This window comes from Cuculus canorus, chromosome 1 (assembly GCF_017976375.1).
Source record: "Cuculus canorus isolate bCucCan1 chromosome 1, bCucCan1.pri, whole genome shotgun sequence".
Taxonomy (NCBI): Eukaryota; Metazoa; Chordata; class Aves; order Cuculiformes; family Cuculidae; genus Cuculus; species Cuculus canorus.
The window spans coordinates 92,164,132-92,275,802 of record NC_071401.1 but is presented as its reverse complement, the minus strand read 5'-3'; the positions used below and the strand labels follow the sequence as shown (position 1 = coordinate 92,275,802).

Sequence of the window (111,671 nt, the reverse complement as noted above, 5' to 3'; positions counted from 1 at the left end):
GCTTCAAGATATAACATGCTAAAAGGGGGCTTATGTTAATTTTCCTAATTTTTAGTGTGGAATCTGCCATAGTGAATGGGAAGGGACCTGGGAGACTCCTGTTCCTCAAGACACTACACAGGGCAGGCTCAGGTCCTTACTGTCTCCTTACTGCAAAAACACAAAAAAGTTTTGGGCTCATTCTTGGCCTAAGTATTTGCTGTCTGCCTGTGATTCACAACCCTCTTCTGCCATTCTGTATTGTATGCTCTTGTTTGCACACAGAGTTAGACAAAAGGTACCAATACCTTTCTAGATCGTGCAGGGAAAAAATCAGGAGGGCTAAGGCCCAACTAGAAATCAAACTGGCTAAGTCTGTGAAAGATAATAAAAAAAATCTTTCTACAAATACATTAACAAGAAAAGGAGGACTAGGGAGAATATTCAGTCCCTACTGGATGCAGAAGGAAAAACAGTGACAAGGGATGAGGACAAGGCTGAGGTACTTAATGCCTTCTTTGCCTCAGCCTTTACTAGTAAGGCAAGTTCTTCCCCCTGTGTACAAACCCAGGAGTTAGAGGTGCAGAATGAGGCTCCCATGATCCAAGAGGAGTCGGTTAGAGACTTGATTGCCCAGCTAGACACCCACAAGTCTGTGGGGCTGGATGGGATCCACCCAAGAGTATTAAAGGAGCTGGCAGATGTCCTTTCCAAACCCCTTTCCAATCATCTTCCAGTGGTCCTGGCTGACTGGGGAAGTTCCACTGGACTGGAGGCTGGCTAATGTTGTGTTTATCTACAAGAAGGGTTGCAGGGAGGATCCAGGGAACTACAGGCCTGTCAGTCTGACCTCAGTGCTGGGGAAAGTCATGGAACAGGTGATCTTGAGTGCTATCATGAAGCACATGCAAGAGAACTGGGTGATCAGGCCCAGTCAACACGGGTTCATGAAAGGCAGGTCTTGCCAAACTAACCTGATCGCCTTCTATGACAAAATGACTCGACTACTGGATGGGGGAAAGGCTGTGGATGTAGTCTTCTTGGACTTCAGTAAAGCCTTTGACACAGTTTCTCACAGCATTCTGCTTCAGAAACTGTCAGCCTCTGGCCTGGACAGGCGCACACTCTCCTGGGTTGAAAACTGGTTGGATGGCCGGGCCCAGAGAGTGGCGGTCAATGGAGTTAACTCCAGCTGGAGGCCAGTTACAAGTGGGGTTCCCCAGGGCTCAGTACTGGGTCCAGCCCTGTTCAATGTCTTTCTCAATGACCTGGATGAAGGCATTGAGTGCACCCTTAGCAAGTTTGCAGATGACACTAAGCTGGGAGGAAGTGTCGATCTGCTGGCGGGTAGGGAGGCTCTGCAAAGGGATCTGAACAGGCTGGACTGCTGGGCTGAGACCAATGGTATGAGTTTTAACAAGGCCAAATGCCGGGTCCTGCACTTGGGGCACAACAACCCTATGCAGTGCTACAGACTGGGGGAAGTCTGGCTAGAAAGCTGCCTGGAGGAGAAGGACCTGGGGGTAATGGTTGACAGCCGACTGAACATGAGCCAGCAGTGTGCCCAGGTGGCCAAGAAGGCCAGTGGCATCTTGGCTTGTATCAGAAACGGCACGACCAGCAGGTCCAGGGAGGTTATTTTCACTCTGTACTCAGCACTGGTGAGACCGCACCTTGAGTACTGTGTTCAGTTCTGGGCCCCTCACAAGAAGGATGTTGAGGCTCTGGACCATGTCCAGAGAAGAGCAATGAAGCTGGTCAGGGGGCTGGAGAACAAGTCTTACGAGAAGCGGCTGAGAGAGCTGGGGTTGTTTAGCCTGGAGAAGCGGAGGCTGAGGGGAGACCTTATCGCTCTCTACAACTATCTGAAACGAGGTTGTAGAGAGGAGGATGCTGGCCTCTTCACCCAAGTGACAGGGGACAGGACAAGAGGGAATGGCCTCAAGCTCCACCAGGGGAGGTTCAGGCTGGACATCAGGAAAAAAATTTTCATGGAAAGGGTCATTGGGCACTGGAACAGGCTGCCCAGGGAGATGGCTGAGTCACCTTCCCTGGAGGTGTTTAAGGGATGAGTGGATGAGGTGCTGAGGGGCATGGTTTAGGGAGTGTTAGGAATGGTTGGACTTGATGATCCAAGAGGTCCTTTCCAACCTAGTGATTCTATGATTCTATAACAGAATGAGGGTAATATGGGCACTATAGTACAAGTCCTTTGAATGTTTGACTGACTTTAAAATCATGATGTTCTTGTACTGTGGCTTGCTTTGTCTATTTTTTTTTTAGTTTTGTACTAGGAGAGGAAATCCTGTAAACTCCGTGTGATTTTCATTAAACTCTTAGAACTCTAAACAAAATATTCCAACAAGTTCCCTTCTTACGTGTTTCTATTTCATGGAATTATAAATGCTTATTTATCTTTCCTATGATTCTATGTTTTTGTTGCTTATATATTATCAGTGTTCATGTCAGGATAATACCATTAGAAATACAATCTGTGCATATTTTTGAGGTCCCTTCTTTTTTCCCTACACACATTCAATTACATTTAGAAATTGATTCCCACTTCTGAAAGTCTTGAGATGTGTGGCAGCTTTAGGATAGAAAAGACTGTGTTCATGCATAGTTTGGGACATGGGTTTAAGCATGTGTGTTTATGGTAATAAAGTATCCCACAAAGTCTGGGTCAGTGTATGGGGCGAGTGGGTCAGTTCTCAGAATTTATTTTGGTCTCCCATGCACTCTCAACAAACTTTTAACTGTAAAATTGATTAACGGGAACGTGGTTCTGTAAATCTGCAGATCACAGAATACAGCCGATCTGCATGTTAACTTCTAATACTCAGAGGAGCCATGCCATGTTTCTTAGTTAAAATTAATGCCTAAAATTCTTGGCAGTAGTCATCTTGTTTCTCCATCCTGACATGTGGTTCAAATGACAGTACCCCTTTCAAATCTGAGTGTTTTTTCAAGTCTCGATAGATAGTTCCTAAAGCAGTTAATATCCAGTAATGTGAAAAATGAGCCAATAAAGATTATTTATGCTTTCTTTTGTTTTGTTGCTTGAGCTTTTCATTCATTTTCTGTTTCTTTCTTACCTCTCTCCATGGTTATGAGGTGCTCTTGGTATTCCATTTGGCTGTTTGCATAGTGGAGATATACTTGGTTTCTAAAATCTGTGACAGCATCTGTCTAGCACCAAAGAGGGAACATGCAAGCCACGACACAACTTGTACTAAGCAAATGCTAATGTCTTGTGTCAAAGAAGGGAACAATAGTTACTTTTCCCTGCAGGCTTGGAAAGGGACTTGAAAGAACCATCCCTTCATGCGTTCATTTCTCATTTTCATATGCTCCTTTTCCAAAAAGCATCTCCTGTGCTTAATTTGGTTTAAAATCATGCCAGACTAGGCCATTCTAAATGTATTGATGTTTCCCAAATTCTCCTGGGGTACCCCTAAATGAGAGCTATAGTCTCTTGTTTGAGGACCGGGAGAAATGTGAGGAAAGCTGGAAAGAAATTCAGAATATAAGAAAACAGAAGGATTATGTAGAAACTGAGACCAAGGATGGTCCTTAAGACTCAGGTGCTGGACTGGCTCTGGATCATTTGTGAGACCCCTGGCTGCCTGCGTAACTGTTGGCAAGTTGCATAATTTATTAGGTTCTCATTCTCACTTTATAGATGCGGAGTTAGTGGTCCCAACTTTCTCTTTGTACATCATGTCTGTTTAGTGAGCAACTCTCAGTAAAAACTAGTGAAAAAAAAAAAATGAAAGATGTTTTTCTTACATCTTCTGTGTTGAACGTGCACATTATTTAGAAACTCTGAGCTAGCTGAAGTTCTCCCAGGAGACACAACGCTTATTAACAGCATGACAAAAATATACTTCAGATAGTCTGTGCAGAAATGCCAGCAATTTTGAAATTGCGTTCAGGCAATGGCAAGGCCATTTAGATACAAAAAAAGCTTTACAACTGTTCCAAATACTGACTAGTGGAAGACTGTTAGCAGACGGGAAAAAATGGGGAGGTGTCCAAAACCAGCAATCCACCCTGGTGAGAAATCCAGCTGCTGGGAAGTGGAATGGTGCTGGAATTCATACCAGGTTGTTGTCTCTGGACACCAGTCAATGGACTCTTATATCACACTCCCATTAGCCATAAGGATTCGGTGTTTTTCAACTCTTTTCTCTTGGCGGTTGGGTATGGAGAAGGAGCTTTTTCTCTTCTTTCTTGCTAAAGAACCATTTCAAAGCTGTTGTCCGAAGCAGGAACTACTCTACCCAACTTCTGCCTCCTGAAAGTCTCGTTTGGGCAGAGAAAAATCGACAAGTCTACCCTTCTCCAGCTGCTTATCTCCTGTTGTTTACAGGGCCCTGAGCTGCTTATCTTCGTAGTCTTCCTCCCCTCTGAATAACTTTAGGATTTACCTCTAGAATCAAAGAAGGCTTTCTTTGGTGCAGTCTTGGGAAACCAGCATGTTTGAAAATCTGGAGAAAGACACCCCATTCCCCCCTCTCCACCCCCGCAAATTTGAGATGACTATAAAATAAGAGAACTAAAGAAAGAAATAATTGGAAGTTGTTTTCCTTGATGTTAGTTGTACTTTTATGATTGTGTTTTTTGAGATTTTCCACACAGCCTTGAGGAATGGGGAAGCTATTTTTTTGGACGTTAAGATTTCAGGTAACAGCTACAAGATTCCAGCTGCTCAGGCCTCAGGCTTCATGATACTCACCGATTTATGTGTGCTAATGTTAAGAGATTTGGCAGCACTTCAAGCAACCGAGTGAAAACAACGTGTTTATTCTAAACTTCACTCTTGCCCTTTGACTCGATAGCGGCTGTGCAACTGGCCTGGCTGCTCAGCTCCACTCTGCCGGAGCATGGGAAAAGTAAGAGCAGCAGCAAAGAGACAGCTGGCTGGCTGCTGACTTAGAAAGACATCATTGCGTCATGTCATGCTTGGTAAGTTATCTTTGCAATCAGAAGGGCCATGATTTTCCTCTCTGCTTAAGCGGAAGGTAGGTGCTGCATAAATTGACCACAGGGATTCGGCTGCGTCAAGTAAAGCATCCTGTTCATCAGTGGCAAAGTGGTTTTCCAGCCCTAAAATGTAACGCTTTTCTGACCCTTAAAAACAAGATCTCTGCTGGGCGCCTTTCGAATCCCCTTTAAATGAACTGGGTTTAACCTTATTAGGATTTTCTTTTTCATTTTTAGTATGTGGATTGTTTAAGTGGAAACATTAAGGCCAGCACAAGCAATAAAGATGGATTGCCAGTAATATAAACAGTTTGGGCTCTGGCTGCACAGAGGGAGCAGATCAATTCAAGAAAACATTTCCTAGAAGTCTCTTCTCTAACTGTAAGACTATTCTAATAGCTGTTTCTTATTTAAAACATGCATAATTTTGTAGCTTACTAACCCACACCTTTAACTCAGTGTGGAAATGCAAGTTGACGTTCTGCTTCCGAAGTGATACTGATAATATGACAGGTATTGAAATGATACATGAAATGCAAAGTAAAAGTGAATGGGAAGCAATAGAGATCTATTTCTGAGACTCCAAAGAGAGTTTTCAAATCACAGATAATGAACAAATGTGAAATAGTATTTAGATGAGTTTGGGATGCGAGTAAAATTCTGGCTCTGGATGAATCTCATGGAAAAATCTGTCACGCCAGACTTTCGCCTTGTCTCTTTAAAACTCTTATGGTGAAACTTATAGGGAGCTATGTCTTGCCCAGTTTGCATTTACTGTTGTAAAAGTATACATATGTAGAAAACTTACTGGTAGGGAATCACGTATGGGACTCTATCCTTGAAGTCACTAAGCCGGTGAGTGTATTTTACACCTATTCATGTTGAGCGGGCTCAGCAACTTGCATGAGGAATGTAATGTCCTGAAGGGCTGACTTCATAATTTGTGGCTATGTATATATTTCCGTCATAAAACCACATTTATGTTTCTTTATTATCATTATTATTTTAAAGGTTTTTCACTCCTCACGACTCCCGTTTCTTTTTCCGTAAGCCTTGTCTTCAGCATTCTGACTTTTTAGATTTCAAATCTTGGCTATGGTGTCGAGGATCAGGTTGCTGGCTGGGGACACCTGGATGCATTTGGGATCTGTGCATATCACAATCAAATCTCTTAACTATATGTTTTGAGCCCATGTTTTCATTCTTCCTCTGTATTTCTCATTGTTTTGTATTCCCTATTTGTATGAATGTATGCAGTCTTATGAAATTATATAAAAATTTCCTTATGCGTGGTATGAATTTTTATAGCTTTGCATTCACTTTCTTTCTTTCTTTCCATCATCCTATTTTGTGTTTAAATTGGTAGAATAAGTTAGGTAATATGTATACAGGGACAGCTTCACCATGGACTGGAGCTCTAAGTATCTCTGTTAACACATGCTGTAGCCAAAGAAGTTTACAGCATGCAGAGGGAAAAGGTTATTGTTAGTGTAACTGAATAAGTATTAGGGTTAATATATAATGTATAGGTCTATGTAATGGATAGTTTTTATTCATCATAAAATGTTCAAATGACTTGCAGATGTATGACTGTTGCAGCTGTTGCAGACCTTGTAATGGCATTAGGCTCTGACTCAGAAAGCAGCTCGTTTGCCAAGAGATTCTGGCAGTGGCTATGGCTGTGATATTCCCATTGAAAAAAGTATTGTCAGCAGTGGAGGTGGTGATACAAAACTGAACTGGAGTATGAGAAAGGGGCAAGGCTGGGTTGAGGTATAACAGGAAAATGAACGTTCTGAAAGCTTTCATTTTTTTGATTTTTATTATATTGGTTGCATCCTACCACAATGTGGTTTACTAGGACATCACTTGGAATTTATAGTCACCACAGATTCTGGCTACAAGAGCTGATATACTAATTGGAGGAAAAAACACAAAACACCAAACCTTCAATAATGTAAAACTTTGCTCCCAAGTTTTTTAAAAAAAACAAGCTACATTCCCTACAAGCAAACAGAACTGAATCTCATTGTGCAAACCCAGTCTGTTGCACAAACAGTGCAGCATAGGAGCTCAGCTACTTGCTGCCTTTGGAGACTGTACAGTCAGGGAGTATGCTTACTTAGCAGTCAAAGGAATGCCGTCGTCCTATGGATGCATACAGTACTCTGACAACTGTACTGAGGAAGGAAAAAAAATATCCCCTGCATGTTTTCCAATTGTTTTCCTTGGGCTGATTGAAGTACAGAAAATAATAAAGATTGATATCCAAAACAGGCACACATTTTATACGTGGGATGTCATCCTGAGATAAACATGCTGGGTTTGATACAGATTTTGATTCCTAGAAAAGCAGAAACAAGACCATTTTTAGAAAAGAATTGGAAAAGGCAGCGCAGCGCAAGAGCACAGTTTTGACAGGGTTCAGTGATAACACTTAGCAGAATAGAGGGAAGCAAGCCTTACAGACAGCGGAACCATAAGTCTCTGAAACAGTGAGGGAACATAACAAGAGTCACCTCTCGATGAAGAGTGATTTTCGTTGCTGCCTTTTCTGACACTTTAAACTACTTATGGAGTGTATGGGTTAGTTATGAAATGGACTGCAATGCTGACTCTTGCTTTCTATGAACAGTTGCTGAGCCATAAGAGTATTGTCACTGGCACTTCTTGAAAGGCCTCTGCTGATTCTTTCTGACCCCGTTCAATGCCATATTTATGACACTAAAGCTACTAACATATATAGATTATTAGAAAACAGATGCAATCTACATGAACTTCACTTATTACATTTAAAAAACAAAACCTCCAACCCCTACTGATGTGACTTATGCCTGACATGAGTAAAAGGGAATAAGTTGTTAACAGCTCTCTTCTATGGGGCTCAAAATTCCCTAGATAAGAGGAAAAAAAGCCAGCCAGCGTGACTGTGTTGGCTGTGAGCTGGGACCTAGGTCTCCCCTCTCCCTGGTAAGTGTGCTGCTCATTAGACCAGGATTATGTGCTCCTGGACAAGCCTGGACAAAGGCTTGGTCAGCAGACCAAGGTCTGCTGGAGAACTTTGCTAAGGTCTCGTTATAGTCAGGCAGCATATGACATCAGTGGGCTGTTGAGCACATCAAGCAATTCACCCTCTCTCAGGGGCTGCACTTCAGCTCCTTCCCAAGAACATAATGTGAAGTATGGGCCTTTCTGATGGATGCAGGATGTGACTTGGTTTGGACATAGAGCATGAGAGCAATCAGATCATGGTACTTATATTTTACTTCTGGTCTGGTTCTGGATCAGATGTGGTTAAATAATTCTACAGAGCATTGTTCCACCATTGTCTGTGCTGGTCAATAACTATTGCATGCAATGAGGAGGAATCTCAGTAATGATGGGTGCAGCTCCTGTCCCAAGAGGCCCTATAGCAATGGTATGAAGCATATAGTCTGCAGATCTGTGGAATTCAGGCACTCCTTCTATGGGAGAAGGCTTAAGTCTCTCCCTAGGAATCCACACTCTCTCTGGGAAATAAACAGGATGTTGCAAACTGAGAAGAGCTGAAAAGTCACTGCTCTGCAGCTTCCAGCTTTGGTTGTCCATTGGGGAGGAGGGTCTGTAAATGCAGGCATTGCAAAGCTATGGCAGCATGCCTTGTGGGGTGTGCCAGTGTGGCACACTGCAGCTCTGTGCTGCAGATCCCCAACGCAGATCAAATGGGCCAGTCTTTCTTGGAGGAAGGAGCAGAGATTGGCAGGGATACATGCTTGGATCCCAGAAGCAGTATTGCCTTGCTTGCACAGCACTTAGTCTCAAGGTAATTCACTTTGTCTCTCAGCCCACCAACTAACCTGGGCACAGCATGAGATTGCTTTGCTTCTACTGCTTCCAGATCCAAAGCTATTTTGTACAGAGACAGGGTAGGGATCTCTGTACCTTACTGCTCTGCAAGCTGTTGACATCTCCTTCTTTCCTAGAATGTTTTCTCACTAAAAAATCTCAGAAAAAATATCCAGAGAGTCTCCTGTATCTTTCTTTCTTGTAAGGAATGGCTGACTTAGGTAGTCTTAACTCCACGAGAGACTCACTGGCGAAAGGACATTATAGAATTGCAATCCGTAAATGGGTTCAAAGAAGGCAATAGAGGAATTAATACAGGAGAAATCTTCCAGTGGCCATTGAATATTGCAGTCTGATTGCAACTTCTGATTCAGAAAAGTGCTAAACTATCAACCCCAGGGGCTCTTAATTACCAGAGAAAGGCTGACCACATTGTTTTCACATTTCTTACACTCTTTCACTAATTACTCACTGCTAGCCACTGTTGGACTCAAGGTAGTTTGACTCACATGTACACGTGGAAGGAAGGTTTGCCCCGCAATTAAGAGTTGAATGCCAGCTAGGTCCATGCAGGCTGTCAAGCATGAACGTATTAGTCTTGTACTCAGATGACAACAGCCCTTTATGTTGAGGAAGAGCCTGAAAGCATTCATGGCAATGCTGTCCCCATTAGCCATTGGCTGGTCCAGAGCCTGGTCCAGATGTACGACTGCTTCAAAGAGGATGGGCTTCAGCTAGATGCGGTTATAGGAAAGTATGTCACATCTGGAATGACAGCGTAGGTGTGGGCCTGGTGTAAATAGATATGGTGTAAAAGATATGGTGTAAATACCACAGTGTAGACCATCAGACAAGCCTGTGGGTGGGTGTACAGGGCAGTTTCCACAAATCCCAACTTGGCAGAGACAAGAAGGGGAATTGTTTGTGGAACACTTCTGTCCTTGGCATTTCCCATTTGCTTTTAACTCACAGCAGACATCTGTGTGGAGCTCAGCTTCTCTTTTGCTTTGTACTAGGAGCTCAGGTGTCTGGCTAGACAGTTGCATTAGGCAGCAAAGCACCTAATCCTTGCTGAAGCCTACCTAATCCTCTCAGCTTAATGACCTTCTACTCCTTCAGATACAACTTTCTTTATTTTTTTCTATTTTTGATCAGCAATTGAATTCTCTCCTCTCCCATTTGCCAAACAGTGTTGGAAGCAGGATGGCTGGCCAGCCATTCTCATTCCCTGTTACCAACGCCTTTTGGTTCTTCTAGGCTCCGGCATGCAGAAACCCATAAAAGCAGCTGGAAGTAAATGAGTAATGGAGAGGAAAGACAGGTCTCTATGGACTGAAGAAAGTGCTCTATAGACTACCATTTGAGAACTTCTCATTAATGCTTCCTGGTTGGTTTTTGTGCATTTCACTTTGCTGAATCCAAATCCTGCTCAAACCAGTGGGAATTGTTCCAATGACTTCTATAAGAGTTGGATCTGGCCCCTGGTCTGGAAGGTAAAACTAGTCTCACTGGTTTTCTTTTATTTCAGTTGGTTTCACTTTCTGCTTCTGAACTCCCAGAATAACGTGAATGCATTCATAGTCCTCCATGGTGAGATTCATAAAAAATATACTCTTTTTATGGTTTTTTTTTTTTTGTAAAATAAAAGTCAAGATGTGTATTACTAATTCCACCTCTGTCCTATTTCTGCTCTTCTGCCCCTCTGGCCTGTTTTTTGCCTCCCCTACCCCCTTCCATAATGAGGTAAATGAAAATGTCTTTTTAAGAATTAACACATTTTTGAAGAAACTTTGCAGTCAAACAACAAAATAGTCTCAACTTCTGGCATCATTAGAAGTAGACAGTTTACCCTTAAACAGTAATCTGTTTACAGTATCTGAAGTGGAAAAAAGATATGCTGGGTTGTGAAAGATGTTTGTTCCATCACCATGGAACTCTTTGTGCAGTCCTCAGGGCAAGGCATTGCACGTGGGGAGGTGACAAAGGATTTCTACATCACAGCTCAGTCTTCAGCTTCTAGGTGGAAGCTGTAGTTTTATGACAAGCTCTTTTTTCTAAAATAGCAGTTTGTTCAAATTAACTTCTCTAACAGCGGAAAGCAAGCAATGTAGATGTGGTACTAGGGAAGATACAGAAGAGAACATTATCTTATACAGCTCTGGGGTTTTATCCTCCAGATCGCCTAAAATTCCTTCCAAGTAACGTGTTAAGATATTGGTAATGCAGTGACTCAACCATATAAACAGATGGAGTGAGTAGTATGCAGCCAGTGATTCAGCTAATGTACAGCTCTGGAAATTCAAATTTGATTTAACAAGAGGAAAAATATTGAATAGACATTTATAATTTTTTCTTTTCTGAAAGAGGACATTTTCTTCCTACTGAAAGAGAGGGTGGAAAAACACAGAGGACAACAATAGCTTATCAAAAGGATGGCATCTTGATTGCCACACAGAAACTCCTTGTAGTAGTACTGCACTGCGGTGCCAGCTCTTGGTCCGAGCCCAAGTCCTGCTGTGGGACATGAGTTCTTAATTTCTCCAGAGGGAGTGTTCCCAGCCGAGTTACACAGATCTCCATGATCTAGTTCAAGCAAAGCTTGACATTTATTTAGACTGAGTTAACTCATTAATTTCACCTTTAAAATCTTAAAAGCTATATCCTTTATAAAATAAGTCACACATTTTTCCCAGGCTCCTCCTATACCATGCAAAGTTGTGGCTGCAGATGTGAATGTGCTGTGCCTGCAAACAAGGCACGCAGAGGTTGCTTTTTGGAATGCTTTCCAAACAGCCAGAGGACATCTAAGCCGTTGGCATGTCTTATTACATACTTTTTTTCCCTTGGAGTGATGAAAGAAGAAACTGGTTTGCTGCTGAGGCCTCACATTGTTAAGAGATCAGGACTTAAAAACTCACCTGATTTTAATGGAAAATTGGGGAAAACCCTGCTCTGTTTAGATTATTCCAGTCTTATTACTGCAATTACAGTATTTATTCGATAAATTATGAGTACAGATTACTGCCACCTGCATAGAAGCCCATCCCTTCAACTCTATGTAAATGTTTCCTTTGAAAGCCTCATTAGGGAAGAGTTGCAAAGTACAAAATCTAGAGCCTTGAGAAGTCTCCTTTTTCTGAATAGGTTAAATGCATATGAATGTTGTACTATGCACACAGCTGTAATATTTAGAACTTGGAAATTATTCAAGGAAGCCAGAGTAAGCCTAATTCATCTAGCAACTGTACGTAGGATCCAGTTTTTCCCTCCAATACATTTATACAATCTTAATATCACTAAATTGCAACTGAAAGTACGTTTCAGAGAATAGATCTGGGAGAGTGCTTTGCTCATTTGGTGAGATGGGACCTTCATAGCTTAGTGTTTGCAAATATTTGGACCAACTGTGAGGAATGCTCCTATACATCCAGGACTATTCTCAGTAACCAAGTAAGGTCCTGAACCTACAAACATATCTGTGCATGCTTTATGTAATGAGCTGTGTTTAAGGAGCTTATTAAAGATGTGCAATGTGAAAAAAATAACAGAAGTTTGAGAATCTGAGTATTCTGTTATTTGCAGTTGTAAGCCTACATATTATAGAACCTCATTTTTATTACCTGTAATTTCCAATTACAAAATATTAAAATAGAATTTCATTTGCCCTCGCATGTAGCTTTTGCTTTACCAGGGAAAAAAAGGCAGCACTCTCCCCGTTGGATTTAAGTAAGTACACCCATACCAGTGGAAGTTCATAGCATAAAACGACATCAGTTGTGTAATAATCCTTATAAAATGTGTAGGATAGAGAATTTCCTCATGACTGTTGTCTTCTATGTTATGTATTGGACCCTTGTCATTTTGTGGAACAGATGAGCGACAACTCAGTTTACCTGGCCAGGAAGGAAGGAAGGGAGGGAGGGAGGGAGTACCTCTTTTCCCCTATTTTGTTTAATTTTGGTTTTTCATTTTTTTGTTTGCCTTTGAATCACTTGTCTTAGTTACTTCTTCATTCTTTTCCCCTGCTGCTCCTTCCCACCAAGTTTCTTCTGTTTTCTAAATGTTGCAGCATTCCCTTAAAAGCTGTGTAATTTTTAATGCTTTTCTTAAATCTTCATCTCCTGGAGTCACTTCAGCTATGATATTTTAACAATTAAGCTTAGCTTTCAAGCCTGCAGAGGCTGTAGCAGGGAGAACTGAAGATAAGATAAAAAGCAGTACTGGGGAATGGTGCATTCAGTGAGCTTAGAGATGAGCACCTGGAAGGCACAAGTTAGATCAAGGGTGATTTTTAGGTTACTTTCTTATGGGGACATGGTTTATATGGTCATATCGTGAAGGTACAGGTATATCTGGGGGTGTATCCATGTCATTTAATAACATCTGAATGTTGCGACTTACTCCAGTACCATAGGAGATAGGATTAAAGCTGTCAGAGTAGTTTAGTTCCCATAACTGTCATGAAAATAAGTTGTGGAGCAAGGAAGATGCATTGTGTCTTCTCTGAATTATGGAAATTCTGCAGTGGGAGCTTTTAGGCAACAGCATCCATTGACTGAAGAGGGACCTTATGTACACCATGACTTTAGAAGAGATTTCAGTCAAAGCTTGCACCTACCTATATTCTAAAGTTAACAAACCATGAGGCACAAATGTGTGGGGAACCAGGCTTTCTTACTTCAGGTGCTTTGGGAGCCATGTGCTTTAAGATCAAGGGAGCTGGACCATTTGTTGATGTTATGAAAATTGTAAGAGGCTGAGGAAAGTAAAGGTTGGAGTAACTTTAATTACAAAGGAGGACAATAGATGGGATTACTGGGGTGAGGGGAAAACTGCAGACAAGGAATTTCTATACCTGTTTTTTTGTGAGGGAGAGCTGGAGAAGAGCAAGTGGCAGTCAGGAAAGGAAGGAAAAGCAAAGGGAAGCAGGAGGAGAAAGGAAAATTCAAGTTGGGAAAGGCATCAAGAAAGGCTTTGAAGATCACTGGGAGAAGGGATTATACAGATACCAAATTAGTTTTAATTTAATCTGCACTTTCTCAGAAGAAATTGGTGAACTTCTATCCAAAGAAGTGCAGGCAAGGCAGAAGGAGAACAAAGGTTTTGCAGGGAGAATCAAACTTGAAGAAGAGGCAGGTCTAGGCATGGGAAGCAGTTAATTTGAAGCACTATTTAGTGAATGTGTCACTAATGAATGTGTCAGGGATAATGAGAAAAGAAACCTGTGGTAGAAGAAGTCAGCCTGGGCGCATTAGAGGTGTTGTTACACAGTGCAAGAGAAGAAATAAAGAAAGAGGCTGTTGTGAGTAAAACAAACCAAGAGTTGTATTTTTTAAAAAAATCTGGTTTCTATAAGGCATTTATATGAACTTTGAGACTCGATTCACACATCTGAGCACTGTGGATTAGCATAGTTCATTTTCTTTCCCCCTCTCTCTGCTCGGTGTACAAGTTCTTTCTCTGTTCACAAGCCCAACATCCGTGTGGTTCTGACCGTACAGTGTAAAATGGCTCGAAACCAGACTCCTGTAAAGGCTCCAAGCGGTCTAGGGAAAGGATGAAACAACGTTTTTTTTTAGTGGACAAATGGTGGCACTGTGCACAGGGTGACTAGATTCCTGAAGAATGACAGCAGCTGTGTTGGCTGAGCAAGGTCTTGACAAAGCCATTACCCTCGAGGACTGAAGGCAAACCTGGCTTGCAGTAACATTTAAGTGGCCATTCCTATTGCCAGTCAATTAGTCAGGTCTTCTTTAAGTGGCCTGCCCCAGGAAAGTGTTCTAGAAAGCAAACTAGGCAGCTTGATACTGTTAAATCAATAGGAAGAGTGACATGGACCCTGAAAAAATGTAGAGCATTTACAGGGTTACAGACTAATCAAGTGAATTTCCAGCTGTTATTCTGCAGAGGGGCTACAAAACCTGAAACCAAACCTACTTTGGTTCTGAGCTGAGCTTCCTAAGATGAGACTTGTTCACTATATATCAGCTTCTTCCCCTACAAAGAGAGACGGAGATGTTGTTAAGAGGGTCTTTCAGGCAGTGTAAGAATGAGAGATGAGAGATCACCTCAGCGAGCCGATTGAAAGGTGTACATTCAAAGCCCTTTTGTACAGCAGAGAATCTACAGGAGAGAAACCTTTTAAATATCCCAACAGCAAAGTGGAGATGCCACAAAGCACGCGTCTGTCAGAAACCACATTCCCCTGATTCTCCTGCTCCTTACTTAAGAACAGTTCAGGGAAACAAGGCATGCTCAACAGTGTAAAAACAGGAGGGAAGAGCTGTCATAGCACTATTTTCTTCCAAGTGAAGAAAGGAAGTAGAGTTTCAGTAAAAGAAAGACATGCACCCAGCACCTTTATTTCAGATCACAGCAGGACCTCAGAGCAGGACACCAAGGTCCCGGGAACATAATGGTTGCGGTGCAGGATCCCATCACTCAAGGGCTGGAGAAAAGCCTTGTGACAGGAGTGGCTGACGGATCTGGGGTTGTTTAGTCTGGAGAAGACGAGGCTGAGAGGAGACCTTATTGCTCTCTACAACTTTTTAGGCAGGTTATTCTGCCCCTGTACTTGGCACTGGTGAGACCACACCTCGAATACTGTGTTCAGTTCTGAGCCCTTTGCTACAAGAAGGATGTTGAGTTTCTGGAGCGTGTCCAGAGAAGAGCAATGAAGCTGGTGAGGGGGCTGGAGAAAGAGTCTTACGAGGAGCGGCTGAGGGAACTGGCGTTGTTTAGCCTGGAGAAGAGGAGGCTGAGGGGAGACCTTATTGCTCTCCACAACTACCTGAAAGGAGGTTGTAGAGAGGAGGGAGCTGGCCTCTTCTCCCAAGTGACAGGGGACAGGACAAGGGGGAATGGCCTCAAGCTGTGCCAGGGGAGGTTCAGACTGGATATCAGGAAAAAAAACTTCACAGAAAGGGTCATTGGGCACTGGAATAGGCTGCCCAGGGAGGTGGTTGAGTCACCATCCCTAGAGGTGTTTAAAAGATGGGCAGATGAGGTGCTCAGGGACATGGTTTAGTGGCAGATAGGAATGGTTGGACCCGATGATCCAAGAGGTCTTTTCCAAGCTGGTGATTCTATGATTCTATGATTCTAATTGCCTGAAAGGAGGTTGTAGAGGTGGGTGTTGGTCTCTTCTCTCGAGTCATAGGACAAGAGGGAATGGCCTGAAGCTGCACCAGAGGACGTTTAGATTGGACATTAGGAAAAAATTAATTCCTGAAAGAGTGGTGAAGCACTGGTAGACGCTGCCCAGGGAGGGGATTGAGTCACCCCTGCAGGCGTTTAAAAGATGGGTAGATGAGGTGCTTGGGGATGTGGTGTAGCAGTGGGCAGAGATGGTTGGACTCGATGATCTCAAGGTCTTTTCCCACCAAGCGATTCTATGACTCTATGCTTGGTGGGAGCAGGTTTGGGGTCACAGTGTGGCCAAGGACCCGCCAAGCAGCCACGCCAAGCAATTACAGCACACACAGGGAGGAGAAGTCCCTCGCCCTCCTTCTGGGACATGGCTCTGCGTGATCCCCAAGGCAGCCTCCACCACGGTGGGGACCCCGCCACGTCCTCAGCCCTGGGGCGGGGAGACGCACCCCTGGGAGCAGCCACTTGGTATCTCCCTAACCCCCCCGCCCTTATCCTGGAGGTGGTTTCACCTTCCCACCCTCCCATCCGGGATGGGGGCGTGCCTCCCTGACATCCCCGCCCCCTTATCTGCATATTCATGAGCGCGAGCCGGGAGGCGGCCGGCCGTAGGGGGCGGTGCGGCGCGCGCCGGCCCCGCCCCCGGCGGTGCATATTGATGAGGCGTGGCCGCGCGGCGCGGTGTCGTGTCGGGCGGCGCGGGCGCCGATTGGCCCGGCGCGCGTGTGCGCGGTGACGCGCGCCGCGGCGGTGCGGGTCCCGATTGCTGCAGCCGCTTGTCAGTGTGACGAAGATTGGCACCCAAGGTAAGCGCTGTCACTCAAACCCCGCTCCCAGCCAGCCAAGCCAAGCCAGCCATCCATCACGGCGCGCCCGCCGCCGCCGGGGCCCAGCCGCACCAGCGAGACGGAGCGGGGGGGGGAGGATGGCTTGTGGGGAAGCGGCGGGGGGGGGAAGCCCTGCAGGCGGAACAGCGCGGGGGGGGAGGGCGGCAGCCGCACTCCACCAGACCCGGGGGGCGGGGGGGGGGAAATAGGGGCGGTGGCGCGCGGAGCGGAGGAGGCGCGGGGCGGGGGGGGGCAGAAGCGAGGAAGCTTCTGGAACAGCCGCGCGCCGTGTGTGTGTGTGTCTATGTGTTTAACCGTTGACTCGCGCGCGCGCGTGGGGGCGCGCCGTCGGGAGGGCGCGCGCGCGCGCCGCGTCGCGGGCTCGGGGAAGGAGGGAGAGAGAGAGAGAGAGAGAGAAAGGGGAGCGTCGGTGCTCGGCGCCGCGCGGAGGGGGACGCGGCGGCGGAGGGGAGGGAAAAGGAGGAGGAGGAGAGAGAGGGGGGAGACGAGAAGGGTGGGGAGGGCGACGTGACGCTTAAAGGGCCCGTGCCGCTTTGGGCAGGCGGGAGAAGCCGCCAAGGGCCAGGCAGGCGGGAGGGAGGGGTCTCTCCTGGCCTCTCCTCTCGCCGCCGCCGGGATCCGTCGCAGCTGCCCCGGCCCGGGGGAGAGGGGTGTGTGCGCCCTCCCCCTCGAGGCTAAGGGGACACCCCCGCCCCCCTCAGAGGCTAGGGAGACACCCCCGTCACCCTCCTTCTCATCGCTGGCGAGGCTTGGACTGCGCTTCCCCCCATCCCAGCCTCCCCTTGTGTTCATAGAAAGCGGGTTTCTGTTCGCGGCTGGCGCTCGGGGCGGCGTGTGCGCGGTTTTTGGCGTAGAGGTGGATTCTTCCTCCTTTTTTATCCATTTATTTATTTATTTTTGGTGTGACCTCGTTGTCTCTCGGCTCGGTTGAGACTTCTTGACACCTAGAACGAGGCTTCCCGAGTGTTTACACAGCCGCAATTAGGAGCTGAAACTTGACGTTGCCCAAAGGCTGCGCTTACGATGTGTGTAAACAATAATAAATCCAGTGTTGGTTTTATACTGAAATATTGCCTCAACTAACCACGTGTCCCGACTCTCCGTGGGGTAGTCGATAGCTTTCCCTCATTCCCACAACACCAGTTGTCGATCGTAGAGTTCCTCAGATAAAAATATAAGTAGTTAACACATCTGTGTGATGGTTATCTGTTTAGCTTATTACTACCTTTTTATTAGTTCTTAAATATTTTCTGTTGACCTAAATGGGAACATATAATGTCATTTTAGAGAGTCACAATCATAATTTTTTTTTTTTAAATCTGTTGCTGCAGTCTGTGACCCCTTTTGGCCAGTTATGTCTACATGATTTACTACTATGGTTTTGGAGAATGAGACTAGATTTGGAACAATACCCTCATAAGTGAATTTTTATGCAGTACAATGAGTTACCACTTTTATTTTGTCACGTTGCTGTTAGAGGCTATCCTGACAAGATTCATTTTTTTCCTTGTCCCTGTTTGGAATACGATGTGTGCATTCCATTAAGCAGGTGACTGAAATAGGGAGAATAGGTGGTACATTCTGGTCTGTGGGTATTGGAAAATAGTTGAGCTAGCATCCTGTAGAGGGTAGCAAGAGGGTGTAGATAATTTTCAGTGTATGCTAAATGTCACATCTAATTGTGGGGTTTTTTGAAGACTGAAGAATTCTTTCTTAGTCTTTACAAAAGCACATGCATATAGTTAGCTCATAATTTTATTCTAGAGCATGCTTTGCACAAAGTTTCAACGGTGTAGGTTGTTTTGATTAGGAGAATAGTAAGAACTATAGCTTAAGAAATTTGTGCCTCACTATTCTCTGTACTGTGAATGCACTTGGGGGTTGTTCCGTGTCCTCTGTCAGATATGAACTGTTTACAGTCTGCTTATGCTATGGGTTTATATCCCTTTATATGTGTCATTAAAGTGATGTAGCTTCTGCAGCTGAGTGAGTGCTAGGATCTTGTTTAAGAATGAGTCCTAGTTAGTCCCCATTAGCTGTGTGTACAAATTTTATGGATTATACTGAACCAGGAAACAAATTGTTGTGGTTGTACAAAGAATCATTCTATGTATTTCCAGATCTTACGATCACTAGGGTCTCAAGCAACATTAATGCATTTTAAGTGCATTTTCTAAATAGCTCTGTAAAATAAAATTGCTGATTTATCCTTTTGTGTGTCTGTGTGTAGCCATGTAAAATAATTACATTCAAGTATTCAAAACCTTGAGAGGAAAAAAACCCAAAATATGTCACATTTATTCAGTCTGAAGAAATGGTTTCATGCTTTTTGGTATGTCATTTTTTTTAAATCTATCTAAGTAATTCTGGCGCTGTTTGGTTTTTTTTATGTACGTTCTATTTTCCGTTTATTTAATGAAGTGCATGGTGTGTTTTTACTGTTGACTGTTAACACTTTATGTATTTTCTTGTCATCTTATGATTAAAATAGCCAGAGGAAAACTTCAGTGTAGGTTTCCCTGTTTTCTTACAACATAAGCTTCACTTAGATGGTGAAAGGCATAGCTCCATCTACTTCATTCATGGGGTGAAGATAGATAGTGGAGGGGCTGTTGCACTGCACTGAGACTTGGAAGACTGACTGAATTGTTCATTCTCATGGTCTCCCGAGTGGTTTTGGGGAATGCATTTTTTTTTTTTCATCTGTGCCTGTGTATCCTTTACATAAACTGAACACTAATACCTGTCTCACGTCTGAAGTGGATCGTCTTATCCTGTAGTTAACTGCTTTGCTGGACTGCAGTTCATCTTGTTATTGTTTCCTTTGTGCTAATAGGAAGGTAGCACATGAGAATTTTTCAAATTTTGTGTATGTTGTTGTTACAGTTGGTTGGGGTTTATTTCCTATTTTGAAATTTCACTTTGACATATAAAAAATTAGTTTACTATTAAGTAACTTATAACTTTGATTGGTGCTTTTTCTTAGTTTGGGACAATTCTAAAGATTTGGTTTATCTTTTGAATATGAAACTCACATTTTTAAACTAAGTCCTTGGAGTGTTCTATTAATGCAACTGTAAGGAGTTTAGAGTGAATGAAATATGTGTTTTTCCTAAATACTTCAGTCTTATGAAATGGATATGCCTCCTAGAAGTTGTACTTTCTTCTTCAGAATTTTGCTTTCTGACTGTTATTTTTCTCATATTTTTCCCTGTACTGTAAATTCAGTGCTGTAATAAAGTCATAATAATTCTGGTTGCTACCACAGCGAGTTTAGAAGTGTTTAGGAGCAATTCTATTTCCTGGAAATGAATGTCTTCTGCTGTTATTGAGCCCTGTGCTAATGGACAACGGTGAATGATCCACAGAACCACTGCTGTGATAGTGGAACTGCTTGTTCTAATGGCTCTGTTAATGTCCTGAATGAAGAGAGATGTAGTCCAAATTGTATTTCAGAGTATTATGTAGTGGTCTGGGAGCCAAATATTACCTCTGCAAAGCTGGCACATGTGTGAAAGCTTACAACACAGCAGATTAATATTTTTATTTTGGTGTAAGTAAGATTGAGTTATTTCTTGTGTGAAATTTAGAATTCCACAAATGTTAATTCCCTCTTGCAGAAACTGGTTGCTTCAGTATAACTTGAAAGAGTCTGTAGGTTTACAAATGTTAAGTCTCAGGGGGCAGAGGGGAATATTTTACCACAGCTCAATGCTGTACAAAATGTAAACCAACTTATTGCTTTTCTAAGCAAGAGGATTTCAAGAGCAAGGAAAACTGCTGGTGGAGCTCTTTCTGACATCTGATTACTTGATGTCAGATGTTACCAAAGCATTTTACCCAGACCATTGTAGCTCTCTCCAAGATAACTGAATGGTGAAATACTTGTGTTTGTTAGCACGTTCTTCACTTTGTTCAATAGGATTGCTTCATGTCATAACTGTAGAACATGTATATCGCCAAATGGAACTGGAGTGGAGTAGAAAATGACACCAAGAATCTGGAAATACCAATCTTTGCCGTTAAAAGAGCATGGGCATGCTTTGGTTAAGTATATAGAGGACAGTAACTTTGTTCCCTTGCCAGTAGCATAAGGCTACGAAGTCGTGAATGTTCCTGAAGGGCAAAAATGATGTTGGTGCTAGAAGTGGAAATAAAACTTAGGTCTGCTTGTCATTGTGTGCTTCCTTGTCATCCTTCATATGAAAATGCTTGTTTGCTTTTAGTACAGCAACTACTCCAGGCCATGTTCTTCTCATTTTTTTTCTACATATGTGTATAGAAGAGCTATTTGCTGTTAAACAGCAGGGCCATTAAATACTTGGACAGCCAAAAGGTGATTTTTGAAAATGGGAGCTGACTGACTGCAATAATGATGTACTGTCCCCGAGCCTGCTGCACCTGTGGGTTTGTAACTGTCATCTTCTGCAACTGACAGTCACTTCGGGCAAAAAGGTGGAATATGGTAGCTTACTGCAGGTGTACTAAAAGAGGGATCTGGTTTTGCTTTTTTTTTTTTTTTTTTAAAATGACCAATTCCAATTTATGTTATTTGTGAGCTTTTCGAATTGCCCAGGTTTTCTCTTGAGGACAGAGGAGGCTAGGAAATGTCGCTATAATTCACATCCTGCTTAGCTCTTTTCAAACTACATAGCAAACAAAACAAAGGCGGGACGATATTATAATGCTTATTACTGGAAAATGAAGTCCAAGTCTTTTATATTCAGACGAAACAGGCAATCATAAAACAGAAATAGGAGCATTATACATGTTTAACATGCCTAGAGAATATGAGAACGGAAACGTGTATGCTGTGTTTTATAACTGAAGAACACCCAGGTCAGTCGATGATCGCTTGATTTATGTGTTCTAGCCTGCTTGTATGTGTTCTTGGCCATGATAGTAGCGATGCCATGGGTAAGGTTACCTGTTTTTTTTTTAATTATTTATTTTTAGGTGTTGTTTTCAGTGGCTTATCTCTTAGTCATACTGAAATTTGCCATGATAAATATGTTTGAGCAGGTTTATTTTGGAAACTTTGAGCTACAGTGACTCAGCATTTTGAAAATTAAGAGAAAGTAAATATGTTGATTTGGGGAGATTTTTGGCTTATTTTAGAGGATATCAACACTTCAGTTCTGGAATTTAGTGTTGCAGAGGAGAGAGGGGAAGAGAGTGTAAACATTCACACAGATCGTATGGCTATTCCTCTGGAAACTTCAACAGTTCATAAGTTCTTGAAAAATTAGTTCATGCTTGTTACTCAGCAAATATTTATTAACTAAACTATCAGAATATTCCATCTAACATAAGTATCTTCCTGTCTGTTGGTCCTTGCATGTCACCTGACTGTGCGGTCTTCATCTGGACCAAGTAGTTAAGCATGATGCATCCCACAGCAGTAGGTGATGGGTAAGTTTGATCCTAAATAGTTTTTACATGTGCTTCTTCAACCCCGGAATGCTGAGATAGCAGTTGTACTTGTGGAGAGGTGAAGACTAGTATTTGACAAGGGGAGGGGAACAGAGATCGAGGGTTGGTGGAAATGTAATAGGCGCAGGAACCTGAAAAGGATGGTACTAGCAAAGTTACTACTGGTCAGAAGTGGGGGAACAAGAGAGGGCAAGAGGTGAGAGTGTGGATAGGCTGTACAGTGGTGTGGAAGGGTAGTATGAGGCTGAAAAGCAGAGCATAGACATGGATGTTGTAATGGAACATGAAGAGCAATGGCAGCAGGAACGGAAGAGAACAGAAGGAACAACACATCTTCCTCGCAAGAACTAGTTAGAGTAATTGTTTCTGGTTCACCATTACTAAAGAGCTGTGGACGAAGTAGAGCAGGAAAATAAGAATTTTTATTTAATCGCCATTTCAAAAAGAGAATAATACTTCATTTTAGGGCCTAAACTTGGTAGCAAAGCAAAGTTGTTTGCATTGAGCCAGACATAAGAGTCAAAAGAGGAAAGATTCTGGAAAAGTTTCTGACTGGCTGGAACCTGATTTGACAGAAAGTTGCAGTTTATTCATCTAGTCCAAGTTAATGCTTGGCTCACTGACAGGCTCATTAATTATAAAATCAGAAAGGACATACAAATGAAATAATTGACAATGGGATATCTTAATCTTGGTGGTAGTGATTTAGTGCCAAAAACGTGTAAAGGGGATTTTCTTATGCGTTCAAAATCTTAAGTCCATTTTAAATGCAGTTATTAGTTAAATAAAACTCTTTATCCTTTAGCTGTAGTTCAGTAGCATTGGGAGTTCAGTCTTTCATAGAAAGAATCATTAGAAACTTTTATCGTTTTATAACAAAAATGTTGGGAAAATGACATATGCTTACATAAACTGCTAACATTGTAAAGTGTTGAATAGCAATAAAGGCATAGTGAGACTGGTGGTTATTCTGTGTCTTCTTTATGAAACCACAAAGTATAAACACAAAGCAAAGTTATTTTCAGTCATACTTTATTGGGTGCTGATACAAATCATCATTAAAATAGAATTTCCTGTTGCTTTGGTTTAATTCGCTTGGAAAGATATGGTAAAATGAGTGTCTCCAAAAGCAAGAGATATGCTACACACTTGTGTGGATATTCCAGAGGCTTCAGTGGCGAAGGAATGGAATTGTCTCACACATATGCAAACCTTTTGTTTTTCCATGTGGGGAATGCTGGGAAATTGTGGGGAGTTCTCTTTTTTTTTTTTTTTAATGAAATTCTGTTTGAAAAAGTAATTAAATATCATTAAGTAGGAAGGTTGTACCAGAATCGGTTCCAGCTGTGGAACTGCTCATACGTGTCCCCTGGTATTTACAGGGTTTTGGTAGTCTCTCTAGTGCAATGTTCTTACCACAATGGGAGCAAGGCAGGTGCTGTGCTATCTTCTTGATTTTTTTTTTTTTTTTTTTTTGAGGTCTAAGATGTTATCATGACAGCGCATTTGGCAAATACTGAGGGGTGGGGGAATGATTCTCTGTGTTGTGACAAATAGATATGTGTGAGGATTCAGGATGTTTGCTAGGATTCCCAAGCAGGAACCTATATAGTCCTTCAGTTTGCAGTGTTAAGAATACAGAAAAAAAACGCAAAGGAATCTTCATTTACGCTGTGAATATTGGGGATGGTTGAGGGAGTGATGGGAAATATTTTTGCTCCCTCATACCTTAATCACTCAGGAGTCCTGCAGCAATTAAATAAGGGGACTAAAGAGGTTTACTTTCTCCTAGGTTTTGCTTTCCTTTTTTCCAAGATTTCTGTTTAGTCCCATTAATTCCTTACTATTACTTTATGGAGCTAATAAAGCAGGGTCACATTGCAGCATGAAATGGGTAGGAGAAACTGAGATGCTGCAGGAAGTTTCTTGAATTAGAGAATCTTTCAATAGAAGAATGAAGTTTTCATTTTGCAGAAGGTTAGAAGAGCAATCTGAGGTTTTCTTCTGCAACGTCAGAAGCTACCTGGAGGCAGGACACGTAGCATACTGAGGTGACACGATTTTATGACTAGATTGGTAGGATTTCTCATCTTTATCTTCCTTGTTGTTAAGAAGCAGTGTGGTAAATTGTTGATTACATAAACCATGAACATGACCCATGATTGTGCTTGCTTCCCAAGAAATATGCTGGTGTAAACACAAGGGATTTATACACAATTAAGGAGCTGAAGTTCTTTAAAAGACCCTTATGCCTTAATTCTGCTTTTGTTGTTAAGTCTTGTGAAATTGGTGGATTTTAATTAATTTTCAGTTTCTTAAAGTGTAACGTGTTTAGTTTTTAATGCAGTCTTGTGTTCCTCAAGATTAATAAATACATGACTTTGTTGCACCACCAAATAATAAAGGGGGGGAAAAGTGACACAAAGTAAATCTCATTTCACTGCAGCCTGGAGCTGGCTTCTCTCCCAGGGACATTGACAGCATTGCTGCTGTATATTAACTGTTTAGCAAAATCTGTGTAGTGCAACTTCATGAGGCTGCTGTTATATTCCTGAACAGGAGCATCATCTTTCTAGAAGTATATTCTAAATAATGACCTTACTTTATGAGTACATAAGACTGAGGAAATGAAAGCCACCTTGCTGCTGAATGAGGAATACGTTCTCATTGAGCACGGTTTTAATAAACTTGTAAGCATTGACTTCATATTGATTTGTTTGTTTTAATTTTACTGACTAGCTCTTGTTGGCAAATTGACGAAAGTAAATAACCACCGCAGCAAAGATATTATAGACTGAATCCCTGATGGTGTGTTGTCATGTACACTCTATGTATTGCTTCATTATTAATATTTGTATCTATAAAAACATAGATGTCTCTTGATCTTAATGTCTGCTAATATTTGTGTATGAGAGTGTATGCACAGGTCTGTTTCTTACTGGCTGACGTGCAAAATGAGAGAATGACTGAGAAGAGATTTCTATGCCTGAATGAACAAGGTCATGTTTTACTGTGTAGTTAAATCTTAAAGTGTGATATGCTTTTTGAGTGACAAAGCAAGTTGCCCTTGGTTTTAGTTTCATAGTTCAGTATCTTCTTTGTTACAATAACATGACTTTAAAGCTTATCTGCAAGAGGAATAAAAGAAAAGCAAACAAATTTGCAATAGCAAGTCCAAGTTTAGGCTCCAAAGTGTCTTGATGTTGTTTCCATCCTTTAATAGGTGCCTCTCCTCCCTGTTCTTTCCCTTTCCAAGATGTACAAGACGACATAATGTGCAAGGTCAAAGTTTTCTTGGTTTTTTCTGTGTTTTAGGGTAGACTGTAGTCTTAATTGCTGTCTAGTGTCTCTTGGAAGAAGGCAATATGACTGCAGTGTCCTCTGGCTCCTTCTCAGCCAAACTGTTTCCTCTGCAGCATCTTTCAGCTGGGCCTATATTTCTTCTGACCTCTATCTCACATGCTGTCTGGAAAGTTGCTCATTTCCAGAGTTTCAGCTGAATGCTTTGGTGGCAAGGGCTACTTCTTCATAGGTGAGAGGTTTTTGACTGGCCATATCTGGCAGCAGTGGCTCAATTGGTTCTCACCTGCAGTTGTTTCTGAGTGAAGGGAGCAGATTTTTTCAGATTTGCAATGGTGAAATAGTCCTTTACGTCTGAGCAGAGATGAGGAATAGATAATCCTTATTTGTCTGGTGGTGATCTAAATTCAGAAGATGCTATGAATAGTGTGAGAAGTCCTCTACTTGAAAATAGCCTAGTAAGTTGAGGTGGGTAAAAGTGAGTACCAAAATTATAAAAGATAAATAGCGTGTGAAGACCGGATTCAGTGGGTATACACTGTCTTCTCACAACACAATTAAGAAGTTGCAGATATGAGAGCAGCTCATTCTTTGGGGACATAGGTCTTTGACAGTTTAAGAGAAAGTGGTAATTAATTCTAATGTGTCATCTGCCCCTTGAGACTTCAAGACTAAGTGTATCAGTTTGGACTGAAACTCTTTCTAGCTCAGTATTTCATCTCCAACCACTGACTGGAGCTTGTATTGCCTTATAACTCCGCAGAGCATCTTCACTGCTCTTTTAGAGCTAGATTTCATGAACCAGAGATGGCATCTATATTGAGTGGCCCTTAACATTCTAGTTTTCTGTGAACTCGTCTGAAAAACATTACCTCTACACTACACATGGATAAATTTTGGTTCTCAAATCTGAATACCAGCTTCATCTGACTTTCAGAAGTGTTTGAGTTGTTCACATTGAAGTTCTTATGCAGTTGGCAAAGCTGAGAATACAGGAACTTTTGTCTGTGTGAGAAATGGAGATAATCTGGCTCAAGATCTCAGCTGTGTGTTTTAGCCATCATATAACTTCAGATGGCCTTTGTGCAGCGTCAATGTCTAGAACTCCCCCTAAGGTAGTTCTACAGGCTTTTTAAAATGCTTTTAAGCAATTTTGTTTTCTAAATACATTTTCACAATCTTTCCTGCATTGCTTTCACAATCATTACTACTTTTTAAAAGTAGTTCCAATATATCAAACAGGTGCTATGAAATATAATTATAAGTAATTTTGTTGGCAGTTTTTGAAAGCTTTTTAAAACTGCTGAATAATCCTGTAGCAGAACCTGTCTTCACAGAACACATGATCCTAACAATGGCTCACACCACTTGCTGTATTTTGTTAGCTTTTATCATGTAGTAGATTACTTGATCATGGCCATCATTAAAATACATTCCATGGTAAATCAAAGCGTGATTATAAAGGAGACATAAATCTAAAAAATAAAAAAAAAAGGCTTTCACCTTTCCTGGTCTCATGCTTAATCTTTACAACACTGCCTTATTCCTATTTGCATTTCATAGTTTTATTTTTGGGATGTGTCTTGTCTAGTCTAAGCAGACAGACACTGAGCCACAGAGAAAAATATGAAGGCTGAACAGCAAGTGAGTAAGCTGTCCAAATGTAGTCTTCTGTTAGAGGTGTCAGCAAAGACAAAGATAAATACACAGAATGAGTGGAATAAGATGAGGAAAAGTTCAGCTCGTAGCATGGAATAGCATAGCAGGTTTAATTAGAGAGTATTAAAAAGGAAAAACAAAAACCCTGTCAGTTTAAATAAACTTAGAGAGGGAACTACATAACAAATCAAAATATTTTCTTCAATTGTATTCAGTCTCAAAGTATGTTCTGTGTTCTCTCCTTCTGAATGTTTTTCTGTTGTTTTTTAGGTTTCTGTCCTTTACATTGTACGTCATTTGGATCACTCTGCTGGAACAAGATAATGTGGTCTTCAGCCCATTGAAGGAAAGGGGTGAGCAGCTTTCTTATGGCCAGTATTTTATCTCCTTTAGAAGGCAGCGTGCCCTGGAATCAAACATCATTATGTATTTTGATGAAAAGTGAAGCCAGTTCTAAGTACTATTCATGTGTCAAACAGGCTTGCTGTTTTAATTTTTCTTTATTTTTAACTTTATTTGTGAATATATAAAGGTCTTTCTTATAGAGCAAGTGCCAGGACTAAAGTTAAGTAAGAATGAACAAATAGCCATACTAAATCTGCCAGTTGTCCATTTCTCTCTGAAGGACTTCAAAGGAACATGTATAGGGAAAAATTAGAAGGAACGATTACTTGTTAACAAGTCTGTTGGGTAGTTTCTTCACAACCAGTGACAGTTGTGGTTAGTTTATACCCTGAGGCATAACTATTTATATCTCTTGCAAACATCTGTTGTGGCTTGTATATGTTAAAAATGATATTACTGAACTCCAACAGCTTGCTTACACCTTATGTTAACATTACTGGGTGGTCCCTTTGCTCTTTATTCTCAAGGAGTAAGTAGAGCAAGTGAGGAGTGATGTATATTAAGTGATCGCTTTGTGTATGTTTTTCAGCTCACCTTTAATCACTTTGCTTACATACTCCTGAACTTGTGCAGTGTCTACATTTCTAATTATGAAATTAGCTTAATTTAGCTTCCTCTCTGTTTTACTGTCATACTTATTTTTATTAAAGGCTTGGTTTTTTTTCCTTTTGATTGGTTTTGCAGAACACAATGCTTTTATAAGTTCCCTTTTGTAGCAGATATCAGTGGAGTTTCTCATTACCGTTCATGCATCAGCTTCCAGTTTACATGACCATAAACATTTCCTTGGGTTTCCCTCACTTTTTTTGCAAAATAAATAGAATGAGAGTTAATTCTGTTCTACAAGAAGCAGACTGACTGACTCTCTCCGCCTCGGGTTATTTTGTTTTATTTGTAACTCTTTGAATATAACACAAACTCATATTTTTCCTTCTACTCATGATTAATTTAACGAAGAATAATTGACATTTTTAAAGCTAAGTTGCCCAGAAGTCATGTGTTCTTAGGCTCACTTAAGATACCTTAGGCTGTAGTATTTGGTATAGCTGTGCTGGTTAAAGATGGTCCTGCTGTGAGCTGATGATCACCACGCATGAGCCAGAAATTACCACACTAATAGGTCAGCCAAGAGCAGGGGTTGTATGAGTGCACAGCAATGTGCCTCAGACAAAGTCGGCTGTTTTACATCATAGCCACCTTTAACAGCGGGTTGAACTAGCCTAGCTGACTTTATGTAAAAGGAATCAGAAATCATTCACGTGTTCTGTGAGCTCAGTAGTAGAGCTGTGGAAGTAATTAGCTCTGGCAGGGTGGCAGATATAGACATCTGGGAGCAAAACCAGCTTCATCTAGTGTCATTGTTTGCGGAATGAGCATCTGCTTAGGCTGTGTAACTGCTAACTAGAACTGAGTGATCTATCCTAAATTAGGTTATAAAAGCCAAATGTGTAAATACCTTTTCAGTTATTTTTCTTAAAGTTCAACATACTTTGTTTCTTGCAACTACTGGGTAATGAGGAGGTGTTTCTCTTTAGTGAACCAAAGTAATTCCTCAGTTAATTGCCTCGATCTAAGTATGTGATTAGCTCAATTTGTTCTTCTTGATTTGCAGTAGTTGTCTTCACTAAATCTCATCAGTTGCTATCTTGCCTAATAGCTTAATCTTCTTCTACTGTAATTATAAGTCAGAGGGGAAGCTCTCATGGGAAATAAAGGATATACCCACGTAGCATTCTTTCCAGCCATTCCCTGGGAGAGAAGGCAGAAGTCCTTCTTGATGAAATAATCTATGGATCTGGCTCAAAGCTGTGAACCCCTTTCTTCCTTTGTGTGACCTAGGAGATTTCTGTATGTGGAATGTTTCTTTCTTACAGAAATCTGGAAGGAAGGGTCTGTCCAGGAACTTTGTCTGATTCTCCAGTAATGCTTGCCATTTCCTATTGTCTTCACAGATTTACATGTGTTATCTTCATTGCTTCCTTTTCCATGTTGTTCTTTGTGTTGCTACTATAATCTCACATCCTTACTAACTCTTTAGACATTCTTCCTCTTCTATGACTATTTTACTTATTTCCTTGTTTCTAAGAACTTCATCTTTCTCCCACAGCTAAACAATTTATCTAACAATGTTTTGTGATGAACTTTTTCAGCTTCTAAAACAAATGCTAAATAGTGCTTACCCTTTTTTTGTTGATCTATTCAACTTACTTTTATTTCGGCGGTAGTCTAGTCTGTGCTTTGGATATTGCAGTCAGAAATGAAATGTGTGCGTTTTGAGCAGGAAGAATGTGTCCTCTTAAAGTATTTTGAAAGATATCTTAATTTTTCTATTGTGGCAAATGGTGATTTAAATTTAACCTAAAATTTTTCTTAACTATTAAAAAAAATCAAATCTGAAGTACTCCTATAAGTGAGTGCATTTATGGTGCTCCCTCTTTTATTTTATTCTGGTAGGGAAATCAGTAATATTTTTTGAGTTTTAAAGAGGTGTTCTATAGAGACAGATAGACAAACCATTAGACAAGCTATTAGGAGAACTCGAAACACAGTCTTTATTATTTTCTTCTGTAAATTGTGTTTTTAAGGAAAACCTTAGCACGGAAGTTCCTAATCTGTAGCATGCCTTTCAGCTAGTATTCCACAAGCTACTTAAGATGATATGAGCATGTTGTCTACAAATAGAAACTTGTTCAGCTTTGTAAGCACATGACCTGATGCCAGAACCAAGATCTGTTCTGTCTGCTCATATTTGTGGTTCCCATAGTGCTTTTGTGTGTGTAAAATGGCTTAGATTCTCAGCTCCATTTAAGCATGAGTGAGTGAAAGTCAAGAACCTATTTGTAAAGGAAGTCATGCTTATGTCATCCTGGTGAACTTCTCTAGTGAAATTGCAGTCATGCTTGGGAGTTGCACTTGGAGTAGAACTGATGCAAAGTAAGGCTTGAGAAATGTCCTGAGGAGTTACGTTTGTCTTTGTGCCTGAAACTCAGTAAACAAAGAAAGGAATCTAGAAATTTGTTCCATGTTTCCTAAATGAAACATTTTCTTGAGACTGTAATAATCTGTAGAAGAAAATATCTAGAAATGTAAAAATTGTTCTTCAAAATGGTCATGCGTTCTAGCGACATGCAGTGGTGAAGGATTTATGAAATAGTTGAAAATTTTGTAGTGATTACAAGGAAAATAGATTTTATTTCACATCTTAAATTGATGAAAACGCTAAAACTTAGTTCTTCAATACTGACATAAGGGGAAGAAAGCAGAAAACCTGGAATTAAACCTGGATGTAATCTTTTTCAAGGCATGAGCTTTGTCTGTTTTAATATGAATATTTTTTATATTAGCTGAACACTAGGACTCCTACGTGTCATGGAAAATTGAGTTCTATGGTAGTATTTAATGGTTATAGCTCAATGAATTATGTGATTTCAGTTGTAATGGCTGCTAATCTGACAAGAAAATGACATGTAAATTAGTAATCTGATGGATAAACTATCTGGTGGTGATGCTATGCTATTTTTTTAAATTACAAGATGTCTGACGTTAAAAAAAATGTTTAACTCACCAGGCACCAAACTCCATCTAATGCGTAGAGGGAATAGCACACATAAATTTACTTCTGTTATACGTCCTACTAAAATTAATACCTCCCAAAGTACCAAATGTCTATGAAAATGATACTTATTAATTTCTAGATCACTTTAGAAGCTAGATAATCACACAGACCCAATTGTTTAAAAGTTGTTACATTCTTTGTTTCGTTCTTTGTTGAGCCTTAAGTGATTTGGACAGTAGATTCCTTATGTCAGAAGTGATTTCGATCTTTGGTTTCTAAAAGTGGTTTCAGACCTGAACTCTAGAAAATGGGTTTCTTACTCACAAATAAATAGGGTATTCTTTAACACGTTTTACTTTTGAGTCATTCAGTGTAGACAATTATTATTTCAGTTACAGTAATGCTTAATGTGTTGTAAGCCTTTTCAAAACGCAGGAATATAAATCTTTCCTTGTTTCCAATTTTTTGTATTACCTTAGAAGAAATTGGTAAAGTAGTATAAAAATAAATGCTAAAGTTTACTTGAAGGTGGTGTGTGTGAAAGTCCTAGGTTAAAATATAAAATATATAAATAAAATATAAAAGGTATAAAATATAAAAGTCCTAGGTTAAAATATAAAATGATACAGTGAACTTTTTGCCAATGAAACTGGTTGCATTTTCCAAATTTTTGTTTTTTGAGAAAATGCACGTAACTGTCAATAAACTTCCAGATTTTGGGGGAGGAGGTGTGCATAAATCCTTATTAATAATAATATTTTTCCATCTTTTAGAACTGAATTCTACATGGTCACTTTTATAACTTTTCTTTTTTTTTTTTTTAAGAATACTTCTTCATACTTATGATGATTTGACATAATTAACATTTTATTAACCATGATGGCAACACAGACATTAAGTATAGACAACTATCCAGATGGACAACAGGTAAGTGTGTTTTTCTTTCTCTATGGACTAAATACAGTTAGCAAGAGAAAAAAGGTAGTCACTTTAATGCCTACTTTGGCATTGTTTAAGTATCTGTTCCTGTTTAACAAACAAGATTTTTAAAGTGATAAACCACTCTCTTTTTAATACTCAGATGCTTATTAAAGGCTTAGCTAATTTTTGCTTGACACTGCTTAACTTTTGGAAGAATCATTAGATAAGAGGCTTAGTGCTGAACGTACTCTAGATGATTTGTGTACTGTAATGCTTCTACTTTTAGGAAAGTCATAATATTTTTTGTGTATGATGTTTTGGTGGTTTTGGGTGTGGGCAGTTACAATACATAGATTACGTTTATGCAGTCATAGACTTGGTCTTCAGCAAGTAATTGTCTTGAGTTATATGCTACTTTGACTACATTTATGTTGATGGCATTATGCTGCAGGCTGAAAACTGGTAAAATATTTTAATTAGGTTATTGATAAGAGTTGCTAGTTAGAAAACTGGTCGGTGGATTTCCAGTTTCTCATTTCTCTTAACAAACAGCTGGAATAATGAAACATACTCAGAAATGTCTGATGCTTCTTTTTTTGTACAACAGGCTGTATATTGCAACAATTTGAATTGCTAAATTAAAATACTGTTAAGTGGAGACAAGTCATGCCCCGGCCTGTGCTCTGAAGACCCATTTTTACTTTACTGTGTGTCAGCCCTAATCAGTGAATTCAAGTACTTCTATCAGCAGATGGTAACAGTGGTGAACAGTCAGAAGAAAAACAGCAACTTTTCCCATCTCTTATGAAAAGATGTTTATCTGAATGCATTCTGGGGTTACTGGTTTTTGTTGTTTGCTTCTTTTATTGCAATTTTAATTTCTCTCTCTGCTGTCTCCTCCCTTACATCTTTTACTTTATTCCCCCCCCCAGCAAATACATGCCTTCCTGTGACACATCAGTGAAAACACTACATATTTTTGTAAGGAATTAGTTTGGAGAGAGGATTTTCTTTGTTTTTTTGTTTGGGTTTTTTTGTTGGTTTTTTATTTATTTTTTTATGTTAAGCTCTCGGTGACCAAGATAGGCAGGTAATTCAGGTGCCTGCTGCTGTCATTGTTTGGAAATGGTCCACAGAAAATAGTTGACAGTGAGATATTTCCTCCTTCTGGTGAGATAACTGAACATTTTCTTTCTCTGCACAGCCTGCAGATGTATGGCTCAAAATTTATAGTCACTTAAGTCATCCCCTTTTATTTTTCCCTTCCTTCTTGTCATTAGCCAGGAAATGTATCCATTAATCTTATAGGTTTTTTGCAACCATTCTGTCTTTACAATCATCTATGCTTGCTGAGGAAGCTTTTTGCAAGGCAGGCTGCTGTCTTGGGTAGGATATTCTGGCATTTTCTCTGTTTCTGATTTTACTAGGAGATGCCTTGGCCCTGACAGGTAATAAAGCACAAACCCTTTGATTCTCCCAGACATGTTGAGGATAGTAAAAAACTCCTTTTGTTTATCTTGTGTGGAAGTAAATTAAATTTGTCAGTCAGGTTCTCTAGTACTTTCTGAAGGTCAGCTCCCGTCTTGGAGGGCTCCTGTGAGCGATGTGATACATATGTCTCATGGGAAAAGAGTGAGGCGCATTGCATTCTTTGCAGTTGTCTTCTACAGGTGTGAGTTCTGGCTACCTGGTGGTACCTAGAACAGTGTCTGTCCTTTACTTGAGATAAAACTTCTTAGTGTTAAAGTAGGGGAAAAAAAATTGCAGTGATTTTTGTGTCATTGTACAGATGTTCTCAGTGCACAAAGGGGAGAAAACTAAGGAATTTGTGTTGCAGGGTGGAAACCATGACGTTCAGAGGTTGGGTTCCTTTAAGACCTTTTAGTCTGAACGATATTTATATGAATGTGGTGGGAAAATCACTTTGGACACCTTCAAAGCATCTCAAAGGCAGTATCGGCCACCTAGTGCAATTTAGGAGGTGCTCAGTAGAACTAGCCTTGGCTCTATGTTGTTTTCTCCAGTAGTGGCAGATTGTGTAGCTATGTGTTAAATGGATTTGTAGAAACCATTACTGCTGTTTTCTCCAGTAGCTTGATACTCCTGAAATAGTTTTTTATTACTATATGTAAATTTGAGCAGTAAAAGTCAGGGGAGGTTATGCTTTGGGTAACTGAAAGATTGGAAGGACACAGAACATTTCAGTTCTTTTTAAGAAAGTGTGCATTTTGATGGCAGGAAAAGCTTCAGGATCTCTTTTCTTCAGTATCTTGATATAAATTATAGTAAGAAATAAGAAAGAAACGTAAGAATAGAAAATTTCTTTACTGTTGTTTTCATCCTAAAGGATTCTTATGCAAACATCTTCGTAAATTTTTTTGTGCAATGTATTTTAGCCTATTCCAAAAGTATCTCTTCAGGACAGCTTTAACAATATACTAATATCTGTCATTCCCATTTTAAAGCTGAGGACTGAAATTTGAAGTGACCTTTAAGATACCCATCAAAAAGTGTCAAGGATTAAAAGGGGGGTTTTGTTCCTGCTAAGGCTTTTTGAGTAACTGCCAAGTCATACCAACCTTCTGGCAATTTAGTAGCCCTTTATGCTGCTATTTCCTTAGCAAACAGTAAACTTATTTTACGTCAAGCATACAGATTTACTTATAACTTACTCTTTTTCTGCAGATGCAAGTAGTAACAGAGTTAAAAACTGAGCAAGATCCCAACTGCTCTGAAACTGATGCAGAAGGGGTGAGTCCTGCCCCTGTAGAATCTCAGACTCCAATGGATGCAGACAAGCAGGCCATTTACAGGTAGTAATGGACTCGTGTTCTGTCTTTTGAAGGGTAAAGGATAAAGGATTACTTTTTTTTTAATTAATAATTAGCTTAAAATCAGATGATATCTTGGCTAACTGTCTCAATAGCTTGCAGAGAAAGAATGAGATCAAATTAGCTTCACTGTCACTCTTCAGCCAAGAAGAAAACTTCCCTTTATTTTGGGATTCTTCAGTTTCACCATAGTTTTAAAGAATATGTAAGGGTGGCTGCCTTTAAAGCGTAAGTGAAATGTAGCAAGCTACTTAGACTGTTGAACTATGGTCGCTATTTGTTGTACTGTAGTTTTTATCTTTAATGTGAGCTTTTTGTTGTTATTGTTTTAGTTAGGTCAATATTTACTCCCTTTTCTTTACTGATAACGATCTTTTGCCCAAATTAGCTCAAACTGAATTAAGTATTGATGTTTAAGCACTCTGATTTGAGGTTTTTCCAGTGTTAAGTGGTGTGCTAAGCAGTTTGCTCATTTTTGATGAGGTGAAGTGTTTGTTCACTTTAAGTACTTTAGAAAAATGTAATTATTACCAGTTTGCAGGTTAAAAAAAAAAGTACAAACAAAAAAAATTGAAGCAGAAAGATGTGTCCACTCATTTACAGATTTGTGCTAACAAAATCATCTGCTCTGAGCATGATCTCATAGGAGGCCTCTGAGTACAGCCTGGATAGTATTCTCAGTTCTGTAAAGTTATCTGTGATATGTAAATAAGGTCCACATTGAAGAACAGATCAATTTTATCAGTTTTTGTCTTAATTTAAATCTGCATTCATCCTATTTGTACATCCCAATCCTCGTTTCTAAGGCACTGTACTGGTGTGTCTCTTACTACTCAATTAGAGTGAACTAAGTAACACACCATAGCTTTTTAGCTTGTGATTGTTCTCTTTATTTAAATATACATATTTTACTGCTTTTCTTACCTCTAGAGTATGCAGTAAATCAAAATGAAAGAAAATCAAACCAGTCTTTCATCGTGTTTTTCTCTGCCTGGTGGCTTTCTATGCAGTCTTTTCCAAGACATGTCTTTCTGCTTCTTACATGAGCGTTACCTTATGTGAGATAGATGTCTGTCTTTTTCAGTAGGTAACTTATAAGTAAAAATACTTATTAATATATTTTAACTTTTATTGCAGGCACCCGTTGTTTCCCTTGTTAGCACTATTATTTGAAAAATGTGAACAATCTACACAAGGCTCAGAAGGCACAACTTCTGCTAGCTTTGATGTAGATATTGAAAATTTTGTAAGGAAGCAGGAGAAAGAAGGAAAACCTTTTTTCTGTGAAGATCCAGAAACTGATAATTTGGTAAGCATGAACTGCTGCTTTTACTTCTGAGACAATCATCACATTTGCTTATTCTTCCTAATTTCTGATCTTAACTGCTGCTTACAGTTCCTTCTCAAGTTTTCTTCCTACAAGAGATTCTTCTTTATGTTAATGCTAAAAAATATTTTTTAAAAATGTCTTCTGACCCCTTTTTTCCCTTTTATCTGTAAACTTACAGTGAGCCCTCCACAGTTGTTTCCCATTCTAGAAATGACCAGAGACATGTGCTTGCCATAGCCAAGTTGACATGTTTATCAAAAACTTGTTGATGTAAGTTTTTTTCTGACTTTTTTTTTAATCAGGGTTCATCTAGAAGAGCTGCAATAAGATGAGATTAGAGTCTCTTTAACATACATAGTTTGCTTTCTTGTGTGTCCCTGTCTCCTATACACTTTCTGAAAGTCTTTCCTGCAGTGAAACTGTGATTTCCCCAGTCCCTTGATCTCCCTCATGAATTGCATCTCGAGTTAACATCTCTCTTGGCATGCTAGTTTGTAAACTATCTACTTGCCTTTGTCTCTTTAGAGTCCTGTTGCAACTAGATTTTAATAGTATTCAAGAGTGTTAGAATTACAAAGGTCAAATGTTTTGTTTCATTTAAAACCTGTTACTGTAAGGGAAGTGTATAATTAAAGAAGTCTTCATCCTTGAGTCTACCTCATAGGAGAAAAGGCTACTTAAAATATTGCAGTTCACAGATGGAACTAAATTGATGAGAGGTTGTAAACAACAGAAGTGGTAATGATTTGAAACTGATATCTAGAAGGAATTATGTGAGCACATAAAATCTGGTGTGGGAGGCTAAGGTAATGTACCTGGAGAAAGCTCTTAAAGCTAAGACTTAAACAAGAAACAAATCTAAGATGCTTTTTGAATTGGCAGTGAACAATATGTTAGGATGGGCACATATTGTAGCAAAAGAGGGGTCAGTTTTGGTTGCTTTTTTTGCAAACAGCCTAGTCATTTTGCATAACGGTTTATTTCCAAGCACTTTATGACCAAACATTAGAGTACTTATATTCTGAGAAGGTAGTATTTAAATAGTGTCTTGGAAAATAACGCTACAATAATAAGACCAGTATGAGACTAAAGAAGGGAGAAGACGTTATATTCTAGAATAAGGCAAAGTTTTACAGCTCTAGCTAAGAGAGACATAAAAATTACCATCTCAGCTACTTGTTCTATCCTTTTAACTGTAGGTTACAGTGCCCGGGCTTTAAATATGTTAATACTTTGCATCAATGATATTACTCTATGTAAATATGAAGTCGCCTTAGATTAAATCTTCTTCAAGGATGGATCAAGTTAACACAATTCAGTTTGCACTGACCCACATGCAGGAATGCTTTCAAAAAGTTCTTTTACAGCTTTGGCTGTGGAGCTGTTTGTCTTACAGAAGCTTTTATTTTAATTTTGGAAACATTTTGAGGCTCAAATGAGGTTTTTGTGTTAGAAGGTGACCCAAAACAATGCCCTTGAGAATGATAAGAAAGCAGCTAGAGGAGGATTTGTAATATGATATGTAATGCTGCAATACATACTTGGTATTAGTGTAAAGATTCTCAGCTTATAAATTAAGGACTGAAGAACACAAATTGGCTACTTTGACCAAAGTTACAACTAGAACAGAATCAAACCCTCAAAATCTCAATATCTTAATTATTGCATCTTTGTGGGCAAATTCTGATGCAGCTCACATGAGAATTTTAGCAATGCAGACGGGGACTTAGTTTTCTAATTAGAAAGATACATCGACATACCTACCAAAACAGTTCCATGAATAAACCCTGTGGAATGACTGTTGTCACTGTAGGAATTAAAAACAGACTAAGAAAGAAGAAAAATAATGGCAAAGGGAAATAAACTGTAATTCTTTTCTGTAGTTACTGCCCTAACGTGAGCAGCAGTCATGTGGGGTACTTTGGTTTTGTTTTTTTTTTTAATTTGAAATGTGATTGCTGTTGTATTACGTTTATGAAATACTTGTAGCACAATGTAATGATTGTCTAAATTTGTTAGCAGAAATAACTACTTCAGAATGTTTATAATGAGGTGTTCTCTCTGTGAAGAGTGTAGTTATTCCATTGGAGTTGCTGATATCCTTGGATATTGAGGGCCTCTGGTACCATCATTTTAGATCTTCCTTGAGCGAGACAGCACTCGAGCAAATTCTGGGGAGGGAAAAAAAAAGTTATTGAAGGAAAAGGAGTTAAATACTTTAAAAAGACATTAGTTTCTGAGGAAGACTAAATCAGGCTAAAAATGGCAGTTCATCACAAATACTAATTTTGCCCGTGTATAAAGTCTTGTGGGACTTTTGGTTGTTGAAAGAATTAGTTGTGCACAGAATTCCACGAATAACATAACCAGTTTCAGGATCTTGTGGTTTCACCCAGGTATCTGTAAAGTTGACTACCAGGAATGCATATAATTTTTGAATTGGTTCTTTATCTTTTTCACTCCCTAATATGTTTGGGTTTTTGTTACTGCTATCAGTGACACCTCCGGAGTGCCTCTTGCACATCAGGTGTCCATTTGAAGACACCAATAAAATTTTCTATGGCTGTTAAGACTTTTTTCAAATATACTTTCCTTCAATACATGATTTAAATGAGAGTTAATTCTCTTCTGCATAAAGCAGATCTGCTGACTTGCTAAGCCTCAGGTTATTTTCTTCATTTGTAACTCTCTGAATTCAATGCAGATGTACTGTCTTGTCTTATCTCTGTAATCCAAAATTCTTTTCAGAAGCACATCTGAAATCTAATAGTTGGAATGCAGTAGTTCTGGCTCAGTGCATGAGGAAAAAGCAGTGGATGTGGCTTATCTTGACTAGTAAGGCTTCTGACATTGTCTTGTGTAATGTTCTCATAGACACACTGATAAAATATGGGTTAGATAAATCAGCAGTGAGATGGGCTAAAGACTAGGTGAACAACTGGGCTCAAAGGATAGCGATCAGCAGCGTCAAGTCTAGTTGAGGACAAGTCATTAGCAGTGTACTCCAGGAAGTGAACCTGCACTGTTTAACAACTTCATTAATGATATGGACGATGAGACAGAGCGCACCCTTGACAAGTTTGCTGAGGTTGCAAAACTGGGAGGAGTGGCTGTTGTGCCACCATTCGGAGGTACTTTGTCACTTTTGGAGAAACAGGCAAACGGGAGTCTTATGGAGTTCAACAAAGCAAAATGCCAAGTCCTGTACATAGGGAAGAATAATCCCATGTACTGATACACTCGGGAGATGGGGTGGGGGACAATGACACAGATGGGATGGGACGACCTGACAGTCCTGGTGGACGTGAAGCCAAATATGAGATAGCAGTGCATCCTTGAGGCAAAGAAACTCAATATACTTGGGCTGTATTAGGAAGAGCATTGTCAGCAGATCAAGGGACTTGATCATTTCCCTCTACTTGGCATTGGTGAAATATCTGGAGGACTGAGTACAGTTCTGCCCCCACCCCACTAGACATAGATATACTGGATTGAGTCCAGCAAAGGACCACAAAGATGATTAGGGGACTGGCGCATCTCTTGCATAATGAGGAGCTCAGAAAGCTGGGGCTGCAGCAGCGAAGGCTTGGCGTGATATTATCAACATATCCAAATACGTAATGGGGAATAAAGAAGATAAACTCTCTGACTGTTTTCAGTAGTGCCCAGTGAAAGAGCAAGAGGAAATGGACATAAGTTGAAACACAGGAGGTTCTGTTTCCAGGAGAAAACACTCTTTTACTGTAAAGGTGATTGAGTACTGGAGCAGGTTGCCCAGAGAGGTTGTGGAGTCTCCATCCTCGGAGATAGTCAAAACCCAACTGGACACGGCCCTGAGGAACCTGCCCTAGTTGACCTTCAGACCTCAACTATTCTTCGGATTTTGCGAGCCTTCAAAGATTGGTTTACTGAAGATCCTGCATGTCTTGGCCTGCTTCACATGCTTTTGCTTGTGTGCAGTCTCTCAGGTTTAGCTTGTTTTGATTGTAGATGGGTTCACTGTATTCAAGCAGCTCTTCCTGCTGATTGACCTGTTTGTGATTTTAGCGGTGATAGTCTCTCCATTTATGTGATATTTGCCTTTGTTGATGGGCTGTACAAATCTGGCTGATTTTGCTTGAGATGCATGAGGAATTATTTATATCTTGTGTTCAGTGGCTGCTGAGGTCCATACTGTCTTAACCTGAACCACATTATAAAATCAAATCTTTGGCATTGAACTCCTGTTCTGTAGTTATGTGGTTAGCCATGATTTTCTGTTACCAGATGCAAAATGAAATCTGAGTGCAACTTGTCCTCTGCCAGTCCTGAAGGCTGGAGATTCTGAATAGCTGATGTTCTGGTAGGCTGTTCATTTTGTCAGGGGCAATGAGCAAGAGTTTTCTGTCCAGTTGTGAAATAGCTAGTAGAGTTTTCAGTCTCTTCAGCTTGAAATATTGCTGTTTGCACAGAGAATGCTGTAGCTGGGCAGTTTTTTCAATGTGTCATACAAATACATACTATTTTCTGTAGAATAAAAATGTCTTTCTAGAGGAGACAGTTTCTAATACTGTGCATCTTTGTTGCATCTTCTGTTCTTGCTGTACTTCCCTTTTTAACTTCAATGTCAAATCAACCATTCCCTTGAAAGGAGAAGCTAATGAAGACTTCTAGTTACAACAAGCCATAAGGGTGGAGCAGGTAGGTCAGAGAACTACTTGCTTTCCACCTGTGCTTTTATCTCACCCCAGTAAAGTCAAACAAGTAAGCTGTAAATGCTTGCTTATAAGGAATTGTTCAGCTTGGAGCTAGAGCTAAACTGAGCTGAATTGAATTCACGTCCTATCTGAAGAGAGTCACAGGCCTGCCTACAGTAAGAAAATTGACCACTAATTCAGCTGTTTCAGTTTTCTTACTTCTTTTGGAAGTGGCATGTAGACCTCAACTACGCTCTATTTGTGATGAAGGTTAAACTAATGGCTCCAAAACAACAGACTATCATTTCATGTTCTAAACTGTCTATTGGCTAGTTGACTAGATAACAGAAATTGTAAAGGGTCACAGATACTGATGGTAGGGCCTTTTACAATCCTGGTAGTGTGTCACATTGCACACTCACTTGAAATGCCTTGAATATTCTGTGGGAAAAGTTTGGTTTTCATCCAGAGGACCACAGAACATTAAACTGAATAGAATAGGCATTATATCAGTTTGACTAGAAAGGAAGTTCATGAAAAGCAATGTAAGGTGGTTCTAACTTCAGTAGCTCTTAGTAAGCTACAGTCTGGATTACCTTGTTACTTTGCTATTATGGTTCCCGTTTTGTATTAACTGGTGGATTCTGCATTACTAGTATAAAGGATTTCAGTACTGGGAAATACAGGCAGCATCCACTTGAAACTTAGTTTAAGGGTATCCATATATTGCTGAGCCTGACCTGTAGGCCAAGTTTCAATCCTTTTTATTACCTAGATGGAGAGATTCTGTTTTTTTCTAATTAACTGCTCCAACAGTGTCAGTTGGTGGTCTTGAAGCACATGGCAAAGCATTATGGTCAACACAGAAATAATTCTGTTAGACCTCTGATTTTTGCAGTGTCTTTGCCAAGTCTTGACTTGTTAGACCCCTTGTAAAAATAGGATTTTTTTGCAGTGAAGTGGACGGGAACATTTTATCAATATTGGTGGCTTCTGGATCAGGTCAGAACTTTGGTTTTAGGCTTCAGCCTATTTAAAAGAGTGAGAATTTCTCAGAATAGATCATAAGAATTTGGGAAAGAGATGGAAAAAAAGGCAGTTACTTGTGAAAGGGTGGGTTTTTTTTTCCTTAAATGAAATTCTAGGGTACTCTGTGAAATGATGCAGATTAAGCATATTTTTAATTTGATTTATTGCTATATTCCTATTAATTTTCTGTATGTGCATTCATGTGGTAGAGTCAGCAATGGTTTATGTTCAAAATCTGCAGCACTTAAACCCAAAATTGTGTTATGGCTTCCCTGAAGCATTAAGTTTCAGTTGTCTGTTCCCCTGTGATGTGTATAAGATGCCTCTTTCCTTTCCAAGGAAGAGCATGTTGCAGTTCAGTTCTAAGACTCATTGAAAGAAAACTGAGAAGCTTCAGTGCTAGCTCCTGGACAAATTTTATTATCCTGCTCTGAGATTGTAGATGTCTTGACATTCTATGTATATCTTTACTTTTAACACAGATGCATCTTCCAGTCAGAAGAGGTAGTTGTCTTTGGACTGAAACTCTCTCAGAAGTTCCAGTTCATCCCTAATAAATGCACAAAGGAAGTGGCTTTTCTGTGGTAGATACATGTTTGCTTTTCGAAAACTGTTGTCCACAAACAGAACCTTGTAGCTTTTGCCTTCAAACTTCACTGACTTAGACTCTTAAGGGAGATAAGAGAGAAAGAGTACAAGCTTATGATTTTTTTTTTGTTTCAGTATTTAGCTCTTGTAGATATACATGGCACAACATGTTATTGGAGCTGCAATTACCCTCTGTCTTGGAATGTCTTCTACAGATTTCTTCTGGTTTTCAACAGTTTCTGATTTTTGGTCACTCATGCTATCTATGTCTCCATTGATCATCTTTGACTTTGATATAACTGCTGATTAGCTGTGAGAACTGCTTTTAAGTTGTAGTGGGAAAGGAAGGAAATGGAAGCTGAATGTTGTGCTCTTGTTTTACTTACTAGACTGGAAGTGTGTTTTCCCAGAACGCTAACTTCCTCCATATCTTTTTGTATTGTTACTTTACATTCACCTTAGTCCTTATATCAAGCATCGGTCCGAAGAGAGATGTTTGCTTTTAAGAATCAGATCTTGGTGGTCTGTATTGCTAGCCAGAGGCTTCTTTCTGGAAATGTGATCACCTGTATCCCCATAACATCAAGTATCATCTGTTCGAGTTCCTTAGCCTTTCATCTCTCTCATTTTCACAGATGAAACAGATCTCGGAATGAACCAACTTCTCTTTGTTCTCCATTAGTATCCTTTTGTGGTTCGGGCTTACATGGACAGGTTCTTCATGTCTAAGAAGTTATTTAGCATGAGTATTTGCAGATAATTTTTAGAGCTTTTGCAGATTACATTATGTCTGGAGACATTCCATACTTAACTTTTTGTTGCTTACTATAAACCCAGCTGCTGCAGAAAGAGCACGTTACCTCAGGATGGTTTCTACTTCTTGTACAGCTTCTGTTCAGAGTAAACTCTTCTCATATATAGGTGGCTTTCTTGATTTCTCCACATTCATATGACCATAGGATGATTCAGGTCGAATTACAAGCCTAAGAGGTCTGTAGTCAAACCTCCTGCACAAAGTAGGGTCAGCTGTGAAGTCAGAGTAGGTTGCTCATGGCTTTCTCAAGTCTAGAAATGATACAAAACAAGGAGTGTTAAATAAACTCTCACTTTTGTATTTGAACAGGACACTGCCTTTTTTGAAGACCCCATTTTTGGTTCAGTATCCTCTTCTCAAAGCCTATCCTATTGAATTTTTAGTTGTGTCAGGAAAAGTTGTAGTGGTAGTGAAGGAACCTGATGTCATTTCTATATTCTAGACTGAACAAGCTATCCTTTTGCTCTTCTGAAAAGTGTTCTTATTATTGTAATGTGCAGTCTCATAAGCCTCTAGTCATACCTTTATTAGCTGTGTCCTGTAGCTGAGGACTCAGGAGGGTCCTCAAATCAAATCAAAACAAATATCAAATCAAAACAAATGAAAATAAGATACCCCTTCTCCCAGAGTTTGTGTTCTTCCCCTGATGACCTAAATTGTCCCAGAAGGATTTTCTCAGGAAGGTAGCTGAGCTGTGAATGTACACATTTCTGTGGGCTCTTTGGCAAATGAGAAATCATTTGAGTGAGATTACTTGTCACTATGTGGAGATTCTTTCATAGACGTTGTCCCCACATGTATGTTCTATATGCTTATGTTCTGTGCGGTGAAATCCATAAAAAATTGTGAGTATATGTTTTAGATAAACAAAGGTGAGCTGGGGGTTATGGCTAAGGCATTGCATAGTGTGCTCCGTGCCCTTTGTACCACATGCTTGAGACACTGAAAAGATCGGATGCAGGCATAATCAAAAGCATTTTCAGGGCTAAAGATGTCTTCAACTGTAATATGTGAGATATATGTATATGTGTGTGTGTGAATATGTTCTGAATAGCAGTTTTAGCAAGAACTGGAAGTAATCTTTCTTTCTCTGCTTAATAGCTCACTTTATTTAAAACTGTTTCAACAATATACATGTATCTCATGGTTACTTCCATCTGTGCGTTTCTCTGGAGTGATGCTCTAGGTTTATTTCAGCAGCTGAATCAGTTGGGTTATAAAAATGCATTGTTCTGTGGCACATCCTTCTCAGTAGCACTAAATAACAAAAACACTACGGTTGTAAATTTTTAAGGTGTGTCTTTCAAGCACATAGGAATGAAACACTACTGCTGCTGTGATCTGTCTGGAAACATTTCATATTACCTTTGTTCAATATGGGTGATTTTATCAGTTTATTTATTTATTTTTTGCTTAGAGAAAAAGTGGACTTCTGCCTCCAAATTTAAGTTCGGTCCACCCATGCTGCAAGAAAGCAGGAGCCCTATGGGCACAATTAGTATAGCTGTAAATGAATAAATAAGTCCTGGTGACGGGCATGGTGTATTTACAAAGTTTTGTTTGCCTTCCTAACCACAGTAGCACAGCTTCCTGTATGAGTAGTGTGACTCCGTGTGGCTCTGCAGAAACCTGGATAGTATTACTGATTCTTCGTTTATAGTTAACTTTTAGTTTAATTCCATTTTCACTTCAGGTATCAACCATCAATTTGAAACTAAATCTAAGCTGAAAAAAGGACTTTTATTTTTTCCCCTGAACAAATATTGATTAATAAATAATATAAATGTGGGTAACTGTTTAAGAAAAAAGCCCTCTTGACTGAGTAAAACTAATCACTGTCACCTATTATGTGCCCAGTTGTGTATTTTTGTTACATCAGTTTTAGCTGATATTTCAGGCGTTCTGTAATACATGTGCTCTGCGTTGGTCTTCCATGTGTGAAGAAATTTACAGTTCAAGGTTTTAATCTCTGAGACACTTTGGCTATTGTAGTATTACAGAACAGTCCTTGATAATTCTGAGAGGAGCAGAATATCTTTAAATACAGATGACCTCTGTTTTGTGTTAAATCTAGTTAAATTTGCATACTTTAACTTGGTTATGTTTAAAGGTACATAGGCACAGTTTAAATAGCAACCACTGCTGAGGGCTCTTTTAGAAGATTGCTGTTCTACATACCTCCGTGCTGGGCTACTACATTCATTATTTCAAAGGCTTTTGGTGTCATAGGTCATAAGGGTTAGCAGATTTTAATTTGGATCAACTGTCTCAAGTCTGCAGCTCAGATTTTCCTGCCAGCTGTGCTCTTAAAAGATATCTTTTCGTTTTCTTCTTAGCCCTGAGAAGGGATAAGATTTCTTTTCTTGTCACCACTTTTTTTTTCCTTGTTTAATTTAAGACAAAATTCTCTGCACTGGGGTGAATGTCGTACAGCTGGAATTCCTTCTACTGAAAAAAATAGGGAAAAGATCTGCCACAGTGAAAGCTAAAGCCCTCATGGTGGAGAGGGAAGCACACCCAGAAGTTTGGCTACCTTGATGTCCTTCAGGTGCTTTGAACAAAGGCAACTTCAGCTCCCAGTTGGCCTCTTTAGTTAGAAGTGAAAAACGGATTACTTAATAAGCTATCATTTCTGGTCATTGAATTCAGTGCTCTGGCCAGGTGAATGATCCTTCATATAGCAGATTTTTTTTCGAAATAATACTAAAATCAAACTCTGCTCTGGATTTCAAAATTATAATCTATTCAGTTTCATAAATCTGAAGGATATTTTTCCTGGAGATCTAGAATATCAAGTAAATTTTGGGTATGGCATGCTGTATAAAAAATAATTACTTTGTCAATGCGTTACATACATATTTGAATGTCGTGGATTTCCTGTTGCTTCATGAAAATTTATCCCATCTGGATTTGGTTTTAACTTTTGATCTTCTGCCATGACCCTTACAATCACCCAAGCTATTTTTATGCAGTATGTAATGCCATTAGCTATCCAGGCTTACAAATCTCTTTCTTGCAGTAAGCATAAGTATTCTCATCACGTATATATCTCCTGTACTTCCATTTTTGTTTAAACATGAATTTATTATTGGGTTTAGTGCTTTGTACTTAATGGTTCATATTTCCGGAAGACTCCGCACTCTTCTTTCTCTTCTTTTGAGATTTTACCCCAGAGTTCTTAATCTCTTGCATACAATTGCAGAGGAACTTAAAAGGTCTAGAACTGAAGGACTGTTTGATTACTTTAAGCTTTGTTGAACTATGTGACAAACTTTGGGCGTTTTTAATTCTAATTTTATAGGAAAATAAGTGCTATTCTGTTCTTGTTGTAGGCAAGATGGCATGCCATTTCCTGTGCCTTTTACCCTTCCTAGCAATCTGTGTGATCATGCTGAGTTTGGCTGGCACAGAGTTAATTTTCTTTACAGTAGGTGGTATGAGGCTTTGTTTTGGATTTGTGCTGGAAACAGTGGTAGTGATAAAGGGGTGTTTTAGTTACTGCTTAGCAGTGCTTACACAGTCAAGGCCTTTGCTGCTTCTCACCCCACTCCACCAACACTCAGGGTGGGGGTACACAAGAAGTTGGGAGGGGACTCGGCTGACCCCGACTGACCAAATGGATATCCCATGCCATATGCCATTTTGCCTAGCATATAAAGCTAGGGAAAGAGGAAAGTACATTCAGAGTGATGGCATTTGTCTTCACAAGTAACAAGCATGATGGAGCCCTGCTTTCTTGAAGATGCCCGAACACCTGCCTGCGAATGAGAAGCAGTGAAGGAATTTCTTGTTTTGCTTTGCTTGCGTGTGGGGCTTATGCTTTACCTATGAAACTGTCTCAACCCACAAGTTTCCTCACTTTTCCTTGCCGATTCTCTCCCACATACCACCTGGGGGGTGGCGAACGAGCAGCTGTGTGGTGCATTGTTGCCAGCTGGGGTAAAAACACGACAGTCCTTTTTTTGAGCCAAAAGCACTGAGCCCCACAGAGCCCCTCGTTCATTCCCGCCCTACAGTGAAGCAGCAAAGGCCTTGACTCTGTAAGTGCTGCTTAGCAGTAGCTAAAGCATCCTGGCATTACCAGCACTGTTTCTAGCATAAATTCAAAACATGACCCCTATTAGCTACTGTGGAGAAAATTAACTCCGTCCCAGCCAAATCCAGCACACAAATTTATGCAAAGTGTGTCTGCTCAGTGTATCTCAAATTCATCTGTATGTTTCTAGGGGTTTTGCATCAGGGTGAAACTGATGCAGTCAGTAATGTGGAACTGAACTAGATCTTTCTGATACGCAGCTCAGGTTCGTTATTGCTTACCAAGCCTGTTCCAACCATACTTTTAAAATAATATGTGTTGATGGGATTACATTCTTTCACTTTTGATCTTGTGTGGTGTATGATGTAGAGTTGTGTGATGGGGATAAACATCATGTAGGCATGCAGGCTCATTCTGTGTTCCATGTACACCTTAACTGCGCTCGGTCTTCCTGATGTGTCATGTGTAACAGAGACAAAGACTGTATTGTTGTGTTTTGTTTCTCTGGTACGGTAGTTTACTTTTGCAGTGGAAGGATACAAATTTTATATGTAAACATGTTCCTCTCACATTTCAAGACCATGATGGTCAGACCTGGAGAACTCCAGTCAACATTTAGCAATTTAATTGGATGGTCTTTGTTACTGGAGAATAGTGTTTGCTTAATTCTTGTTTAAATATTTTTTAAATCAACAGTTATTTCTTTCTAATTTTTTTCCAATTCTCTTCCTAGATGGTAAAAGCAATCCAAGTTCTTCGTATCCATCTGCTTGAGCTAGAAAAGGTTAATGAACTCTGCAAGGATTTCTGTAGTCGTTATATTGCCTGCCTGAAGACAAAAATGAACAGTGAAACTCTATTAAGTGGAGAGCCTGGAAGTCCTTATTCACCTGTGCAATCTCAGGTATGTTTCAAATACAGTTAAGTGTATTTTTGCTTAGATTTCCTTTGCAAGTTATAACTACACTTCTGTTGCTATTAGTTTGCAAATAGGGTTTCTGCAGTTTCTTTAACTTCCTCAAAACTCGTTATTAAGAGTAGAAAGAGCTGTATTTTTTCACACCTGTGTGCCACTGCCTGATGGTTGAATTTGTTGAAATGTGCCAGAACATAGTCCATTTTTTTTGTTTGTCTTTCTTTTATGATTATCCCTCAGTTTAGCAAGTGGAAATATTCAGAATAGCCTGGATTTGCTGTTTTGTTGGAAGGAGGCTAGGAAACGGAATAGAGAAAGGAGAAGAAAAAAAATTCCTAGATGAGAAGATGGCCTTAGACTAGTCTGCTTCATTAAAATTTTGAGATCACAGACACCTTTTATACACAGTCTCTAGCCTGGAACAAATAAACTATTTCTGATGGATTTTAGTTGCAATATTTGAGATTCATGCTGTTGCATGTCACCTGAGGTGACTGTATAGTTAGGAACAGTACCTGTTTCCATACATGTGAACCTCAGTTTATATATTGTTCCCTAAATTCAATAACCGTTTGTCTTTTTTTTTTTTTTTTTTTTGGTTAAGTAAATTGACAGCAGTTAATTATCAACAGTTAGTATGTTATGGTTGATACTTCTGCTATTAGATGCTGGAAAATGAGCCCTGCCACCCAAGTACCTACTAGATATCTGTTCTTAGTGGGATGGTCCTTCTCTGACTTACTAATATGTCTGATGCTATGTATTCTAAAAAACCTCAGTGACTTTTAAACTTCACTGTCTGGACTCTACTTAGGCTTTGGAAGTGTGGAAAGGAGATTCTAAAATCAGATGAAAAGATATTTTTTTTTTTTCGTATTTCTCTAGCAGACATGCATGATTAAGGTTGAGTAAGAATTATACTTAGCAGAACAAAACATATTGGGCATCTTTCATACTTAAGATGTTATTTTGAAATTGAAGGAATTAAGGTCATAACTAAAATCCTACAGCTTTGATGCTTGTAATAAAAAAAATCAAGGGTCCATTTAATTTGTCCATTTTCCCTTGTGCCTTTGGAAACTTTCTCTTAGTTTTTATATACTTGGAGTCATTTCTCTCCTAAAATTTCCCAAGATAGTTTTATGTATTTTCTAACAATTGCTTTCATGAGAGTTTTCAAATTAATGATTGGTGATAATGAGAAAGTTAAAGTAGGTAATGGTGAACTTCTAATGAAGTATCTTTTCTCTGTTGAAGTTAATCTGCTGGTTAAACTCTGAAGTGTATTTTTAGAGCCAAAATAACACAAGCATACTCTATCTCCGTGGGGAAAAAAAAATAAAAAAATGCAAGCAACTAATTGTTTTATTTTTTCTAGCAAATTCCAAGTGCCATTGCAGGCACACTCAGTCCCCAAGGGATTATGGTGCCAGCATCAGCATTGCAGCAGGGAAATGTAACTATGGCAACAGTAGCAGGTACGACACAGTAAAGAAAAATTGGCACCTTGCTTTCCATGTTGGTTTCTTTCATAGTTGTTACAGAAATACACATGTGCTTATAAAAATGTGTTTGAACTCTAGTAGCTGAAAAGTTTTTGTAATAGAGTTGACTGCCTTACTGGCTTCTGAATGTTGTATTTTTGTGTGTACCACATATGCATATGTGAGTGGAGGTTACGTACGTGTAATATTAACAGATCTTTCTGTGCGATGCTACTTTTGTTCAAAGAAATTTCAGAGAGTGTAGTGTGTTACTCTTACTTTTTTTTCTTCTTTTTTCCAAAAAGAATTCTATTTGACCAAACCATGCATTAGCTAAAATACTGCACTTGCTAGCTGTCGTATTCTCTATGGAGTTTGAAGACACACCTACAAGTCTGTGAAATCCTTGATGTCCAAATTTCTGCTGTTGTATGGAGATGACATTTGAACTGAAATATTTTATCTTGCCTCTAAGGAAGGTTTTAAAACAAACAAACAGGGAAAATAAACGCCCAAACTTGACTACAAATACAACAAAGCAATGTAGTGCTTCTACAGTACAACATGTGCTTTGTGTGGCTTTGATGCCCAGGAGCCCCTGTGCATTCACCAAGGTTCTGTCATCTTAGTTGACCCAAACCAGCTGTGTCACTCAGCTGGCTGCATTAAGCAGTTGATACACATAGGTGTGGTTTTGGTGTTGTGACACTTGTTGGCTGAAGAGTTAGCTCAGTTAAAATGAAATGAAGAACTGTTTTACAACCTGATAGTTGTGGCACTTTCCTTTGAAAATAGATTTAGAATGCCTAAAATACAGGGGGACATAATCAAATTTCATACAGATTTTGTGAATAGAAAAAATTTTGGTGTAGCAAAGAGCACATCTAATGTGCTTACTAGGAACTTATAGTTGATATATCATCAAAACTGTTGTATTGTCTGCAGTGCTGATGTATTTGTGTGTTTAAAGAGTATAATATTTGAAGGGATTCATCTTGCCTATAATCTTTGCTGTTTTGTTTTAAGGGGGGACAGTGTATCAGCCAGTCACTGTGGTCACCCCACAAGGTCAAGTGGTGACACAAGCACTGTCACCTGGGACTATTCGGATCCAGAACTCTCAGGTTTGTTTAATGGGCTTCACAGAATAGTATTTTTGTTTCAAATAAATCACTGGGTTTAAGAGTTTTGGTTTAAATTTGACACGCTGTCAAAATGAGCTCTGTGTGCACATGCATAGTAATTAATGTAAAATTAACGCAAGTACTGCTATAGGAGTTAAAAGTTGTATAAATACATGTCATAAGGTCTCAGACAGATCTCCCTTGCCATGACAGGTCATCACAGTACCTACCTGTTCCGTATTGGTTTTTGCTGATGACAAACAGGTATAGGTACATGGATTTCAGGGGAAAGAAGCCCACAACCAACAACAGAAAGCAACCACAACTCAACAGACAAAAAACCCACTAAACCAAACCAAAAAAACCCTCTGAATTAGATGGACACTTTTTCAATTATTAAAATTCCTGTAATTGTTGAACTGGGTTGAAAGCAGGATAGATTACTATATTGTGTTACGGTGCCACACTGCTGTTTGTCAGAAATTTGACTTTACATCATGGTGGCAAACACTAGTACTGTGAAACTGTATGTGTCTCAGAATGTATGTGTGTTGAGAAGCATTATGCCATAAAACTTTCAAAATACTCTGTCAAGACTATGGGAGATCCTCATATTGGGCTCATTTTATCATACTCTAAAAGATATGGGGCCAGTACTCTTTTTTTGGGGAGTTTCTTAAGAGTTGGATCTGGAGAGCTCAAAGAAACAACTGAGGAAAATGAAACATGAAACATCTTTGGTTATGGAAAATTTTGCTAGCTTTATCTTAGAGCAGGAAGAGGTAAATCAAATCTTCCAGGAATCTGGAGTCAATTAAAAATGTGAATGAGGAGATAACCATCTCTGCGGCATAAAATCTGTTGGTAATCACTGATTCGCTGTCTTCCCTTCTTCCCTCTTCTGACCTTCCAACTGAAAAAGTATGCTTAGAGTACTCTCGTCTTGTTTTTATTGGCAGTAGCATGTATATACTTGCCCATACTCTTCCCTAGAATGCATGCAGGTCTGTCTTCAGATATCTTTCAGAAAGAAATGTGTAAAATTACTCTCCTAGACTAACGTGCTTTTGAAGAAAAATGCCTTTTATACCTCTGATGGAAAAAAAAAAAAACCTACACAGAGTGGAAAATAATGCCTTTAGACTATAAACAAAAAAAAGAACTTGACCTTCTTTATATATCTGTGGCTCCTCTTGATCTTAGTAGGAATGTCAAATCCCACCAACCTATAAAGGGGTTTGGGCCTGTATTCCTTGTCATCTGTAGGAAGTCCTTCTTCAAATGCTTCTTTTTCAGTGTTTCAGCATTATGTGGAGGTAAACGGAAAAATACTGGGAGAGAGCTATTGAAAGTTCATTATGAAGTCTCCATATACAAGCAGATTATTTTAAATGTAAAACATTATTTTGGAAATAAAAGTATCTTCTAAGTATATATTTGTTGTAATTTGATAGCTTTGACCTTATATAATAGTGATTTAATACTGGATGTAGATATAATGACTATTGTGAAGAAATTGCTCCAAATTGTCTTAAAAACCTAATTTCAGTTATAGTTGTCTGTAATGTGATCTCATATGTAATTGTTGTGCTGTTTCTTATCCCTGCATAAGCATTTAAGAACGCGTTCCCTAATGTTCAGATAACCGATGTGCAAATGATTTGATGTATCCATAGGAAGTGAAAAGAAAGCAAAAGTGAGGAAGAAATATGAGCCTTTAGGAAAATAGTAAGACTGTTGTAAAGTGAGTTAAGACTTCTACCATATATATCTTCTTGCCCTTTGAGAGTTTAGATGCATTTATTTAGCAGGACATTTACCATCTTTCTTTGTAACTCTAGCATAATAATTAGTTTTATTTGAAGTCCTTCATTAAATCTTTAATCAGTACTGTTTTACAGATTCTGTAGGTGTTTGTTTGCCAACAGTGAGTATATTCAGCATTGTGTTTTTCAGTTACTCTTTGCATATGCAAATGACTACATATGCATAGTGACAAGGCAGCTGGATCCCTAGGGTAGTGTAGATTAGTACAGAGAATCATTAACCTGACACGTACTACATAGGGTGGATTTTATGTGAAATTACAGTAAATCAGCATTTGGCTGTTGTCATAAGATCTCATATACAGCCTGATAACAGCTGTAAATTCTTAAAACAGAAGATACATGAAATGTGAAAACTATAGAAATCTGATACGGCATTTTCCCTGGGTAAAGTCACTTTGGAATGCTCTTGTAGGAGAGCTGCTGCTGTAAGTTTTCCCTAGCAAATAAAGTAGCAGTTTATACTCAGCATGCCTCACAGCCCAGTTTCTTTTCATTCCTTCTACGATTTAGTTACTCATATATTGATACAGAATACTGCTATTACTATGTTAACTGCCTTATTTCTTCTGAAATTACATGTGCAGCTTCAGTTGCAATTAAACCAAGATCTAGGCATCTTGCATCAAGATGACGGCTCATCAAAAAATAAAAGAGGAGTTCTTCCCAAGCATGCTACGAATGTGATGAGATCTTGGCTTTTTCAGCACATAGGGGTAAGGACTGAATGTGATCAGGAGTCACAGGTTATGTAACACTTAGGTGGTATTTTATTGTTTTGCTTCATAAAGAAGGTGGATGTATTCTGTTGTCATTTACATAATCTCAGTTTGGTTTTCCCTGAAGTCATTTGGAGTAGTTCCACGGTCTAATAATAAAATCAAGTGACATTATTTTAATAAGTACGTTAACATCTGTATCTCATGATCTCAATAAATATTGTTAAAAGGGTTCTTTCTTCATTTCATTATATTAAGAACTTAAGACTCTCTGCATCCTGGTTCATTGCAAAAGGTAAAATACTTCCATCTGTGTTTTGTGAATTTTGTTTGTAGAGGAAAATTTAAAATTTTCTGGCTTTATCTCCTTTCCATCAGTCCTTCTAATGTGTATCATGTGGGTTACTCTCTACTTGTGCTTCCAGTAGAATGTCTTTCCTTTGCATAAATACTTATTGTGAAAGGATAAATGGTTCTCAAGTTATAACACAATGTTTAGTTGATGGATGTTTTCTCTTTTACAACTATTTTACAACAGAGAAATGATACAGGGTAACTGTGTGTATGTTTCTTATTTTACCTACATTTTCTTCATCTGTTTAGTTCAGAGTAGCTTTATTTAAGTAGAAAATGCTTGTCAGTACTCTCATATGACATTGCCTTTAGCCAGCATAACTAATCAGATCTTATCACATGCTGTATTGCCCAGTGGTCACGCTGCTTAATAAAGACTGTCAGCCATGAGAAGCTTTTTCTTCTGAATTACACATCACCAATTTGATGGTATCATATACATTTTCAAGGATAAAATCAGTTTTGTGTATTAAAGCACTCTTTGTTATGTTATTTTTATCTAAAAAGTTTGTGGGTTTCTAAAGTTTGTTTTTTATCAAGTCAGATGCTCTTAATCTGGCAGCTTTAGTCAGTTCTAATAAAGAAGTTTGGTTTTGTTGAGAAGATGAAACAAGCTTCTTATGGGGTTTTTTATTTGCTTTTTTGTCCTGTTTAGCATCCATATCCAACAGAGGATGAGAAGAAACAGATTGCAGCACAAACAAATCTGACACTACTCCAGGTTAACAACTGGTAAGGGAAAAAACTCTTAATATTTAAGTCTGTCTCCATGTGGTTACAACTGAGAGAAATAGTTAAGAGTACAATTTGGACAACTGGAGTTGAACTTACTGTTTTACGTGTGTTACAAAATACCTATAAAAATACAAGAATTATACACTGATACACAAACATTATCTTTATAGTAAGATATAGTAATACTTAGGCCATTTAAATTATACAAGGACTCCAGAAAACTTTGCAATGTTAAGGAATTACATTCTGTTCTATTGCTGAAAGAGATTGAAGTACTCTCATGTCTCTTCTGCCAGTAAACAAATTGAAATTTAAAGACATATAGTGACGTGATGCTCTGGAAAGTGTTCTCTGGTGATCATGGTTGCAAATCTTTAAGAAGTTACTGTCAGCTCATTCATTCTGCTCTTGTATCAAAGGGTACTGTCCTCTGAGCAGTGATGTCCAAAGGGAGCATGTCAGTTCTTGAGCTATTCCACTTCATTGTTCAACATGTTTCAGCATCTCACGTCTTCACTGGAGGTTTAAGATAATACACCTGCCCTTGCAGAAGAGAGGTGTGAGGATGCCAACATGCATCCTATTCTGATTGTGGTATTGGTTCTTAAAATTATTGCAGCTAAGTCCAACAGAGATCTTCCTCAGATTTCAAAGATGGAATGCGTGGCTGCAGAAGGGTCCAGTGGGGAAATGCTCAAGATAGTGGCTGTATGCTGTTTCCAAAAGTGGAACAGTGTAGCTATGCCTATGGTATCATGGAGCTCTGTGGCGCTACAAAGCATTGCATTACACCATGTGTAAGGAAAAAAAAAAGCTGAGGTGTGCTTAAAGTATTGTCTTGTTCACTAGCAGAAGAGTCAAGGGCAGCGATTAGCATGCTAAAGTAAACAAGTGAAATTCAGGGAATAGAAGAGAATTGGGGAAGATCTGAAAAATGCATTTCCTATTGTTTCCTAGATCAGGAACCAGACTCTGGAAAGCTAGAGAGCCTGTAAAATAAGTAACACGGGAGCTTAAGGCAATAAATAAAATCAGACCAAACAAAGTAGGTTAGGTAGGGGCTAGATTTTAGGTGAATCCTAATGAGAGGAATATCAGCTTTCTGAGCTGTGCTGTCAGCAAGTTTTCTGGTGCTTAGTTTTTAATAAGATCTTGAAATGTATGTCTGTCATGTTGTCTGGAGAATTTCCTCCTCTGAGGGGGGTGGAAATTGCTGCCAGCAGCAAAATGGTAGAAGTATTTTCTTAGGTAGTTTGGCAAATCAAAGGATGCCAGTGTTCTAGGAGCAGTTTCACATGTTGAAAAGAATGTCAAACCAGGCTGGTATGGAGAAGATTTTATATTTCTAACTTTTTTTTCTTTTTCCCTGCTGCATACTTTGTGAATCAGAGAGAGAAAATTTACAACCAACTGGTCATAAGCACTTCTTGCCTTTGATTTTGCTTAGGTTTATCAATGCTAGAAGGCGAATTCTTCAGCCCATGCTGGATTCCAGTTGTTCTGAAACTCCAAAAACAAAGAAGAAAACGGCTCAGAACCGACCAGTTCAAAGGTTCTGGCCTGACTCCATTGCTTCAGGAGTTGCCCAGCAGCAATCTAATGAGCTCACAATGTCAGATGGTAAGGAAGATGGGCTAAACCAGACATAATAAAGTTATTTTCCCTGTTACAGAGGGATTAAGAGTTTGATGCTGTTGGGGGAGGGGAACTTCTTGATATTTCAGTGTATATGTGTTTCTAATTTGGAAAAATAGAACAGAAGGGTGTCAATTTTTCCCTCTTAAAATAAACTATCTGTGTTTTCGAGAGGGCGATACTCTATTGAAATTGATGTTGAGAGACTGTTTCTTTTGTTTCAATAGTTATAAAACAACAGAACAAAGGTTAGATGTGCAACTAAGTTCTCTTAATATGTGTATGCATGTCAGTAGCATTCTATTTGATTAACAGTATTGGACTGCAATTTCAGTTTCATGACTCCCCATCCTCTTTGCATTCCTTTCACTATTACTAGAGGGTCTGAGCTTCTACAATTCCATGTATGCCTAATGTTTCAAGTTGAACATTGAGAAACAGACAAATATAATAGAGACTCCAAAGACTTTAATTGAAGTAACTTCCTTGGCATCGGATCACTCACTTTAAGAAAGATAAATAACTGCTTTAGCTCAGAATCATCCTTTCTGTCCTGCTGCCTGCTACTTTATTCCTTTACAGTTTGTACAGCTCTTCCCTCAGCCTCTGCTGGATCTAACAATAGCTTTATCCATTTAAGTTACCTTGAATCTCCATGAACACTCTCATTTTTCTGCAATGAATTAAGCTGGAATACTTTGCAGAAATGGCCTTGTGGTGACTTGATTGGAGAATTGCTGTAAAGCGTGTTCATAACACAGCGCAGTTTGAGATTCCTGGCCAACTTAATTCTGGCATTTCCTGATATTTGAGGATTTGACAACCTGTGTAGCTTTTGTCTTAATTCACTTCTGTAGATTTTCTTCCTGTTGTATGTATGAATATCTGTTACTTAAAATTGGAAACCAAGAAAGATGCTAAAGTACTATGATTGTGCTTCTCCAGGTGCTGTTGTAACAATTACAGCTCCAGTCAACATGAATGTAGACAGTCTCCAGTCTTTGTCATCCGATGGTGCTACTTTGGCTGTTCAGCAAGTTATGATGGCAGGGCAAAGTGAGGATGAGTCTGTAGACAGCGGTGAAGATGACGGAGGAGATCTCTCAACAACAAATATCAGTGGGCTGGTCTTGGATAACAGTGATTCTCTGCAGTAGGAAGCAAGAGAGTGTGACAAAACGTTTAGGAAAAAGAATGGACTGACTGACTGTTTTTATAGTTTGCACAGCAAACATTTTACACAAGTTTTGTTTCTAATATGTTTTATATGTAGATATAGAAGGGTGCACTTTTTTGTATTTCATAGTAAGCTTAAAGAGTGTTTTTGCAGGTGCAGCAACTTCTTTCAAATGTGTTTTTTCATTTCTTTTCTTATTTCAGAAAATTATATCGAGTAATATAAAGAACCACATAAGCACCCCTTTGTTCTATGAATTTGAAGTGCTGCAATTTCTAAAGAATTACGCAGTTTCAACTAGTGCTGTTATTTAACACATCTCTTGATGGGCAGGCGATGTAAATTTAAAGCATGTTACACTAGTGTGTGCAACTTGATCATTAAGTTAGATGCATATATTTGAAAGATGCTTCTGCACCTTAAAAACTGCTAGTCTGAGGTGGACAGCAACACACATAAAAAGAAAATGTTGATGTGTGATTCAGTAGCGAATGTATGGCAATTTAAATAAGTTTAGTTTCTCTCATAGTCCGTGAGCCTGTTTATCATTTGCTATAAAAACTCCTATTTTTACCTTACTGGGGTTATTGGATAAAAAAAATATTTTTATAAATTCACTAGGAATTGGGATGATGGCTGTATTAAGCAGGAGGAGAAAAAAAAAAAAAGAATTTCCAGAGGGGAAAAATAAATGTTTAGTATTCCTATTTGGAAAGTCTGAAAACTGACCCAATTTAATAAACGAGCCTACGCTAGCGTTCTACGATTCTCAGCTATCACACAGTGATATACTATATTTGATAATAGCATAAGAAGGGCCCACTGTTTGATGGGATTTTTGATATTGTCAAACATTGATTTATATTATGTGTAAACTAATATTCAGATTACGTTAACTCTCTATCTAGACTTGTATCTGAAGATATTTGCTAAATGAGTATTCAGGTAAGTAAATTCAAATACCCACAGCTTTTCCAGTTATTAGAGAAATTTAAAAGTTTATAGTTTATACAACTGAATCTGAAAAACGAAAATTTGCCTACTATACAGTCATGAATTCTGCTATCGATATTTTATTGCATTGGAAATATTTTCCCCTAATGCAAGAAGAAATATAACTTCTGGATTTATATAAAATTTCTTCAAATCTGAAAGTTCCTACCAGGTTATACAGCAGGCTTTATTAGAGTAGAAAAATCCTTGTGTGTCCTTCAAAAACTAAGAGCTAGTAATGTAAACACTTTTTTGTGTTAACGGTTCCCTTCTGTCTTTCTCAAAATATGGAGTCTGTGTCTGTCTATCCATGAACACTTACTTTTGGAACTTTGTATTTCCCACTGTTAAGGACAAATAACAGACTCCAAGAGTCTTGTTGGTATGAACAACATTCTCTCTTCCCCCTGTCCACTTATCACAATATTGAGTTAGATGAAAGCCAGAATTTCCTTCTCATTTAGACCAAATCTAGTTGTGTTTCTAGCGTGACAGGGAAGAACGTGTTAGCTTTTAGAATGTTTAAACATTGTCTTTGAACAAAGCCCTTTGACAGATGCAAATATTTAATTGAAAACTTAACTTTTGCTTCACAAAACACTCAGGCATGTGCTTACGTCCCGCACATGTAGTAGGATTAACGCATGTACTTTTTGACATGCTTAAATGATTGGAAGCTGATCTTTAAAGATTGTCTTCCATGGCAAGTATAAGTTGGTATGAAGAAAGACTTCAGAAGGAAATGTCAATAGCTTCGGCCTACATACATGGAGAATAATACTAGTTTTCAACTACTAGTAGCTGTTTTGAAAAACTGGTGTTGGGTTTTACTCAACATGAGTGAATTTTCCTCTGTGGCTTTCGCTTATTCCTGGCTGAGAAACTTGCAGCTTTGTTCAAATGCTGTAATGATCTACTCCAGCTGGATTCATAATTTTTAAAGAATTTGCTTTCTTCTAAACTCTCTGCTTCACCACTATTGTGCCATGTTTTTTAAAGAGCACGGTAAATGAATAGTGAAAGATTTAATCAAGAAGATTTTGACATGGTGTAAGTATCTCAGAGGCTACTGTCAAATCTGGTTTGACCCCACAACATTTAAAAAGACAGAGACCATCTACAAATCATGCTCCTTTGGAAACATACAACCTACTGCTCTGACAAAGGATACCTGAGATGACTAGAACCAAGAGACAGATTCTTTTTTACTTCTTTTTATTTGTTTTTTTTAATGTGACTCCAGAAGTGCTTCATCACCCCCACAGTTTCCATTATATAGTAGGTTATATTTGTTGTTTTTTGGGGTGATTTTATTCAGCTACCCTTTTTCATATTTGATAGTGCATTGATCTTTCTACTTGTAGACAGATTAATAGTCTACTTCTTCGTGTATACAGGCCTATGGACAAAGACGTGCTTTTCCAAATCAGCCTATGCTGGAGGGACAGACCATTTCTCACCCTGAGCATTTCCCTCCCTGTCTCATTTCCCTCTCTGAGCAGTTGTTGCTTCCTTAGATGTAATACCAGAGCATTCCCTGGCCTGCTTTGAGGTAGTCTAGGAAACAGCTCTGCCATTAAATCTGCTGGGGTAGCAAGTAGCCATCAGTGAAGGAAAGGGTAAACCAAAAGGGGAAAAACTTCTGTGGTTTGGGGATAATGTGGCAATGGGCATTTGCCCACACTTCAAAACTAGGAGAACTGAAATCTTAAAACAATTTATTATCTATACAGCTGGCTGAAAGAGACTTGAGGAATATGTTGTTTATGTGCCACGTGGAACTCATTTCAAAACAGCCAGGCATCAGGGTTTGCAAGCTTCTGAAAGTTTTAATTTTTCAGAAAGAAACCATTATCTGGTTAGATTTTATTATTCCTCCCACTTGACGTGCAGCCGAAGCTTCATTCTTCTGAAGCATTTGCGGCCTTGTCTTCAGGTAGTTGATCAATACCTGGGAAGTGAAGTTGGCAGAATTTACTGTGAGAGGGGCAGTATGGAGTAGTTTTACTGTCAAATTAGAAACATAAAAACATAAAGATATGAATTCCTACAGCTGAAAAGGCTTTTCAGATGTTATTAAAGGTTATTGCTTAACAAATGGAACTCAAACCTTGTCTTTTAATTCAGTGAAAATTCTGTAGTGGGTATGAACTGTACAGAAGTGCTTGTTCTTTTCACGTGTTTAAAAAAAATATGTAGTGTCCTTCATTTTTTGCTGTGTTAAGAAATATTGCTGATTTAAGCAAAGCATCACTATTCAGGAAAGGTACATGTTTACATTAGCTCAAAAGTCTTTATCAGGGGACATAATTTTAAACCTATGTGTAATTCCTCCCTGCCCTGAATTAAAGACCTATTCATATGCAATAGACTTCATTTGTTTTTAAAAATCAATGTAATTCTGCAATTATGATTATTGAAACTTTAAAGGTTTTTTTCAATGTAATCTAGATCATTAACCCAAAACAGGGTTCCTTGTCTAATTTTTCTGAGATTTCTGTAATGGGCAAGGCAATTTCCTGTTATTCTTTTAACTTTAGAAACATTGTCTTTTAGTGAATCAGTTCCAAATTGATCAGGATATGTTTTTACATTTCTGTTTCAAAGAAATGCTCATGTTGGAAGACATTTAGAATCAACAACCCTGGCTCTGGCTCTGCAGAGTTTCCTAGATCTGGATATTGGGTCAAAGTGAAGTCCTGCTGACCTCCATTGAAACTCTGTAAAGCTACGTGTCGGGCTGCATTTACCTCCAAGAGAGTTGTTTTCTTATTCCGGTCCCTGATCACTACTAGGAACTTTTTGGAGAGCCCTGCAACTTTATCTTGCTTGCATAACTAGGTTTCCTTCCAGTGGAAACCAGAGTATGGACAAAGGAGTTAGAAGGACAGAAATTTGTGTTGACTTGGTGTGACATCATTTTCATGTTCAAAATATGGCCATAAGGCAGACCTGTGCTGAGGAATTGAGAGTTCCCAGTTCTTGTGCTTTAAGAGTAGCTTCAGGTTTATGGATATTCTAGTGGAGTAGGGCCACAAAGACTTAATGCATGAATAATTTATCTGTTTGTTTCTCTAATCATGTGGAAAAAGAATTAGAAGGCAGTTCAGCTTCCTGACTTTATGAATGTGACAGTCCAAAGGATGAAACAAAGTCTTTCCAAGGGATGATAGTTCCATGAAACCATTAGACTTGTGGCACTTCAAACAGACAAACAAAACCCCAAAACATCCTTGTGTTTTGAAGAATTGGAACACATTCATTTAATTGTAATTGAAGTTGATTTAAAATTTATTTTCTGAAGCTGAGTCGTCTTGGGAGAAAAAAAAAAGAATAAGTATTTGTTCTATGCAAGACATAAATGTCAAAACTGTGTGAATTACCAGTTTTTAGGTGCTGTTATTGTTATTGTCTTTCTGACTTCTGTTACTTTGATTAGTCTTTTAAACCTAACAGCCTTATATTCAGCTTAGTTTTTAGAGCTGAATAGGCAAAACGTAGTTTTGAAATCCTGTTGGCAATGTAACTAGCCTTCATTCCTTCATGAAAATCTTGCATGTTAAACAATTAAGTGGAATGTTTTGGTTTCCTAATATATTTAAACTCTCACCACCTTCTAAAAACGGAGCACATCTGTGAAAATGCACGTTTAATTGTAGTGTGCAGATGATCAAATCATCAGCCTTGTGCTGAATACACTTTGCTCCTTACTGTTCAGTGTAGCTGAATAGTAAAGCAGGTTGGTTTTGCCAGACTCAAAACCCGATGTGGATTCCTTCCCTCCCACTCCCCTCCCTCTGGCCCTTGGCTTGCTAAGCTCCTTCAGATAGAATTGTAGAATCGCATGGTTGGAAAAGACCTTTGATATCATCAAGTGCAACCGTACCTGTCTGCTACTAAATCATATCCCTGAGCACTTCATCTACTCATCTTTTAAACACCTCCAGGGATGGGGACTCAACCACCTCCTTGGGCAGCCTCTTCTAGTGCTTGAGGACGTTTTTGGTGAAGAAGTTTTTCCTGATGTCCAATCTGAACCTTCTGTGGTGCAACTTGAGGCCATTTTCTCTTGTCCTATTGTCTATTGCTTAAGAGAAGATACCAACACCCACCTTGTTACAACCTTCTTTCAGGTAGTTGTAGACAGCGATAAGGTCTTCCTTCAGCTTCCTTTTCCCCAGACTAAACAACCCCAGTTCCTGCAGCTGGGTTTTGAGTTGTTTAATTTTTAAGTCCTGAAGTAACTTGATGATACATCATGAAGTGTAGTGGAGTTGGCACTAATCTGCTTTTTAAGTGATTGCCTAAATCATGTTATTTGTTTATTCTTGTCACCTGGAAAAAGAAAATCTGTTCCTTTTCTGTCACTTGAGTTCTTTAGGACCTGCTGAGTGCTCACAGCTGGTTTTGCCAGAGAAAAGTGCAAGAAAGCAGCGAAATGCCTTACCAACCTTGTAGACTACTGTAGAGGTACTGACTTCTTGTTAATAGAATCCAGTATTTTCAGGCCATGAAAGAAGTCGCCCCTATGTCTTTCTATGGGTTTATGGGTTAGCAATATTTAGTCTAAACAATTGATGATCTTTAAAATGTGAATCCTGGAATTTTTTTTCCCTTGGTTATTAAGGGATTTTTAAGCAACTGATCTATCAAGGGATACAATTAAAATGAGAATATGCTTCATGGATGATTTATTTTTACACTGCTGCTGTGTGTGAACTGAAGAAGCACATTTTTAAAGCAAAACATTTGTATTACTTCAACAGTATTGTTTGGCTGAAAGACAAATATGTTTTCAAGAAATCTTGAGTGCAGTTTCAAACTAGTTAACCAGTTCTTGACCAGGGATAATCCTCAGCCTTTTTATTTGTTTGAGTTTTCTTGTTTATGCAAATGAAGAAAAAATGTTTACTAGTTCTTACCAGTATTGGGATTTTTATTATGCTTTTGTAATGCAGGAGTAGTTTCAATGGAAGAAGAAATTAGCATATAAGTAGTCCATAATGTGTGTGACTTCGGGTTTTTTTTGTTGTTGTTCCAATATTGTTAATTAAAATGGCATGGACATCAATCTTTCAGTAATGATTCCAAGCATAAACGGTAGTAACTTCTTTGAAAAGAATTCCCTTGTGCAAGTTCCATCTGTTAACTTGCTTAGCCAGTTACTGTAATGCGTTTCTAAAGTTACCGTGTTCTACTAGCCCTTTTGTTACAAGATGGTGCTTCTTCTGTATCAAGAAATTCAAACTCATTTCATCCCATGTGTATGAGTCTTAACTCAGTAAAGATGAAGACAGACATGGGTACTCTGAAGCGAAGGTGTGCTTCTGCTTAGTCTTGAGGCAGTACTTATTCTTGCTCTTGCTTCCCCAGCATCTGGCATGGTGACATCCAAGTGTGATCCCCAAACAGCGTAGCCCTAAGCCTGGTAGAGCTGGCTGAAGGGGTGGGATGTGACTGCTGGCTAGAGCTGGTACAGCTTCATGATGTCCTGCCCAATTTTTACAACTTTTTAATTAATCCAGAACCATGTCACTGAGGATTTTGAATCATATTTTGTTTTTAAAGGGTTAATCTGTGATTAACTGAGTAGTATGTGTTCTAGGCACAGGAGAATTTCATCATTTCTTTATCACCCCTGGTGATATCATTGGAAATAGTTTTAACTCCCCTGCTGCCAGAGAACAATTTTTTTTCCTTAATCTGAAGAGAATAAAAAAAACCAGCTAACCAAAAAAACCCTGTAAAGCAGATTATTCACCCAAATTGTGTCCGGTATAGTGTATTCCCAGTCTGTTGGCTTCAAAAGCCCCTGAAAAATGAATCCACTTCTTCGAGAAGGCATTATAGGGATTAGAAAAACTAACTGATGAGCCTGTCTCCTTTGTGGAGCATCCGTTTACGAAACAGTAATCCTTCAGTATGTATTTTAGGGTTGTTTCTAAATACTCCTCTTTGTAGAAAACCAGAGCAATATCCTCCATGCTAAAACAAGGTGAAATTAACTCCATGCACAGTGTAAAACGAGGATTCTCAAAAAGTAATAGATAAGACCGGGAGGCATACCATGTACTGCATTCTTTATTCAAAATCCACATGGAATCATAGAATGTCCTGAGTTGGAAGGGACCCATAAGGATCATTGATATTTAAATTCATTTGAGTTCAGAGTGTGCAAGGTATGCAGGATTAAGCTGATGGTGTATTGAAAGAAAAAAACAAAATTACCAACCCTCATACCTTACTAAAATCTGAAAACAAAGTGACCTTTGTAGGTCAGATTTGGTTTGTCTTTCTCATGCAGAAAAAGATATGATCTATAGCTTATGAAGTAATTGGGGGAAATGGATATTTAGTTTCTCTGTCTTTGGACTTGGTGGCACTACTATCACAACTCAGAAGATGAGGCTCTTGAACCGACTCCTGACCATTATTCCTAGCATACTTTTTGTTAAGTCTAAACACAAACTGATCCATATACTAAATATGCATGTGATAATAAAATTTTTAGATGCATTTTAAGATCCAAGCATTTTTAAACTTAGTTTTTTAATAGCTGTGAAAAATATGCAGATCATACTTAAAAAAACTTAAAAAATTGATTGACTTATGGCCAAATTTTTGCTGTTTCTTCCCCTCAATATTTCATTATGAGCTACAAATTTCTAAGGCTCTTTTTAAACTCTTAATGTTCATCAAATTATGTTTGCTGTGCATTTCTGCATAGCTCATTTTTTAGCCTTATTTTGGTCTTTAGAATTTAGACTGCTTACTTTAGGCAGAGACTCGCACACTGAAAAGACAAAGGGTGTGATTGTATGTGTGATGACATACGCAAAATCAATTATTGTGCAGGTACTGATCTTTCAAAGATACTTTGAGTATAAATGGTTCCTTGGCTGAGATCCAAATTAAGGCTAGGAAGGAGAGAGACAATAGTTCTCTAACTGTTGTTTCACTGTATTTTTATATTGGAACAAGGCAGTAATTTTTTTTTTTTCTTTTGGATACACACAAAGACTTTTGCACAGCTGATTCTGATTAACTTTCTTAACTCAGAACTGTAGCTGCATTGAGACCTGAAAGCTCTTGGCAATTTGAAGAAACATCATCAAATGAAGCTCAGAATTGCAAAACTCCAGAGATTCTGAGGGACTGGCTTGGCATTTGGTAGATAATACCTGTGCTGCCTTTCCAGCTTTTCAGATGCTGGCGGAAGCAACAGTCCTGACTTCTTGTAAATGCAGTGATACTTTAAGCAGCTACAGCAATAGTATTTTTCCTCTAAGATCCTCAGTTCTGCTTTCAGACAACTGTTTATGTATTCCCGTTGTCCTCCCTCCCCCTGACTTTGAAAGCTGGCAACAATTAGTCCTTGATTACATACCCTGGACTTTTTTTCTGTCTCCCCTGAGCTTTTGAACTGTGGATAGTATTGAATAATGACTCCAAGATTCAAATCACTCCAAGATTCAAAGCCAGCTTTGCTGGTAAAAGCCCAACAGCTTTACAGAACTGAATTGTGGATGCTGCAATGAATGCAGTATTAGAATGAAAAATGAGCTGTCCTTAGTGTAGATGCACAACTCTAAAGCTAAGTCACTTTAGGCCTAAAACAATTAATATGTTATTTTCCCAAATGAACGTGTGTCATTTTTGTTATGTACATGCTCTTTCATAATGTCTGTTTGCCCCTGTACAAGGTCTTAGGCATAGAAATATACATATTTTAATACTCTGCATCACAAAATATGCATGTCTTAGGGTAACGTGAAAATCCTTAATTTAAGGAAATTACAATTAATAATTGTCACAAAAATCTGTTTCTGTTTTAAATCTCAGAAGCAAAATACATACTGCATCAAGCGTGCATATTCTGCAGTTTGCCCTGAAACTCCTGACCAGTTTGTCCTTCTGCTGCAAGCACCCTGCTTGCTGTTCTGCAATTCTGACCACGATAATCCAGTGTCAGCTCCTCTGCTCTTCCCAGAGGGCATCTGTTTTAAATGCCAGATCTACATTTTTGGGCCTCCCTGCCCACCCACATGGAAGAAGCAAAGGCTGTTATTTTTAATGCAGAGAACATCTAACAATTGGCAGTTCTCATTACCAAACAGTTTCTTCTAAAATATCTCCATTATTTTTCACTGTGATATTGAACTAAAGGCATAGGGGAAGAAGTCTCATTTAAAAAAATCTGCTTCAACTCAGTATCCTGGTATAAGTCAACTTTTACTTCATAATGTATTTCTTTTTACGTTGACCCCATCGCATTTGTGTGTGCAAGTTTTGTTCTCATCCTTGTGCCATTTGCTGTTTGGTGTGTTGCATTGTTGCCATACCAGCAGGCATGTCAAGGCAACTGTGTATGCTTAAAATTTAATCTAAGGAGCACATTCCAAAGCTAGTGTCAAGTTTTACCTCTCTCCCTGCCCCCAAATTTTAAGGAAAAAGTATTTCTAGGGTGATGTTGCCAGTCCATTACCAACACCGAGTGGGTATGATTTAGTTAAATTAGGAGATCCTCTAGGAAACTTCTGTCACATTGTTCTCATCCTGATCAGAAATCACAAGTGCAGAACCTGCCCCGGGGTCAGGATTTCTGATAATTTCATACCTGATTTCTCGTAATTTCTTTCTAGTAATACTTGGACAAAATGACAGTCTGCCATCCCCCTAAAGCTGGCCTGTACGGATGCAGGCTGGGGACTTGGAGCAGCAAGGGTATTCAAACTGCTTGGTAACCACCCAGAAAGAATTAACTTGTGGCAGGGTGTTGGGAAAGACAGAAGGACTAACTTCTTGGCACTGGCTATAGTGGTGTCGTAAGGACACCTCCTAACGGGCTTTCATTCATGGATATTTTACCCTGATGTTTTACAGCCTCAGAGGCAGGAACTGGGAGGGCGTGTTAAAAGGACTGATGCCCAAAGCAGTGGTTCTGTTTAAATCAATGATTGAATCATTAATGCAGTAAAGAAGGGCCCTGTCAGCTCCACAAATAACTAAGTAATAATCTTTACAAAGTTATGGGACACTGAAGAATACAAACAACCCCCTGCCCCAATTTGATTGCGCTATGTGTGTAAAATGATTTCTTTTTATAGGAGTTATAAATTCCAGCTTTTGACTCAATTTGCAGAGCTAGTTTAAGGATGCACAAGAGTGTTAATACACTGCTTTGCACTTAAGAAGTATGTACAGCTCCTTACCTGCAAACACGTGCAGAGCTGTGATGCAAAATTCTAATAACCATGGAAATGGGTAGCCATAAAACTATGACAGTGTCCAGACAATGGGGAAAATCTGAGCTGGAAAAATATAAATAACAATAGCAGCAATACTGTGTCCAAAATGTAGACAAGCACATGGGTGATTAATGTTGGCGAATCCAGGAAAACATCCATTCAAATAAAGCATGCTACAAACCAAGACATGAAACTTAAGTGAATAAATTCTGGCAACTGAATGGTGTGTTGTCTTTGAACAGGTTTTTTTCTTTTCTCCTTGTGCTGGTGCAGCTGTTCATGGGAAAAGTAACAGCACGTGGCTACTTATTTCAGCGGCATGAAATGTAGGCAGAGATGCTGTGAGACTTCCTGGCAGAAGCTAGAGATGCACGCTGTCCTCAAATCAAGAGATAGTGGCAGAGTGAAGAAACTGTTCATCACCTCCAAACAAGAGCTTGCAAAGGAGCCTGTGGGGACTTGTTGCACAGATGTTTGAGGAACAGCTTCTCATTGTTCCCATGCTGACCCTGGGTAAAGAGAATTCACACAAACACAATATTATTCAGGGATTGCCATCTTTTTGGTCATTCTCTCCTGTTTAAAGGTTATCAGTCATGCGAGATGAGGAAGCAGTGCAACAGATAAGATGGGTGACAAAGAATAAACAAGCCCCAGCTGACCACCACCTTCCCTAGGCGACCAGGAGTCTGCCCAAACCACTCGTGACTCCCTCTGAACAATCACCACACTTGCAAAACCAATCACTGTGCTTGCAAATCCATCCTGATTTCCTGAAATCCTTGGCGAACACAAAGGGAGCTAACCCCAGGGACTAGAATGCACCTTGCAAACATGTATAGGATGTGAATTCATTCAGCTATTTGGAAATACTTGGAGAGCATGTAGTTAAAACCTGTAAAGGGGAGAAATTTCTTGTGCTGCTGGCTTCCACAGCAGCATGGGATGATGCTTAGATGCCAGATTTGGTGTGAGGTGGGAGGCCAAGGGGTTGCTTTTTCCCCTCTTTCATTCACAGTGACAGTGAACTTTAACCCTATTATAAACTTACATTTTTTTCAACAAGAAGAGGAAGAGCGGAGGGGGAAGGGATGTTGGGTAAAAACCCTTTCCCTGTGACAGAAACATATCCTCTGGAAACATGCATGAGACTGGGAACTCACACAGCTCAGCTTGGGCTAGAGCTGGGGAGCTCTGGCAGCCAGCTGGACCTGGAGCACAGGGAGGCATGGGCACCCTCACTGCTCAGGGGGGGCGATTTCTGACTCCCTCCATGTGTCTCAGCTGCAGAAAAATCTGTGGTGAAAGAGCTGAATGTTCACCATTGCAGGCTCAATGTTAGTTTACATCCAGAGTTGCCGTCTACCTTCTCTAACACCTACTTTAGGAAACCAGGGGAAAGTAAGAGGTGGTGTTTCCTAACCTTGTTGCTTATAACAAACGGCAACTTTCTCAGCTCCAAAATGCAAAGCAAGTGCTGCAGAAATTGCTGACTGCCTGAAGATGACGAGACTTGTTGCCTTCTGTGGTTTTCCATGTCGAGCAGGAGTGCGTGGTGGCTTTTGAGAGGTTGTGTCACATCTCAGTTTGCAGTGAGTGCACATCCTCAGCCAAAGCAGCCCTCAGGTTCTTTGAAGTTTTCTGCAAATCACAGAAGGCAAAACTGTCAAGCAGATTGGCTCTGCAGAGTGGGTGGATGGCCACCAGCAGCTGGGACAGGACAGGAAGCTTGCCGAGTGCAGGTTAGGTGCCTGAGGAGGGAAGTTTTCCCCATTAAAGGCGTCGTTCTCTCCTGTTCCCTTCCTTTTCCATCCCCGCAGCAGCCACTGTGTGACTCAGGCGAGGAGGTACCCTGGCTGCCCCAGCTCTGCATAAAATACCTCTCCAGCGCATCCCCTTCATGTGCTCTCAAACTGCCCGGTGCAAGGCTCCAAACCAGTGCAGCCCAGTGTGTCCTTGGGAGCCTCTGGAGAAGTCTGTATTCAGGGTCCCAGCCGAGGGCCATTAGTGAGGTGGCCATGTGGAGGGGGAGAGTGCAGCCACCCAAATCTCTTATTCCTCATGCCCAGCTTTGAGATGTAGTGTTTTTTTCAGACGTGCTGAGCTCTTGCTTCTCTGACCAAGGCTCATCAGAGCCCAGAGCAGAGTCAGCCCCAGACAGCCCTAGTTGATGGGGACTTTAGTTTTGTCTTGAAAAGCAAATTTGCCTTTTTCCTCCAACTTTTTTCTAGTCCTTCATCTGAATCTCATCCACTTATTGGGGTTTTTTTTTGCAGTCAGCCAGCATCAGGCAGAGCATTAGAGAGGATATATGAAAGCAATCCAGCGGTATGTTTGATATTTCCAGGTATACCTGGAGCCAAGGTGGCTGGAGAGAGGCTTGCGTGGCCCAGGTAACACCAGCTAATAGAGGAGGGAAAAATATGTGTGCTTGTCAGTAAAGTTCTCAAAAGTTTATTGTTAATATTGATTTTATTCAACACCTTGAAGGAGCACATTTAACACTTGTTAACAGCCTGATGAAGCTGTGTTTTTTATTACAGTCTCCCTGTACATAAGTACATCCTTGTGTATGTGTGTATTTATTATATATGTCAAAGCATTCAGAAGATGCAGTTCTGCCGTATGCTATGTCCAGCAGCAGTAAGGGCAGAGCAAGAGTGAGGACACAGTCACCGACATGTAATTTGGGGTGACATGAACCAGGATACAGCAGGGACTGACAACAGGGTCAGCCCTGGGTAACTGCTTCATCGAGGTGGCTGTGAAGGATTGACCCTCGTCTGCCAACATACTTAGTGGTTTAGCTCCAACGGGTGGAAGCATGAGAGGTGTTTGCCTCCTCCTAAGGACACAGCCATGTGCTGACTCGCCTACTCCTCTTACCTTCAGAAAAAGCATGGAGAGGGGGATGTCAGCTAATCTTCTGGTTTTGATCCCACCACTTTGAATTTGATGGAATTACAGGAAGTGAAACCTGGATCCTAGGAAGAGGTTTTATCTGGTGAGGTGACTAAAGGCTATGCTATCTACACAGTATATAAACATAAACATGTACAAAAGCACAATCATCTTACAAATAAATAAGTGACCACATTCCAGTTACATCCTAGCAGCAATCTAAGCTCTCATAGACCACTGCCGCAGAACAAACCTTACAACAAAAAAAGCTCACCCGCTAGACATGCTTTGCCCTGGTTTATAAATCACATAGAATGCGCATCTCTCTAGCGCTCTGCAGCACAGCCGTATGCATCGCCAAGTCCTCTGGAACAGTTTGAAGCATTTACCAGTTTTCAGTGAGGACGCCCCAAGGTGCAGAAAGCCTTCACCTGCCAGAGAGACTCCCTTGTCCTCCGGCCTTTGGCTGGCAGAGGGGTGAGCTTCACTCCATGCTCTTGCTCTCACTGCACTGCAGCTGCCCCCCCTCAGCGGGGCAGGTGCAAATCTGGCTGCCCCGGGCAGTGACGGTGCCAGCAGGCACTGCCATCTCCTCTTCATCGTAGCAGATGCACTGGGGACAACCATCAGCCACAGAGCTGCCCACAGCCCGGCAGGTGGGGGGCACGGTAGGGCACAGAGAGGCGCAGGTGATGTCCCCACTGGGGTGGCAGGTGCATAGCTTGCGGGCAAAGTCAATGTAGAAGGAGTGGCCAGTAGGGATGTGGCCACTTGCGAAGCCTTGCATCTCGCAGTCGCTCTCCAAGTAGGGTGGGCAGGCACAAGTTGAAGGACAGGGTGGGCAGCAGGCCCCGGCAGTGGTGGTGGTTGGCCCCTCCACATCCCTCACAGGGCACGGGGTGCAGGCGCTGGGGTCACATGTGGGTTTCGGGGCCACACCAGAGAGCAGGAGACAGATGAACAACAAGCAAAGGGCACCAGCAACAGCCATGTTTCTGGGGAGAAAAAGGGGGAGACAGACGCAGGCATGACATTGGGCATGGACACAACAAACACCCATGGTCCGGACTGCCTCCAAGGTTTAAAGCCAGTGGGACACAGCTCCCCCTCCCTGACATGCCCATTAGTCGTAGTTCTGGTCACCTACAGCTTGCTGGGACAAGGATGGCTTGCTCTAAAACAAAGCCCTGTGCCAGAAAGATCATCCTAGTGATGATGTCCTCCACCCACTAGATGTTCAGACAGCTGCAACATGGGCACTGGGTTAGCAAAGTCCACATTGCTGCACACACGGAGCTTTGGTACGGTTCCTCTGGCCAGCAAATGGCACTTGTTCACCGCTATAATGATGCTAATAATTTATGTTTCCGTGACTGTTCCTGGGAGGCATTTGGACATGGACATATTAAGAGTTCAAAGAAGCACTGATTACTTGGATGGCTTATCCTATGGCCAGTCCTGTGATTTGGGCCCTGCTTCTCCATGGACTCGGGCTGCGTGTCAGCTCCTAGCACTTCACGCTGTGCCACTCACCACCTGGCAGCTGCCTGCCTGTCTTTCCCAGCCACCTCAGTCCCTCTTGGGAAGCCAAGGGAGGTCACCTTGTTTCAGTTTGGGAAGCCTTAACTTTGTTATTACAGGTATCAGGCACACCTGTGTGACTCTGCTCTTTGCCTTTGTCAGTTTTTGACCAGTCTGTTTTCAACCAGAGAGTCATTCACAGGTATGAAATCCCCTCCCTGTGCCAGCTCCTCCTCCTCCACTTATCCATCCTAGGGTGCACAGCGCCACCAGGCAGCTCATGCTGTCTCCCTTCTCTGTCTTAAGGTCAAGGATTCTTTGTTTGGACTGCCAGCTTTTCAAGACACAACAGTTCTTTAAATGCATCCTTTCAGATCCCTTTCCCCTGCTTAAGCCAACTTACATCCTGCTGTATTAAATACTCTTGCCTCTCTCTTACACTGGGTCCTTCCAGTCTGTGTCTCTTCTCCAGCTGCCCCAAGGCCAACTTTGATTACAATTACATCATTGCCATCACACTGCATTTGATAGCCCCAATGTCCTACTTCTGCAGACATGCAAATACTTGCAATTACTTCTTGAACAAAACCCAATTCCGAACTGCCTAACTGTATGGGAAAAAAAAATGGAAATCATGAACTCCGTTTGTCTTCGATTTGAAAAAGAGAGAGACCACACCAAGATATTCATAGAATTGTGGAATAGTTAGGGTTGGAATGGACCTTAAAGATTATTTAGCTGCAACCCCTCTGCCAGGGACAGGGTCATCCCACTAGATCAGGCTGCCTAAGGCCCCATCCAACCTGGCCTTGAACACCTCCAGGGATGGGGCATCCACAGCTTCCCTGGGAACCTGTGCCAGTGCCTCACCACTCTCGTAGTGAAGAAATTCCTCCTTACGTCTAGTCTAAATCTGCCCCTCTCCAGTTTATGCCCGTTCTCCCTCATCTTATCACTACAAGCCTGTGTGAACAGTTCCTCCCCAGCTTTCTTGTAGCCTCCCTTCAGGTACTGGAAGGTCGTTGTAAGGTCTTCTCAGCTGTAAAGCCTTCCTGTTTTTAAAGCAAACTCTGACTTTTTGAAGTTACTGTTAACTCTGCTTCATCCTTGCTGTAAATTACTGTTCTGCCTCTTCCTTTCATTCACATACTTTAATCTACTGGTTACTTTTCCATCTTACCCAGGGGACTGCTGAGCAGCACACAGTGCAATCCCGCTCCCCGTGGAAAGGCTGCCATTCGGCAAGGATCTCCCTTTTGCAGCCCCATGCCAAAGGTTCCCTCCCAGCTTCTGCCACCCAGTTCCTCTGGGCTTCATGCTCAGACAGAGCCGGGCACCGCTGTCAGACACTATTAATTCAAAGTTTGTGCACACTCGAATCTCTGCCCAGTCCCAGCAGTCCCATCCACCACTGAAATGTCTGATCCCACCTAGCAATGAAATCGGGTTTCTTCCACAGGGCCAATTTCCGCCCAAACCACATCAACTTTGTCATTCGGTGGCTGAAGCAGGAACAGCCTCCTGCTCACCCTGGGATAGTTTTCCTGGTGACAATATTTGACCTCTCCCTTAGTTTTGGAAAACCAGGCTATGGGCTGGATAAGATGTTCCCCTCCTACCCCACGTCAGGGCCCCGTGAGCCCCAGCCATGGTCTCTGGTTACCTGCAGGGTGGCCGGCCAGGTGGGACGGGTGCTGGAGTGCGGTGCAGGACCCTGAGTGGTGTCTTTGGTCCTCCAGCCCACCCGAGCCTTCTATTTATGTGCTGCTGGTGGTGGCTCCATGATGAAACCCTGGTGGGGGGAGGCGGGGAAGCCGCCGTGACACATAAGGTGGCTGGGCAGGGCCAACAAGATGCTTATCTTGCTAGTCGTGTTGGTTTAGTCTGTCTGACCGCAGACTAAACCAGCACCTCCCAGCCATCTGCCGATCTGCCATCTCCCCTCAAGCCCCTCTTGGCAGACTTGAACCAGAGATTCTGGGGGAGCAGACACCGGTGTCCAGGGGGGGAAGAAAAATTGTTTAAAAGCTCTAGAGAGGCAGCACAGGTGGTGTGCAGCCAGCTCCAGGGCTGTGATGCTCCCTCTCAGGAGCCAGAGGTGAGCAGGGACCTTCTTGGGGTACACATTTTATCCCTGTCTCCCTGCAACTTCTGGAGGCAGGGCAGCCCTTCCACCACACCGCATGCCAAACACCAATTAAAGCACTTTTTGCCCTGCGTGGCTGTTTTCCACTGGACTGGGCTCCAGAGAGCCAAGGCCACGTGTCCCAGCGGAGGAGGTTTGTATGAGTTTTTCATGTGCGGGCATCACGCCTGTGTCCCGACTGGTGCAGGCAGCCCCAGCTCTCCTGGGGCCATTTGCTCCCTGGAGTGGAAAATATCTTAGCCTGATGTACTAATGAGCTCGTTGAAAACGTGGTCCCACTTTGCAGGGCAATGGGATGAGGAGAAGGCATGCCTTTACAGCAGATGAGACTAAGGAGAGCAGCAAAAGTTTCAGGAGCACAATTCCATGCACTCATCTATGTGCCCCTCGGAGTAGGAGGTGTTGGAAAAAGAGCATGGACTGGTGCTGCAGGATTAGGGTCCATCTCCCGCTCTGGAGCTGGACACTGTGCTCAGGGTAGGGTGACAGGGTGTTACTCAGCTCTCACCCTCCTCCTGCTGCCCTCTCACGTCTCCTTAAGCCTGAAAATCCTCTGGTAGATAGGCGGGAGCCTGAGAGCAATGAGCCATGGTGAGTGCCATTGGGCAGCTCCCTCTCACCACACAGGAAAATACTGATAGGACCTCAGTGACCAGGAAAGGGAAACAAACTCAAAAGACCAGCTATCTCAAAGTGGTTGTTGCTGCTGGGGGGCAGTCCTGGGGTTGCAGGGAGTAGAGACCGTGGGCAGTGGGTGCAAACACTCAGCTCCTGCCACCGGCGCTCAATGTAGTTGTGTCTTTGCAGAACCTGCAGAGGTTTCTACTAGCAAGGCAAATGAACTTCCTCCCCTGCTTTCTGAGGCCTTTTCCATCCTAGAGGCACAGCAGGCAGGATGACAGCAGCCGGTTCTTTTCACCACCTTGTATACCCAAGCCAGCACCTCAAGGTGCCAGCAGGGCAGTGCTCTGCACTGGTGCGTGATGTAGGGCATATTTGCTTCCATAGGGACACAGTCTGTGGCAAACTACAACAAAGGCAACATTGACATCCCTGGCCAGGGCACCTCCACCATCAGATGAGCCTGCTGGGGGCAGCCCCTGGGTGCAGGGGCTGAAGGTCCCGGGAACAACTTGAGGGAGCTCCATTCAGCCTAGGTAGAGCAATCCTCAAATATGCACCCAACTTTATGAGTTTCCACACTCATAGTTAATATACAGAAGCCACTGTAAATAGTCACGGTTGCTATTCAGCAGTTACTTCACCTCTGCTGAAGTGCAGCTGCCTGTTCTGTAGCCTGCCTGCCACTGGCAGCCACCACCCCACAGCACTGCTGCTGGGAACACTGCGGTTTGGACTGAGCCGCAGGGGCCATGGGAACTGAAAGGACCTTCAGGGCAACAGAAGTCTGAGCAGTCATTACATGCTGTTAGACTGTCATCTGATTGTTTTTTTCAGAACTGGCATCTCTGGACGTGTTCAAGGCCAGGTTGAATGAGGCTTTGAGCAGCCTGATCTAGTGGGAGGTGTCCCTGCCCACGTCAGGGGGTTGGAACTGGATGACTTTTAGGGTCCCTTCCAACCCAAACCATGCTATGATTCTATGATTTTGCACACCCAGGTGAGCGTGAAGCCCGACACGCTGCATGCACAGGGTGCTGGGCAGCAGCCTGCTATGCAAGCAACTATTCATCTCAAACATATAAAATATTGCATTTGTTTCTGTTTAAACTCACAGCAATGGAACGTCTTTTGCATAAAGCTATGCAGTTTCTGAGATAACAGCCCATTAGCATGGCTTGTCCCCCACAGTCTTCCAGACCTAAAGCAGAGCTGTCTTAAGCTCTTGTTTGCACACACATAGCAGCAGCCTGGAGCTCTAATTCCTGCTGCAAAGGTGTCAGATGTGACCCAGGGACCCTAAAGCTTCCCTCACCACCTGGCTGAGATCTGCCTAGCATGCAAGGACTTATTTCTATTACGTGCCTGGAGGGCCGGGTGGTCTCCAGAGCCCAGAAGGTCACCTTCTCGAAGGTGTCCACGTCTCTGGAGCAACCCAAGTAGTCATCTCGTACCTGACCCTAAAACTCATGAGCTGCCTTGGCAACAAGAGCTGTCCATTGGGTTACTCACGTAGGAGGTGGGGGATCTCAGGGCTGGAGAAGAGAGTCCCAAGCCCTGATGAAGGGTGGCTTCCTGCAAAGAGACCTGTGCCCCTGGCTGTCATGTGGAGGCAAATCTCCTCTCCTCCTCTTGCAGCCAGGTCAGCTGCACAAGAGGACATATTACAATGAGGGGCATCAGGAAGGGTCTGGCATGTCCAAGTGGTCCAGATTCAGACTCATTTCTGAGCTTCATGGAGTTATGGGGCACTTCAAGGCTTCTTCACATGAGTTTGGAATACACACAGGGACTAATATCCTTCAGTTTGCAACAGAGCTGCTAAAATAAATCCAATACAATGAGGTTTAGCTAATCAGTTTTTACTTTTTCTGAACAAATATGTTTATCACTCAAGCAAAACTCGAGGAAGATCTGATATAGCTTGTGTCACTCAGGAAACAAAAGACAGCAGAAATATTCTTCCTAAATATAAATACTTCAGCATTCTATTATTTAATAAAAGTCTTTTACAAACTAGATTAGATTGAAAGTATGGAACAGCCACTTAGCAGCAAGCCAAAACCAGAACTGGTTATTGTCCCCTTGGAGCAGTTCTCAAGACATATGGAAAGAATGCAAAGCTCTTAGAGTCTTTTGAGAACAACTGCCCCAAACCAGATTTCAACAGTGCTTAGTTTGATCTCACAGGTCTCCTTTCTATTTGATTTGGTTCACTGCCTCCTCTCCCAGGATACTGCATGAGACAGCCAGTGCCACCAGCTTCCTCAAAGGCCAGTGGCCACTACAGGAGCCATCATTCCCCACCTGCCCATCACCTCATCCCCCCTGTCCACCACAACCCTCTGCTGCCTCTTCCCGTCCCTCCTGCCCATGCTGCCCAGCTCCTCACCTTTTGCATACCAGGATGTTGTGTCTTACCTGCTCCTCTCATTGCTCCTCCAGGACTCTACCTCTCTACTCACCCCTGGGGAATGGAGGAAGAAGCTGCCTCCTTGGCTTCCAAATGGAATCAGGGGTGAGAAGGAAGGTCTCTGAGGGGTGCCTGCCACCCTCCCTGTGAGGGGTGGAGAGGGGCAGGAGGATGCAGCCATGACATGGCTTCACCCCAGTCCTCAAGAGGGCTGGAGCTTCTCATGGTGGAGACAGGCTCCAGCACTGATGAGACCAGACAACCTGTGATATCTACAACACCCACGGCGCATAGGTAGCTACTGCTAGCAAACACACCCAACCTCATTAACTGTTAAAATCTGGGAATTAGTAACCATCTACTTCCCATTCCTCCCCCCGCATTACCTCTTCAGCCCTGGGTAGCTCCATGTAGCCAAACACAGCTATTAAAAATGGAATTTCTTTAGTTATCTTCTCTTTAGTGATATTCTGGGTGGCATTTGGTGGACAAATGGTTATTACATTACAATTTTCACCTAGTCATTTTGAGAAACTATCAGGTGGATAAGAAAGCACCCGTAGCCAGGTGTTTCAGGCTCTCGGGGAGACGCTGGCCCTGCCAGAGGAGTTGAGGTGGGTACAGCCAAGCTGCTGGGCTACTTCTTCTCATTTCTGCTGACAAAGGCGAGTAGGTCCATCGCTGTGACCACACCAAACACTGTCTGCTTCATGAAGGAACTGCCATTTCCATTGACTGTAAGCACAAAAAATGCCAGTTTAGTGAGGGAATTAAAAAAAAAAAAAAAAAAGAAAATGGAAGAAGAAAAACCCCCACAGCTGTGCAGAGGCTGCTATTCATTTATTGTGAGGAAACCTTAACAGGGGCAGCAGCTGTCTCTGCTCTGCTCTGACTCTACAAGAATGACTGATGCAGCCTTGGTTGCGTTGCTGGGACCACATTAGGGAGGTTTTAGCTGCAGACGCAGCTAAACACACTCCTTACCAGAGCAGGAAACTTAATTTCCCAGTTGTTTTTACCCAACCTCGGTTCCAGTCCTGCTTCTGTCACCACAAAACTTTTCAGGCCAAACTAATGAGGCCCTTTACAAGCACTAGTGAGACACTTTCTGCTCTGTTCTCATAAGGTCCTACACCACCATTAATAAAACAGCATCTCAACAATTGCTTTAACCATTTGAAAAATGTTTTCTTAAATAAAAATAAAACTAGCCACCAGAGCCCAAACACGAGATAAAATGCAAGCTCCAAAGGTGTGGGAAGCAAGTAATAAATAAGGTGGTAACTGTAACAGCATTAAAACAGCAGCTCTGGAAAAGAAAATGAATGTTGCTTGAAAACCAGAGCAAGAGGTACTGTGTACAGCTGGCTGATATTTTTGGTAGGCGCCGCTTAATTTGTGGATACCATTTAATTTATATTAAAATGTGACACAAAATAGATTTTTGTTATGTTATGACAACATAGCTGAGAAAGGCCTAGTATTACTTTTGGTGAGAGAATTGGAAATGTGCATCAAACACAGTTTTGAACGACATACTTTTGTTTGCAATGTTTTGTGGAAACACAGCTGGACTCGCACGCCAGTTTTAGAGCTGACGGGGCTTTGGGCAGCAGGACATGGATATAGAAGCAAAGGGGTTAGGATGTTTGTGCATGATGGGTTTCGGAGGCCCCAGGTTCACAAGGCAGCCCTTTGCTGTCAGTCGATACAGCACAATATCGCATGCTGCTCACTGTAGGAATGTTCTGCACGTTCAACATATAATGTCATAAAATCTGTATAATTACACCCTTCAGCTCTAATTTAGAAGATTTAAACATGGGTCTTCAGACTGCTTTTTCACATTGCTAACATTTTAAACAAAGCAACCCCCTCCAGATAAGGCCAAATTTGTACTTCTAGAAGTTTTACAATATAATTATATTGAAAAGGTGTGTTAGGTCAGATTTGCAGACCAGCACCTGCCACCATACCTGTTTTGGTTAGAGGAGCAACAAAGTATGATCCCTGCTGGTGCTGATGTGCCAACAACCCTTGTGCTGACATGGTCCTACTGCACGTGACTGAGCCAGTTTGCTTCCCTAGGGAGTAGGTGGCTGTACAGTGGTTTGAGAATAAACCAAAGCTGCAGGTACAGCTGCATTATTGGACTAACCTAATTGCGCTCCTGAATTGACAGAACATCTCTATTCCTAGCCATGGTCCAGGTAAGGCTCATACATGGATTCCCCTCACTCCTAATTCATGTGTCCCTGCCACAGGGCTTAGTTGTGGTCCAACATATACATTCTCAACTTACCCTGCACCTCTGGAATAGGTGTGTCATAGCACCCAGGGTGCAAGGCGCCTTAGCATATCAATTTACCCAGACACCTTAAGTCACACAGACGTAAGAACATCCCTCGGTTGCATCTCACAGGGTGGCAAGTGCGAACAGGGGTGTTCAGAGAAAATGGCACAGCCTCTGGGCATGCACAGCAGGCAGCCTGTAAGCAGTGGGATGCAGACTGTGTAATTCATTCCCGTGCACTTACATGCCTGAATTCTACCTAAGCTTTATCTAATGTGCCCAAATGCTCCTTTTGACCTTGCCCTTGGGATACTAAGTCTACTGAGATTCCTAACATGCTTCTTGTTTATTTTGTTGCCCACAACCGGCGAGACAGTGATTTTAATTCAAGGTCAAAAGGCTAAACGAGTACTAGAGGGCTGAGCCTCCAGGTATGCAGCAAAGTCACTGTGCCCCAACCTGCTGTCTACAGTCCACCTCAGCTGTCATTGGAGAGGGTCAAATGAATCCTGTAATGAATATCTTCCCAACCCCAGAAGTAGGTTTCATTGGGAAACCGTAAGATAAGGAGATGGGATAGAGCTGATTAGTGCTTTGGCATCACCCCTGCATGGGAGATGCAATGCAACTGTTATGGCCAGGATCTGGGACTTGTTCCTGCAGGACATACATCCAGTAATGTGGTGGTCCCGGGTTCCTGTGGTTAAGGCTTCCCACCCTCTCCCCTTGTCTCTGTGCTGTCAGGAAAGGAAACAGGTGAATAGCCGATAATTCCAAGGTTTTGCAGAGTCATGAGGCAGAAATCCTTCCGACAGAGGCTCAGGGACTGCACATGTAGAGCAGCTGTGCTGATACCTACCAAGCTCAATTTGAGAGTTTTCCTCTCCCTCTCAAACATTTGTGCAAAGCCCATACAGTGCTTCTGCAGATACCTACACTGCATTTGCTCATGTACAACGATAGCAAAATGGTCATTCTCCAGGATGCAGGAAAGCTTCCCAAGGCTGTCCTCTAGGCCAATCTAAACAGAACAAAAAGAGATATTTTACCTTTCACTTCACGTTTAAAGGACAGTGGTGTGGAGCCTGACTCTTTCTTCTGACTGTAGCAGCAAATGAACAAGCAGGGTGGCACTCAGCTGCACTTGGATCAGGTACGCCTCACTCACCCACACTCTTCTGGGAGATAGAAAGAGATGAAGGCAACCTGCAAACCTATCTTTGCTGTAGCTGAAATACCATGCTGTCTCCTCAAAACTCAGAGAGGCTTCATGGGCCAGCATGAGGTGATGGCACCAGTTTCCCTAAAATATCATCTATTTACCTCACCCCATCTCTGGACTACTGATAGCCATCTGGCCCAGGAATTCCCCCCTGCACAGCCACAGGACCTGACCTGTGTCCCATCAGAGCCCATGCCTGAGTTGCCCCAACCTGCTGAGCCTTCGCAATGTCTGGGCTCCAATTTCAGAGGATGATGACTCTTCAGCTGGACAAAATCGTCTAATAATGTAACATCAAGGGTAGATATACACACCCTCTGCTCCTGGTGTGTAAGGTCCCATGTCTGAACGCGACAGGCTCAGCATCATTTTTGCAGATGCCTGTCCTTACTGTCATCTCCATGTTGTTTCTATCACTACCAATCTCTCTGCCTTTCTCTATCTTCACATCTCTCTCTTTTCTTTTTTTTACCTTTGAGAACTGGTCATAGATGACATTCGTAACAGGATCTGAGAACTGTGTTTTTCCAGCCATCACTGAGGTGAGGGTGTTGCTGAGGGTCACCATTCCCAAAATAAGTCTGTAGGGGAACAGGAAGTTTTCCAAAAGGTCAGATTTGAGATAGGACATGCATTTTATGTAAAGGCTGAACAGCTCCCCTCTAAGTCACTGAATAAAGGGTTGCTGCCATCAGGAGGCATCAGCTTTCTCCTCATCTGAGCAAGACAAGAAGATCCTTGTCCTCACCAAGGTATTGGTTTAACAGTAGTTAAAGTCTGCAGTTGGAATCCAGGACTTAGCAGCTGGGAGAAGGAAAACTTATGGGCCCTCTGGTTCCTTATTTGTGTGGGGTTTCCCATCAAGCCCTCACCCCTCCTCTGCTCTCCACTTGCCTGTGCACTGATCCAGCCTCTGCTGTCTGGTGGGTGCTGGATTTGGCTTTGACTTTAACTAGCTCATTCACAGGAATTTTTCCTGACAAATCATCACAAAGAGGCAGATGATACTTTAAAAAAAAAACTTGTCACAGAATCCAGCACAAGAGCCCTGTCCCTGGATCAGTAAACGGCACTTTCTCTTCAGCTTCGTCATGGCTGCTTTCCCTGTGTGAATGGCCATCTCTGTAACGAGTAAAAATAGTTACCCTGATTCAGCAACAACAGGAGCTTGATCGTATCCTTTCTCCTGGAGGATCTCAATTGCCTTTTGACAGCTGACTTCTGGGAGGAGAATGAGAGGGGCTGAGAGATTCAGTTTCTGCACCTTGATGTTCCACCACCTGTTGAAAGACAAATGGCAGCACCAAGCTTTTGTGCAGCTGTGGGTCTTGCTCAGTGAGGTAAGGCCAGTAGAGATGAGACCCACCCACTCAGAGATATTCTGCCTGCCTGCAAAGCTCACCCCTTTCCTATCTCCAAAGCAGTAGTGCTACAAGTCTACCACGGCCAGGTCTTGTTGAAGCCAAGCTTGACCTGTGCCCAGTGTTCATACAGCTCCAGATACGAGGCTAAGGCCAACAACTGGCAAAGTGCCAGACCTGTCCTGAATCCAAAGAGGCTATTGAGGCATTCACTTCAAGTTCATGAGCGGAGACCTACCAGTTTTGCTTCTTTGGTTTGTATCCTTAGTCCTCAAAATGCAGCATTTGCAGCTCTTCCAGGAAAAAGCCTGGCAGAGATACTTCTGTGATTTATGAGAGACAAGCTACAGTTGTTTGCTGGGGACTGCAGTCAGATCCCAACTTATCTCAGCCCTTTGCCCTTGCAGAAAAGGCAGGGTAATGCTAGAGGCTGAAAGTGCCAAAAGCAATTCTAACCAGGCACAAGAGGCCTTGGGAATGGATTAAGTTTTTAGGCAATATTTTGTAATAACCTTTGCTCCTAGTAACCTAAAGGAGCTGGTGACATCAATAATACCTGCTGTCCTTAAAGTGAGACTAGGAGCATTCTAAACAACTGGCACTTGCTCAGCCACGTCAACGGGCATCATGAATTTGTCTGTGTTTCACTGCCTTGAGGGGACTCTTTACCCATAGAATCAATGATTTGGGTTGGAAGGGACCTTTAAAGGTCATCTAGTCCAACCTCCATGGTGTGTAAGAGACAGCTGAGTTGATAATCTTTTCTGGCCTGCAGCTCTGGAAAGTAAACAGTTACTCTCCCCTGCCTGAAAAGACCTCCAGAGCTGTTTGAAATAGCAATTGCTACAAGAGGGGCTCATCTCTCCATTGGCTCAATGTTTCTTTGAATGTCAGCTGTGGAGTAGAGAGAGTCCACATCAGCCATTCTACTCATCAGGGTTTGGGCAGTCTAGTCAATGACTGCCATGTGGGACTGAATTGGCAATTGTGGAACAGAAGCAACTCCTTTATAGACTTCAGCTGGAGAACTGGGATACCTAAACACTCAAAAAAGAGGAGTTGACATTACAGCCTCCCCAGAGGGATATAGATTTAACTGTTTTTTTTCTAAATACTAAAAGATAATACTTTCCTTTGAAGATAATAATTTCCAGACTCAGAAAGCTGATTCCCTTATCACCATTCACATCAGATGTTGTCTTACCAAGGCTTGTTCTCCTGGACGTCATTTAGGAAGCCGTTTTTTATCATCCATTTATCATTCAAAAATTTGGACCTAGAAATCACCAACAAAGAGCAAGTCTGTAAGCCTTCCAGAAGAAGTCGTGCTTTGTTTCATGCATTAGACCACAACACTGCCCTGGGGCTCCCATGATTTTTGCAGCTGGCTGCTCTTAGCCCCTTTTAAGGTCAACTGGAGCTGTGGGTGCTCAGTAACTCTTAGAAGCACGCCAGCTATTTGCCTTTCTAACTTTAGTCATGCAAGTTCAAAAACTGTAGCGTGACTGATTCCTGCTCCCCGCAGTAAGTCAGTGACAGGAGGAAATGCAACCCAAGTGTCCCAACACCCAGCCCGTCATGTTTGCCATGGTAGTGTGCTATTTCTCCCTGATTATTTATTTTTCTTTCTTGTGGACCGCTCAAGGGAGACTTCCAGCTCTGGGCTCACTCCAGGTGCCATGCCATCAGAGTTATTGGGGTGGTTCTCCAGCAACCCACACCACCTGGGCTCAGCAGTGCAAAGCTTATGTCACTGAAAGGCCAGCACGGGCCATAGGTAGAAAGCGAAGGAGAAGGCTGTGGGAGCTCTCACCCTGATGCTGGAAAGCAGGTGAGGAAGTGAGAAACTCACATGTAGTTCCTGACGGAGTCGGGCAAGATGACAACACAGCGCTGACCTTCCTTCAGGTCCTTGGCAGCCTGCACAGCAACAGACATGGCACTGCCCGAGCTGCCGCCTGGATGTGTACCAAGAATAGAGAAACGAGCATCAGGGCTGGGCAGAGGGTGTATGCGACAGCCCTGGTGTATGGGGCACAGCGCTGCCCTGCTGACAGTGCAGAGGTACCCAGACAAAGCAGTAGCAGAGCTAGCACCTTGTATACCAGGGTACCTCAAGATGCTGAGAGTGGGAGGACAATCATCCTCACAGCTTTGATGGCTTTAAAGTCAAGAAGGACTGAAGGAACATGTTAGCATGGTGGCTCTTGGCAATGAGCTTTTGAGGCAACACAGGAGTCACCTTATGAACATCATAAATCACTTCTTGTGGTGACTCTGCGGGTAGGCCGAGGTCTGACAGGTTCAATATGGGGACATTCATATCCCTGCTCCCTGTGCTGCACAATTCTTTTGGGTAAAGAGAAGACCGTGCCAAACCTAAATCTTCTGTTTGACATATTTGGCAATCAAAGATTGGCTTTGAATGCATTGTAATGACTGAAAAAACCATAAACATTACATTCATGCTTGGAATACCAGGCCAACGTGACATGAAGACTTAAACGCTCCCTGTGTCTGTGTGCACACATGTGATTTGCTGCACGTAGGGAAAGCAGGTTCCTGATTTACAGAGGCAATTCTTCCACTGGTAGTTCAAGTACAGGGAAGTCAAACACATTCCACTATCTGTGTGCCAATTACACACTGCATTCAAGGCAGCACGTATTTTACAGCAGGTTAATTAGCATTGGGTCACATTTTTCAAACAAATGAGGAAAGGCCCTGAAAAATGCAGTTCAGAGAACATGAAACTACTCACAAATTATAGTTGTGTTCAGCAAGTGGTTTCTGTTGAAACACAGTGACTCTGCACCTGCTAGGTTACATCAACATTTAAGTGTTTCATTACACATGGCCCTATCTTTTGCAAAACACCCTAGACGTGAGTGCTCAACTTTTATCAGCTGTAACCACAAGCCTACATAATGTCTGTTCCTGGATGCAAACCTATAGCTATATGCTTGGCAGCAGGGAAGGCTGAAAAAACGCTGATGCTGTATAGAGGCTCTTAGGGTACAGGCAGGGTTTGTCCAAGGGCACTTGTTTGTCTTGGAAAGCCGGTGGGATTATGTATAGCTTGTTGGCACTGGGAGAAATCCTCAGTAAGAACATCTTACACTTTCTTTACTTTCAAACTTTCCTGATCTAAACCTCGCACCTCTAGTGAGGCAACTGTTCAACGATAGAATATAGCCTCGCAGAGTTCTTAGTGGAGCAACAGTTTTAGCCCACCTGTCCTTCCCCAAGTCCCACTAATCCTCTCTTCAGTCCGTGTAACACTACACCACACAGAGTTAGGCCTGAAGATCTAGTTCCATGTGCCAAAGTGCTCGAGCAAGAGGAGAGTTATTGCTTCTATAATTATTGTGGCAAATGAGTCAGATCCCAGACCACAGACTCACTGCCACACCTCTGAAGTCTACAGCAACCTACACAACAGCTCAGGGTTCAGTCGCTGAGCCCTGTTAACCTAGCAGGCACACAATGCAGAGAGAACATTCCCCAAAGTGTTTTGGTCCCAAAAGGATGAAGTTCAGAAAGTTTGTTAAGAGAAGCAAGTGTTGCCATTGGCGCTTACCACACAATAATCCTTCTTCTCTGATGAGCCTGCGAGACATAAGGAATGAGTCTCTGTCATTGCATTTATACCACTGATCAACCACCTAAAGAGAAAGCAAGAAGGTTAGTTCCTGGGAGTGGTATTTTAGGCTGTCCTGACTGTCTGTGGCATGTCATGATGTTGATGTCTACTACATCTGGTAGCCTCAAGCTGCTTTCCACACTTGTTAAAAGTAAATGTATTTGTCAAAGCATCCTTGGTCCAGAACATGTGTCTGTGCTTGCAGGCACACACTCCAGCCTTTCCAGCCAGCACTCTTTTGTTGGAGAGTTAGGGATGTCTGAGAGGTCCAGAGTAAGGATGCGGAAGATGAAGTGGTGCTCATGATGTTCCAGGATAGGCTACGCTAATCGTCTTGATTTAATCAGGCAAAAATCAGATCCAATTATAAAAAATTATGTGTTACTAGAGGTCACAGCTCTAAAGCCATGGGCAGACAGCAGAGATGTCATTAACACAACACCTGAAAACGTAAGAAATCTGAAGTCTGAGGCTGTGGAAGACCTTTTTAAGAAAAAGACAGGGGGAACACAGGAAGCTGAGTTAGAGCTTTAAAGCTCTGTGCCTGGTGGCAACTTATACACTGAGAAGAAATTTCAGAAGAAGCTGTAGAATGTTCATAATCTGTTGTTTTACATGGCTTGGATCTTGTCTTCCGGACCATTAATGGTGCAAGGTTTCTGCTGCGTGCATGTGGTGCCTACAACACTGAAGAGTCAGGAAATGCTAGCGCATTAAAAAGCAGCCTCGGCACTGACCTCTTCTGCGCGACTGCAGTACAAGAGGCACACTGAATACTAGCTAGGCTGAGCTGAGGAGGCTGTTACTGTGGCAAATTCCTCATTTCCTCCTGTATTTGTCATCTTCTTGTAGGTCAGTTACAATCAGATTTGCTCAGAGAGATTCTCTAGCACTGGGGCCCAAATCTCCCCACAACAGCTTCTTCTGCACTGCGAAGGTACACAGGTAGCCTTAGGGCTGGGCCACTGCCGAGTGCCAGAGCAGGCTGCCTCTGAACCTGAGAGCAGGTTGGATGCAGAGCCAAAGATCAGACAGAGGCCTCTTATCACACGGCTACTTACTGATCTGTCAAGGACAGTAGGAATAAAATCATGCCCAATGCCCTCCACTTCAACAACTGTAGTGTTCGTCCTGTTCATCTCACTGGGCAGAGCAACAATGGAGCCTTCGGGATCTACACCAATGATCTTTGAGAGAAGGAAGTGTTGTTAAACCACAAAGAGAGCTCAGAAATATTCAAATACACAACTTAAAAGAAAAATTACCCACATCCTTATCAGCAACATTTTCCCTTCCACGATATTTATTAATATTCCTATCCACTGGCAGCATGGAGAGCTTCCAGGATGAGAAGGTAGTGCTTCCCACTGTCTTTTTAAATAGAACCTAGATAGTGTCCAGTTGCTACAGAAGTGACTGGTGGCTTAAAATGTTATCACTCTCAAGGTGTTTGTCATCACACTTCTGGCAAAGCTCAGCCCTTAGGATAGTGCGAGTGCTCCTTAATCTGCTCCAGTGCAAAGCCAGATAGTTAGCTCAAACCTATGGAAACCCATGACTGCAGACTTCCTTTCTGGATCTAGTTGTGTTAACCGACACTGAACCTCCCTGGCTGCTTTGTAGCTTTATGTCTGGGCTGAGGTGTCTTCCCTCAGCACTCAGCTTAAGAAAGGATGGTGACACTGCTCTAGATGCAGCTTCAAGCAGTCAGCAAAGTATTCTCATGCCCATGTGTCCCAGTGGCTTGGTCCACATCGTCTCAATTTGCCATTGACGGATCGGGGATCACTCACACCCCAGCTATGCCTGGAAGGCAGTTACCACCAAGCCTCCAGTCTGCCTTGAAGCACAGGCTCTGCAGAATGATCACATGTGACTAGGGTGTACGACAGAGCACAGAGACTTTTGCAAGGGCAGATGAGAAGCACTTGCACAGTCTGTGCCCCCTGTGGAATGGCCAGGGCAGAAACTTTCAGCAGATGGGACAACCAGAAGCAGTAATGCGGTTTGCTGGGCCAGCCTCTTCTGTGGAGGACCTCTGGCTGTGTCCTGCAAAGGACAGGGCACAGGGCAGAATGGGATTAGTACTGGGACTGTGGAGCCTTTGTCTTCTAAGGCACTTGGATGGAGCTAGCTCAAGCTGAGCCCAAGGCCAACACCTGGCCTAACAACAGCCCGGTTCACAGTGAAAAATCAAATAGGTGGAGACAACAACCGCTGGCTCAGGTGAGCCGTGGGGTTAGGTTTGATCAAAACCATAAGCAGAAAACCCAGGGGGGACACGGCTCCCAGGAGGCAGCCCTGCTTCTTGGCTTACCTTGCACTCCGGACATTTCTCCTTCAGCTTCCTGGCGACACCAGTGACAGTACCTCCTGTGCCAGAACCAATCACCACCATGTGGACCTTGCCTGCAGATCAGAGAGGAAAGGGGCTTGCAGGGACTTGGTATCACCCTGCTTTACTCAGGTCTCTGTGCACATGCAGCGCCTGCATCCCCTGGGTGCTACAACCTTATCTGTGGACAGGACAGGCAGCGGTCATGCTAGCGGCCAAAGTGGGGTCCTGCAGAGAAGCTCAGATGAGCTTGCAGGATCTGAGCACAGTGGATCCTGCCTCTGCGGAGGGAGCTGAAGGTGACCTCCAGATCTCCCACTGGTCATCAAAGAAAAGCACACATGTGAATAGCAGCACATATCCGTAACAGGCACAACTTCTCAGTCAGTGTTAGTTTCTGCCTGGCTACCCGTGTTGGTCATAGGTAGCCCCACTGGCATCAGAGAAATTATACTGATTTATGACTGGTAGGAACAGAATCAGAATCAGGCCTACAGAGCTTTATGTTGCAACTGCATTGGGAAAAGGAGACTTGTAATTCACTGCTGGCAGCCAGTAGGAGCAACTCTAAATGCTTTAGTGGAGGGAAGGCTGAGACTCTTGTTCCTGTTGCTACCCGACTGTTTTACTGTTATGATAACAGCTCTCCGGTTAAAACCCCTGAGTCCTGTTTACATTTTGTGGTGCTCCCAGTACTGGCAATAAATTTCACCTCTTCTGCACAAACGTGGACTGGGATGGTCCTTTATCCTCCCCAGCCATCACATCAAACATTGTTAGCCTGTGAAATTTCAGTCTATTTTGGTTTGCAAATGAGTGTGCCAGATCAGATGCAGCCTGCCGTGCCCCGATGGATTTATATTTCCCAGTGAGGCCTCTTGGGCCAGCTGACATGTCACAGAGATGTTGTATCTACCAAGAGATAGGTTCTTCCTCCCTGGGTTCAGCCTGAATTTGTTAAGCCTCTGGTCTCCTCCCTCAGGCTTCTGAAATGAGAGGCCATAGCAGGGAAGCCCTGCGGGGCCAAGAGGGTGTCTCTGGAGTGGATTATGAGAAGTTGCTACACTCTTTGAGTCAGTATTATTAAGGGTGCCTTCACCTACAGAGGCTCTTCTGGTTGTTTCTAGATCTTAAGGTCAAAAAATTATGCAAAATAAGCCTCTCAGAGACGTCTATAGCCCTTTGCACATCCTCAGCACATAGAAACAACAGCACTGACAGTACCTTCACACTGTTCCAGGATCTCCTCAGCTGTGGTGTCGTAATGAGCCAGGGGGTTGCTTGGGTTTCGGTACTGTTTATTTCAACAGAGAACTGCATGAGTTACTGGGTCAGATACACAGGTCAAATACCAACCTAGCAATAGCTCCTGATGAGCTTTCCCAAAGCATCCAGCTGCCCCCTCCTCTCCCTGGCAAGGGTGGACTGCAGGCCAGCCAGGCCAGGTCACAGATTTTTCCCTTGGCTGTCACTTCAGGACAGATTTCCAAGGACAGGTGGGATTTGTCCACACTGGAATATTAAACGTTCCTGCAAACACTCACTCTCTGGCACTTGATGCACATTTGGTGTGGGGACACTGTGGCTGTCCCATATGCTGCATCACCAGGTTTTGTGGGTTCTGGTGGTTTTGTTAAAGCACTAGCCACCGGAGGGAAGAAAGCTTCTCTGTATTTTAGTGATTGCTTAGACGGAAGTATTTTATCCTTTTTGTTGCCTTGAAAAAGTTGAGAACAGCCTCACAATACTCTTAAAAAGCTCAGAAAACAGACAAAAAAAAATCCCAAAAAAGCCCTCCTCAAAAATATTAGAAAACTTTTTTTTTCAAGTATCACATATATATTTAATTTTGAGAGCTGCTTTGTCATTTAATGGCATTTGTGGTTGGCAGTGCAGCAAGTTAGGTGGCTGGGAACTATGGCCCAGAGAGGTTGTCCCACCTATACAGAGGGGTTTACAACAAGGGGGGCACAAGTACAGCACTGAAATGTGTGCAGCCACATGTCTACATCCATAGATGTCTGTGAAAAGAATGTTTTATTAAAAAGAAGGATCTTTCCTAACTTTTCTGCACTACAGGAACTCCCTGCTCACTATAGGGATTCCTTCCTGCGGCGGGGTCAGATCGGAGGGAGAACTGCCCTCCTGTACAAGACCCTGTGCTGCGGGAACTGCTCATATGAATCATTAGTGTTTGGACTTTACAGTATGTGGCTTATTTTTGAAGGAGAACAGAGGCTTCCAGCCAGGCATAAAATGCATATTTTTTCAGGTCAAAGTTCAATCCAGAGCAATTTGAGGAGTCTTTGAAGTGTGCAAGAAAACCTAGCCTCACCCACATCCAGGCTTTGGTAGAAGTTTTATAGGTTTGGAAGGGTCTCCTATTTAGTTTCTGCCGCCCTATGCTTTTCAGAGGAATGCTTAAGTTTCAAACACCATAAAACACTGATGAAATCTGCCTATGTTGCTAGTTTGAAGGAAGACCCCAGATACCGGCACACTTGGAGCGCAGACTATAAACTGTGATTGGAAAGAGAGTCAGCAGAGGAACAGTGTTTACCTGGTCCAGGATGTGAGAGTTTGGGATTTCACTTTTCAGCTTCCAGGCGACACGGATGTTAGACTCTGGGGCATCAAAGCGTGCACATGGGGTCCTCACAATTTCAACACCCAGCGCCTTCAGAATATCGACCTTTAGGAGGGAAGAGAGTAGATGTAATGCAACTGATCCCATGTAGAGATGGTAATCTAAACCTGCAGGCTCATGGCAGTGTCAGATACCAGAGGAGCCTTGCATGCAGGAGACCTTTAGCATTTGGAGATACAATGTCCAGCTCTCAGTTATACTATGCCTGACATCCTTCTGGCACCCAGGGCCTCTTGCCTGAAGCTGGCACATGGATTCCAGTCTAGCCTCACGCCCTGTCCTATTCAGAGGGCAGTCTGGGGACATGGCAGAGGTAAGTAACACTGTGCTGCTCCTTGGTGCCTGGGAAAAGGGGCAGAGGGAACAGAGGTAGGGAGCAGCATCTCCTATGTACTGTGGTCAGAGCTCCTGCATGCAAGAAGAAGGTCTTAAAGCTGATTTTGCCCTATGTCCCTTCTCTACTCTCACCAAGCACAGGGAAGGAACAACTACAAATCAGCCCTAGGGTATGAATCCGCTAGGAGATGCAGCTGTCTCAGGAAGAGACGGTCAAAAAAGAAGGGTGAGGGTGTGTGTAGAGATATCTGGAGATGAAGCCCATGGAGGCAGGAGAAGGCATCTGATACAGACTGACCTTAAGGGAGATTTAGGTTGAAATTTAGGTTTGGAGAAGGGCTCAGTTTCGAGCCAAGTCAGGGTTCAGGTCTGACTTCACTGGCATGAACTCAGCTGAGCAGTTTGTGAGACTTTTGGCTTTCCAAGGTGAAGATTTCTGCCATCTCTAGGGGGGCAGTTTCACCTGATTGTCAGCTGTCATGCAAGTGACTTGACTTTCACCATCTCCAGAAATCATCTTGGACAATCAGAAGTGTCTCCATATTAAAGAAAGCTGTAAAGGTACGGAGAGACCAAGTGACACATCAGATGTCAGAAGGGAAGTTAGCAGAACAGGCAGCTGAGCCCTGGTGCCTGCCTGCCTCTCCTCCACTCCATCCAGCCCTTGCCCTTGCAGACAGCAGACATTGTTCTATTTCTCTATAGCCATGCACCATGTTTGGCTAACAGATGACCCCAGCCACACTGCTGACACTAGAAAACAAGCCAAGGCACCACAGTGTGCTTTTTTTTCATCAAAAGCAAATCTTCTGAATAACTACAAAGCTACGTCACCGTGTGGGGCGAGGCTTGTTACCCTTTAAAGGAGAGGACATTCCATCTCTAAAAGGCGAAATGCAAAGAGAGAGAGGGAAGGTGTTCCCTGGCTGCAGGGTAATATCGTACAGAGCTCTGACCTTTTCCGTGCTCATTTTCTCCGGCAAGACAATGATGCAGCGGTAACCTTTCACTGCAGCTACGAGTGCCAGCCCGATTCCTAGGTGGTGGGGAGGAAAGGCAATAGGTTGACGATTGCATTTGGCAAAACTGATTGATGTGAATTGCTTCTTACTCTCCTTTCTCCTGCTGATGAACGTAACGTAGAAATGTTCACCAATGAGCTACAGTTGAGGGCATCCTCCACGAGCCTCTCGGGATGTGGTGGGAGCATTGGGGAGGCTGCACTAACAGGCAAGCTCAGTGGCAGTACGTTTCTTGCTCACAGGCTTCTATTAGCATGCCACTGAGAAAACGGCAAGGCTGGGGAGCACTTTCCTCCCCTCGCTGAGGCTCAGGCCTCTTTCTTTGTATTCCAAAACACAGCAGAGAAGTGATTTTGCTTCAGGAGTGCCTTCCCCTCCACCTCAAACCCCCTCAGTTTGGGACATACACACGTGAAGCAGCACATGTTACCCCTGTGGTGAGCGGGCAAAGGGGACCTCGGCTCCAGTTTCACTGGGGGTGATGGATGGAGCCAGCTGCTCCCAGCTAGAGGGGGAAGGTGAGGTGGGAGTAATGTGCCCCTGCAAAAGGACGCTAAGGGTGGCTGTAGGGGCAGGGCACTCCCCTTACTGTTCCGGGTGGGTAGGCAGCCAGTGCAGCCACCCAGGGAACTGTGCCAGGGGCCCACAGACCACCTCATGCCTGTGTCAGATGAGTGTTCAGGGAAACGGGGTCTGGCTCTGGGATGCCAGCAGCAAATGGGCCAGTAAGGAGCAAAATTGTGAGAGTCAAGCACAATTTTGCACGGCTAGTGAGGAGGAGGCAGAGAGCCCAGTGGGGGCGACAGCCTCAATGCCATCCAGAGTGCCTCAACAGCCTGCACAGTGCCTTCCCTTAGGAAAACATAGTATGCACACACACCTCCCTGACATGGGATGCAGGGAGCAGCAAAAGGCCATGGAAACCTGCATCAATGGTCCTGTGCAGGCTGCAAAATGGGGGATAATCCTCTGTTGTGCCCCCTAGTCTTGTATTCCACCATAATCTGGAGCCTGAGCAGGATGACAGCGACAGGGAAAGAAAGACAAGACGATTTATCTTCTAGCCCATAGGGGAGATCCTCTCTGGGAACCTCTGAATATTCAAGAGCTTCCCAGCCTGAAAACATCTGGCAATGCTCTGGCTTCTCCAGTTCCTGATGCTGTCTGTAGCTGCAAGCCTGGCGGCCAAGCCTATGCAAGCATGGAAACTTCGCAGACTCTTGGGAATTTCAGCTACAAGGCACCTCAGCACCCCAGGCTTCTCACAGCTCCCAGGAGTGTAGAGCTGAGGGGAGGACAGAGCCAGAGCTGAACAGGCTCTGAACAGGGATCTGAACAGGCTGGACTGCTGGGCCGAGACCAATGGGATGAGGTTTAACAAGGCCAAATGCCGGGTCCTGCACTTGGGGCACAACAACCCTATGCAGCGCTACAGACTGGGGGAAGAATGGCTGGAGAGCTGCACGGAAGAGAAGGACCTGGGGGTGCTGGTTGACACCCGACTGAATATGAGCCAGCAGTGTGCCCAGGTGGCCAAGAAAGCCAATGGCATCTTGGCTTGTATCAGAAATGGGGTCACCAGCAGGTCCAGGGAGGTGATTCTGCCTCTGTACTCAGCACTGGTGAGACTGCACCTTGAATACTGTGTTCAGCTCTGGGCCCCTCACCACAAGAAGGATGTTGAGGCTCTGGAGCGTGTCCAGAGAAGAGCAACAAAGCTGGTGAGGGGGCTGGAGAACAAGTCTTACGAGGAGCGGCTGAGAGAGCTGGGGTTGTTTAGCCTGGAGAAGAGGAGGCTGAGGGGAGACCTTATTACTCTCTACAACTACCTGAAAGGAGGTTGTAGAGAGGAGGGAGCTGGCCTCTTCTCCCAAGTGACAGGGGACAGGACAAGAGGGAATGGTCTGAAGCTCCGTCAGGGGAGGTTCAGGTTGGATATCAGAAAAAAATTCTTCACAGTAAGAGTCATTGGGTACTGGAACAGGCTGCTCAGGGAGGTGGTCGAGTCGCCTTCCCTGGAGGTGTTTGAGGAACGGCTGGATGAAGTGCTTAGGGACATGGTTTAGGGAGTGTTAGGAATGGTTGGACTTGATGATCCAATGGGTCCTTTCCAACCTTGTGATTCTGTGATTCTGTGACCCAAACTGACCTTATAACTGCAACTTCAAGAGCTCCTCAAACCGCTGCCTCCCCTGCAGGCACTCTGCCTGGTACCCCAGCAGAGGAAGAATCCCTGCTCTTCCCACCTGTGTTTCCTGAAGTGGGTTCAATCAGCGTGTCTCCTGGTTTTATAATCCCAGCTCTCTCTGCATCTTCCACCATCCTCAGGCTGATGCGGTCCTTCGCACTGCCTCCTGCGTTGAAGTACTCACATTTTGCCACTGGAAATGAAAGGTGAGGCTCTGTCAAGGACAAGCTACAGCTGGAAGCACCAGCTCCCTGCATGCCTAGCACTTGCTGAAGTCATTGGAGGACACTCATTCTACCTCTACGGGATGGTTCTTTGGTCAGGGGAGCACATCCACCATCTGCTTACAGGGTGCCACAGCTTGTCATGGGATTACCCCGAAATGTACCAGCCGGTAAGTCCATCTTTACCCCACATTTCATCTACCTAGAGCACCCTCAAGGCAGCGCGCAGGCCTAGTAAGACCAGGATGGGTTTAAAATCAACTGGACATGCCATGATTGCTGTGTGCAAGGTCCCACACCAGTACAATCCACCTTGCTGCCCTGCCTCAAGGACTAGCAGGCACTATCAGGATTAACAACAAGGTCTCGCGCACTTTTCTGGGGCATGGCAGCTATTGATAGGTATCTAAAAAGGTGCCCCTCTGTAGACATGATCTGTAGTCCTGAATGGGGTGCCATAAAGAAAAACAAACAATAGAAAGGGCACTTTCAAGTGTCAGCCAAAATAATGCTTTCTTAGCTGAGTCTAAAAATCCAAGTAATGGAGACTTTCCAAGGCTCACTCAAACTTTCTTCCTAATCAGCCCCTCCATATCACTAATGCTCAGGAAGGTCTGCACCAAGGTTTTGATGAGCATCTACATCTGAGCTGATAATACTGAGCTCTGTTTTACAGGTAACAGAGAGAAATGGATACTTTTAAGGTGTCATTAACTTCATTCTAGCAGAGCGAGCTCCTTCAGGCTGACAAATCGACCCAAAACTTCAGCTACTCAGAGATCCCTGGAGGCACAAAAATTACAAGGTAGTGGTGCCCAATCGTAACTGTTTCCTTGACAGGACACTGCTACAAGTGTTCTAACTTCTGCTTGGTAAGAGGCTCTGTGCTGACCTGCAGCTCAGAGAGGACCTTGCAGCTGCTGAGCCTGACCTGTTCTCCTTCCCTTCCTGCGCCAGGAGAGGGAGACACCATCCCAGCAAACAAGTTCTCTCCTGTTTCCACACTGCTGTTTTCACCAAATCCCCTCCTGCTAGGCACTTTCTCCGGCAAGACATTGTCAAAGGACAGACTACTTCTGAGGGTGACCAGATATTGCAGACCTGTCCTCCTGCCTCTGCCACCACTGATCAATGGTCCTCTACCATCCCATGAGGCCTCATTCTGGGAAGCAAGAGGTGGTGCAACGTGGAGGTTGTAGGGTTAGGGACCTGAGAATCCCAGAGCCTGAGAAGGGATCTGGCCAAAGAGCTCAGCATGCTCCATGTGGCCATGTTCCCAGCAGAGGCCGGCTACCAGGCGGATTCCTGCTGCCACACAGGACACACTACAAGGTTCTGCTGCACCCTTTCATTGAGTGTGAGCGCTCACCGAGCCTCCTTCCTACTTGACACTCACTGATCTTACTGCCTGAATTTTCCTGTCCTGCCCAATTTGGCTGAAATTAATTCAAGAGGGTTGAAAGTTACAGCAAAGGAGATGGGAAAGTCCATATACAAAGAGACAGCATAATCATATCATTCTTATTTCTGCAGAGGAGTAGACTAAAACCAACCTTTATAGCACTACACTAATATCCTCCTAGAGGAATACTTGTGTTCTGCTAGAAAATCCAGCCCCAGAGCCAGCACCTTGGCCTTGATTTTACACCCCGGGTCTGGTAGACATGTCGCTCATAAAACCATCTGTCCATTGCCCCGCTGCTCTTCCCCTGGCTGCCTTTTGGGAAGGTCCCCAAGGGAAGGTGTTGGTGCCCCTGGGACAGTGGCTAGCAGAGAGCAGCACCTGGCCCGGCTCCAGCTGACGTGGTGAAGACAATGCCATGGCAGAGCAGAGTCCCCCTTGTGTGGGAGCTCTGCCTGGCAGACACGGGCTATGCTCAGGCTGTGGAAAGAATCCTTCACCCCATCCCAGCCACCACGTTTCAGGAACTCCTGTGCACACCATGTGCGGCCCTGGGTGCTGCAGCATCCCTGCCCATTGCTGTGATATCATTCACCCAACTCCAGATACAGCCCAGCTCTGCTTTGCATCTATACTGCAGTTATGTGGGAGGAGAGATGACTCTGCCACCATTAGCCCTCTGCTCATTGCAGCTTGGAACCACCTTGTTTGGTTATCTGATAAGCAGAAGTACCCAACACCTACTACATCTGGCCCTCCCCATCTGTGCTTGCTCTTCTGAAGACCCCTACAACACCACCCCTCACCCTCACCTCGTGGCACGGAAAAACCTAGTGGAAAGAGAACACTCACAGAGCTCACACTTGAGCCCATAGGACTTCCCAATCTTGTTGACTCTGACCATTGGGGTGCAGCCAATTTTCTTTAGGATGTTGGGCAAGATCTTTGTTTCTTCTTGCCTGAAATAATACCGAAAAATAATATGTCAAATCAAAGGAACTGTTATGCAACATGAACCAAATTATATCTGAGTGAGGTTTCAGCAGCTTTAGCAAGACCACTGAGAGACACCTCAATTCCAAGAGAAAAGGTTGTCCATTGACAATTAATGGCAGCAGGAGTTAGTTTTCCATCACTCTAACAATAAATTATTAGTTCTTTTCCATAAAACATAAGGTAGTTAATTTTCAGGGCTGTTCCAAAATGTCATCTTCTGGAATGCCTCAGGAAAGCACCTGTAAGTGAGAGAAATGAGAAGAACTGACAAGCCTTGGGTTTTACATAGTGCAAGAGGAAGCCAAGAGGCTGTGCACAACACAAGAGTCTCCTCTTTCCTCCATCCCACTCATCATTACCTCTGCTTTTGGCATTTTCAGCCATCCCTGGGCCAGCTGTTCCTTGCCAGCTCAAGACTCCCAGCTGTCAGAAAGGCCTAAGCCATAGAGGACTCTGGAGAAACCGTTTGCTCTGCAAATGATTAAACTGAGATCTTGGATCAGCACAACCCAGCCTTCTGGTTTTGCTAGTGCCTGTCAGATTCCAGCAGAAGACAAGAACCATGCTGCAGCAATTGCAACCAGAGTGAAAAGGGCTTGTTTGCCCAGCACACAACTGGACTCATCTTGCCACACAGCCAGGGAACTCCTGTCCTTGAATTTTTTAAAAGATGGAAGGAAAAGATTGATGAAGGCTGTGTTTATTTGGGCCACAAACATATTGCCCCTTGTTGACAGCCAGCATGCCACTCTCTCAGTGGGGAGACAAAGCCCCACTCCCTCGCTGCTCAGCTCTCCTTTGCACAGCTCTTGCCTACTATCATCCTTTGAACTTTAAACCCAAGTTATCCTTGTGTGCTATCACAGCCAGGCAGATGGTTGTCTGCTGACAGAAAGTCCATATGGAGCAAGGATGACGTGCTGATTTACTTAAAGACGTACACACCACCCTCCCGGTTTTGCAAGAGGGATAGAAACACTTCTCGCTCTGCAAGAGTGCAGGGCTAGTGGTTTAGTGCAGGTCTTTACTACCAAAAGGAACCAACATCCTTGCATCTCAAGCCTTGAAATTATGGAGGACTACACACATCCTGTTACCTCTCCAGCCATGGAAAGTGCTAACCATGCACATCGCAACCTCTGCTGAGTGCTCGTAAACGTGAGGCAATAGCTCAACAAATGAGCTTCCCTCACAACTGCAAACTTTTTCCATCTGCTCTGAGAGCCACTGAATTGCTCAGGGATTTCAGTAGGGCTGAACCGTGGCATGAGGAGACTCCAGCTCTTTCAGGCATTGTTTAACTAGAGCCTGGCTTTTAAGAGAGTGATCTGCATATTACATTACAATTCTAGATTGCAGGAAAACAGCTGGAGATAAGAAAACAAGGCTATTTATTTACTCTTAGCCAGTAACTCTGGTAAAAGAGATGATACCACGCCCTTTGAACACCAGCAAGGTGTGATGTTGCACTACGAGGGCCTGTGTGGCTCCATGTTCTGCAGTGGTGGAGCCTGGCAAGGGGACAAGGAAGGGGAAGGCACTCTGCGCTGCCTTGCATGCCAGGTTGAACTTGCTGAGATGGTGAAGGTGGGAACCAGATACTGGACCGCTCTTTTGCATTTCCACCAGCGACCATCTCCTAAAAACAAAAGCCTTTCTCTCACTCTGGGGCAAATATTCTGCAGTTCCTATCAAGTTCCTCTCTTAATCACTACCATATTTCACTAGGAAAATAATACAAGCAGAGTCGTTTTCCTTCCCCAGCTGTGTGAGCTCTGTGCATGGGCTTGAAGGCAGCAGGTCTGTTGATACAAGGATCTGTGGCAAATGCCTTTGGTGCTGCTAAAGGATGTGGTGGGTACACTCTGGTTCTGCAGCTGCTGGTATAAGTTCAGGATCACCGTGGTCAAGGACAATTTTCTGCAAGGTTCCTGCTTTTGCTCATGGCATATTATTCCATAAATTATCCAGTGGACAAACAGTCCTGGCAAACTAAGTGATTCTTGCTGAGGTTATAGTGAGGCAAAATTGGCTCAAGAGATATCAGAACTAGTCTACCTCTGTATCTTTGGAAAAATTTAAATAATTAATATTCTTAATTAAAATCCCCCCCTCCTATTCTCTGCTTCTACCAAAACTCAGTCAGGTTTCACATGGGGATCTCAGAAAGTTCAGAAATTTTTGCCGTATTGGCTGCCATCTGTGGTTTACCCAGAGCAGAAAAAATGTACAATTCCCCTCCATGCGCTTCTGCAAAGTAAATGAAATGGTGTGGTGAGTCCCGTTGCATTTTCTTCACTGCTATACCATGGTTATGTTCCAGTCCCAGTGATGCTGCGTAGGCCCCCTCAGCCAGACCCCATCCCCAGGGAGGTGCTCAATGCCCAGGGCTGGGGCTGCACCAGTGTCCCCTGTCCCAGCCGCCCACCTCCTGGCTGAGGGATGGAATGGGCCCTGACACCAGCCCTACCTTATTGCTCTGTGCCACCCTGATCTGCTAAAAAACAGGAGCGTTATTCTGTTCAGCACGAAAATTGAGGGGAAAGAAAACAGTTTGTCTGAAAAGGGCTGATCCTGTCCTCGGGCACCAGCTGCAGGGATTACTCTGCATGAATGCCTGGAAGCATGTTTACTGGATCAACTTTGAGGCTGTGGAGCTCACTCCTACTTCATGGGCCAGTCCTGGAGGCTGTTTTGGGCTTCACGCACACTGGAGGCAGTGCTCTGGCTTTGTCCTGCCTGGCATACCTTACGGCACTTCCCCAGCTCACTCCCAGCTGGCAGATGTCCATGCAGAGCAGTGCCACACCTCCCACAGGTTTCAGTTCATCACATGCTGGAGGAGAATTCATGTTTTACATCTTTGGCACAGCAGGGACGTGTCCGCAGTTCCCCTGATATTTATAGGACAGCCTTATCTTTAATAGCTTGTCTGGGTCTCGTTTGCAGGGCCATTAAAGCACCTCTCATCTAGTCTAGTCTGGGCACTTAGGTAGACTTACCTCACCCTAGGAGGAAACCCTCTGCTGTGAGGACAAGAGCCGCCCATAGCAATCACTTTGCCTTGCACTGCACTCCTGGGTCATTTAAGCTGAGTGAGCAACCTCTGCGTAGACTGTTTTCTACTTATTTAAGAGCCCAGGCTCTGGTAATCTGTTTTTGTGAAGGTCTCTCAGCCGTTGTTGAAGACTCTGCTAGTACTTGGAAGTCTTGCACATGGCCTTGGACTGTCTGAATGGACAAGGGCAGCCAAACTGCAGCCCTTTGACTGACTGTTACTGACTGTGCTGTAGAACGGAATGGGTGCAACAACTCTGAGGTGTGCATATGCCACTACTACATCTCCTCGAGGGTCTAGCACCTGGGAGTGCCTTCACTTCTGCTGCGCAGTTCCAAACTTCTTGGAGTCCACTCTGCAGAAGTGTACAAGTTCCTAGTTGAAATATACCTCTAAAATACGTTCATCTTAACTCTTCTAAAATGAGATGCCCCAAACTAGCAGGTGCTTTCAGATGTGTGCTGGAAAGCGGAGAGCTGAGTCTCAAGCTAGCCACAGCTAAGATTAAAGGGAGTGAGAATGTTCTTCCTGAAGAGGAGATAATAGGCGGGGTTTGCCTTCTGGAAAATAAACCATCATTAATGTCAGATACTGTCAAACTACTGACTACTGGTCATGACCATCCTAGTGTAACAGTAGTACTGCAAGAAAAGATACTGAGCTGTCTGCACTCTGAAATAATCATCATGAATGAGTTACTTACAAGGGCATACAGGAGTGTGGAGACTTGCTGGCAGGCGTTGCAGCTGTCCATGTGCACTTACTGGGCAAGTTGGGAAGAATCCACGTGCTGTCAGCTTTGCTTTTCTGACTCCCCGCACAACTGCCGTTCATGAGCAGGCACCCCTTCATCGGCTCCTGTGTTGTGGAAATAGAGACCTACGGTCACCTGGGAGGAAAAGTAGGCAGACAGGCACCTGCGCAGTAATTGCCAAAGGCAAGAAATGACATTTGGGTGTGAAAGCAGGGTGGCCGACCTGCATGGGACATCTCCACCATGACATTTCAGAAACCTCATTCTACAGATGCATCAAATTGCTCCATCAAATTGCTCTTTTGGGTATGCTAAACCACATACACAGTAAACTATCACTTGGCCACCATCTCCAGTAAGGCTTGCTTTGCTCTAATGTACATTGAAGCATCCTCTCCACTAGAAAAATTCAGTGCTCTGTTTATATTTGCTCAAGAGCAGTATTTTTCACCCTAGCAGTGAAGAAATGACAGGTAAGCCTATCCAGCAATAATTTGAGAATACGCTATGGTGGTAGCAGACCTCAAAGGGCCAAAGTACGCCTCTACTTTGTCATCTGAGTGTATTAAAAGTGAAAAAAAAGAGAATCAATAGAAATAAAAGATATGGGAAGGGCAGTAAAAGTGCTCAGGGGTACAGAGCAAGTCCCACAGTTAAACAGGTCAAATAAAGGAGTATTTGTTAGATTGGAAATGAGGCAGGTGGCTAGTGGTGAGATCTGGCGGTAAATCCTTGGGTATCTAGAGAAGATGACCAAAAAAAACTGTTTTGTTTCTCAGTATGAAATATTAAGGCAAAATGAAATTATTAGGAACAACTGGCTGGACCGATAGGCTGAGACCAACGGCATGAGTTTTAACAAGGCCAGATGCTGTATCCTGCACTTGGAGCACAACAACTCTGTGCAGTGCTATAGACTAGGGGAAGAGTGGCTGGAGAGCTGCACGGAGGAGAAGGACCTGGGGGATGTTGGTCAGCAGCGGACTGAACATGAGCCAGCAGTGTGCCCAGGTGGCCAAGAAGGCCAATGGCATCTTGGCTTGTATCAGAAATGGCGTGACCAGCAGGTCCAGGGAGGTTATTCTGCCCCTGTGCTCGGCACTGGTGAGACCGCACCTCGAATACTGTGTTCAGTTCTGGGCCCCTCGCTCCAAGAAGGATGTTGAGGATCTGAAGCGTGTCCAGAGAAGAGCAATGAAGGGACTGGAGAAAAAGTGTTATGAGGAGCGGCTGAGGGAACTGAGGTTGTTTAGCCTTGAGAAGAGAAGGCTGAAGGGAGACCCTACTGCTCTCTACAACTACCTGAAAGGAGGGCGTAGAGAGGAGAGTGCTGGCCTCCTCCCAAGTGACAGGGGACAGGACAAGGGGGAATGGCCTCCAGCTGCACCAGGGAAAGTTCAGGCTGGACATCAGAAAAAAAATTTTCACAGAGAGGGTCATGGGGCACTGGCAGAGGCTGCCCAGGGAGGTGGTGGATTCACCATCCCTGGAGGTGTTTAAAGCCCAGGGAGATGAGGTGCTCAGGGATATGGTTTAGTGGTTGTTAGGAATGGTTGGACTCAATGATCTTTTCCAACCTAGTGATTCTATGATTCTGAGATTCTATGATTCTATCATTCTATGAACTATAGGAGTAGAGCAAGTAAAAGTGAAACCAGAAAACAGTTAAACAAGTTTGCAGAGGTTGAGTTCATTAGCAGCTTTTGAACATTCGAGTCCTAATGGCACCTGTACTCTGTGAACACGGTAATTTGCTGTGCTGTTTTCTCTGTGTTATTGGTGCATATACAGGGAAAATGAGGAGTCTGGTTTTATAGTTTGTTCTCGGCATCTGCTGCTGACCTGCATCTGAAACAAGTGTTACGTGGAGCTTTGGTGTCATCATCTCTGCAATTTATCAGCCATCCTTTTGTTCTAAGGAAACCAACCACATAAGAAAAAGACACAGGACTTTGGTAACTGGAAGTTTCGTTTCTGGTTTGTTCACAGAATGAATTTGCCCTGTTAAATAAAGGGACCTTTCTACTCTGTTGTGTTGTGGCTGGAGACTTCTGTCTTACTTTGATTGATGATGAAAGTTGGCATTAACCTGCTTGTAGTAGCATAGCCTGTTCTGTCTTCCTACACTACAGTGGTTATACGTTTTCCAGTTAGAGCAAGTGTAATGCTCTCGTTAACTTTACTGTAGTAGAAATTCTTAAGGGCATGATGCTGGGCCTTTCCTCTACATTTTACTTCAGAATGAGAACAAAGACGTAATACTGAAATTTGATAGAACAAACCAGTGACACAAAGTAGAAATATCTCATTTCTAAATGCAGAGGGCTGCCTGCAGGAGGACCAGGACTGCTGCCACACAGAAGGCAGAGTATACGGGAAATCCACTCCAGTTACTGCTCTGGGGAGGGCAGTCAGGCAGCTGACACGAGGATGCTGGAGCCAACATGTGCAGCACAGATAGCGAAGGCCAACAGGTCTGCAGAATGTCGTCTTCATCACAGACTGTAAAGCCACCACTCTGCCTCTCATTAACATCTGGGCTGCCAACAGTGCCTGCAAAGCCCAGCTGACTCACGGTGGTCAGGCAAACAGTCGGCATGCCGTTACAGCTGGGTGATGATTATCTAATTAATTTGTGGCTCAACATATGAACCCAAGGGCAGCCTTAATTACCATTTCTGCCATCCTCCTTCTGCTCACTTGCTCGTTTCACCCACTTGGCGAGAAGGTCTTTGAAGCAGCTCAGCAGAACTAGCTGAAGTCAGCACCGTGCTTTCTCAGTGATTTTCTCCACCAGCTGGGAAGATGGGCTGCAATTTGTTCCCTGTGTGTTGGGGTGTCGCTGGAACACAGGAAAATGCCACACCATTATTCTAGTAACAGTGAAGGACTGAAACAGCTCACGACATGTACCTGAGCTTTCTTCTCTGCCAGAGGTACCAGAGCATCTCAAAGATGGAGGTCAACAATCTCGTGTTACCACCTGGTCCTTGACTGAAACCTGAGGCAGGACGGCAGACAGGGGACATGGGGCCACGTCCACATCAGACACTGAGCTACATTTTCTCTTCCAGAGGCACCAACTCTGGCCCCACAAAGCAGCAAAAGACCATGAGGGTGCAGGGCTGTCAGGCCAAAACAGCTTGGCTCCCACGACTGGTCTGACAAAAAGTCTCCTGGCAAACATTGTCCCCTGGCAGTCTTCACCACTGTCAAGCCTGTTACTTCTTGGGAGGGATTAAAGGGAAAAAATCTGTTCATTTCCTTGCAAGCCAGGATTTGTGTCAGCCTTGAATGTATCTCCCCAAGCAAATCCATGTTTACCTAGCGAATGAACTGGGAAGGAGCAAAAGTCACTTGTGGGTAAAGAAGAGATAAGCTGCAATGTATCAGAGGTAGTTATCTTGATTTCACAACTGAGGTCACTGGTTACCAACCAAAATGTTGGCAAACTAGATTTTATTAGGTTTTTTTTTTTTCCTTTTTATTTTCTGGTGATGCTCATCACCATTTTGCAGTGGGGTGGAAAGAGAGGAGCAGAAATATTAGGGCTGCTTTTGTGGGTCTTTTCACTCTCTGCTAGCACGTGGCTCCCTGTCACGGTGGGTGCCAGCCCTGAGGGAGGCTAACATCAGCTGTGGGGCCCCACAAAATTCTCCTCTCCCGCCCAGACCCAGCTGCATCGGTGTGCTGCCTGTGCCCCATCTCTCCCCATGAGGCAGATGCAGGAGCAGCATCAGGGTGTAAGGATTGCCAGAGAGATTCCAATGCTGCTGCCCCCCTCCAGGTGGGAATTTTAACTCTCATTTTAGAGCAGCAGCCCCTGAGCCACTTCACTAAATCAAGTGCCATGCTGAGGTGGCTGGTGCATGGAGGAAGGAACATTCCTGGCTTTCCACCTTCTAAACTAAAGTTGCATTCCGCTCTTTGTGTTCAGTTCCCTTATCATCCAGTATAAGAAGCTGGCAAGAATGGGTTTCCATTTGTTCACCCAACCAAACTGAATACAGACACATTTCCTAGAGGCGCAGAGAACAGAAAGAAGACCTGCACCTTGGCTAGGTCAACATCTACATTAATCTCTGATGGAGGATTTCTCACCCATCTCCTCAAAGGTTGGTTAATTCCTGGCATGGTCCTGCAGGACTGCACAGATGACTGTATCCAGACAGTGGACCGCTGGGCTGAGACTAATGGCATGAGTGTATCCAGACATCTGGAACCATTTCTGCATCACTGTGCCCTAAGCCTGGATTCATATTTAAGTCCAAAAGCCCTGTGACTCTGAAGGTAACCTTAAAAACTGCCTGAGGTGTGGGAACCCCAATAACATTTACATGAAACAGCTGACGACCTGAAGTGATACCAAAGGATGGGAAGAATCTTCCCATCTTTTGGAGACCTTGACACAACACGAGCACGGCACTTCTCTGCTGATGTTCTCAGCAGTCACGTCCCACGACCACACATGCTGGGTGGGAAGCGCAGGATGAAAGGAGCATGGGGTCACTGTGGACAGTCTGACTGCAGCCAAGGATGGCTGAGAGGAGCAATGTCTGGTGCAAACACCTCCCCATGCTGCCTCCACTAGCAGCTTCAAGTCACCTTAGAACACAAAGCAAAGACATATCCCCTCTTGATCACCAGAACTCTTACTTATGTCCCAATAATCCTTCTAACTCCTGACTGAAGCTTAAGCCATCATTCAATCAGCTGTCAAATACATCTGAACTATTGTAGGCGTCTTGTAATGGCCCCATTATTCTCTTCTAACTAGAGAAGCTTGAGACGGCACAAGACTGGACAAAGGGTAAATGGAAATATCCACTGGAGCTGGGAGGCAAGCCAAAAGACAGAGTGTACTAACATGCAATTCTGCAGCTGCTGTCACTTACTGAAAACATAAGACAAAGAGCATAGGCTAGTGTTTATAGAGTACTTTGCAGATAGGAGATTGCAATTATTAAGTTATCAGACTGCACTGATAACTTCAAAAGGAAGAAAATCAAGACGCTCATTAAGTAGAGTGAGGGAAAATAAAATGAACTCAGCAGGGCAGAGAGAGTTAGCTGTGAACTTGCCCCATTCAAAGCGAAATACCATTTTCTTGCTTTATTTTAAAGAAATGGTATTGATGTCACTGAGCCAGACAAATGCAACATCAGTTTAACAGATTCACGGCGCAAACAAGGCTGGAAGGATCTCAGGAGGTCCACAGGCCAGCCTCCTGCTCAAAGCTGGATCAACACTAATTTCAGACCAGGCTGCTTAGGGGTTTTTCCTCTTGGGTCTTGCAATCCTTCAAGAATGGAGACTGCACAAGCTTTCCAGGCAACCCATTCCATCCCACAACCGACCTTGTAACATAAAGCCAGAACCTCCCCAGTTTTCAGGTTTATTCAGATCTTGATGAAAGCACAGATGCTCCCCGGATCAAAGCCAACCTTTGAACAAGCTGAGAAGCAGAGGCGACCAGATTCTTCCTCTTTTCTAGCCATGACAACAGATTTGCCTGGTGAATAGGCATGGCTCCCATGCAGCCTGCCGTTGGAAAAGCAGCCTGTTGAGTAATAGATAAGCCATACTTACCACCTTCAGGATACCAGCCGAGTGCTTTCACTGTACTCCTGCACTGAGCTTATATGTGCCTGGTGGCTGGGGACACCAATGAGCAGCAGTAAGCACTCTGTGGAGGGACGCTGATTGGGTCCTGCCCCACACCTAATTATGCCCAGTACCTGATTGCTCTCCGACACCAAATGATTGGGGTATAGAAAAACAGATAAGCAATTTATTGTTCTTAATTCATACTGATCTTCAGAAGTGCTCTCAACTCATCCTCCAGCAATTTTGTGGTGGTTTTAGAATTTTGTTTCTGATCTGATTGTGTGTCTTATGCTTAACCTGCTGCTTAAACTCAGCTCTTCTTTGTCAGCATGTGCCTTGCTGAATCAGGCATAAGCAGTGACAGAAATTACGTGTTAGGTTAGGTGTTGCCTGATATGGACTCTGTGTGCCCTCTGGGAACCCAGGGTTAGTCTCTGCACCACCTCCAGCCCCAAACACCCCTTTTCTCATGCTAGCTCCTCATGCAATTGCTTTATTATTAAATTAGCTGAGACCAATGAACAGCTTCTGCTCTGCACTGATTCTCAAACTCTGGATGAGCAAGTAGGAAATTACCTAGGTGCAGATTTATTGGAAGAAGAAGAGCCCATGGGAATTCTGGTCCCTCCTTCCCCCACTCCTTTCCACAGCTGGGGCAGTGCACAGAGCTGCCTGACCTCGGCTGGGTCTATGCCCTCCCCCAAAACAGAGTCACAAAGGAAACTTTACTGCCATTCAGACGATCAGGACAGAATAAGGCTTATTGGAATGCTTATTTTGGAATTAAACCTTTCAAAGACATGAGTGTTGTAGGTATTAGCACAAGAATGGCATTACCTTTGGTCTTTTTGCAATAAACGAACTCTCTGGAAAACATTGCCAGAGGTAATCCACTGCACGAAAAGTCTTGTGGGCTATCTGACGTGACACAGAGCATGCAGGTCTCTCATAAAGAGGTTGCAAATAACCCTAACCCCGGTGAGAATTGTGTTTTCTGGACACTGGTGTTACAGAATAACCCAGCCACCCCTTCCTGACCACCTCCTGACGCAGCACCTGCTCGAAATGAAGACACGGTAAAAAATAAGGTTCTTTCCTTTGGTCAAATGGAGCCTAAAACAAAACAGAGATATGGATGGGCATTTGGAGGGACGGAAGATCATTTTGAAATAAAATACTTGGTTTAACAAATTTCATTTTTAATGAAACATTTTCTTCAGAAAAGACATAAATTACAAGTCTGGGGACTTGAAAAAAATTTAACCATGCTCTTTTTTGGGGCTAAGTAGAAGCTATTAGATAGATTTGCTCCAAGTGCTCAAGGAATTTGCCCACAACCACCACCTGCAGAGCTGCTCTGCAGTCTGACTCTGGTTGGCATCACTAGCCGGACAGGCGCACACACAGGAGCACAGATGTTTCTACCCCAAGCAGGTGAGGATGGCAGATATTTTAACATGGTTTTCTCTGCTTTGAATGTGCCTGGTTAAGAGCAGAGGAGGAACTGGTCCGTGAAGGGCTGACTGGGATCTGCACTGTGGAGTGGAAGAACAACAAGGCTGCCACAGACACACCAGGCACCTCACAGCCCATGCACGTAATAAAAACATGTCCCGTGGCTACCTAATCTTACCTTGCCATTCTGCAGTGCTTGTGTTTAAGCGTTACTAAGATGAAAAAACACTCGAGAGCACATTGCACAGCTGTTCATTCCACAGCAGGCTTGCTCTGCCCTGTCCTTTATTGCAGCTTTTACCCTACAGGATCCTGCTGACGAAACAGCAGCATCAACAGCCGGAGAGAACCGGCCAGCCGGCCATAAAAAGAGAGGGAGGCACAGGGAGTGATGGATGCACCCAAGAGCACTGGGACGACTCGTGGCTTTCACAAGAAGGTGTGATGGGAGAGTTTATGCCCATGCACAGGGCCTCTGCTTTTAAAGCATCATCAAAAAGTCTCTTTGCAGAGGTAGTTTCATAGTGCTCATCTTGGTGAAGTCAGAAGGGGCACAGCACTCATTTTACCTCTAGGCGCTTAGGAGGAGAGATTTTTCATAACCACAGAGCCAGCCCAAACACCCCACTCCCTGGTGATTTTTTCTCCTGCAGAATAAAAAAAGCAGTTTTAAACTGTTCCTGATTCTGCTGTACCAAGCTGGAAGAAACCCATATTTTTCCCTCATGTGTAATTTAATAATCAAAATGGCTTTGTCAAAGCAGTTGAAGCTCCGTGGTAGGGCTTAATAGGATGTCAGGAGAAGAAGGGTTAGCAGTGTTCTGGGAAGGCTGAGCAGATAATTCAGGGCAGAACAGGTTTTCCTTGGCTCTTGGTTTATTTTTGGCCATCAGAGAAAGCTACTTTGCTGTGAAGACATAGGGCTAAAGCTGCTGCTGGTCAAGCTGAATGGGACTGTGAGTTGGAATACAGGTGGTAATACCCACTGTCTGAATGACGTGGGTAGTGTAAACTGGGAAAAAAGGAGGATGTTACTTGTTGTTAACCCATTTTTCACCTCTTCAACACACTTGGCTTAAAAGCCTTATTTTAGTGCAAAACTACTCCAGCTGAACAATGCCATGTTCCCAAACTAGTTTTTAAGGATTTTATTAAGTACTCCTGCCCATAATTTGAATTTTACCAAAACCAGATAAGGAATATAATTGCTCTTGGCTAGACGCCGTTGGTATTTCTGAGCAGCACTGCTTTTTACGACTAGCCTCACTTTGGCAGGGACCTGTATGACGGAGCGAGGTACTCAGCGTAAGGTGCACTGGCCCAAGCCTGTCACAGTCCAAGACAGAAAAGCGATAGAAAAATTACTGTGTTGAAGCCATTCACACCCGCCTGTTTCAGGAGAGGTCAGCATTTGCTTGTACAACATCAACGAATCTGATGTGCCTCCTCTGATGGTATATCTAATGCTGGTGGCTGTAGGGAGAGCTATCCCCATCCCTGGAGGTGTTCAAGGTCAGGTTGGATGGGGGCTTGGGCAGCCTGATCTGGTGGGACGTGTCCCTGCCCACGGCAGGGGGGCTGGAACTGGATGATCTTTAAGGTCCCTTCCAACCCAACCCATTCTATGATTCTATGCTCCAGAGACAGGCGGGAAGAGCGGACCTGCTAGGTTTTCTTAGGAAGACACTGTAAGGAAACTAAGGTATGAGCAGCTCCAAACACCCTGGGTTTCCCACCCTTCACAGGATAGATCCGTTGTGCTTGCCACGTGGGGCTGCTCAGTGCATTCCTATATCCTGATGGGTCCAAAAGGCAGCTGTCTCACTGTGAATCAGCACAGTGCTTTCACTCCAGTTTCCCATTTGGACGTGAAGTATCTGTTACAAACCACGCTATGCAGGGAATATAGGGGCAGTCCACACGTGCTGGCCACTTGCCCTGTTTGTCCAGGCAGGCAAATCCAGCCGGTTACTGCTAGAAGAGGTAGAGGCTTTCCAAAGGCAGCAGGTTGGCAGGTGTGAAAGAGGCGGGTGCATTTGTTTGAAGAAGCTATGGTGTATTTTTAACTAGTGAAAGACTAGTGCAACCTGCAGTGTAAACAGCACTTGGCTTTGCCCCTAAATAGGAGTAGATTTTTTTCTTAAGATAAAGCAGAGGTGCACAGATGAGTTGGCTGCTCTTCTAACTGCCACATCACAGGTCCAGGTCCTGCAGGCTCTCCCGTTGCTCACTGCCCTCCAGCACTATGGCTGCTGGGTGGCTCTTGGCATTTGACACCAAACAAATGTAGCCAAGGCGTGTGGCTCTCCCCCAGTTGCCCAACCTTGAGGAAGGCATGGGGACAGTCCTGCTTTGCAGGAGCCACTGTTTGATGCAGCAGCCAAACCCAGCAGAGTAACCCTTGCCTGCAGACCTCCCTTTCGCCCAATCCTTATCATACCTCATCCTTTCCATTACAGATGCCTAAAACAAAAAACAAACCAGAAAATTGATTTCACTGACAAGATAAGGGGCGGGGAGGAGCTGCATTTCAGCTGGATGTGGTTTAAAATGCAGTCCACTGAGCTGAGCTAGGGCAGCTTTGAGGCCAAGCTGGAGCCCCAGCAGGCTAGATGGTAGCTTGGGTGGCTGGGTGGAAGGCTGGGCATGGGTATGACTGCAGCACAGCTCCAGCAGGGACTGAGGGAAAGGGTCCAGGCTTTGTGGTGCCCATGTGCACACAGAGCATCTCTGCTGTATGCGTTTAACCCCATGGCAAGTGGGGCAAACACCCTGGGGCGGGTGGGGGTCCCTGCCCTAGGAGGAGCTGTGCCTCCACACCCCTGTGCACAGCCACTTCCCTCTTCAAAGCTCATCTTCTGATAACCTCATACAGATAGAGAACACTTACAGGAATATTTCACGAGCAAAGCTCGAACACATCTGTCTTTACCTTGCAGTAGCAAAAGGTAGTGGCACTTCCATCAGTAACACAACGGTGGGTTGGGTTGTGGGGTTTTTCCAAAAGGGAATTTATTGCTTTTGTAAGGTAGCTTTCTGGACTGAAGTCCTCAGTTTATCTCCAGAGCCAGTACAGCAGATTGCACTCAGTAATTTTCCCTGGGCTGGTGACCGATGAGGAGGGGCACCTCCACAGCTGGGGCTAGTTCAGTCCTAGCAGTACTGTTAAGCAGTGCCTCAGCAGTTGGGAAAGCTCTTGCCTCCTTCTGCAAAAAAATAGTGCATGCGCAGTCACCTGCATGAAACGCTGGAATCCGGGAGCTCCTGTTAACAAGGCACCCTTGGGACATGGGCGTTCTCTCCAGAGCTGCACCAGTTAATCCCACCCCTACTCTATCTCACTAGTGTATTTTAACTGGTTCAGCTCCCTGTTTGGGACCGCAGCCCAGCAATAGGAGCAGCACACAGAGCAGAAGCCACAGCTGGGGCAAAAATGCCTCTAGCCTGCTGGCACGTGGAACTTGATCCTGCATGCTGCCTGCTGTTCCCTGTGGCTGGTTAGCCTTTGGCCTTTCTGCTGAAACACTCTTTCATTGCACAGGTGAGCTTGGGAGCAACACTGGCCTTCTGCCTATCAGACTGTGGTATCAGGATCCTTTTTGCCTCGGAGTAGACTGCCAAAAGGTAAAGGTAAAGCAATGATCTGCAATTGCTGCTGGCAAATACAGCATTTCAACTAATCACATGAGGACTACAACTAAGGTAAAGGAACTTTAGTGTATCATTCAGTGATCACATCAGTCACTCTGTGCTGCTGGAGAGGATCAGAAGTGAAACGATGAAGCTGAGGGTAGAGTACTGTGTTAAGAGGTAGATGAACCATGCCCCTATAAGAAAATCTGGAGTGCAGGAGAGTGAGCCAGCAAGGAGTTCACACTGTGCACCCACAGGACTACCCCAAGTCCCTGAGGCAGGCAAAGGAAGCCCCCTCTGCACTTCTCCACCCACCC

General features: G+C 42.8%; 3 protein-coding genes across 5 annotated transcripts; 1 reads left to right on the top strand and 2 right to left on the bottom strand.

Annotated features, from left to right (window-relative positions):
- Positions 1–16,608: 16,608 nt before the first annotated feature.
- On the top strand, positions 16,609–62,266 carry PKNOX1 (PBX/knotted 1 homeobox 1). Of its 3 annotated transcripts, none has more exons than XM_054057122.1 (12): positions 16,609–16,745; positions 27,450–27,532; positions 31,966–32,067; positions 34,747–34,874; positions 36,030–36,201; positions 48,099–48,269; positions 49,660–49,759; positions 50,792–50,889; positions 53,303–53,431; positions 54,444–54,520; positions 55,971–56,143; positions 57,104–62,266. In XM_054057122.1, the coding sequence occupies exons 3-12, from the start codon at positions 32,017–32,019 to the stop codon at positions 57,313–57,315; spliced, it is 1,311 nt and encodes a 436-aa protein (XP_053913097.1). In that variant the 5' UTR covers positions 16,609–16,745; positions 27,450–27,532; positions 31,966–32,016; the 3' UTR covers positions 57,316–62,266. The 3 variants fall into 3 exon arrangements, with proteins under 3 accessions (XP_053913097.1, XP_053913106.1, XP_053913115.1); XM_054057131.1 differs by lacking the exon at positions 16,609–16,745 and adding an exon at positions 21,324–22,199; XM_054057140.1 differs by lacking the exons at positions 16,609–16,745; positions 27,450–27,532; positions 31,966–32,067; positions 34,747–34,874 and adding an exon at positions 36,401–36,492 and having other exon boundaries at positions 36,090–36,201.
- A 7,743-nt stretch (positions 62,267–70,009) lies between these two features.
- On the bottom strand, positions 70,010–73,834 carry LOC128851102 (fibulin-2-like). The gene is made up of 2 exons (XM_054057152.1): positions 73,662–73,834; positions 70,010–71,472 (listed from the first exon to the last, which is right to left on the bottom strand). The coding sequence occupies exon 2, from the start codon at positions 71,466–71,468 to the stop codon at positions 70,962–70,964; it is 507 nt and encodes a 168-aa protein (XP_053913127.1). The 5' UTR covers positions 71,469–71,472; positions 73,662–73,834; the 3' UTR covers positions 70,010–70,961.
- Positions 73,835–76,658: 2,824 nt separating this feature from the next.
- LOC104059240 (cystathionine beta-synthase) lies at positions 76,659–106,307 on the bottom strand. The gene is made up of 17 exons (XM_009560884.2): positions 106,249–106,307; positions 103,333–103,501; positions 100,609–100,763; positions 96,704–96,810; positions 94,284–94,418; positions 91,972–92,051; positions 90,593–90,724; positions 89,257–89,326; positions 88,015–88,106; positions 86,759–86,884; positions 85,635–85,719; positions 83,907–84,012; positions 83,259–83,330; positions 81,839–81,973; positions 81,166–81,274; positions 80,408–80,492; positions 76,659–77,913 (listed from the first exon to the last, which is right to left on the bottom strand). Exons 2-17 carry the CDS (start codon positions 103,342–103,344, stop codon positions 77,816–77,818), a joined length of 1,599 nt encoding a protein of 532 aa, XP_009559179.2. The 5' UTR covers positions 103,345–103,501; positions 106,249–106,307; the 3' UTR covers positions 76,659–77,815.
- Positions 106,308–111,671: the final 5,364 nt, after the last annotated feature.

Bases quoted from the DNA above. Each gene is read 5' to 3' on its own strand.
- PKNOX1 (XM_054057122.1), top strand. From the start codon at position 32,017: ATGATGGCAACACAGACATTAAGTATAGACAACTATCCAGATGGACAA. The intron at 32,068-34,746 runs GTAAGTGTGTTT...CTTTTTCTGCAG, and splicing joins ACTATCCAGATGGACAACAG to ATGCAAGTAGTAACAGAGTT. The intron at 36,202-48,098 runs GTAAGCATGAAC...TTCTCTTCCTAG, and splicing joins ATCCAGAAACTGATAATTTG to ATGGTAAAAGCAATCCAAGT.
- LOC128851102 (XM_054057152.1), bottom strand. From the start codon at position 71,468: ATGGCTGTTGCTGGTGCCCTTTGCTTGTTGTTCATCTGTCTCCTGCTC.
- LOC104059240 (XM_009560884.2), bottom strand. The intron at 81,974-83,258 runs GTAAGACAACAT...GTCTTTCAACAG, and splicing joins GTCCAGGAGAACAAGCCTTG to GTGGTGGAACATCAAGGTGC. The intron at 81,275-81,838 runs GTAACTATTTTT...GTTCCCCTACAG, and splicing joins CCTGTTGTTGCTGAATCAGG to ACTTATTTTGGGAATGGTGA.